The 144,179-nt window shown below is 35.5% G+C and overlaps 1 protein-coding gene and 1 pseudogene across 1 annotated transcript; both read right to left on the minus strand.

The window, feature by feature from the left end:
• Window positions 1-21,127: 21,127 nt before the first annotated feature.
• On the minus strand, window positions 21,128-115,075 carry FSD1L (fibronectin type III and SPRY domain containing 1 like). The gene is made up of 14 exons (XM_044685295.1): window positions 115,048-115,075; window positions 98,366-98,461; window positions 97,928-98,059; window positions 87,420-87,521; window positions 78,608-78,630; window positions 71,296-71,417; window positions 64,635-64,844; window positions 58,949-59,047; window positions 46,813-46,942; window positions 46,004-46,036; window positions 37,028-37,128; window positions 36,272-36,523; window positions 28,650-28,738; window positions 21,128-22,398 (listed from the first exon to the last, which is right to left on the minus strand). Exons 1-14 carry the CDS (start codon window positions 115,060-115,062, stop codon window positions 22,276-22,278), a joined length of 1,527 nt encoding a protein of 508 aa, XP_044541230.1. The 5' UTR covers window positions 115,063-115,075; the 3' UTR covers window positions 21,128-22,275.
• LOC123232528 lies at window positions 38,336-42,224 on the minus strand (annotated as a pseudogene).
• Window positions 115,076-144,179: the final 29,104 nt, after the last annotated feature.

Genomic DNA, 144,179 nt, shown 5'->3' on the forward strand with positions numbered 1-144,179 from the left:
GGAAGGTGTAGAATTTAGATAATAACAAGTTCTTCCTCTCCTCTCCCCTCATGTAGCTTATAGTTCAGTACAAAGAAATCAACAAACTTTGAGAGCAAAAAGAAAACTTTACAGACCATCTAAAACCAACTCCTTCATTACACAAGTAATAAAATAGAAGCAAATGGCAGAGCTAGGATTATAGTCTAGAATCTTATGAGTCCCAATTCAGTGTTCTTGCCACTATATCTCACTGCCTCCTGTTATATTCAATAATCTGGGAAGAGATGGATGTCACCTTGACAGGGATGGCAGTTGAAAGACTCAGAATGTTCCCAGTTGCTACGAGCCAGGGGCAAACGTCGATTGGCCTCACCCTATAAATACCCCTCATGGCCACTTTGGAGAGGTCTCTGGACTAAGAAATCTCTGGACTGAGAAGTCTCTGGTCTCTGAAGTCTCTGGACTCAGAGGCTGAGAACTAGAGATCACAGATCTCTGCCAACCTCTGTGGTTCAATCTGGGCAGTGGGTGGCTGGAAAGATGGTTTGAAGGGTGGTGAAGGGTTGCTGGGAGGTTTAAGAAGAAGAGGGTAGGAATAAACCTGAATCTATTTCCTGATAGACTGTGAGAGCTAGTGAATCACCAACATTGGTGATAAGAGAGCTGAGAGAATAAAGAACATCATTACATCTGCAGCAATAGCCTCCCTATTCTCTGGCTTGGCTGTGGCCAGGTCTGGCCAGAGATAGAGGAGAGGTGAAATCTCCAGCCTCCACCTGATCAATAGCCTCCAGTCCTGATTGTTAATTAGTCTATAGATAATAGATAAATAGGGTTTCCAATCCCCAATCCTTGACCTTGTTATCCTTTCCCTATTTATAGATAAAAGAGTGTTCAACAAGTACCTTCCTGAGTGGTCTTTCTATCACAAGGCCCTTGGGAAGGGAGTCAAAGGCAGTCAGATCCTGAACGTTATCCAAGGTTGCTCAATAGCCCAATACTAGTTTATCCAACCCCAGGTTGGACCTGGAAAGGTTACTCATCTATCTAACCTCTGGAGGGTCCTTACTTGGGCAGCTGTTAGAGAAAAGGGGATAACTTACAGCAGCAGTCAGGGTGACAGGAGTAGGTGTTCCTCCCACCAACTACAGCTTTTCAGAGGATAATAATGAGGAATAACTGTGAAAAAAGTAAGGGCTCAAAGATATTAAACAGATTTTCCAAGATCATGCTGTTAGTATTGTAAGAAGCAGAGCCAAAACTGGAATCCAAGTATTTGGACTCTAAATTTTGTATTTCATATTGGTAGCTATAGGTCTAGCCCCAGGCAATTTTTTTTTTAATGAAGAAAATGGCAGATTTCAAAAGAGACAGAAGAGAAAGGGAGTCTTGACCTAGGTGATAAAAGTTTTAATTAATCATTAAGGTTAAAACATCATTATTATAAAATTGATATTATTAATATCAATTAAGATTTTATATCACATGAATATTTTCTCATCACTTATGTTTTGAATTTTGGGACTAAAAATGGCTTTTCCTATATTAAAAATAAGAATATGGGACATTCTACATGTCTGGTCAGTTTTCAATGAAAATTCCATAATAAGCTTAATTGCCAGCACTTTTTCTCTCATTCTTGACTTTATGTTAAATAAATTAGCTCATTTGATCCTCACAACAATTTAGAGAACTGAAATTTCTGGCATTATTATCCCCCACTTACACTGAGGCTCAAGAGATTAAATAACTTTCCTGGATATAGAGTCAGGAAGACCTTGGTTCAAATTTGACTTCAGACTTACTTAATAATAGCTGTACGAATCTGGGCAAGTCACTTACAACTGCCTTCATTTTCTCAACTAAAAAATAGAGATATCTACTTCCCTGTTGTTATAAGGATGAAGTGAGATATTTATAAAGTGTTTTGCAAACTATATAAATGTTAGCTATTATTATTTGCCAAAGGTCACAACACTACTCAGAAGAAGCAAAATTGAAATCCAAGTAAACTGACTGCAGATACTATTTTTATTAATCTATTAACTGCCTCAATATAAAACATTATCCCTGGCTTTAAGTAGTTTATCATCTAGTTGGAAAAACAATATTAACAGATTATATATGGAACAATCCCTTACACAGTAATAGAGTATTATAGTTGTATGACAAACAAGAAATGTTATAATAGTTCAGAGAGATCAATTACAGAGAGATCTATTACAGCTGATATAGCTTAAGTCAGGCTTTGAAGGACCATGAGCATTTGGGACACTGAAGAAAAGTGGAGGAACCAAAAAAAGAAGGCACAAAGGCTGATTCAAGCATAGTTCGTGTTCATGAGACAGTGAGTAGTGATTTACCAGTTATTTTCTTTAAAACAACTCTGAGTAGTGGATAATACAAGAATCATTATACCTATCTGATGAGGAAACTGTGATATAAGACTTTGTGAAACTGACTTAACTATGACCAGAACCAAGGTGTCCTGATTCCAAAATCCAATGCTCTTTTCATTACATCCAAGGTTAAGAGAGTAGAGACAAATAATGCATAAATTCACTACTTTTTATTGTTGTTGTTCATTCATTTCAGTCATGTCTAATACTTTGTGACCCCATTTGGGATTTTTTTGGAAAAAATACTAGAGTGGTTTGGCATTTCCTTCTCCAGCTCATTTTACAGATGAGGAAACTGAGGCAAACAGTTAAGAACTTGCCCAGAGTCACACAGCTGGTAAGTATCTGAAGCCAGATTTGAACACAGGTCTTCCTGACTCTAGGCCCACTGCTCTGTCACCTAGCTGCCCCTAAATTTGCTATGTCTGAACAAATATGGAAGTAGAGGAAGATGAAAAGCAGGGCCAGATCTTGTTAATAAAATATTTGATACAAGTATTGAATATTTAATGTTTTAAAAGATCCATGAGCTCACTAATTACTATTAACAGCACACTTTATAAACCATCCATAGCTCTTTATACAACTCTTACCCATGTCCTGTAAATCTTTCACTGAACTCCCACCAATAGGCCAGAGACCTTCATCTTGGCTTTTGGCATTATTGCAGATAACAGGGAAATCCTGGGTGACATGGTAGGATGGGAAGAGTGTTGAATTTAAATAGGAAATCCAAGTTCCCATTCTGGCTCAGCTGTTTATTACCTCTATAACCTTGGGCAAATGTCTTAATTTCTCTATGGGCCTCAGTAGTTTAACTATAAAAAGAAAATTTTGGCCTAGAATGACCTCTAAAGGATTCTCCTTCTCAAAATGTACAAATCTTCTATGATCTGAATATAAGTATGGAATACTTCTTGTTGGAGAGTCCTCAAAGCTTAATTTTCCTCTATCAGGTCTTTCCCCCTCCTCCATCAGAAAAAAAAAATAGAAGATCTTGTTTTCTCAGCATTTATCTTCAGGTATATGTGTATAAGCAAAAATTACTTGTAAAAGTCTACATGTTCCCTCTCATTTTTCATCAGGCATTTTTAATGTGTGTGTAGATTATTCTGATAAAAGATTCAGGGATCAGTAAGTATTTATTATTTATATCCTCCCATTTCCTTTATTCATTGAGGGAAACAATCATGGATAGTATTACATTAGATTACTCTTTTCCAAAGATCAGTTCCCTCAAAATTGCATCACTTCTAGTATATTTTAGATATATGTATATGTATATGTGTATATACATATGTATATATCTACCCAGATGATACATCATCATCATCATCATCTTCTTCTTCTTCAATGATTTTATCTACCTCCTAATGGAAAAATTCAGGCAGAGAGTTTATTAATATCTTCCCCTCTTCCAAGTTCCATAATAGATTCTTGATGGAAAAGTACAGACAGAATATCCCACCAAAAGTCTATATACACTAGTGTCCATGATAGTTAACCAGTTTAAGGAAGTCTCTCTCAAAAAGCTTGTAACACACAATTGGTAGGGAAAATAGGCAGTCTCATTACCAGTACTAATGTAGATTTTGTTATTCTACTTCCTACTTTTCAGCATTAATAACTTGTATGGCTAGGTCAACGTGGTGCTACCATAATTGAATGTTGGTTCTTTTCTAACCTTCAGCATTTTTTCAAGGTTAGTCTTGTTTTAGAACTTTGCTAGCATGACAATCATGAAAAAAACAGTTGTTCCTGATTGTTAAAATATATTGTTTCATTTTTTTGTGTTCTTCAGGTTCACCATATCTATTGTCTTCCAACCCAACCATGTTCTTGAAAAATGTATTTAAGATATGAAACCATGAAGCCTTTTAGTATCTTTAATTTCTTAAACCCAAACCATTATGTTTTGCCTCCCTCTCCAAATCTAACTTTGGAATGAATTCATCAAGAAAGAAAGTAAAAATTAACCTAAGTTTGGAGAATCTAACTAAATTCTTTGTAGTAGTTTCTCTGCCTTTTCATCCTCTGAAACAGACACTGGCACATGGGTTTATAATCTGGCTTATCTCTACTTGGCTGAAACTACTCTTGTTACCCACAGCCTTTTCTCACATCCCATAGTTCTTGAACCCTTTGCAATATTTGACGCACAAGAATAAATAGTTCATCAAATTCAAAGAACTGTTTTCTTGATACTGTTTTACTAAGATTCTCCAAAAAATGGGCCTTATCTCATTTAACCTATCTTACTTCAAGAACTCTAAGACTTCCTGTGGATTTTAAACCATTAATGTAAGGCAACCTAATTACCCCATTATTTCCCAAGTTAGTGAACAGAATAATGCCTAAGACAGATGCAAAATTAATATTGCTAAATCTTAGAGTTGATCATATCAGCACTCGGCTTCACAAGTTTGGTGACACTCCCAACACACACACACAAATACACACATTTACCTTTAAGATAAAATACAAACTCTTCTGACCTTTAAATTTTTGACAATTTGTCTCTAGCCTATCTTTCTAGACTGATTACACATTACTTTCCTTCAGACTATCTCAGCAGGCAAGCTAAACTAGGTTGAGAATAACCAACAGGCATCAAACCAAATTGGTGAATTAGAGGGGTATCTACCCCAGACATGCAAAGACTTTCCCCTCAGCAGAAGAGGCAGATGAGAACAATTTATTCCAGCCACCATGAAAGCAGCAGAAACTGGTGCTATGGAGCACTTAGAGCTTGGTTATAAACTTGAAGAAGCCAAGATCATCCACTGCATCCTGAGCCATCACCAGTCATCTGGACTTTTGTTTGGCCATTAGACTTCAATGACCTGAGGAGAGAGGCTGATAGGACTGTGTAACTCTGCCTCACTTAAATCCAATTCATCCACAAGTCAAAAGTAATGTCATTTTGGTCTTCTTAAGAGTCCAAAAACAGCAATCAACCAATTCTCCTTCAGTACTTTATGTGGCAGTTAAACCAGCCTACTGCTGATCCTAATGCACAACAACCTATCCTCTCATTCCTAGAATAAGTCACTTCCTCATCTCCCATAGCTCCCTTCAAATCTCAGTTCAAGTACCACCTCCATCAAGGGAACTTTCCAGGTTACCTTAAATGTTAATAACCTCCCCCAACCTCATAATGGTGAATTCATTTTTCATATAATCTATATTTATTTTCCTACGAACATGTTGTACCCTTCTCCCCTAGTAAAACTCCTTGAAGGAAAGGACCTGTCTCATTTAATCCTTTAGTTATAACCTCACATTTTCTGCTTTATTTGTAGTAAAGATGTTAATACTGACACAGTTCAGTTCCTCCACCAGTATGTCCATTTTCCAGTTATTGGACAAGAATCTCACATACACAGCATAAAAATTAATCAATAGGTTTAAATGGCAGCCTTTGCTCTCCTTTCCACTGCTCTGCTACCTTATAAGTCAATGGGAAAAGACAACAAAAAAAAAATAGGAGGGTGGGCCATTTTTTTAATGACATAATTTGCCCTGGCCAAAGCATTCATCATGTGGTGAGGCACTCCTTCATAGATTTCTAGGCTTGTCCTCTGCTAGCAGTCAGTCCAAATACTGGAAATTCTCTTGAGTGACCTTTCCAGTTTGGGAGCATTTTCCGGAGTTTGCGTTTCACTATGGGACCAGGATCCCAGCTGGCCCGGCACACATCAGAAGAGGGCTTGGGTGGACAATTTAAAAATGTGTTTTTATTAAAAACAAACAAAAACAAAAAGTCGAGAAATAGAAATGGAGGAGAAATTAAATGTTTAAACCGTTTCCCTCGGGTGTGTAAACTAGGAATTACGGGAAGCTAAAGGATGGAGCAAAAGACCTGGAGTCAGGAAGACACGAGTTCAAATTTGGACTGAGACACTGTGGGACTCTAGGCAAATCATTTGCCTTTGCCTCAATTTCCTCATCTGTAAAATGAGCTGGAGAGGGAAATGGCAAACCACACCTGTGTCCTTGCCAAGAAAACCCCAAATGGGATCTCAGAGAGTCAGACAACTGACAACAAACAGAAACTACAGATGGCAGCCCGTCCCGCCCCGCCCCACCACCCTCCTAAAACGTTGTAAAGATTGTCGATCTCCCCGCGCTGGATAAATGTAAGTTATTAGAGACAAAGAGGAGGGACCAGGAGAGGTCAATGTGGAGGAGGGAGACAAAGCCGAGAGAAGGGCAATGGGGAAAGAAGGCCAGCCCATCAGCAGGCCAGAAAAGAGACACAGACAAGCAGTGGGTTGGCTCTGGGGCCATCCGGACCGGGGTTGGGGAGAAGACGAGGCCCCGGGGTTCCCGCTTCCCCCGTGCTCGGGGAGTTCGTCGAAGATTAGCGCCAGAAACCCACGAAACGCTTTAGAGGGGAAAACGGGCGCCCCAGGCGAGGAAGCTCAGCAATCCTGGACCAACCCCAAGCTTACCTGAAGAGCGCTCTGAGGAGAGAGCCCGGGCAGCGAGAACGACGGCAAGGATGGTGGCTTTGCTTTACGGCACACACCGCCAGCGTTCGAAAGGGCGCCGTAAAGCGAGGAGGCGGAGCCACTAGGCCCTGCCCTCCTGCCCCGGGTCTCCAGAACAGGATCTTTGCTCCTTTAGGGAGCTGTCCAAATGGGAGCGTGGTGGTTCAGAGAGGGGCCAGGCTTTCCTCCCTAGACAGTACGCGGCTTCCCTGCCATGGGTCCCCTCAGTTGGAATCGGAGGTGTTTATTCGGGCTCAGACCGTAATTAGAACAAGCGGACCTTTAAAGTCTCCTCCTCCAAGTTCAACTCAAACCCAGCAGGTACAACAGTGGCAAAAGAGATGGGCAGAGAAATGGAGCCTCCCTGAACGGCTCCTTAGAAGGCAGAGAAGACACAACACGATGCTTCCCATTGATTCATTAAGTGTTGTCTGTTGAACACCTAGTATGTGTTTTCAAAAGGAGAATTTTCAACCACAACGAAAAGAATTTAGAAGCCTCCTTGCCTTCCATCAGCTGCCGTACTAGTCAGGAATACAAGTGCTGCCAACTGGCTTCTCTATTCGACTGCCTGGGCTTTAGGATGTAGAGATAGAAATAGAAATAGAGATGTGCATACACATATATGTATATAATCATGTCCATCATGTATAAATATTTACATTTTTAATCGATAATTCGGTTCGAAAAAAATCGAATTTTTAAAAAATAGTTCTCAGTGACTCTCCTCTCTGTCCATAAAATCCTCCCTAGTAACGAATATTTACAGTTAAACAAAACATATATTGGCCATGTCTGAAAAATGTACACTACATTCCATTTCAATACCTCTCTGCTGAGTGTAAAATTCAGTCAGTCCTTTAGAGTCACTGCAATGATCAGAGTTTCAAAGTCTTTTCTTTAAATCGAAGTAGTTACAATGAATTGTTCTCCTTGTTCTTACTTTGTATGTTAGTCAACAATCAGCCTTAAATAATTTTAAATTAAAGACTTAATATGGGCAAGGCATTGTGCTAAGCTCTGCAAATACAAAGAAAGGTAATACACAGTACCTTTTCTCAAGGAGACAACATAAAAGCTATTCTAATGGAGGAAACAACTATGAAAACAACTGTGTACAAACCATATAGAGGATAAAATAGAGCTGATCAACAGAGGGAGAATACTAACATTAAAAAGGATTTGGGAAAAGCTTCTTATAGAAAGTGAGATTTTAGCTAGGAATTGAAAACCCAGAGAAACTAATGGGTAAAGACAAGGAGGGGATAATTCCACAGAGAGCAGCTAGTTAAAATGCATGGTGTCAGAAAATGGATTGTCTTGTTTCAGGAACATTAAGGTTGCCAGTGTCAGTGTATCATAGCAGTGATTGGAAAGGTAGGAAGGGGTTTGAATGCCAAATAGAGAATTTTTAGTTTATCCTGCATATAAAAGGGTGCTTCTAGAGCTTATTGAATAGGGGAGAAGGGGTAACTTAGCCAGACCAGGCCTGAATTTAAGGAATATTAAACTTGACACCTTAGTGGAGAAAATCTTCCAAATTTGTCATTCTTTCATATTGAAAATTATCATTGATAAATTATTCAACAATACACTAATATATTCATTCGGGTAAGACTTCCATAATGCAATGAATCCAAGGCTGAATCTGGAGTCAACACAACTGGATTCAAATCCTGGCTTACCATATACTACTATATGACTATAAGCAAATTATTTAACCTCTCTAGGCCTTAGATTTCTGATCTTTGAAATGAGAAGTTGCAACAGACAGGTTCTGAGGCTCTCTTAGCTCCACATCTGTAATCTTTATACCACAATGGTTACTATCTTCTTATAGAAATTGGTTGCTTCTTACTGAAATGTCCTGTTATAGCTGTTTTATTATTTTTATTTTTCATTTTGTTAACATTAGAGACAAGACATGAATAGGCAAAAGGAAGAATTTAATAAAAATGAGAGCTATGGATAACAAGTTCATAAGAAATGAAGTTTAATAATGGCAGTATAATATAGTTATGGATTCAGAACAGGAATGCAAATGTGTAAAATTTGGATTTGTAGAAAGAAATGAAAAAGCATCAAAGGATTAGGGAAGATATCAGGGATTGAACATGATATGTTAGAGATTGTGGAGACCACTCTATCTAAAGTTAAGGCAATAAAGAGAAAGATATTAGGACCATATTCTTAAGTTCACATGAAGATAGCTCTGAAATTATCTAGTTCAACTAGTTCATTTTTTAGATGAAGAAACTTTTAAGGAAAGGGAGGTGATTGTTTAGGATCACTCAGTGACAAGCCTAGGACACAATCCTATTTTTTATTCCAAGTTGATCATGGGAATCCCAAGAAATCATGATGACCTGTGTTTCACAATGTTAAGTACACTTCCCCATGGCATTTGAAGCTCTTTATTGTCTGATTCCAGCCAAATGACCCTAAACCTGGAACTCTTGTCATCCTTTTTCTTCCCCTTGCACTGGCTGTTCCTCATACTTGAAATGCCCTCCCTCCCTCTTCTATTTCTTAGAATTCCTAACTTCCTTCAAGGTTCTGATTATGTGCCATCCTCATAGGAACTTTTTCCTGATCCCCTTAATCATTAGTACTCATTTCCTCCTCAAATTATATTGTGTACTTATATGTTTGCATTTTGAATACTGTTCCACCCTTCTTAGAAAATAAGCTCCTTATAAGTATTAACCACTTTTCCTTTTGGCTTTTTATCTTCCAGACCTACCACAGTGCCTTGCATGTGGACACAATATAATTTTTATGAGGCTGGATTGCATTAGACTGGAGGATCATAAATGCCAGGCTGAGGTGTTTTTGTATTTTAACCTATAGACTAGTGGTGTCAACCTCATATAGAAACAAGGGCTACTAAACCATACATAAGAATCCCTGAGCATACATATTGACACAGAAAATCCTACTTGCATTATCTATACTTTATTACATTTCTAATTTTGTTAGATATTCTCAAATATACTTTAATGTGGATCATGGGCAATAAGTATTGCTGGGGTTCATATATTTTTTAACACCTCTGCTGTAGGCAATAGGGATTTAAGATTTTTGAGCAGCAGAGAGACCTGTGTTTTAGGAAGATAATTTTGACAGCAGAATGGAGGTTGGATTGGAAGAGACAAGAAACATTAAAAATAATTGGATGGCTCTAATAATAGGACAGGAAAGAGGTGATGAGAGCCTCAACTAAGGTGACATCTGCAAGATTAGAAAGAAGTATACCAACACAAGAGTTGTGAAGATAAAATCAATAAGACCAAACAACTAATTAGACAGAGTCAGTGAAGGAGAAGAGTTAACAATGATTCCAAGGTTATAAACCTGGGAACTTAGGAAGATAATAGTACTCTCAATAGGAATAAGGAAGTTTCTAGGATACATGTTTAAAAGGAAAAACAGAAAGAATGTAGAAGATAAAGTATGAAAAAAGTTTGTTAATCAAGTCAGGATTCCAGAGGGCAGAGTAGAAAAGGAGAATAGAGGAGAAGGGATTGAAGTGTGATAGGATTGAACTGAATGGGGATGAGTTTTCAGGTAGAGGTTAACAGGAAATTTTAGCCATGAGGAGTAGCAACACTGAGTCACTGGGATTTGGGGAGTGGGAGGAGCAGATTTACTTAAAGTGTCCTGTCATCATGGAGGGTTGTGTGGATGTGCTTGTCCTGCTCTAAACACCCAGGTGTTGGGGGTAAATGGTGTAGCAGTGGCAGGAAATTTAGGCCTTCGATATAGGTATAGAGGGACCAGTGGAATAAACTCACAGTTAAGTACCAGTCCAGCAGTTATATCCCAAGGTGGCACAAGATGCTCCAAACACAGACTGTGTCCTTGACTCTTTGTTAGGACTGACGGTCTAGTCCTTTTTACATTCAATCTAGTGTCTGAGGTCGCTGGTCATGGTAAGACTAGGCATCTGCTTTAGGTCTCAGGCTTTCTGGCTCCAGTGGTGTTGACAAAAGCCTAGATAGGGTCCCACTAGGCCTTCCCCAATGTCCCTTAAGCATCTTTTCATGATGTGCATTGATACCAAGTGGGCTGTTTGTATAATGAGAATAACTCAACAAAGATGTGGACTGATACCCTTGAGATACTAAAGAAATCAGAAACAAAGGGAGTCCCAAAAATCTTAATGATTTTATATGCTTAAAACATAATAAGAATTGCAAACATTAGAAGGTGTGGCAGATTTATTATCCACATTGCTGTAAAGAGTATAATTGCTTAGAAAAAAATATGTCCAGAAAATTTTCAATATCAAGTACAGTTTATTCCAGACACTGAGGCACAAGGGTTTAATCATGGTCATACAGGCATGGTAAAGCTAACAACGGTATTTCAGGACAATTATAAAATACTTTCTGAAATTTCCTTCAAACTATTTCACTGTGGAATAGAAATTATAAATATTATTAAAGATTAAGGCTTAAATTTAAGATTAAATATTCCTGAAAGTTTCAACTTTTTGAACGTTTCCAAGTTGACAGAAATAAATATTTCCTATCATGTTAAATATCTTAGAAAATTAGCACACTGTATCAAATATAGACATTTGATGAAGCTAGTGAGAGTAAAGGAAGCTTGTGAGACTGAATTACCAAAAAATTACAGATATAAAAAAGAGATAATTTAGTTCATCATTCATTTGGGGCAAAATTGCCTGTTTTTTAAAATATCCCTAACAATACCCAGCATATTCCTGACTCAGTGTAATTGCTAAACACTTGTAGAATATAACATGAAGCTTTTAATGTATTCTTCAGTCTTAAAAGGTGTTTTAATGTTGCCCTTCTTGAAAAATGCATCTTTTAGAACTCTTGACTTGTTTCTAATATTTCCTAAGTCTCTCCTTAAGTAAATGAAAAAATATTGTTACCTAATGCTCTTTGTGTAATCTGCCATTCTTTTCCAAGTTAAAATAGCCTCAGTTCCAGTTTTTCTAACTTTTATAGCCATTAGTTTTCTTTTCTAGGCATCAGTTTTATTTTCTAAACTTCAAAATGGAAACCTAAGAATTATTGCCAATTTAGAATTAACAGCCTTATATAAAAATGTAACACAGACATGGAATGATAGAAATTGAGTTACTGCCTTGTATTATAATAATTTATTAACATTATCTATTCTACACTCCATGTTAGTTGGAAACTAGACCTTATTCATCATTATATCCCTCACTGCACTCAATAGATAATAAGTATCTATTGACTAAATCAAAGAACAGAAGCAGAAAGGGGAAATGAAGAAATTTTAGGATTACAGAGGTGATTTTTTAAAGTTAAATGAAATGAATTTTTAAAGTTAAATGAATTTTTAAAGTTAAATGAATTTTGCCCCATTAGGAAAAAAGTATGTTTAATTTGAAGTCATTCATTTTTTTAAAACCAACATGATGTTGGTATCTAATTATGTGAGGAATCAAGAAGACCCAAGTTCCAATATGGTTTACCAGTTACTTGTACTCAAACCTTGAACAAGTCACAAACTTTATGGGTTCTGGATTCTTCTAAAAATAAGGATAACATCACTTCTTTTAACTAACTCTATAAGCTTATAGTCAAAATAATATCAAACAATGTTAAATGAAAACTCTCAAAATTGTCAAGTGCTAGATAAATAGGAAAATTGTATTATTTTAATAATCATGATTTTCCCTAAGAGAGTTCCTAAAAAATGAAACAAGATGCTGAAAATAATGTAAAGCAGTGAGTACATAAGATTTCTAGTTTGCTCAGTATAGCATTTGACTTGGAAATTCAGAAAAAATTGTGTTGAAATCCTATCTCAGAAACTTGTAGGCTGTGGGACTCAGGATAAATCACTTAATCTCTCTCTCTCTCAACTTCAATTTCCTCAGAGGGCAGCTGGGTAGCACAATGGATTGAGAGCCAAGCCTAGAGACAGGAGGTCCTAGATTCAAATCTGACCTCAGACACTTCCTAGCTGTGTGACCCTGGGCAAGTCACTTGACCACCATTGCCTACCTTTACCACTCTTCTTCTTTGAAGCCAATACACAGTATTGACTCCAAGATGGAAGGTAAGCGTTTAAAAACAAAAACAAAAACAAAAAAAACCCTTCAATGTCCTCACCTGTAAAAAGAGATAATAATGGCACCTACCTCACAAGGTTGTTGTGAGGACCAAATGAGAAATAAATTGCTTTACAAACCTTAAATTCTTATATAGGGTGTTGTGAAAGTTCTAAAAACTTTCTAATAAAATGGTTTTAAGCTTATTTTTTAAAAAGTTTAAGTAGCTTAAAACTGCACTAAGAGCTTTGGAACACCTTATATAAATATTATAATAAGTAGTTATTCTTCATTTATCCATTTAAAAATTAAACCTGAAGAAATAGGATTTTTCACTCTAAGAATTGCATAGAACTACACCCAAATAATAGAAATAGCAATTTGTCAAAATTTGTCAATTCTGTCAAAAGAATCTTCCTAAGACACAGATATGACCATGTAATTTTCCTGCTTGAGAATCTTTGGTGGCCTCCTATTCAAATCTCTAAGATAAAATATGAACTCTAACCTGGCAAGTAAGGCTTTCCAGTCTGGCTTCAAACTACCATTCTTGAATTATTTTCACATCAATCCCCTTCACCCATTGTTTCAGTGAAACTGGAGTATCATTACTCAAAATTCCATCTCCTGCTACATTTATCTACTACTACGTAGTATAGTACAGAGCTGCATTCAGATACTGGTTTTGATGTTTTTATGTAAAACCACAGACAAGTCACTTATCTTATTTTGGTATAATTTACTGATTTTCAACTTCCTATGATGACAGCTATGTGAGATAATGTTAGTAGCACATACCTATGTGTTTGTGAGACCTCAATGAGATAATGAATGTATGTAAACATCAGCTATGTAAACTGCTATGTAAATATCAGCTCTTACCTCATTTTATCCCCACTACCCACCCTAAAATGTAAGCATATTGAGGGCAGGGGATTATTTCATTTTTTTCCTTACAACTAACACAGTGTCTTACACATAGGATTCACTAACAGTAAGATTCATTACACATATAAACTGAGGTTATTGGCTTTGAAGTGACCTGTCACTAAGAAATCCGAAGATGCATATGAAATTTTCAAGTATAGACATACAGCATTCCACTGGCATATATTTTGAAAAGCATCATGTTGATAACAACAATAGTATACAAGGATCAACTGTCAATGACAACTATTCTCAGCAATTCAGGGATCCAGGTCAACTACAAGGGACTCATGATGAAAAGGCTATCCTCTGCAACAGAAAGGACTGACATTCTGAATGCAGATTGAACCATTCTTCACATTATTTCCTCCATGAGTTTTTCTCTACTGTGAGCAATATGTCTTTTCTTTCACAATATGATGAACATGGAAATATATATTGTATAATAACACATGTACAACCTATATCACTTGCCATCTTGGGGAAGAGGGAGGGATAGGAAGAAGAAGGAAGAGAACATAGATCACAAGATGTCAAAAAAAACAATTATTAAAAACATGCAATCTGGAAAAAAAATTTTAATATCATATTGGATGCTATTTGTCAAAGATGAATAGGAATACCTGTTTGCTATGATTTCAGTATATACTACTGGCTTTGGCTTTGGAAGATGGAAGTGTTCAATAATTGACAGCATTTATAAAAAAGGCTTTAAGATTTGCAAAGTGCTATATCTGTTAGTAGATTTCATTCTCAAAACATTCCTCTGAGGTAGGTGCTATTATCCCCATTTTAAAGATGAGAAAATTGAGCCTGGGCAGGTTAAGTGACTTGCTATATTTCACATAGCTAGAAAGTATTTTGAAGGAGGAATATAATTCAGTTTCCTGATTTCAAAGTTCAGCACTCTCTTCATTATGTCAATTAGCTGCCTCAGAATCTGAGCTGTCCAAAGCAATGATGAAGCAAGCCCCAATAATGGATAATATCTGTAATACCCAGAGCTTGATTATGGTCAGGTACATTTGGGATTTCTGCCAATGCAAACCTGTGTGGGAACTTTATTGTAATGAACCAATCAACTCTGAATTCTTTGTTCTTGGATTACTAGAGATGGAAGCAAATGTATAATGAATGTCTATGAAAAACAGTACAAACTATGAAGTGGAATGAACCTCAGCAACTTGAGCTTCTATTCCTTGGAGAGACACTAGACAATGGAAGAATTTAGAATTCTGCAGTGGAGTGCTAACATAAATGGTCCCACATAATGGTATCAGGAAATATTTGGTGCTACAGAAGGCATTTTGTACTTTGGCTATGAATTCAAATGATGTCTGAACATTTGAGTCAAGAAAAGTTTCTAGGATCCATTCTGACAAAGGTAGAAACTTTGAAAGCAAACTACCGAAGGAGTGTTGGCCATACAAATAAAATCAATGCAGCAAAAATTGGAAGAGAAAAAGAAATTTGGGGAAAAAAACATCCTTGCAGGATTTCTCTAATTAAGGTCTCAAAGATACATAGAGAAATGACACAAATTTGTAAGAGCTATTCTATTCCCCAGTAGAAAAATGGTCAAAGGATATGAATAGGCAATTTTCAGAGGAAGAAATCTAAGAATCAATAGACACATAAAAAAAGCCTTAATCACGAATAATTAGACAAATAAAAATTACAATTTTTAAATACAACCTAACATCCATCAGATTAGCAAAGCTGACAACAAAGAAATATGATAAACATTAACTGGAAGGGCTATGGGAAAACAGGTACATTGATGCACCATTAGTGTTACTTTGATACCATTTCCAACTGTTGGGATCATGAACTGGTCAAATTCTTCTGGAAAGCAATTTGGAACTATGCCCCAAAATCCCATAAAGTGTTTGTAGCCTTTGACCCAGAGATACCACCTCTAGGTCTATACCCTAAAGAGATGAAAGAAAAATCAAAAGGATCCATGTGTACAAAACTATTTAAAGCTGCTCTTTTCATGGTAACTATTTTTTTTGCAATGTACGGGCAGGGGGCAGAACACATGTCCCCTTTTTCAGTGAGAAGACAGGAGATTGGAATGAGAAAAATCAGAGCAGAAGATAAAATTAATTTGAACTTTTTTTTAATGAAAGGGTTGAGTTTGGCAGAAGTCATATGTCTAGAATCACACCCTGCCATCCTCAGGGAGATCCACCCTGGGTTTTAATCTTGTAATACTGAACATGTTGGAGGCTTGGAGGAATGAAAAAAAAAAAGATTCAGTGGAGTCAATACATGTTATTTTCAGTGATTGTGTCAGAAGGTGAAATAAACTCATATTTAATACTACTGGCAAAAAGATCAGCTGAAAGCTAACTGTAGCCTAACTATGACCTTAGCCCAGAAAATACTGAGAGAAACAAGTGATGGGCTTTGAGGGCAGAAAGAGACCTATTCCAGTTGTATGCTGTAGCTAATAGTAAGTACATTGGCAAAGCACAGAAAAGTAATAGGCCAATCATTTACTCAAGTTGTTATTCAGATTTAGACACCCAGGAATATGTGCTTTGCCATGTTGTTTAAATGTAACTTATAAGAATGTTAAAAGTATAGATGAAACATTTATTAAATTTGAAGATGAGCAACCTATAAAGAATGTTAGCCAGAAAGATCTTAGCAGGATCTTGGCAGGCTAGAATTTTGATCCAAATCCATTAAGATTAAACGGGATAGGGATGAATGTAAAATTCTGATTGGTATTGCTTCTTCTGACTTCTGTGTGAGTGCCCATCTTGTGAGAGTTCTCCATTAAATAGTTTTTTAAGCAAAATCATATTCATTTTGCTTCTATTACTCAGTATTGCCTAGATGTTGGTAAAGAAGCTTTTTAAAAGATCAGTTCTAAATAATGTTCTTTAGTATTTCAAAAGTTACATATAGCATATTAAGGTTACAAATAACATCTCAATTTCTCAGATTCTTTGAAAGGAGTACAATTTGCTAGGAATTTTAATGATAGTATTATTTGTCTATGAACCCAAGTTCTAAGTGGCACAGATGGATAATCAAGGTGTATGTATCAACTTGAAGCCTTTTAAAAAATTACTGTTTCAAAGTCTCAATTCCAAAATTAATTTGAGCTACAATGCTATAACAACTTGATAGGAGTAGAGTAGTTGATTCCAAAGTTCCCTGACAAGGGAGGGAAAGATCAAAAAGCAATATTTATGAAGCAGCAATAAAAATGCAGTAGATACTATTTTTAAAAAACAGTTTTATCTCCTTAACTCTATATTTACTGACTAATACATGTCAATAATCCCAAATGTAATTTCACTAATCTCCTGGTTTACATTGGAAGACAATTCTTTTTTATTTGAAAATAGTTATATACGGAGTAATATAAATGAACCTAGGTCAATGTACAAGCAGTTCTATAAGAAGATAACTATGTTCTGGGTAACATAATCCTTTGAATTATTCTAAAGAACTTTCCTCACAAACATTCCTATGAGGTAGGTAGTGCAAACATCAACCTCATTTTATGGATGAGGAAGCTGAGGTTAAGAGATTAGCTAATTTTCTAAGTCCATGCAGAATGTAAAAAGCAGTGTCAAGACTGAAACACAGGTGCTATGAATCTCAAAGTCCACCTCTCTTTCCACACTGCATAAACAAATTTTAGGAAGCAAAACCTAAGTTATGGTTATAATGAATCCTTTTTTCACTTTGCGCCACACCTGACTATTAATGCTACTAATAAGCAATGTTTGCTAAAGATCTCAGGTATCATCCCAAAGCCAAGATGCAATATCAAAATTCGTTCAGAACATTTTACCAAATGGATTCAAGAGATGTAGTAATAAGCATATTTTCAAATGTACATTTATATAGAATTGAATTTTTGTATACATGCTGAGTAACACATCTTAAATCTGAAAATATAATTATAACTTTATTATGCAGGAAAATGAAACAAGCTTTTGGGAAATTAAGCAATTTGATTGAAGCAGTATTTTAGGTAACATTAGACTATTGCTTTTGGATGTAAAAGAGATCTTAGAAATCACTTAATACACTATGATGCAATGAAAAGAATGATGAATTTGTTTTCAATGGACTAAAGTATAAAAAAATAGGCCCTGTCACTGTCTACCTGTGAGAGAATTTAACAGATCCCTTAATCTTCCTGGGACTGAGTGTCCCATTTATAAAATGAGGGGAGTCAAAAATAAATTAAAATGAAAGGAGTAGAGTAGATGACTTCTATAGTTCTCAAATCTGAATAGAAGTAAGTGCCTTCATTTCATATGAATTAACTATTGAAAAGACAGGATGTCCAACATTCCACAGATATTAGAGCTGGGATGAGATGAGATATACTGATAATAGATTTCAAAAGAATTTTAATATGCTTATACATATATGAACAGAATTTAATCTTTCACTGATGATTCAAAAACAATTTTCAGCTTTGTGCAGCATTTTAGGAGCATTATTACTAATTAAATGGTACTACAAAAAAATTCTGGCATTTGGGTTATGGATAAATTAAAGCTTACATTTTCAAATAGATGACCACAGAAGGTACAAAGATATATGTGAGAGGTTTGATATGAATTATTTTTAAAGTTTCTTAAGCTGTTCAAATGTGAAAGAGTATAATACTACTTTTGAAGGAAAGATTTTTTCAAATTGCTGAGTGGCAGATTTATAAAAATTTTGGAATTTTTCTACTGGAAAATAATTATCAAACAAAGATTCTTTATATAGAAAGTACTTTTCTATAAGTAATCTTGTAAAAAATGATACAATTTATATATGTTTTAGAAACTTGGAGTAAAAATTGAACTGAAAAGCAGACTTCTTTTTATGATAGTGTAACTAGCATGTAATTCTACTCTTTTCATTTCCAGAGGTACTAGAGATGTAGGTATTTCATATTATTTTAAAAGAGAAATTAATTGGCCAAGATAAGTAATAAAATTATTTTACAGGAAAAAAGTGAGGAGGTAGAGCAAAAAAAAAAGCAATGAGATAAGGGTGGCTAGGTAGCACAGTGGATAGAATGACAGGCCCAGAGTCGGGAGGATCTAGATTCAAATCTGCCCTCAGACATTTCTTAGATATATATAACCTTGGGCAAGTCACTTAGCCTCAATTGTCTAGCCCCTTCTAAGACAGAAGGTAAGAGTTGGAATAGAAACAAGCAATAACATAAAAAATCATCCATTAGCTAAATTTTGTTACATTAAAAATATTTCTCCTTGGTTTTTTTTTAATACTTTGGATTAGTCATAAAAAGACAGCCACAAGATACCATGCATGCTTTAATTTTGCAAATGAGTAAAATGCACACTCCTTTGTCTCTAGGAAAAACAATGCTGTTTACATTTTTTGTATTCAAGCTGACCCACTTTACCATGTAGTGCCACAGTCAGTTTATTTGTCCAAACAATATAATAATTTCCAATAAATCTTAACTCCAGAAGGATATGCTTCAATAATGCCTTTATTCATTCTCTAACATCTGGAATTTCTAAAGCATCCTTTAATAGTTTTTATTAACTCACAAAGTGCAAGCAAAACAAATAATCATGAAATAATCAATAGGAATATACTTGCACACAGAATTAGAAATTATGTAACACAGTCAAATTTCAATCTAAAAAAATTTCAATCTAAAAAATGTTCTTATCTAAAGTGCGTAAGGCAATTACTTCATTTCTTTCTATAAATTATTAAAAACAGAAATGGTATTTAAAAGTTCGAGGGCCAAGGGAATCCTAAAATAACATAATTTAATAACATCTCACACATTAGTTTCATTTCATCTACCAGTCTTGTTTTAGTTTTCAAAAGAAAGCCAAGAATGATCATACAGTTTAAAAAGGAACTCATAAAAGGCCCATACAGATTCATTCTGGTGTTTAATTTTTTTTAATCATAGCAAAAAGCCAAGGTGTATACTTATGATAATACTAGAGGTAATAATATTAAGCGTTACTCATGTGAAGGGGAAAAGAGGATCATGGATTTGTAAAATTCATTTTCTGACTAAAAATCCTGAGAAATTAGATACTATGTAAGTTTTTTTTTAATCAATAGTAAACTTTTTCCAGGGAAATCTATAAGATTCTTCTCTCAATGATACTGATATGAGGAGTGTGAAGTAGGTATAAGAACTTTATATATACTAACCCTTCTCTCCATTCCCATCCTTTAAAAAAAACCCTTATATCAATTACAACAAAACGTTTCCTAGTTTGAGTAACATCAGTTAAAACTGTGTGAAGCACTATGAAAATTTAGAAGGCACTGCATTAACCAGATGATATTCCCATAATGGGTAATTCTTGTAATTTTTTTTTAATTACAAAATAATTTTTGGCTTTTTCTGCCTAATAACTATCAAAACACTCTACTTAGCCATTTCCATAAACAATGGATTAACCAATGGATTTTTGTTTAAGGATCTGCTTTTTGGAAAATGAAACTGAATTCTTTGTTGTTTCAAAGATTCTCTGGGACTCCCTCAAAACTAAACATAATATATTCTTTTCAAATTATGCCATAAGAAATGGAAAGAAACCAGAAGAAAAGTGATTTGAGAACTAGGATTACCTACATTCAAATTTTAAAATATCCTTGTTTTTCTTCATGCTCAACTACTGTACATTCTTAAAATTTTCTGCAGTTTAGCAGTATATATGTTTTCTGCTGATAGAATAGCCTTTTTTTACATTCTTTATTTTAAGAGTACAACAGAACATCCTGCATGTAAGTACTATGCTTTTATTGAAAGAATACTATATGTAAAGCATTGTGATGCTTTCATTAGTGATCAACACAGAGAGGGGTTTAAAAACTAGAAGGTAACTTCCAGGAGGAAAAGCTCTTACTTCTGAAGGTATGTGAAATGAGAATTAAAAAGTTTAAAAAAAATAAAAGTTTTAAAAAACGGGAAAAACACATATTTAGGTTTTAAGTGGTTAAAAAATGTTCACATACTGTTTTATTTACTGCCTTTGTTTTTTCCTCAAGGTCTTATATTTCATTTACTTTACCTTTTACTTCTTATTGTCCTAATTAAACAGTTTTATTCAGTGTTTAATATATCATTAAATTTACATCAACTCTTGCAGTTGTACATGACTCCTTTAGACTGTAAGCAAATGGTAAAAAAGAAATCAAACCCAAATTGTCTCTAAATTGTCTTATATGAAATAATTATGGGTACAAATTGTTTCAGAGATGTGGATTCTTTTTCTAAATAATACTTCAGGTATTAGATTTTATTAGTAAATACAGGGAAATATAATTTTAGTAAATAACAGTGATAAGTACAGCATTCCTAAAGGCATGAATGACAAGCACTTTCTGATTTGATTTTTCTCTCCTTTTTTATACAAGGTTGAATCTCTAATTCAAATTCTAAGACAAATTTTCTCACATTAAGAAATAATTTTGTTCTATGGATTGCAAAGTTTAATACATTGTTTTAACCCAACTACAAAACTTTAAATCAATAAAATACTTCAAAATCCAATTGCAAATTTATTTCAGATTAAACTTAGATAGCCAATAACACATAAAACATTATATAAAAGCCCTTAAAAATCCATCTATTATCAAACTGACAGAACTAGTGCAAAAGAAATCTCTCAAGCTAGAATGTTCACAAACTCACCTGTACAATCTGTGTCAAGTCACAAGAATAATGTAAATTTTCTCTCAGCATTGTGCCAGCTTGTATAAATACACAAAGAAGAGAGAATGGGGAGGAGTGAAGGGGAAGCTGATATGGTCAACATATAAAGCACATGGGGATGTAGAGGGAGAGCAGTCAGAACCTTATTGGTTTCCAAATAAAGGGGGAAAAAGTTAAAGTTACTGTAGAAGAGTCTTTTTGGCATTCCCAACAGTCTCGAATGCTATAAAATTTATAAAGGCTGAAAGTTTTTAAAGCTTCGGTCTGAAAACTAAAAGTCTTTTTTCCTGAAGAATCACAAAATGAAGAAAAAAAGAACAAAAAATTTAAAAATTATTTTAGTCAATTAAGTGGTAAAATTTTCCAACCCAGGCTAATTTCTATCTTTGAAGTCCTACGTGTAAACAAAGAGAAGAACCAACAAAATATCTAGAAAACTCAAAAATCACTTTTCTTCCAAAAGAAAAGCACACTGTCCCTTTCACCTGTGTCTATTTTTCAGAAAGTCAATCTATGGTTTTCTAATTGCTTCTTCTATGGGATTTCACAGTAGGTTCCTGCTAATGCTTCATTTCAGAAGCATAATGTTTAACAGCATCCAAGCCTCAAGCAGCAGAGGGCAGCAAACCCAAATGGTTAATCCATTGCTCAAGCATCTGTGATTAGAAACTGCACAGAAAATAATGCCAAAATAAAAAAAGAAGTAAACATTTTTAAGTGATATTACTGCATAATATTGTTCAGACTGCTAGTTGAACCACTCATTCCATTTTCATGTTTCTGTAGTGTCTTCACAGCACTCGGAACTTGCAATCCGGTACTCAAAGAAAGTCCACCACACCAAACCTAGAAAAGATTATAAAATAAAGCTAAAATCAGATTTGAAATTAAATCAAAATTTTATTTTAAAAAATTCCATGTAAAAAATTAAAATAATATATTTAACATTATTTGCTGCTAGACATCATATATAACAATTCATTGTGTAATATAATTAATTTCTAAAAAATACATATACAAATACAAAAAAAAGAAACCAGGAAAAAAAATACAATTAGTTCTATTCTTTTCAAAGTGGTTGCTGGGCAGCCTGTAACATACCTGCTTTCATGATCCCAGGGATTCAAAGAGTAATAAAATAGCAAGAAAAGAAATGGAAGAGGGACAAGATTTTGTAGAACAGCATATAAAGCTGTTAGAGAGCTTTAGAATTTGTACCTTGGCATAAATCACAAACTATCACTATCATCTCTGACTCTTAAGCCCTACATAAGGTTGCATCTTGAGATCCCAGTACTCAAATTATGCATAAGGTATCAATGATGAGAAACGTTGAGATAGCCTGAGATCAATGTCTAAAACAGTGCCTTGATCCTGGTAAGCAATTCACATTCCTTGAACTGAACTAAATTGTGTATTTAAGATATTTTTATTATCAGAACAAGTAACCTTCATTCTAAAAAAAATGTGCCACAAATTTCTTCTATATTATTCAACAGTAAGAAACTTTTTGTGATATTTAAAAAATAGTTATACAAATAAATTACAAATTATGATGATTAGGGGAAGGAAACACACAATGAAAGCATTAATATTTTTCACTTCTAATTTTCTAGTAACCATTGTAAATTTGAATTTGGGAAGGTTAAATAAAAATGTAAATGGACTTATTAATAATTAAAATGGACAGACCTTCAGGCCAGTAAATGTAAATAGGATTAGAGCAAAGTCAAGAGAACTTAAAAATAAAAATATACATAGAAAGTTAAAACTAAGGAATCATTTAATAAGGGTTCTTCTACACAGGGGTTCTTAATCTGGAGTCTGCGGACCTGTTTTTAAAAAATTTTTTGATAACTATTTCAATATAATTCTTTTCCCTAGTAATTATATATATTTAATTTTGTACATTTAGAAATATTATTCTGAGAAGGGGTCCATGACACACAAAAAAGTTAAGAAGCCCTGCTCTAAAGAAATATTGAGTACTGGTAACATAAACTTTATCATTAGTTGTTTTAACATTTATTTAGAACATGATAACAGACATTTTACCAAGATATTAACCTGTAAAATCCACAATTCTAAAATTAACTTTCTTCACTTTAACAAACAGGCTTCCTTTATTTTAAAAATATGTTTCTTAAAATATGGTAACATGTTTTGCATGATGATACATGTATAACCTGCCAGCACCAGGAGGGAGGAGGGGAGGGATATATGTTCAATCATGTAATTTAGGAAAACTTGTGTAGAAATTAGATATTACATGTAATTCATAAAAATAAAAAATATTAATTAAAAATTTTAATTAAATTTTAAAATAAAATAAAAGTTTATTTTAAAATTACATATGCTAGGGGCAACTAGGTGGCACATTGGATAGTGCTCCATGGCTGGAGGTGGGGGAGATCTGGATTCAAATGTGGTCTCAGACACTTTATAGCTGTATGACCCTGAGCTAATGACTTAACTCCAATTGTCCAGTTCTTGCTTTTCTGTCTTAGAAAGTAAGGATTTTTAAAATTTGCATATGTTCTACATTCTCTTAACAAATAGTTGCTCACAAAAATGAGAAAAATGTATAAATATATAGCCTAGATGTAAAAAATCATCTTCAAAGGTCACCCAGAACAACCCATTTGTGAATAAAAATTCCTTTTGAAACATTTCAACAAACTGTCATCTAGTTTTTGCTTTAAGACATCCAGTAAGACTTCTTTATCCAATTGTTAGAATACCTGAAAATTCCTGTTGACAGGAACTAATGAAATTTATCATTTGTACTCAAGAATAACTTTTAATGGCAAGCAAAAGGATGAGATTGTTTCAAATTATTCCCTCAAAACTACAAAATTTAATTTCAACCAAATCTACTTTCATATTTTTTAAAATATTGATTCCAAGGGAAGGTAAGGGATTTTAAAAAATTATTATCATGCAAAACACACATATTGGTCATTGTTCTAAGAGTACACTTATACAAAACCAAAATTCCAAAATAAAGCCATAAATACATTGATATGAAAGATAGCATGCTTTGGTCTGTATCCATCCAACTCCAACGGTTCTTTCTCTGGAGGTGGGTAGCATTCCTTGTCATAAATCCCTCAAAATTGTCCCAGATCATTGCATTGCTGAGAATAGCCAAGGTATCTCAGATAATTATTGTACAGTATTGCTGATATTGTATACAATGTTCTTTTGTTTCTACTTATTTTGCTCTGCATCAATTCCTATAGATCTTTCCAGCTCTTTCTGAAATCATTCTGCTCATCATTTCTTATAGTACAATAGTATTCCATCACCAACATAAACCACAATTTTCTCAGACATTCCCCAACTGATGGACATCCCCTCAATTTCCAATTCTTTGCCACCACAAAAAGAGCTGCTATAAATCTTTTTTGTATAAGTAGGTCCTTTCCCCTTTTGTATCATCTCTTTGGAATACAAATCCAGTAGTGGTATTACAAGATCAAAGGATATGCATAGTTTTATAGTTCTTTAGATAAAGTTCAAAATTGCCATCCAGAATGGTTAGATCAGTTCACAACTCCACCAACAATGCATTAGTGTCCCAATTTTATCACATTCATCCCAACATTTATCATTTTCCTTTCCTGTTATATTGGCCAATCTGCTTGTTTTTATTTGCATTTTTCTAATTAAGGGGGATCTAGAACATTTTTTCATATGATTATTGATGGCTTTGATTTCTTCATCTGAAAATTGCTTGTTTATATCCTTTGACCATTTGTTAATTGGGGAATGGCTTGTATTCTTATAAATTTGACTTAGTTCTCTATAGATTTGAAAAATTGGACCTTTATCTGAAAAATTTGTTATAAAATTCTTTTTAGTTTGTTGTTTCCCTTCTAATCTTGGTTATATTAGTTTTGTTTGTACAAAAGCTTTTAAATTTAATATAATCAAAATTCTTCATTTTGTATCTTATAAGGCTCTATATCTCTTGCTTGATAATAAATTCTTCCCTTCTCCAAAGTTCTGCCAGGTAAACTATTCTATGCTCTTCTGATTTAGTTATGGGATCATTCTCTATATCTAAATCATATATCCCTTTTGACCATATCTTGGTATAAGGTGTGAGATATTGGTCTATGCCTAGTTTGGGCAATACTATTTTCAATATTCTCAGAAGTTTTTGTTAAACAGTGAGTTCTTATTCCAAAAGTTGGGATCTTTGGATTTATCAAACACTAGGTTGCGAAGGTCATTTACCCCTGCATATTGTATATCTAATCTATTCCACTGGTCCACCCTTCTTTTTCTTAGCCAGTACCAAACTGTTTTGATGATTACTGCTTCATAGTAAAGTTTGAGATCTGGTACTGCTAAGCTACCTTGAAAGTAAGGGTTTTTTATAGACATTTTTATTTGGCCAAAAAAGGAGGATTTAGAACTTTAAATTGCCAAAGGAGTTTGTGTTCCAATTAGGAATGGATCACATGTTCTGATTAGGGCTGTTTCTGCATTATGTCATCAGGACCAACAGCAGGAACATTAGGTTTACATTCCCTAAGATTAATGATCCTCTGGGGGCATCCAGGTAGCAGAGTTGATAAAGTACCAGCCCTGGAGTCAGGAGGTCCTGAGTTCAAACCTGACCTCAAGGTACTTTCTAGCTGTGTGACCCTGGGCAAATCACTTAACCCCAACCACCTACCCCTACTTCTTTACTGCCTTGGAACCAATACTTAGTATTGATTCTAAGGCAGAAGGTAAGGATTAAAAACATATTTTTAAAAATTCTTAAATCATCCCATAACCTCACATAGTTGAGGCTATTAATGATTCAAGTAGGCTTTTCTCCTATCTAATTTATGCAAGCCAAAAAACAAAAAAACAAATACATAAACATTGAAGTTTAGTGACAATCAGGCAAATACTCTCATACAACCAGCACTACATGGACTACTGTTTAAGAGACATAGACTAGATGATGGGAAAGGTGAAGTCAAAATAAACTGAATAACCAGACTAAGAGACTGGTTTTTAAAGAGCTGATATCAAGCTGAAGGGATATTTCTAGTAGAATGTCCTAGGGATTTTACATTAGTTCTGTGTTAATCAATGTTAAAAAAAAATACCTCTTATCTTCTTAGTATCAATTCTAAGACAGAAGAGCAACAGAAGAGTTAATTGAGGTTAAGTGACTTGCCCAGGGTCAAAGAGCTAAGAAATGTTTGAGGCTAGATTTGAAGCCAGGTCCTCCTGACTCCAGGCCTGATGTTATCTATCCACTGTGTAACCTAGATGCCCCTGTCAATCAACATTTTAATGAATGACATAACTGGAAATCATAAACTAAGACTTGACCAAATTTGCAAATGATACACTATATAAGCTAACATGTTAGCAGAAAGAATAAGAATTTTAAAAATCAACTAAATTTCCAAAAAAGTTTAGAAGATTCTAAATTTAATGATTATGATATGAGGAGGATCAAGATGACAATGTTAACATGTGAAAGAATCTTAAGCATGAAAACTCTTCTCCTACCAATAAAAGGCTTTATCAATACAACATATGGCATCATTTGGAATTTTATGGGACACTGGGCTACAGCATACTTAATAGCAGGGGTCAGCAACGTATGGCTCTTTCTGCAGGAGCCATAAAGTCAATTTTTTTTCAGGCGCTGTTACAGGAGCGCGCACTGTGAGCACTGTACGGCTCTCACGAAATTACATTTTAAAAAATGTGGTGTTTATGGCTCTCAAGGCCAAAAAGGTTGCCGACCCCTGCTTAAGAGGAAGAAGACCCTGAAATAAACTGATGGCATTCTCACAACACATGAAACAGTCTAGTTTAAAAACAACAGCAACAACCTTTATACGAAAATGTTTGGCTTCTGTGTCACAATGGTCAGATACTCTATTTAGCTATCGCCATTAAGAACAGCTTGAACACTGGATTACTGTTCTGGAGTTTGTTTCTGGGAATAGAACTGTACTTGTTTCATAGGTTCTCTGATAGCCTCCAAAAGTAACTAGAACATAGATTACAATATTAGATATATGATCCAAAGACGTCTCATATACAACAAATACTCAACAGCCGCCTTATGGGAGAAAAGAATTAGAAACAAAGTAAAAAAGTCATAGTGAGGAGAATGGCTAAATAAATTCTGGTACATACGTGTAATAGAATATTATTGTGATATAAAAAACAATGAATAAGAATTTAGAGAAGCATAGGAAGACTTATCTGAACTCATGCAGAATGTAGTGAACCAGAAAAACAATAAACACAGTTACCAACGTAAATGAAAAGAATTTGTAAAATGAAACATTATGTAATTATAATGTCCTAGATTGCCCCTAGGAAAATATACCTAAAAATATCCCTTCCTTATAGAAACTATAGAATTCACTTAATCTGGGAGTGGGGGAGTGGGTCCACATTTTTACAGAAGTGCTGTTTTTTTCCTTTTTTTTCTGGTACAAGGGATGGTTTACTGAGCAGGGGAAAGGAGAAAAATGTATTCAGAAATAAAAGTGTAATAAAAACAAAATATGCCAAATAAGATTTTTAAAGACATAGTATACATTTTTTTCAAACTACACTGTGAGGAATGACAATTAAAAGGTTAGTGCTTTAAGAGCTAGAACTAGCTATGTTTACACAAATGAAACATTCTAAGGATAGTTCCCTCGGAATATGGTTAAAACACAGATTATGATCTATTCTAATAAGAGCAGTTTTTGCCAGATCTGGAGCTACTGTGGTGAATTCTAGGCCCATGAGAGCCCAACGTCCCAAAATTACAGAGGCTGCAAGGGGAAGGAAATGAGAAGAATGGAAAATAAGGACAGGCAGACAGTTTAACAGTAATGGAATTTTGTGGAACATTGGGAGGCACTCCAAAACTGGAAGCCGTAATCAGTGTGAAATGATATATAAATGTCACTTCTGGGACACAGTATATATTTTTGATAGACTACAATAAAAGAATCATGCTCTCAGCATAGACATAAGCATATATCATATCACAGAGAAAGTGGATCTACTCCACTGAATAATAAAACATAAGTTATTTTTCTTAGTTGCCAAATGAAAATGTAAATACTAACCATGAAACCAGGAAGCACTGGCTGTGTAAATTTTGTTTTAAAAGAATACAGTAATTGCTTTGAAGCTGCATTGTAGAAGGACAGTTGACCTGAAATGGAAAAAAAAGAAAGTTCAATTACAGAAAAGAAAAACAACCCCAATCCCAAAAAGGCTACGGGGAAAATAATCTCAAAATATAATGGTGTAAGGGAAAATTTTAATGTTTTATTCTATTTTTCTCAATTACATGTTAAACAAATTTTTTTAAACCCTTGTACTTCGGTGTATTTTCTCATAGGTGGAAGATTGGTAAGGGTGGGCAATGGGGGTCAAGTGACTTGCCCAGGGTCACACAGCTGGGAAGTGGCTGAGGCCGGGTTTGAACCTAGGACCTCGTGTCTCTAGGCCTGACTCTCACTCCACTGAGCTACCCAGCTGCCCCTGTAAAACAATTTTTAATGTTTGTTTTTTATAATTTTTGAATTCCAAATTTCCTCCCTCATTCCCCTACCCCTCCCTGAGATATCAAGCACTTTGACATAGATCATACATGTGCAGTCATAAAAACATTTTCCATATTAGCTCTGTTGCAAAAAAGAATACCAATTAGAAAAAAGAAACAAAAATGAAGAAAAAATTTGAAGTATGCTTTGATCTCCATTCAGACTCCATAAGTTCTTTCTCTTGAAGGTGGATAGCATTTTTTAACATAAGTCTTTTGGAATTGTCTTGTATCATTGTATTGCTGAGAATAACCAAGTCATTCATAGTTGATTATCCTACAATATTGCTGTGACTGTGTACATTGTTCTCCTGGTTCTGCTCATTTAACTTTGCATCACTTCATATAAGTCTACTCAAGTTTTTAAAAATCATCCTGTGCATTATTTCTTATAGCAAAATAGTACTCCATCACAATCATATACCACAGTTTAGCCATTCCCCAATTGATGGGCATTCCTTCAATTTCCAATTCTTTGTCACCACAAAAAGAGCTACTATAAATATTTTTAACACTGGAAATTTGATACATATTAACAGTAAAATTGTTTCCCTAAAAATTATAAGGGACTGGATTTTGAATATTAATAACAGCCCTTCTGTTTGCAGACATCAATAGCAAAAGTATCTGAGTAAATTGTCACATTTGAAATCTCTAAGATCTGATATGATTTAGCTATTAGAATTCGCTGATTGAACACTTATGGTCTGCCTTTCAAGTACAAGTGTTTATAAAACAAGACAAGATAAATTAATAAAGCAAGAAAATATTGTGAAAAAATTTACATAATTTAATTTTTTTGATATTTAAATGGCTACATTTTAGCCTAGATCAAGTGTCCTTTATCATTGTCTCCTGGCCTTAACTACTCAACCATCATTTTCAATATTGACTGATACCATCTACTCAAACCCAATCCTAACAATCTATATTTCCCAGGTATACCTCTCCCTATCACATTCTAATTTCCAACACACTTCTTTTTTTCATCCTATTTTCAAATGAAATTCCCTTCCTCTTATTATCAACCAATCCAAATGTTTTATTTAACACCTTAGCTTCAAAACAAAAGCCAAACATTTCTTGAATGAAACTTTCTCTTTCATTATCTTCAGATCAGACAGGATTCATAGAAAGTTAGAGCTGAAAGGGATTTGACAAGATCATCCATTCCAATGCCTCATTTTACAAATGAAGAAACTGTGGCATTGAAAGATACGCAGCCTAGAGTCACACATCTTAGAAGTGGCAGAGCTGGGAAACCCAGGTCTACTGCTTTGAATTCAATGCCCTTTCCATTACCATATGCTTCATATATTGTATAAAATAACACTACTTATTTCAACATTTTTTTTCTTACCAGAGATTCCTTGTAGGAAGTCTTCTATGTTCCGTGATCTATTACTGTATCCCCCAAAGCACTTAGTTCAATAATTAACATAGGTATTCAAAAAAGTTTCTTCTGGCTCATTTGGAAAGGGACAAGATGGAAAACCTTTTAATTGACTACTATTCTAACTGGCATGAAATTATACCGAACCCTTCAAGAGCATATGATACTGATTGCCACTCCCTCCTCTCTTTGGCTTTATGATACTACACTTTTCCATTTCTCCTACTTAGAGGGCTCTTGCTTCTATTCCTGTGGCTGTTCTTGTTGCTCCTCTTGGCCCACAAGAATGCCCACCCTCCAAAGCACTGTCGTCTACTCTCCCATCTCCTTACTCTTACTTTATTAGAATGACTTCATGTATCTCAAAACTTCAAACTAACAAACCCCAAATCTACATCTTGCATCCCAATTTCTCATCTATGTACCATGTTTCAAATTGCCTAAAGGTCTGCCAGCCTACCTGAAGCAGCAAGACATCTTGAGGGAAAGAAAGGAGGAAGCATGTGCCAAGTAAATAAGGACCCTGAACCTGGAAGCCTTGGGAAGATCAGTGATTCCAGGGCACTGGTCACAGCCATCACCCAGGAAAGCAACTCCTTCAGAAATAAAAACTGATAGCTGCTCTTGCAAGTACCACAGCTACTAAAGACCCAGGAAAGAAAAGTCTTTAACAATGTTAAATGACTCAACATAAAAAAATAAATATGATTTAATAAGTGGAAATGACATAAAAGAAGAGGCATTATCATCTGCTTTGCCACTGCACCCAAAGAAGCATGGAACTTTTCCATATGATTGGTAGCTGAAACTTCCATATTTCATGTGTTCTCCAATAGAACTTGTCTTGAGAACAGGATTTTCCTATTTGTATCCTCTGCACTTAGCACAAGCTTTGCACATTGTAAAAGTTTAGTAATTTTTTTTCATTTATTTCTAAAGAGTATCACACACTATCTCCTCAAAATTAAAATATTCAGCTATAGAGGATAACGTGCTCAACATGCAATAAGAAGATATCCTGCATATGTTTGTAAGGAAGAACAGAAGACATATGGGGACCTTCAAACTCCTCCTTTTGCATTTTTAATAACTGTATAATCATGTACAAGTCATAACCTCTGAGACTCCATTTCCTTATCTGTAAAATTAAGCATGAGGATGATATTAGCCTCAAAGGAGATCCTGTATATAAAGTACTTCAAAAACTTTACAGCATTTATATAAATATCAGTTATTATTTCTAATTGCTCCCTTTCTGTTAGTGGCACAACCATCTGAGCAGTCTCCCAAGAAAGAAATTTTAAGAGATATTTGATTCTCCTTTTTCTTCATCCTGGCTTCTCTCCTCCACCATCATCATACTTTAACTATCTTCCTCTGAAACATGTATTAGATCTATCCCTTCTTTTCCAATTCCACTATATCAGTTTATGACTTCATCATCTCACACCTAGATTACTTCAAAAGCCATTATTCAAATAATCTTCCAGAAACCCTATTAAAAATATATTGGGGGGGGGGAGCATGCAGGGGCAGCTGGGTGGCTCAGTGGATTCAGAGTCAGGCCCAGAGATAATAGGTCCTGGGTTCAAATCTGGCCTCAGACACTTCTTAGCCGTGTGACCCTGGGCAAGTCACTTAACTCCCATTGCCTAGCCCTTACCACTCTTCTGCCTTAGAACCAATACCCAGTATTGATTCTAAAACGGAAGGTAAGGGTTTAAAAAAAAATCTATAATGGCATTTTATTGAATTAATTCCAAAATTTTCTGCCTAGTTTTAAAGAACCATCATAATCTACCCATCATCTCTTATTTTCTATTATTCCCTAATACATATCCTCCCCACGACTGTAAGGCTGATTCCCAAACTATCTGCATATATCTCTATTTCTGCTTTCATATCTTTGTGCTAACTGTTTAACCAATATGAAATACTTTTCTACCAAATCCTACCTTTCCTTCAAAGTTCAATGCAAAACCTAGTCCCTCCATGAAACCTTTCCTAAACAATTCCAATCCATACAGTCTTACTTTACTTATAGCTATTATCTCATCTTTTTTGACTTGAAGTACTCTAAATTTTTTATGTTGGTTCATTCTGTCTCCTCAACTAGATTTATATTTCTTCAAGAGCAAAGAAAATGATTTATTGCTTCATCTGTTTTCCTTAACCTCAATGTATTTAGCAAAATTCTGGGCATAAAATAACATGACTGCTTGATGCGACACAAAAATAAAACAACTTCAATTTTCAATATCTAATAAAATGTAAAATAGTGTGTCACACTAAAAAGAAACTTTTCTTGATTTTACTACCAGCTAGGTCACCATTAAACCAACAGATGGCAGAAAGTTAAATAAAAGAATCTACACGGCTACTAAATTCAACTAAACAAAAATGCATTAAACACACTATTAGAAGAATGTTATCTTAGGTTGCTTAGAAAACATCCAAAATCTAGACTGGACTCTATTTCACTCTTAGTTTTGTCTTCTTTAACAAGGAGAATGGTGTTAAAACTAGGATGGATAAACATCAAAAAAGAAGAATGAAACCCTAACATAGTATTAAATAGATACTAAACTTGATCTAGCCACTTTAAATGAATTCAAGATACATTTCCAAGCTCTAAATTCATAATCACTGTAATCAAATCCAAATAGATATCAAGGCACTGAAAGATCTTATGAATTTGCCCCTCACTACTGCATTCTGATCCTTTTCCTTTGATTTTCAAATTCTCTAAAAAGCCACTTTGAACTTTTTTCATCTATATTCAAACCATCTATATTCCATTCCTAATACAACTTCATGTGAAAAATTGTGATTATTTGAGAGTTAATTCTCCTCCCCAATTCCATGCTTCAAATTATGTCTACCTCATCTTTCATTCTCTCCTTCTGTGTTCCAGCATGGAAGGAAGATGTGATCCCTTTCCTTGGCAATGCCAATTCCTATATTTATACCCTTCATCTCTTCCCTTCTTATCTCCTATTGGTGCCTGCCCATTTGATTATCCTCTCTCCCCCACAATTTTCAACTTCCCTTTGACCACTTATTCTTTTCCTAATAATGAGCAAATGTGCCTGAATCTGTCTCCTAATGTAAAAACATCTTCCTTAAGTGTATAATCCTTCCTATATCTCTCTTTTCACAGTTGAACTCCTTGAAAAACCTTATATACTTGTAATCTTCACTCTTTCTCATCTCCCACTCAATCAAAGAGCATTTAAAAAGCACTTATTGTGTTCTAAGCATAGTGCTAGGTGCTGAAGATACAAATGAAACAATCCCTACTAGCAAAGAGCTTCACTGTGATGGAGGAGACAACTAGTAGATGAATTAGCATATGCAGAATAAAAAGAGAATAACACAAAACAGATGGGGAAGGGGTAGAAAATAAGAATTTATATTGTACCTACTTTGTGCTAAGCAATTTTATGAATATGGTCTCATTTGATCCTCTTGACTCTGCAAGGTAGGTGCTATTGTTATTCTCATTTACACTTGAGGAAAATGAGGAAAAGAAGTTAAATGATTTGTTCTGGGTCACATTGTTGGTGTCTTGAGGCCAGATTTGAACTCAGGTCTTCCTGTATTCCAGGCCCAGCACTCTATCCATTAATTACAATGCAGTTTGAGAGGGAGAGAACTACAGTTAGGAGGGAGGGGAGGGAAATCAAAGGGATCATGTAGAAGCTGGTGCTTGAGCTGAATCTTGAAGAAAGAAGAGTATTCCACAGGGTGGAAGAGAGAAGGGAATAGGTTACAGTACATCCCCAATAAGGGAGACAGACAGCCAGAGGAAAAAGGACAGAGATAAGAGGACAAGTTCTAAGGAACAGACAAAAGGCCAATTTGGCTGGATCAAAGAGGCTCAGTAGGGTGAGGCTGGGAAGAGTTATCCAAGTAATCTGGAACAACAGGTTAGGATCAGGTTATGAAGGATTTTAAAAGTTAAACAAAGGAGATTATACTTTATCCTAGAGCCAATACGGATCCACTGAGTTTGCTGAATAGGCAAATCATATGATCAGATCTGTATTTAAGGGAAATCTCTTTGGCAGCAATATTGAGGCAAGGGAAATAATCAGGAAGTTGTTGCAATAATTTGGAGAAGAGATGATGGGGGCTTAAATTAAATAGTAGATATAGAAGCAGAAAGGAGGAACTAGATTCTAGAGATATTATGGAAGTAAAACAGTAAGATGTTACAATTGATTAAATGTGTAATATAAGGAAGAATAAGGAATTAAAGATAATGCTAGGGTTACATATCTTTGACACTGGAAAATAGTGGTACCTTCAATAAAAATAGGGAAGTTTTGATGGGAGAGAAGAAGGAAAAATAATGAGTTGTTTCAGATATGTTGAATTTGAGATATCTCTGGGATACCTAGTTTGATTGTCCCATAGGTAGTTGGTAATGTGGGACTGAAGTTTGGGAGAGTAGAGATAGCTGTGTAGAACTGTTAATCATTTGTATGGAGATAATTTCTTCCCCCACCCCCACCCCCACCCCATTGCTCTGTCATGAGCATGTCATCTTTGCCCAAAAAATCCCAAAGGGAGTCTCAAAGAAAGACTGAAAAAACTCAACAACAACATAAGCATCATCATATTTGGCCTGAATTATTAACAGGACTACAAGCATTGAGACCCCCCAAAAAATTTTTTTTAAATAAAAGAAGCAGAAAAAAACTAATCAGTCTAAACAATTCTGTTGGTTTTTTTTTTATCTTCTTAGTCATGGTTCTAAGCTGTCACCATGTTGTATGTTTTATATAGCAATAAGCTCTCTTATCAGTGAAGGTTTAGAAGTATTTCCTGTTGGAGAGACTACAGAACTAATTCTATTGAGTATGACTAGAAAAGAAGAATTCTTACATCCATTTTAACTCAGTTTCATAGCTTACATTTTAGTATATTTTGTGCTTTTTGTTGTGGTGGTCCAGTTGTTTCAGTCTTCTAAGACTCTTTGGAGGTTTTCTTTGCAATGATACTATAGTGAGTTGCCATATCCTTCTCTAGTTCATTGTACAGGTGAGAAAACTAAGGCTGGATTGGGTTCAGTGATGGGCCAGATGAGGCCCCCTGAAATGTTCTATGTGGCCTGCAACATTATTCCTAATCTGATGACTACAATGAGTAGGATACAATGAAACTTTGAAAGAGTTGCCTTAGAAACAGGCTGACAGATGAGTATTTCCTTTCCTTTGGCTCCCTCTTTAAAAAGTTTGCCCATCACTGGGTTAAGTGACCTGACCAGGGTCAAATAACTAGAAAGTATCTGAGGCCAGATTTGAATTCTGGAAGATGAATCTTCCTAACTCCAGGTCTAGCTCTCTATTTACCTCAATACCTAGCTGCCATCATTTTATGCTTTACAAAGCCCTTTTTTCCATTTGTAGGTGAAGAAACTGAGATCCAGGGAAGTTAAGTGATATGCCCAGTCACATTGCTAACAAATACTAACACAGGAATTCAAACTCAGATCTTTTCTGATTTCAAGGTCAATGCTTTTTCACTGAAGCCATACTGCATCTCTGAATTAAGGAGATTTTCTTAGACATCTTTTGAATAAGTGTAGAACACTGCAATCATTCTTCCTGTCATCTCTAGAACTGAGTTTTCCAACAAAACCCCTTCTTGTCACAGTAGTAACGCAAATATAGCTACAGTTAATTTAAGAGGCACTATTAAAAGTTTCTCTGAACAAAGCTACTATGAAGCTGTAAAATTACCTCCATCGAAATCACAAAACACGCCTATCCTTTCAGGAACAATTACATCTAAAGCTTTGGCTTTATTGTTATGCTTTGCAGCGAAGGAACTTTGTAGCCAGTTGTTGACATGGATACACCAACTAGTGTTTGTCTTTCCCAACTGATCAAACTTCCCCAGGGTCTTATATGCTAGTCCAATGCTGTAGGATTTACAATCTTTCTGGGCTCTGACTTCCCAATAGTGTTGTCCACTTTCAATGGCAGTGTCTCCTGCAAGAGATCAGGAAGTTGAATTTGTTTTTTGTATAATTAAAAACATGTTCCAGAAAAAGACCCTTTTCTAAGACTTGTATCCCTTAAATAATACTTACACATTTTGGTTGCATAATCTTAAGTCAAAAGGCCAGAACCATGGCAATGCAGAGATACTAAATATAGCTAACATCCTCCCCACAATCCCCCCAAACAATAACTTGACATTTGTTACTAAACTTTCCTTAAAAATACTACCAAAGGACTCTTCTACATCACTAAATGAGAGACCATACTCAATAAGCACCTCCTGAACATTTGGAAACATGAAGAACACTATATAATTTCCAAAAAATTTTTCTAAAGAAGAGAATATGTCAGTTTGGAGAAATAAAATGTAAAAGTGACATATTCTGAAGATTTGTAATCCTAAATTTCTAAAAAGTTATACATTTGACATACAAATGTTTGGGGCAATTTTACCTATCTAAAACAATGATGAAATCTAAAGTTTTGCCCTACCCAATACTGTATATGATTCACCAGTAAAACGATCTCTGCTGCCCCTTATAGATGATGGTCTGGAGCCCACTGAAGTCCGTTTAGGTGATGGTGTACCACTTCTACAAGACAGGAATAGAAAAAAATTGCAGGATAAGGATGCTTAATAAAGCATAAAATGTCAAAGCATGGAATAAAACTTTTCATGTGAAAGGTTTTCACTCATGCCAAAATATAAGCATCATTGTAGGTGGTCAGAATTACTAAAATGACAATTATAACCATTCAATTAAAAATCATTCAATACAGAGCAAGTAGAAAGCAATTATTATCATGCAGACTAATTAGATGCATATCAGAAAGAAGAATTAGGAAAACAAGATGGGAAACAGAAAGATGAAACTAAAAGATGACAAATTAACTTTCAAACTGACTGATAATAATTAATGATACTTCCTTGATTATTAAATTTTAAACAAACTATGCAATGAGACTGGGTAAATTCAAGGCATCATGAGGGCTGCCTGCAGGATCAGAGGGAGTCCAGAAATATCATAGATCCGTCAAAGATGGCACCGCATTCTTTTTGAGTATAAATAAATAAAATCTGTAGTCAAATTTACTTCAAGATTTTTAACTGAATATAACCTTTGAAAAATAAACAGCTGGGGGGGGGCAGCTGGGTAGCTCAGTGGATTGAGAGTCAGGCCTAGAAACGGGAGGTCCTTGGTTCAAATCAGGCCTCATATACTTCCCAGCTGTGTAACCTTGGGCAAGTCACTTGACCCACATTGCCCACCCTTACCACTCTTTCACCTAGGAGCCAATACACAGAAGTTAAAGGTTTTTAAAAAAATAAAAAAATAAAGAGCTGCAGAATCATCTGTATGTGAAATGATACTGTGAAAAATACTCAAGACATAGAACCAAAGTGGATCTTAGAAAATATTTGGTATATAACCTCATTTTACAAATGAAAAAACTGAGACCCAGAAAGATGAAACGACTTAACCTAAAAATCATATAGCTAATAAACTGCAAAGGATCCAAATTTCATTCTGTTTGGGGGGGGGGGTGAGGGGAAGAACTGCAGCTTTAATTATAGGCTTCAGTACAATTAAAAAATAATAAATACAGTAATCAATTTTAGGACCATACACTTTTGAATGGGGGCCAATAATTTTGGTTGTAGAGGCCATGTTTAGCGCAACAATAAGAAAAACAATTATTCTTTGGAAAATCCTTTGATGGCTGGGAATAAAAGCCACCACCGGACATATACTTTGTGATTCTTCCTATGGGACCTTAATGGTTCAGCTGGGATCCAATTCAACCATTCAGAGATGACATTCGAGCATGCATGATCTCATCAACCAGGAGAATATTGGTGGGAATTACAAGTACAAGAGTGAAGGAGCTGATTCTTGGCACAATAGTTATCCCAAATGCTAGCTTCGGCCACAATAATGGGCTCACCTGTCTTCAAATTGACATCAACAAGTTGTCCTGATTCTGCATGTTCAGCATGTACCTTAACTAATGTTTCCTGAAGGTCAAAACCAGAGTTCTGAGCAAGAACCTTGGGAATAATGAGCAAAGAATCAGCAAAAGCTTGGATTCTAAGATGGGCCATTCCCTTGACATTGGACTTACATTTAATGAGAGTTTCAGCTATGGACACTTCCACTGCATCCGCACCAGGAACTAAACAGCCATCTTCAATAGCATTCTTTTTTTTTTTAAACCCTTAACTTCTGTGTATTGGCTCCCAGGCAGAAGAGTGGTAAGGGTAGGCAATGGGGGCCAAGTGACTTGCCGAGGGTCACACGACTGGGAAGTGTCTGAGGCCAGATTTGAACCTAGGACCTCCTGTCTCTAGGCTTGGCTCTCAATCCACTGAGCTACCCAGTGGCCCCTTCAATAGCATTCTTGATAGCACACAGACCATCTCTTACTACATCCTTAATCTGTGTGTGTGTGTGCTTATTTGGTCCTTTGATCAACAATGTGACAGATCGAGGGTTGCTGCATTTCTCAATAAAGGTGAATTTTTCTTCTCCCAGGGTATATTCATAGACCAGGCCTGTATGTCCCAAACAGTCAGGATTTAGCTCATCAAGAGAATTCATAGCCATCCCACTACATGCAAGAGCCAGTCTTTCCATGTTTCTTCTTTTTGCTCTGCGGGGGGGCTACTATACCTTCTTTTGCAAGAACATCTAGAGAAAATGAGTCAATTCCCTTTTGATTAATAACAACGAATCCTTTGTCTGAATCTCCACACACTTTTCTTCTCAGTTCTATTTTCTTTACTCCATCTTCAATGAATTTCCTTTCTGCTTTTACTAGCTTCTCTCCTCTGTACTCCTGTAAAAAAAATCCAGAATTCACTTCTTTTTTTTTCATATTCCAATGACATACTGCATGTCAGAATATAAGTGTCTTCTACTCTTTTCTTTGTATCGGGGTGTAGAGCTCCATGGTCTAAAACCAAGACTCTAATCAACGATGTGTCAGTTTCTGATTTATGCTTCATCTCCATGGTCTCTACTATGAAAAGATCAATAGTTTTACCAGATTTTCTAATAGTCAAAATTGAGTCTACTACTACTGCCTTGGTCAACATGTCAGCTAGGTCAACATTGACTTTGGTGTGCAGGGATGTTTAGGCCACATCGATGAGAATTTCTATATTTCCTTGCTGATTTTTGGCTTGTTCCAAGACTTCAGTGCCTTCATCTTTGCAACTTCAAACCTTTCTGTTGTTATCCAGGGGTGTAGCCCTTCAGAGATGTAGAGATCAGCCTGTTTCAGCATCTCTCCAATGATGAGAACATTTGAAGTAGTGCCATCACCAGTAATGTCATCCTGGGCTGTAGCTACTTTGGCTATCAAGGAGGCTGTTGGGTGTTGAATTTGCATCTTGCATAAGAATACATTGCCATTCTTGGTGAGCTTGATGTTTCCGGATACAAGCATCTTCATGGTGCCCTTGGGCCCCAGATTGGTTCTCAGCACATCCTGTAGCCCCTAGGCTGCACTGATGTTCAAGGCCAGTGTCACCTGGGCTTCAAGGCACCTCAGCTTTAGGGCTGAGTGCTGTGGTGCAGCTTTAGCTGTGGAGAAGGAGGAGAAGGAGGAGGAGAACGCGACTAAAGCAGCTTGAGATAAGCTCAGTTCCATGTGGACCAGCGAGGCCACCCAAATTTCATTCTACTCACAATTTCTTGTAGCACCTAATACATATCACAATTATGCCTCACAATTTGTTCAGCCATCCTCTAGTTACTAAGCATCCTCTCAATTTCCAATTCTCTGCCACCACAAAAAATGCTATATTTTTGTATGTGTCCTTTTCCCTTTGATCTTTTTTCAGTATAGACTTAATAATGAAATTTCTGGGTCAAAAAGATATGCGCTGTTTTTTTAGGCATAGTCACAAATTGTTTTCCAAATGGATGAAACAGTTCATAACTACGCCAACAGTTTTATTAGTGTACCTATTTTCCTACCTCCCTTCCAGCATTTGTCATTTCTGATATAATATGGTATGTACCTCAGAGTTGTTTTAATTTGCATTTTTCTAATCAATAGTGAGTTAGAGGCGGCAGCTGGGTGGCTCAATGGATTGAAAGCCAGGCCTAGAGACGGGAGGTCCTGGGTTCAAATCTGGCCTCAGACACTTCCTAGCTCTGTGGCCCTGGGCAAGTCACTTAACTCCCATTGCCTACTCTTACCACTCTTCTGCCTTGGAGCTAATATACAGTATTGACTCCAAGACGGAAGTTAAAGGTTTAAAAAAAATAGTGATTTAGAGCTTTTTTCATATGCCTATAAAAAGCTATGATTTCTTCTGAAAGCTACCTGTTCATATTCTTGACAATTTATCATTTGGGGAGTGCTTATTTTTATAAATCTAACTCAGTTTCCTATATATTTGAGAAAAGAAGTCATTATCAGAGAAACTTGCTGTAAAAGTTTTTGATATTACTTCATTATTTATGGTACCTTTCAGCAAAAAGTCATTTCCTTAATTGGGCATCTAAAAGGTGCAGTGGGAATAGAGCACTGATCCAAAAGTCAGAAAGACCCAGGTTCAAAAATGGCTTCTGACACTAGTTGTGTAACCCTGGGCAAATGACTTAATCTTGTGAAAGAATTCACATATTTCTTACATTAGAGAAAAATTCATGGAGGGAAGAAATAAAGTGAAGTATGCTTCAATCTGCATTCAGACTTTATCATATCCTTATATGGTGGAGAATAATAACCTTTTTTGCCCTAAATCTCTTGGAGTTGTCCTGGATCTTTGCATTGAGAATAGTCATTCACAGTTGATTATTTATAATTGTAATTAATACATTGTTGCTGTTACTGTGTATAATGTTCTCCTGCTTTTGCTCACTTCATTTTGCATCACTTCACATAAGTCTTTCCAGATTCTTCCATGATCATCTTGCTCAGCATTTCTTAAGGCACAATAGTATTACATTACAATCATAAACCACAACTTATTCAGCCATTCCCTAATTCATGGGATATTCCTTCAGTTTCCAATTCTTTGCCAATACAAAAAGAGCTGCTATAAATGTTTTTGTACAAGTAAGTCCTTTTCACCTTTTTTGATCTCTTTGGGATAGAGATCTAGTAGTGGTATTGCTAGGTCAATGCACAGTTTATGACCTTTTAGAAATAGTTCCAAATTGCTCTCCAGAATGGTTGGATCAGTCCATAGTTCCAACAACAGTGTATTAAATTAGATTTTCCCATATCCTCTCCCAACATTTATCATTTTCCTTCTTTGTTATATTAGCCAGGTAGGTGTGAGGTGGTACTTCAGAGTTCGTTTAATTTGCATTTTTCTGACAATAACTTGAAGCCTTTTTTCATCTGGCTAAGGTTTTAATTTCTTCATGAAAATTGCCTACTTATATCCTTTGATCATTTGTCAATTGAGGAATGCTTTATATTCTTATTTGACTCAGTTCTCTATACATCTGAGAAATGAGATCTTTGTCATATACTTGCTATAAAACATCCCCTTCCCCCTAATTGTCGTTCTTCTTCTAATCTTGGTTGCATCTTTTTGTTTGTACAAAAATGCATACCTCCTGGCCCAGGGAATTGGTAACCAGTTCCCCTGCTCTCTAGCAACCCTAAGTTCTAATGTTTTCTGCCTTGGAACTGCATTCAGGATCATATAACCAACCGTAAGCATTCCTCTGCACCCTGGAACAGGGACCTACACCTTTGTATGGGCAAAAGAGTTATTAATCAGCACCAGCTGAACCTAGTGCCAGCAAATGGTCCCCTGTAATCTCTTTCAGATCCCCTTCCCACCTCTGAATGGATAGCTCTCAAAGCTGCTGTTGTCACTCTCAACCACTTCCCAAGGTACCACTGCTTTTGTTGCTACATGGTCTCTGGGCTGGCCCTCATTCAGATGTTATAGACCTCTCCTGTCAACCTCCTATATAGTGACACTAGAAAAATACCTTGCTCTAACCTTTGTTGCCTTTACTTTTCAGAATTTCATTTGAGGCTTTCTTTTAAAGTTTTTGGAGGGGAACATTAAGACAGTTTGACTGGTTTGTTTTATAGTCTTTACTCTATCTTTTTGGCTCCCCCTCAGGCTAGCTAATTCTAAATAGAGATTTGGCTACTGAGTAAAATCGGTTTTGGTCATGGCAACTCAAAAAAGTCTTAATTGAGCCATAATGTAGTTGAATATGTGTACCCATATGATTTTCCCTGACAGAATCTAAGCTCTTTGAGGGATTTTCTTTTTTTTTATTTTTGTCTCAATATCCTCAGTGCCTAGCAGAGTCTAATAGATATCAGGTAGTTAATAAACACTTGTAGATTGACATACACAACTGTGTTCTCCAGCTGAGGCTAGCTATTAAGGTTTTTCAACAACCCCAGGGCCCCTCCTTTCAGGTCCCAATAATTAAGGGGAGACAGTCTAACCCACTTTATTAACAACTATACAATTCACTGTTAATAAATAGGTTATGGGAAAAGTTGGGAACTCAAAACTTTAGTCATGTTTTGTGGCCAAACACAAAAGGAAAAGGAACACCAAAAATGATAACTAATGGTAGTAGAAAGGAAAAGTAGGTGGGTGAACTCTACTCTTAGGAAGAAAGAAAAGTAGGTGATTGATGGAGAAAAATCCTCAGTTTTAGGCCCAGAAAAACTTCTAAGCCTTTAAAGAAGAAAAGGTGAAATGACTCTTTGATACACACAAGAGCTATGTACACTTTTAAATGCTACTATGTAAATTATACAATTACAGATTCATGGTATTAGAAAGAAACTCAGAGGCTATCTAGTCAAACTGAAAAGGAAATTGTTTTTTATTGCTTTTATATTATTGATCATAAACTAAGTGAAAACATATAATCCTTTGCAACTATGGTTCTTAGAAAATGTTAGACCTAGTTAGTGAACTAACTGCATATGATATCAGTTATAATAACAGAATATTAACCATTGTATTAGAAAATTTATCATGTGGTGTATTAGACTATCATGGCCAACTAACTAGATTAAAAGCTTCTTTTAGAGGAATAAAAACTTCATATCTGTGTAGTTATCTAGGGAAATTCAGGAGAAAATAAACTATATTCATTTGGACCTGATAAGATAATAGAGAATACTGGTATGTCCAGTTGTTGTTTGAACTCACTACAGGCTCCCCAGAGTATTATTTCCAAGATAATGTTACTTTGACTTTATACTAGTATTTATTACTAAATTATTACTAAAATGTTACACAAAACATTTAGTGCCTTAGACACTTCCTAGCTGTGTGACCCTGGGCAAGGCACTTAACTAACCCTCATTGCCTGGCTTTACCACTCTTCTGCCTTGGAACCAATACACAATATTGATCTTAAGACAGAAAGTAAGAGTTTTTAAAAAGTTTTAAAAAAATCTTTCTAAAAGGCTGTTTCCTCAGATAGAAAATGGAGTTGAAAATCTGTACTAGTTTACACATTTGTTTTGAGAAATGCTTTTTGCTTCATTAATTTCAATGGATTATACCATATATCTACTCTCCGATCTAGTAACATTACTCTCCATGCTGTTCTTTTGAATAAGACTCTCCTCCCAATTTCATTAGTTATATCCCATTGTGGTAAATCTCTTCTTTGTCTCTGCTTTAGGGCTTCCTTGGATTTCTTCAAGTCCCAGCTAAAATTCCACTTTCTAAAGGATTGGTTTTTTGATCCTCCTTAATACTAATGCCTTACTTATGATTTTTTTCCAATTTATGATATGTAGGTGATTTGCGAATAGTTGTTTGCACATTGTCTCCCCTGTTAGACTGTGAGCTCCTTGAGAGCAGGGACTTTTACCTTTCTTTGTATACGTGGCACTTAATAGGGCTTAACAAATGTGTACTGACTGGCTGACTAAGGTAAGTGATAAGAGTTGGAAGAGAATTAGATAGAATGTGTATATATCAGCTGGCAAAGGTAGAATTAACTAAGTTATGAATAGTAAAATACAAAGAAAAGAGATATGTATAAAATATCTGAGGGGAAAAGGACAAGAGAAGAGGGAAGAACCCCTACAATTCACTATGTGACCCTAACATAAATAGTTGGCTACTGTTGATCCAGAAAGGACAGAGAAGTAGTCAGGGTGGAATTGCCTAGGGAAAATAGCTGAGCAAAGGATAGAGAAAAGTAAGGCAACATAGAATTAGCAGTTTATATATACAAGATGTCTACAGTTGGATACTAATAAATTAATATCATAATTTCCATTAAAAGTCACAAGACTAAAATGACAATTCTGAGAAAGCTTCAGGGACTAAGAGTACATAACAGTGAGAGAACATCATATAAAATGAACTGAATTTTTCATTTAGCATTAGGTAGAAAAATAATTTAATGATTTTTTGATAATTAAAAGAAAATGGTATACTTACCAGAGCAGAAAAAAATTAGGGAAAGCATGAAAAATAAAGGTAACTCAGAATTAGAGTTTACTCTCAGTAAGACTAAAGAATTACATCCTTCTGCCCAAAGTATAACTCTGCTGGAAGCGCTACAGTTTCTGCTTTCTAACACAAAAAGTAGATTTATTTTCTTCTGTAAGGAAATTTCATCTAACTTCACAAAGAGGCAGTCATGTTTAGCAATATTTGGCAAACAAAAGAGAAGATTTTAGTTAAGTATTTGCTTTTCAAAAATACTTGTTAAAAAGGAAGGAGCAAATAATATAGCCTGAAATACTAAAAAACTACCTAAAAATTCAGACTAAATATCTTCTGGGAAATCCAACAGCCTTTAACAGTTCAAAACAATTTGTAACAATGAAACAATAAACTGAAAAAGGTCTTCTACCAAAAATAAACAAACTGTCAAGATAATTTAAAAATATAACAATTAGTTTTATAATAAAGATTTGTTACATAATTCTACTTTGCTCACAAATAATTCAATTGATCTGTAATTATTTTTTATTATTTTTTGATATCTTTGGATATCTTTTAAATATTTAAAAACTTTTATTTTCTGAAAATTTGCTTTTGAACCAGTATTATCCACATAAAACTATTAAATAATATTTTAAACTTGCAATATGTAATTGCAAATAATATTTTGAACTTGCTTAACATACAAATAAAAGCCATAAAGTTATATACATTGACTGTGATAAGACAAAAGACATTCCAAAAGTAACAATGAACACAAACCAGTCATGAATAAGTGCAAGAAATCAGATCTGGGGGAAAAAAGAAACTATTAAGAAGTTTTAAGAAATTAGTTATGTAGTTTATACTACAAAACTGAAAGCTGCAGTTAAAAAACAATCTACCAACACATATGTTAGATCAGTATTTTGGCTGATAAAGGCTGCTAGGATTGGATTCTGTTTATTAATTTAGACACTGCTAAGTGTTAAGAAGAAAATTACTGCAAATTTTTCAGCCAAGCTAGACATACTAAATCCTAGAACTAGAAAGATATAGGTCATCACCTTTTATTGTTCTTCAGTGCAGTAACATGGACACTGTCAGATAGAAATAAGCAATTATTAAGAGACTGATATTACTATTTTTTAAAAAGTTAATAATTTGCAAAGAAATAAATTTGATGGTCACCTTCCAAAGAAATACTTTCATTGTTCTACCGACAAACCTCAAATATGCAATTATTGAAGATTGTCTCAGTTCAGACATTTTTTTCATAACAAAAAGAGAGAGAGACTTCTTTTTTTTAATCATTCAGGTTAAGTTGTAACTATACAATACATACATAGCCTAAATAGTAAACACATAGTCTGTGTCTAGAGTTGGCCCAAAAATAAAAATTGGCCTACTATGTGTTACAGTCTCTTATTCACTGCAGAGCTTTCAGGTAAATATCTCAACTGTAAAGTCCAAAAATGGGGGAATGAAACAAGAAACTTTCCTCTAAATAGTTAAAAGCATCATAAAACAATTTAAAAAGAAGAATACTTAAAAAAAAATTTAAGGAAATAAACTGCAAAGATAAGCAGAAGAAAGAGAAATTATAAAGGATGATGAAGAGACAAGAAACAAAAAACTCAAAATACTTGGCAAAGTAACATCATACTTACTGAGTAAATGCTTACACAGCAGACATACAGTGTTGCTGATTAACTCCATTAGCACAAGGAGTTAATAGCACTACAAATTAATGTAAAAAATAATTAAATGTATATTCAATTTATATATGTGAAAGCCAGGCCTAGTTCATGAAATATTAAAGTATAGCAATGCAGTCTCAATTTTAAAAATAAAACTAAAAATAGATATTCCTTACCTGCCTTTATTCTCTTTTCCTTTCATTTTATTTTCTTGACTTTTTCCTCCCGTTGGATCCCATTCTACACAGTTATCTTCAACTTTCAAGTTCAGATGAGATGATGAGCCATCCAAACTGAAGTTAAGTGCTATTTAAGACATGTTAAAATGTTAAAAGATAATGGGTCATATATCTACACTTTTATGAGTTTGCAATTTCAAATATAAAAGTCTAGAGTGCTAAAATTCACTATTGTTCCTCTTATGACAAAAAGGATCCAGAAACTGAGACTAATACCTCACACAGTATAATGCCTCATAATGCCTCCCTAATTGGGTCACTGTATGAAAAGTCCTTTGTAAACAGTTTAGTACAATAAAAATATGGACCAATATGGATAATCTCAGGAAGATAATTGGGCATTTTGAGGTTCCCAGGATAACACTTTGCAAGATACATCCCTTGCCATTCTTATGGGCAGAATATATGTAGATTTGATTGAGGAGAGTGGTAAGAGTACCCTGGGACAAGGGTATGAAACCTAGTAAACTGCACCTTACCCAACAGACCTATGAACATAGAATCAAAAGAGAGACATCAGAAATAATCTAGTCTCCAATCACTCATTTTATAGAAAGATCTCAGGTAAAGGAAGGTGACTGACTCCCAATAAAGTCATGTACTGCATACTAGGATACTTAAAGCATTTTCTATTTCCACGTTAAATAAAAATTTTCATTGAGAGCTATAAACATTATTATCATGTAATTAAAAAATCTTGTTTTGAAATGTCTTTGCCCACTTGGTTTTAACAGTGATTTCTGACTTTCAACTGCTATTGTTAGGAAAAGTAGCCTACTTCTGGATAAGAAACATTAAAGGATTATAGGAAAACTATTTAATTAGCATAGGAGGTTTTTGAAACTTGGAATGTTAGCAAAGAAAGGTAAGATAAGCTGTTGATTGACTTGAAAACAAGGAAACCCAGAGACTAACTATTCTGTTGAATTATAATAATTCTGATAAACTCCTTCATGACTATATATTTCCATTTTCTAATTTACCTTCATCACTAATTCCTCCTAGTTGCAAGATTTAAAAAGAAATACTGAAAGATTAAATTAATAAGAATAGAAGGTATAAACAAATGTAGTTCAAGAAGAGGCACGAAAAAATTTAGAACATACGTTTTTCTCTTAGAATATACATATTCTATTGACACAAAGAGTAGTAGTACCATAGTAGCATTAACCTTAGTGAATTTGAAGTAGAAAAATGAACCTGATTTTGTTTTTATTCATGGCTTGGAAAATAAAGGAAACACCCAATTTATTTCTTCTGTGAATACTGTCATAAATCATACCACAAAACTAAGAGAAGACATCATTTGTACAAGGCTTATTTAGCATCATAAATAACTGAGAATAAAAAAATTCGAATCATGTAAAGTTTAAAATTTTTTTTCAGAAAGGACACTAAAGAAAAAGGTGATATAGCATAAAGGAAAGAATAATAAATTTAGAAATCAAGAGCCTAAGTTCTAATCTTGGTTCTTCCATTTACCACTTCTATGATCTAGTATAAGTTCCTAGATGTCAGTTTCCTTATCTGTAAAGTGAGAGGATGGGGCCAGTTGATGTCTATAAATGCCCTTTCTACTTCTAAATTCTATAATCTACAGAATAGAGAGTAACAGGTGTGGCTATTGAATAAATAGGAGACAATGGCAAAAAAGAGAAGAAGAAACAATAACAATGACTATAAAATAAAAAACATATATACACATACACACAGATTAGATAGATAATAGATAGGCAAATAGAGGTATACAGAGAATATGTAATAAACAAAAGCAGGTAGGCAGCTTAACTTAAAGGAATAAAAACGATTTCAAAAGTTTCATTAAGATTTGAGAGATGGCACAGCAGTTAAATACAGCAGTGGAAATGTGAACCTAGTTCAAAAGAAAGAAACTGGATAAAAAGGGAGATCAAGGAAGTATATTCTACTTCAAGAAAACATTCACTTTATTTCTCTTGGGTTTTTTTCCCCCAACATAACTCATAAAGAAAAACATTTTGCATGATTCACGTGTATGCTGTTATTATCATACTGCTTGCCTTCTCAATGGGTGGGGAAGAGGACAGAGGGAAGGATCGAATTTGAAACTGAAAATAATTTTAAATTTAATCTTTTTAAAGATAATTTTTTTTATTGGCCAACATTCTAGCTTGCCAAAACCTCTAAAGATGTTTGCTCTTCTTCCATCCTGCAGTATCTTTCCAATTCTCAATGATGTTTCCAAAGATTACTTAAAGTGGCTCAGTAATTGATCACACATAATTGTCGGTTCTTTCAACATCCCAAGAGTTAATTCACATGGGCTTGGTGGTAACTTGAATTTATCAAGGACAGTGAGATGACTAATAAATTGGGCATGCAAATGAAAACAGTAGAAAAACAACAAATTTTAAACCTAACTAAACTCCAACAGAAATCTTGAAAAATCAAAAAAAGGGTTAGTTATATGGATAGTAAATAAATAGAACTCTAAAACCACTGTCAAAAAAAGGGGTAACATTGAAAGTAAAAAAAAATAGAATTCTGAAACCACTGAATTAAAAAATAAAACAAGGTGCTAGAGGGTTTTTAAAAAAACAATAAAATAGCATACCATTAGCTTATTTGATTTTTAAAGAGGAAAATCAAACTACCAGTAGCTATTATAAAAAGACATTATAATAAAAGAATCAGCAATATTAATATGTAATAATTAAAATTAAAGTATGAGGCTGCTAGTAGCTTTAGTAACTTTATTACATCAAAGTAGTGGTAGTAAGGAGAGGGAAATGTAGGAAAGAGGTAGAGAGTTGCCTAGCCTACCACCCTATGTGCCATTCTGATGGAATGAAATTCACCACCAACAGGGGTTCTCCCTCGGGTTCCAATCTTCAGCCAAAAGAGCAGTGTCTGAGGAATTGCTGGGTCTCAGCTTATAAGCAGTTTTCTCTACCCACTACCTCTCCCATGTCACATCTCAGGAACCAATCATAGTTCCTTGATTTGTGTGGCACCGCCTGGAGGGCAGTGCTTGTGAATCAGTTTCTCCTCTCCTTAGTTTCAACTTTCTTTCTCTGAGGGCCTGTCTATCCCTGCACATCTCAACGGTAAATGCTAATTGATTACATCAAAGCAAAGGGAGAGGAATTCCCTGCTCACAAATATAAACAATTTTGCTCAACTATATGGCAATAAAACTGACAAATTAAATGTATAATTATCACATTAATAAAATATTAATAGCAATGATGATAAGGTTACCTATGGCATGGCTGGGACAAGAAACCTGGTCTCTATTCCCAGTCTAGTACTTTCTACTATATACCACTATGATAACAACTGTTTTTTAGATAAGATCTATTATTTCATTTAAGGAATCACCAATGAGGAATTCTGCTTTACAAATGCAAATCAGGACCTGCTCCACAATTCACAGTCATAGAGAACTACCCAGGGCTCTTATATAATTAAGTGATTTACCCAGTGATATAGCCACTATGTGTCATAAGCAGGAGTTAAATGCAGGTCTTTATTATTTTAAGGTCAAGCTTCTATCCACTACATACCACAATGCCTTTTGCTGTAACTATTACTCTATTATTAAAAAGCATTTAATTAATAACTTCTTTCTGTTCACACTCTTTGGTGTCCCAAAGTCTTAGTGCTTACCCTGCCTATTGCTCTAGAAAATTAGTTCCAAAGAATCATGTATGGCCATTCAAGAACGATCCTCAGAAAGAGATATGCTGCCTACCCTCCTGGCCAAACACAGGGCAAGGCAAGAAATAAAAAGAATACTTTGTTTTACAATCATTTTCTGAGGAATTCTGGGAAGATGGCGGCTTAGACGGAGCAAATCTTAAAACCTCCACACCCTTACAAACCCAGACAGAAAACAATGCACTTCAAGAAGAAAGAGTAACGAATCTAACAGGACAGAGCAGGGGGAACCCTACTGTTGCACAACTAAAGAGATACACCAAGAGAAAGGCTTGAATTCTTGAACTGTCAGGTTATAAGGGTATAGAAGGGAAATTCCAGAATGCGTCCCCCACATACTGTGCAGAGTCTCCAGCAGCCCCTAAAATCTCAGGGCAGGCGGGTACGCTGGCCCGGAGAGAGGGCCTTGCTGGCGCCAGACTCAGGGAGTTGAACACAGGCACTGGAGAGGTGACTAGAGGATAAAACCACTGAGACACAGCAAAAACGCCCAGAAGATGGTGGCTTAGAGAGAGCCAAACCTAAGACCACAGACCACTTGGCTTCCTCACACGGAGATAGAGAACAAAGAGCTTCAAGAGGAAAGAAAACCAGAGCAAACACAAGGACAGCTCAGGGGGACCCTATTGGTGGACAGCTCAGCTCAGCAAAAACTCCTTCTTGTCCCCCCCCACTTTTTTTTTGTTTGTTTTTGCTTTTTACTCTCCAGGTTTTAGTCTCACAGCAGATTAAACAGTACAGATTAATCCAATCAATACAGGCTAAATACCAACAACTGGACAGACAAGAAGTCTTCAGAGGGCAGAGAGAAAGTAACTACAAACCTCCATTGCCAGCTGGGGAAGATCTTTCATCAAAGATCATTAAATACATCTGCTCAAACTAGCAGAACAGAAAAGGAAAAAATAAGAGTAAACAACAGAAAAAGAGAAAAGAAATGACAATTGACAGCTTTTTTCAAGGAAGTGAAAAGAGAGCAAATAAAACAGAAATAGAAGAAGAGGAAGAAGTTCCAGGGAACTGAAGACAGGCTTTCCAGAAAAAAATGTTATTTATTGCCTCCTGGAAATTATGAAACTATTTATTGAACTCAGAACAGAATGTAATACAAAAAAAGTATGGCCATCACCATCCCCTGGATCACTACACCACCCACCAGCAGGCAGTAGCACCCACTTTGGGAATCACTGATCTACACTGAAGGACCGGAAGGCATGGAACATAATATTCCAGGAAGCAAGAGAACTGGGTCTACAACCAAGAATCAACTATCCAGCAAAACTGACTATATTATTGCAGGGGAAAGTATAGTCATTCAATAAAATTGAGGACTTCCAAACATCCATAAAGAAAAAACCAGAGTTAAACAGAGAGTTTGCTGGTATAGAAGGAAATAGGAAAAGAAGAAAGGACAGGACAAGGAGAGAGAATCAAAATGTCAGGAAATACACAGTCGATAATTTTAACTCTGAATGTGAATGGGATGAACTCCCCCCATAAAACAGAAGCAAATAGCAGAGTGGATTAAAAACCACAATCCTACCATATGTTGTCTACAAGAAACACACATGAGACAGGCAGATATACATAGAGTAAAAATGAAAGGATGGAGCAAAATATATTGGGATTCAAATGAGAAAAAGAAGGCAGGATTTCCATCATGATCTCTGACAGAGCCAAAGTAAAAATAGATATGGTTAAAAGAAATAGGGAAGGTAATTACATCCTAATAAAAGGCAGTATAAACAATGAAGAAATATCACTACTCAACATGTATGCACTGGTATAGCTTCCAAATTTCTAAAGGAGAAGCTAGTGGAACTCAAGAATGAAATAGATAGCAAAACTATACTAGTGGAGAACCTCAACCTTCCCCTATCAGATCTAGATAAATCAAACCAAAAAATAAATGAGAAAGAGATAAGAGAGGTGAATGAAACCCTAGAAAAATTAGAGTTAATAGATATATGGAGAAAAATAAATAGGGACAAAAAGAAATACACCACCTTTTCAGCAGCACACGGAACATTCACAAAGATAAACCATGTAACAGGGCATAGACACATGACAAACATGCAAAAAAGCAGAAATAATAAATATAACCTTATCAGATCATAATGCAATAAAAATAGTTATTAGTAAGAATACGTGGAGAGGAGGGGGCAGCTGGGTAGCTCAGTGGATTGAGAGCCAGGCCTAGAGATGGGAGGTCCTAGGTTCAAATCCGGCCTCAGACACTTCCCAGCTGTGTGACCCTGGGCAAAGTCACTTGACCCCCATTGCCTACCCTTACCACTCTTCCACCTATAAGTCAATACACAGAAGTTAAGGGTTTAAAATAAAATAAAAAAAAAACATTGCTATAAAAAAAGAATACGTGGAGAGGCAAACCAAAAAGTAACTGGAAATTAAATAATGATTCTCCAAAATAATTTAGTGAAAGAACAAATCACAGAAACAATTAATAATTTCATTGAAGAGAATGACAATGATGAGACTTCTTACCCAAACCAATGGGATGCAGCCAAAGCAGTTTTAAGGGGAAAATTTATATCACTGAGTGAACATATTAACAAATTAAGGAGGGCAGAGATTAATGAATTGGGCAGGCAACTTAAAAAATTAGAAAAATGAACAAATTAAAAATCCTCATTTGAAAACTAAATTAGAAATACTAAAAACCAAAGGAGAAATTAATAAAATTGAAAGTAAAAGAACTATTGAATTAATAAATTAGTCTAGAAGCTGGTATTTTGAAAAAAAACAGTTAAAATAGACAAAGTACTGGTAAATCTAATAAAAAAAAAGAAAGAAGAAAACCAAATTAAGTATCAAAGATGAAAAGGGAGGAAATTAAGGCAATCATTAAAAACTATTTTGCCCAATCATATGGCAATAAATATAGCAATCTAGGTGATATGGAAGAATATTTACAAAAATATAAATTGCCTAGATTAACAGCAGAAGAAATAGAATACTTAAATAATCCCATATCAGAAAAAGAAATTGAACAAACTATTAAAGAACTCCCTAAGAAAAAAATCAGCAGGGCCTGATGGATTCACAAGTGAATTCTATCAAACATTCAAAGAACAACTAATCCCAATACTATACAAATTATTTGATATAATAAAAAAAGGAGTCCTACCAAATTCCTTTTATGACACAAATATGGTACTGATTCCAAAGCCAGAGAAAGAAACTATAGAACAATTTCCCTAATGAGCATAGAAGCAAAAATCTTAAATAGAACATTAGCAAAAAGATTCCAGCAAGTAATCAAGAGGGTTATCCATCATGATCAAGTGGGATTTATACCAGGAATGCAAGGATGGTTCAACATTAGGAAAACCATCCACATAGACCATATCAACAAGCTAACAAACAAAAATCACATGATTATTTCAATAGATGCTGAAAAAGCCGTTGACAAAATACAACACCCATTCCTACTGAAAACACTAAAAAGTATAGGAATAGAAGGACTTTTCCTAAAAATGATAAACAGTATATATCTAAAAGCATCAATAAGCATCATATGCAAAGGGGATAAATTAGAAGCCTTCCCAATAAGATCAAGCATGAAACAAGGATGCCCATTATCACCTCTATTATTTAACATTTTACTAGAAACTCTAGCAGTAGCAATTAGAGAAGAAAAAGGAATTGAAGGTATTAAAAAAGGCAAAGAGGAGACTAAGCTATCACTCTTTGCAGATGATATGATGTTCTACTTAAAAAATCCTAGAGAATCAACTAAAAAGCTAGTAGAAATAATCAACACCTTTAGGAAAGTGGCAGGATACAAAATAAATGCACATAAATCATCAGCATTTCTTTATATTTCCAACACATCCCAGCAGCAAGAGGTAGAAAAAGAAACACCATTTAAAATCACTCTAGACAATATAAAATACTTAGGAATCTACCAAAACAAACACAGGAATTATAGGAATACAACTATAAAACACTTTCCAAACAATTAAAACTAGATCTAAACAATTGGAAAAACATTGATTGCTCATGGGTAGGACGAGCTAACATAGTAAAAATGACCATTCTACCCAAATTAATTTATTTATTTAATTCCATACCTATCAAACTACCAAAAAACTTTTTTACTAAATTAGAAAAAAACTGTAACAAAGTTGTTATGTATATAATAACAGAGACGTTGGGAAGCTGATGAGCTGGCCTGAGCTAGAAACCTGCTGGACTCTCTCCTCCCCCACACACAGGCTTGAGTGAGTAGGATGGGGTAGGTATTTGTTGCTCTCAAACCCCTCCCACCAAGCAGTTAGTTTCAGTTGAAAATGGAGGCAGGGCAATGTCTTCAGGCAAGGCTCAGCAAAGGCAAATCTCTAATGAAGTTCACCTTCTCAACTTATATTCCCCACAGGTTTGATTGAGGGACAAAGGGAGAAGCTTAAAACGTTGTTATCAAGAACTGAGGAGGATCTGACTTCTTTAGCTGGCAACTGAAAAGACCCAAGCTTTATGGTAGCTGTGAGTATGCCCTAAATAATAGTCAGGCACAACAACTAAAAAATGAAGTTTTATATTGACAAAAGAAAGAAGGGATAGGCAAGGAAGGGGTAACAAGGATTTGGATAAGATCTGGGAAGCCCTGAACTGTTAGGTAGAAACTTCCCCTCCCCCCAGGAGGGAGTGGCAAACTTTATATCTAGCTAGCCCTCAAAGCTTATAATCATCACTTCAAATATCTAAATAACTAAATGAATAACAAAATGCTATTGCAATGAAGGTCTAATTCCACTAGACAGGCAAACTCCTGAGGAGAAACCAAAATGGCTTTTGCCACTATGGCCACCAAGGCAATCCCCAAACTGGGACCAGTGAGCAAAGTGACTTGCTCACTTCAATCCCCAGGAATCAACTGTTTAACTGCCTTCCAACTGTTCCCTCACCCAGAGTTCTCCAGGGGGGCCCCCTGGAATTCTGGGTGAGGCTTGACCCTGTATCTTGCAGGAATTCCACCCTGCCATTTTCCATGTTACAAAAGTTCATTTGGAAGAACAAAAGATCAAGAGTATCAAGGGAAATAATGAAAAAAAATGTGAAGGAAGGTGGCCTAGCAGTACCAGATTATTAAACTATACTATAAAATAGCAGTCATCAAAATAATATGGTACTGGCTAAGAGTCAGAAGAGAGAATCAGTGGAATAGACTTGGGGTAAGTGACAGCAGCAAGACAGTGTATGATAAACCCAAAATCCACTATTTGACAAAAACTGCTAAGAAAACTGGAAAACAATATGGGAGAGATTAGGTTTAGATCAACATCTCACACCCTACACCAAGATAAATTCAGAATGGGTGAATGACTTGAATATAAAGAAGGAAACTGTAAGTAAATTAAGTGAACACAGATTAGTATATTTGTCAGATCTCTGGGAAAGGAAAGATTTTAAAACCAAGCAAGACTTAGAAAAAATTACAAAATGTAAAATAAATAATTTTGATTACATCAAATTGAAAAGTTTTTGTGCAAACAAAAACAGTGCAACCAAAATCAGAAGGGAAACAACAAACTGGGAAAAAATCTTTATAACAAAAAACTTTTGACAGAGGTCTAATTACTCAAATATACAAGGAACTAAATCAATTGCATAAAAAAATCAAGCCATTCTCCAATTGATAAATTGGCAAGGGACATGAATAGGCAATTTTCAGATAAAGAAATCAAAATTATCAATAAGCACAGGAGAAAGTGTTCTAAATCTCTAATAATTAGAGAAATGAAAATCAAAACAACTCTGAGGTATCACCTCACACCTAGCAGTTTGGCTAAAATGAAAGAAGGAGAGAGTAATGAATGTTGGAGGGGATGTGGCAAAATTAGGACATTAATACATTGCCTGTGGAATTGTGAACTGATCCAACCATTCTGGATGGCAATTTGGAACTATGCCCAAAGAGCGCTAAAAGAATGCCTGCCCTTTGATACCATTGCTGGGTTTGTACCCAAAGAGATCATAGATAAAAAGACTTGTACAAAAATATTTATAGCCATGCTCTTTGTGGTAGCAAAAAATGGAAAATGAGGGTATTCCCTTCAACTGGGGAATGGCTGAACAAATTGTGGTATATGCTGGTGATGAAATACTATTGTGCTCAAAGGAATAATAAACTGGAGGAATTCCATGTGAACTGGAATGACCTCCAGGAATTGATGCAGAGTGAAAGGAGCAGAGCCAGAAGAACATTGTACACAGAGACTGATACACTGTGGTAAAATCAAATGTAATGGACTTCTCTACTACCAGCAATGCAATGACCCAGGACAATTCTGAGGGACTTATGGAAAAGAACACTACCCACATTCAGAGGAAGAACTACAGGAATGGAAACACTAAGAAAAACAACTGCTTGAACACATGGGTTGATGAGGACATGATTCGGGATGTAGACTCAAAATGACCACACCAATGCAACTATCAATAATATGGAAATAGGTCTTGATTGATGACACATGCTAAAACCAGTGGAAATGCGCGTCAGCTATGGGGGAGGTGGGGGTTGAAGGAGAAAGTAAATACATAAATCATGTAACCATGGAAAATTTTCCTAAAAATTTAATTAATTAATTAGGTTTTTTTGAAAAGAATACTTTGTTATAAAGGAAACATTTGTGGAATCAGTCTTACACCTTCATTGTGACAAGTTCCTGAAGGTAGTAAGTCCTACCAAAAACAACTCAAAGAAATATGCCAGCCCTGAAAAGAAGGGTAATTCTAACATACTCTACCATACCACAAGGACCTGGAGTAAAAAGGAATGAATAGTTGCACACACAAAATAAGGTTAAAGAGGCTATCTGTATTCATAATGACTGTGCTTATGAATTAATCTAAGCAGTGTTTTAAAAGCAGGCACTACTTTTATTTCTCTTTAGTCCTTAGCATCAAGTGCAAAGTTTCTGCTAATACCCTGTTAAGTTTACCAAAAAAAAAAAAATGTAAATCACTGGCCTTAAAAAAACTAAAAGTACAGATGAGAAGTAGAAATAGAAACACTGACAATTCCCTTGCTATATGTTTACAAGATCAAAGAATTAAAGCTAGAAGGGTCATTAGACTTCATCATGTCTAACCTCCTAATTTTACAGATAGAATATGAATGAGAGAAATGGACTTGTTCTATGCCATACTGGTAGTAAGTAAATGGAAAAACAGAAAATGAATCCAAAGTTTTCTGACTCCACATCTATCACTATGCATAGAATTAGATTGTCCTCCTTCTCCCTTACTTCTTTTCCTGGGCCAGGTCTAATACACTATATCTAGTATTTGCCTAAACAAGAATGGCAATAAAATTATATGAGATTCCTTGTGGCCCCATCTATGTCCATTTTCTTTTCATCATAACTCTGTATCCACTGAATATTTGTGTTCAAGATCAGATAAGAAGTCTGCGGCAAGCCACATATACAGAGGATATTCATGAATGAGTATTTAGTCTAGTTCAAGATGGGCTTTCCTACTTGGCTGCTCAAATTACTTATAATTCTAATGGTGTGGACTGACTCCAGTAGATATGTTGTACTAAGAAGGAGATGAGGTTGGTTCTACTTAATGTGAGTTAAGGGTATAATTTCAGCAATGGTCACAAAGGTGATGCAATTGTAAATGAAACTTCCAGGGAGACTAGAACAAAATCTCCCTCAAATCCCTAGGACCCAAGATGAATTTTTTATGAATGACCCGGGTTCAACACAAATAAAAAAGCTCCCTAAACCAGAGAAGCTCCATAAGCAATATAATACTGACTTAATCCTAAAAGATTTAGGGAAGAAAGTATTAGTAGTCTCAAGTACAAGAAACAAAATATAGCTAAAGTTGTCAAATTTGGTTGATCACTAAATTATATATAGGGTGAAAAGAAACAGAAAGAAAAAATACAGGATAAAAGATCCCAAAGTAAAAAAGAAGAAAAAAGAAAAAAACCATAAAACTTAAATATTACAATTATAAAACTAAAAGACACAACATAATCACTATATAAAATGTTGGAAATTTTAAAAATCATTTAAAAAAGAAACTAGAGTGAAAGGCACTCAAACCAACTTACATAACAGCCCTTTCATAATTCAACGAGATTCATTCTCCAATGAAATGAGACTAAGGTACCCACTGAAGATTACTCAATGACATTTCAGTCTCTACCATATCTCAATGAAATCATCAAGAAAAAGGAAGTCACCCATCCTCTACACAGCTTATAGGAAAGATAAAATGGAAACAAGACTGATATATTCCCCAATTAAATCTTATCTTTCTGGCACAAAACCTTAAGTAACTATAGATAGCCAAAGAAATTTCCGTTGTTTTTTTATATAACTATTTATTTTACCTTTAGTTTCCAATGTTATTGGATCAGAATACTCTCCTGCCACAGCCTTGTTGCAAGCTCGAACTCGAAAGTTCATATATTTTGAATCAAACTTTAAGCCTGAAAGGACAAGAATGATCTTCATTCATTAAAGGAAAATGAAATCATAAAATTATTACCATTAAAAAAAAACCTTTTGGTTTTTGGGGGCAGCTGGGTGGCTCAGTGGATTGAGAGCCAAGTCCAGAGATGGGAGGTCGTGGGTTCAAATCTGGCCTCAGGCACTTCCTAGCTCCGTGACCCTGGGTAAGTCACTTGACCCCATTGCCTAGCCCTTACCACTCTTCTGCCTTGGAACCAATACACAGTATTTATTTGAAGACAAAAGGTAAGGGTTTAAAAAAAAAGTATCTTGCTAAGATTTTTTTTAAAAAAGAGGGGCAATTACTTGTGTATTATTTCAGTTGAAAAAAAAACACAGCAACTTTTATCAACAAATACAGTACTTTACCCTTTAGATAGTACAAATGTTTCATATCTCTTTAAAAAAAAAAGGTCAAAGGCATCCTACCTCATTCTCAGTCTTCAATCCAATCACAGTGGCAAAGATTTCTTTATAACTTATTCTTTCATAAAGAATGAAGTGGTTAGCCTATTTGGGTAGTATAGTATATAAAAAAACAAATGACACCTTGGTAAATCTGGCAATTTTATAAAGCTTTCTATGCTCCATTCAAGTCAGAATTAGTTTGTCCTACTCTTATATTTGTCTTCCTGTGCTTATACATTATACCTTGCATTATAACTGTATAGATCTCCATTTCCCGCATGTCTCTAAGCTCTCTGACCACAGGAATTATATATCATTCAACTTTTCAGACTAGCTTTGCTTCCCACTCAGTGATCATTAACACTGAGTGAAAGGATAACCAGGGATTTCTCAAGAATGTTATCTTTAAAATTTTCAGGGGGGCAGCTAAGTAGCTCAATGGATAGAGCCAGGCCCAGAGATGGGAGGTCCTAGGTTCAAATCTGGCCTCAGACACTTCCTAGCTGTGTGACCCTGGGCAAGTCACTTGACCCCCATTGTCTAGCCCTTACCATTCTTCTGCCTTGGAGCCAGTACACAGTATTGAATCCAAGACAGAAGGTAAGGGTTTAAAAAAAATTTTTTTTTTAATTTAAAAAAATTTTCACATGAAAATCCCCCAAAATAAGTATCTTTTAAATACCAAGGAAAGAATAAATACTACACTAAATAGCATTGTTAATCTTTAAACTGTTAACACATTAGGTATTTTTAACAATCAATGAAATAAATGAAGAAATTAAGCATTTATTAAGTGCCTTCTACATGCCAGGTACTATACTGAGTGCTTCAATAAATATTATTTCATTTGATCTTCACAATAACTCTCAGAGGTTAAGTACTATTATTACTCTCATTTTAAAATTGAGGAAACTAAGGCAAAAACAAGTTAAGTGACTTGCTCTGGATTACGTAGCTAGTAAGTATCTGAAATGGAATAAGAACTTTCTGACTCCAGGCCCAGTGATCTATCTACTGTGACACTTAGCTGCACTTAGCCGCCTTGTTAAGTTTTATGTTTATTTGGAGGGCAAAGACAAACTTATCTGTCCATTAAAAAAAAAAAAAGATAACATTCAAATAAAGGGTAGAGCCTGCCAGGGAAATTCAGGAGAGAGCATCTTGGATTCTTTTCCTGCCTAAAGCAACCACTGTATCACACTCCCTCCTGCAACTCCACCTCCAACAACCATCTCATCTTAGCATGTTCCCATGTGGATATCTCCCTTCCCACTTTACTTTTGAACTTTTTAGCCACACACTGATGCCTGCAGAGGCCAAACCCCAGAAATGATTATCTACCTGAACTCATTCCACAATGATTAACTAACTCCTACACAATAATAACCTCTCCATACCAGTGATTCTGAATCTCTAGCTATCACAATTCAAGCCTCAGTTCTCCATTTTCCATTGCCGTTTCCAATTCTAGTCCCTCAAAACAACCCTCTTCCACAACATACCACCAAGCTCTTTGAAATGCTTGCTCCACAGATACCAAAATCTTAAAACTTTTCCATTCTAGTTCTTCCATCATCTTGAAATGACTGAAACCTGGCTCCTCCTGATGACATAGCATCCCTGATCACCTTTCCCAGCACAGATGGCATTTTTTACTGATAACTCCAATTTACTAGTCAAGAGAGGGGAAACTAGAATACATCTAGCTCCCCAATTCCAGGCTCTCTTACTAAGATTACAAAACCTCTTCCTCCTTTGTGATTTATTCAAACCATATTTACCAAACAATCACAACTCTGGTGACTGTTATCAACCTAATTCAAAACCACTCCTTTCTTTTCCTATGGGAGTGCAGTGCCTAGCTCAGTCTTTCATTCCTCCCCAAATCCCTCCTTCTTATTAAAGGGCATCACTATACATACTGATACTCCCATAAAGATCCTAACCTTCTAGTTCCTCAATTTACTCATTTAACCTACTCTGACCTACTCCTCCACTCCACCTTCTATGCTATCATCTGCTCCAAACACTCCTACTCATTAGCTCCTGAACAAAGGTGGAGAAAATAATGAAACTGTGCTAAATGATTTCACTATGTTATTTTTTTTTCACTATGTTATTAATCTTAACTGGGCCCTCACTTTGCCAGGGCCTGTTACCCCTCCCTAACTGATTCTCATTATCCCATTTATCACCACAGCACCTTTTCCAAATCTTTCCATCCTTCTTCAAACATTCCATGGCTTGCTACCCTCACCGTCTCAACTAAGAACTTTACATCATATTTCACTAAAAAGCATAAGGTCATGTTCCTACTTTGGGCTTCACTCAGTCATTTATTCACTATCCAAAAAAACTGTGATAGCTTTTCATACAGCAGGTTTGGTAGATAACTCCTTTTAAGCACTCTATCACTGTCCTCCTTCATTCTTCCCTCGATAAAAAGGTAGTTCAAGGTAAATACTTCTAGATTAGAATACTCTCCTGATACAACTCTGTTGCAAGATCAAACTCAAAAGTTCATATATTTCAGGGGCAGCTGGGTAGCTCAGTGGAGTGAGAGTCAGGCCTAGAGACAGGAGGTCCTAGGTTCAAACCCAGCTTCAGCCACTTCCCAGCTGTGTGACCCTGGGCAAGTCACTTGACCCCCATTGCCCACCCTTACCAATCTTCCACCTATGAGACAATACACCGAAGTACAAGGGTTTAAAAAAAAAAAAGTTCATATATTTCGAATAAAAATTTAAGCCTAAAAGAACATGAATGTTATTCATTCATAAAAGAAAATAAAAGTATAAAATATGTTAACATTAAATAAATTCTTCCATCCAATCACATCCCCAGCAGGTTATCTGTAGTAGATAGTAGAGACAATTCCTATTCTTTTATCTTCACTCTCTCACTGTGTACTGGCTGTTTCTCTATCACCTACAAATATTCCCATGTCTCTTCCATCCTTAAAAAATACCCCTCATTTAGAGTTATAAACTACAAAGAATATAAACTAGCATTAAGAGGGATCACTCCATACATTCCCACTGGCTATAGTCCATGTTTCCTTCTTTTTGTGACTATATTCCTTGAGAAAGCTGTTTATACCAGCTACCTCTACTTATTTTCTTTCCATTCTTCTTAACTCTGCAATTTTGTTTCCAATCTCATTATTCAACTAAAACTGCTCTCTCCAAAATCACCAATGATCTCTTAATTGACAAATCTAATAGACTTTTCATCCTTAACCTCTCTACTAGATTTGAAACCTCCTCAATACTTTCTTCTCTAGGTTTTTGTAACACTGTTCTCTCCTAATTTTCCCCTTACACATTTAACCATTCCTCAAGCTCCTTTGTTAGATTCATTCAGATCATTCCCACAAACTGTGGGTGTCCCCCACAGTTCAATTCTTAGTCCTCTTCTCCTATAGTATTTTGTGTGATGATCCCATCAACTCCCATCATAGATTCAAATGTCAACTGTATGCTGATAACTCTCAGATCAAATTACTCACTCTAACCTTTCTTAACCTCTAGTCTCTCATCTCCAACTGCTCACCAGAGATTTCATCTCATAGTCATCTTAAACTCAACATAACCAAAACTGAACTCATTATCTTTCTCCCCAAATTCTCTTCCTTCTTAACTTCCCTATTATTGTTGAGGACACTACCATCCTTCTAGTCTCCCAGGCTCTCACTGGAGATGTCCCCCTCCCTCACAGTAACTGGTTGCCAAGTCCTATTGATTCTTCAAACTTCAATTCTTCAAAACTTTCACAATATCTCTGGGATACATCCTCCACTGTGGTTGTGAAACTACCATAACCCTGGTACAAGCCTTCATCTCTTCTTGTCTAGAACAACAAAATATTCTACTGGTTTGACTCTCTGCCTCAAGTGTCTCTCCATTCAAGTCTATCTTCCCCTCAGTCATCAAATTAATCTTAATGTTCTGGTCTGATCATGTATCTTTCTGTTCAATAAATTTCATAAGCTCCCTATGACTTCCAAGGTCAAATATAAAATCTTGCTGGCATTTAAAGCCCTTCATAATTTGGCCCCTTCCTACCTTCCCAGTCTTCTTACACCTTACTCCTCTACATTATGATCCAGGGACATTGACTTCCTCATTGTTCCTTGAATGAGATACTGATCTCCCCAAAATATGTAATTTCCCTGGCTACCTCTCCCTTCTTACTGAGGCTTCCCTGGAGTCTCAGATAAAATCCTACAATAATCAAGAAACTTTTTCTGATTCCCATAAATACTGATTGGTTCTCTCTGTTAAGTATCTCTATTACACACACACACATATATATATATACATATATATATATATACACATACATATATATATATCTTATTTGTATATAGTTGTTTGCATCTCCCATACCCCTCCTTCATTAGACTATGAGCTCCATGAAAACAAGAACTATTTTTTTTGCCTTTCTTTGTGTTCTCAGTGTTTAGCATAGTCCCTGGCAAATAGCAGGGGCTTAATAAATGTTTGTTGATATGAATAAATATCTAGAATTCACAAAAAAATTGATAAAAATCTCTAAGGCAGTATCTATCATCTATGTGGTCAAAATAAATATACATGTAATTTACATTTTCAGGAAACACAAATAGCATATAGATGTCTGAAAACTTTTAGGGCCTCAAAACACAACTTAAGAAATGCAAATTAAAACAGCAGGTGAGAAAAAATCAACTAAACTGACAAAATCACATTGTCAGGGATGTTAGAAAAAAGGGAACATTCATATGTACAATGCTCATATCTAAGGAAGTTGGTAAAACCCTTTTGGAAAGCCATCTGTCAAGAAGTCAAAAGAATCATGAAGTTAATAATATTCTTTGATCTGCTAACCCTACTATTGGGAATATACCTAAAAAAATAATAACTTACTCAGAAATCTATATATCAGTTTTAAAAAGAAAACGTACCTTTTGTTTTAAAAGACAATGCAAAAAAGGATAAAAGGTAACTAAATTAAAAGCTTCAGAAACTCTGAGATAAAATTCAGTGATGATGAATATTTGAAAACAAAACTTTGTATAGGATACTTAATCTTAATTCTGTCCTTTATGGCCACTCTTTATTTTAGTCAGTGATTTATATGAATTCATTTCTAAAAACGAGAATGTACAGTCTTTACCAGAGAGTGTATATTCAGTGCCTTTAATGTAATCTATTAATTCCCAGCATCTTTCATCCTTAACACGTGGAAGTCCATCAAAATTAGTTTTCCTGTATTCCAGTATAAAATGATCAATCTTATTATCTTCCTCTGGCATTCTCCAAGCAACTGTTACACAATTGTCAGCTACCAGGCACTCTACTGGATCTATTTCTGGAGCTTTAGGAACTGCAAGAAAAGAAAAAAATAGCTATTATAATCTTAACCAAATGTTTATGTTTATAAATTCAAACATTCATATTTTCATTCTGTTTTTGAAATGTACAAGCAAATCCTATTAAGACAAATGCCTATTCTGATTCCTTACATTGTTAGAAAAAAGATATTTTTGAAAACTGAGTTGCTAAATACAAACAAAATGTTTTATACAAAACTTAATTTTGAAAGACAATTCAGTTCCTTGGCATTAAAGAAATAAATTATTTCAAAGAAATTTAAAATTATGAGTACTAATATTCAAATAAAAAGGAAATGAGAGAAATAATTCCATATCAATATTTAAGAGTAGTAATAAACCTTTTATTTTCAAGACTCACATGCTGAATTTTTTTTAAACCCTTACCTTCCACCTTAGAATCAATATTATGCATTGGTTCCAAGGCAAAACAGTGGTAAGGGCTAGGCAATGGGGGTTAAGTAACTTGTCCAGGGTCATAGAGCTAGGAAATATCTGAGGCCAGATTTGAACCTAGGACCTCCCGTCTCTAGGCCTGGTTCTCTATCCACTGAGCTACCACAGCTGCCTCCACACTGAATTTTAAGCAATATAAGTTTCAATATAAACAGGCATCACATTTACATTAAAGGTTAAAATTAAAATTAAATTTTTTCAATGGGTTATCTGGTTAGATGTCTCTGACAGTTGGATTCAAGCAGTTCCTTCTAGCTTATGGTTGGTATAATACTATAATCAAATGCTTATGGTTGGTATAATACTATAATCAAATCAAAAGATTAGGATGCAAATATTCAAATTTAAAATAAAAGAAAAATGTAAAAATAATATGAAATAGATATCAAAACAAATAACGAAAATAACTTCACTGGTGCTTATTTTCCAAAGATGATGATAAAAAAAAACATCAAGCTCAAATTTTAATCTTATCTTTATATTTTTAAAAAAATGCATTAACATAGTTTCCAAAGTTAATTTATTTTGTGCGTCTAATCATTCTATAAACATTTACAAAAAGAAGTCACAAAAAAATTTATCACTATGATTAATAAGATGAAACCATAACAGGATATAATTATAACACCATAGGAAAAGAGTGAATGAGCTAGAAGATCCCCCAACAAGCATACAAATATGCATCATTATTTGGAAGCAAAATTTCAGCAAGATAAAGCCTGAAAAGAAGTTATGTGTACACTGGGACAGGGAATAATGGTCAGTAAGGCTAGACAGATAGGTTGGGGCTGTGTGTTTTAAAATTTTGTACCCTGAGGACTTCATTTCCCAGCATTCTTTATTCTCCCCAGGGTTCTCTTGTCTTGCATCCCAGTGTTGCACCCTGGTATGGGTTTGTTTATAAATTTGCTGAGGGGGCACCTCGGTAGCTCAGTGGATTGAGAGCCAGGACTAGAGACCGGAGGTCCTAGGTTCAAATCTGGCCTCAGAAACTTCCCAGCTGTGTGACCCTGGGCAAGTCAATTAACTCCCATTGCCTACCCTTATCACTCTTCTGCCTTGGAACCAATATACAGTATTGATTCCAAGAGGAAGATAAGGTTTAAAAAAAAATTGCTGAAACCCACACTGAGGGGAATTTGGCGGGGTGGGGGGCTTGGGCTTTGGCTCGAGCGTGGTAGGCCTCTGGGCCTCTCTGGCTCTTTGCTCTGCTCACTTGGCTGAAGGAACTCCTTTCTCTCTCACTTTATTGTTATTAAATCTTATAAAAATATAATACTCGGAGTATTGTATGTTCATTTTTAGTCTTACAGGGCCAAGTACTACTATATGGCTTTAAAAGCTAAACATAGGAGTTTCCATGAGTCTCTAGAATCCTAAAGATAATAAGAAGACATTGGAGTTGGTTAAGTGGAGGTGATACATATTTAAACATGTGCTTAAGGAAAATCACTCTGACAGGACTGTTGAAGTTTGCCTGAAATAAGAGATTTAAGGTAAACCCCATTATGAATCCATTTCAATAATATAAAGGCAAAAGGTAATAAGGACCTGAATTAAGGTGGTAGCTGTGTGAGAAGAGGAAAGGAGTCAGAATCAAAAGATGTTATGAAGATGGAAAGAGCAAGATTTGACAACAATAATTGGATATGTAGGGTAAGGAAGAATAAAAAGTAAAGGATAAAGTCAAGATTATGAACTCCAGACATTGGGAGAATAGAGGTTCATTCAAAAGCAATAGGGAATGAGTCAGGCCTGGAGACAGGAGGTCCTAGGTTCAAATCCGGCCTCAGACACTTCCCAGCTGTGTGACCCATGGCAAGTCACTTGACCCCCATTGCCCACCCTTACCACTCTTCCACCTAGGAGCCAATATACAGAAGTTAAGGATTTAAAAAACAAACAAACAAAAAGCAATAGGGAAGGGGGCAGCTAGGTGGCTCAATGGATTGAGAGCCAGGCCTAGAGAAAGGAAGTCCTGAGTTCAAATTTGACTTCAGACACTTCCTAGTTGTGTGACCCTGTGCAAGTCACTTGACCCCCATTGTCTAGCCCTTACCCTTAGAACCAATACACAAAGTATTGATTCTAAGAGGGAAAGTAAAGGCTTAAAAAATAATTAATAAGTAAAAGAACAAGTAAATAAATGAATAAATAATTAATAAATAAAAGAACAAATAAATAGATAAGTGAACGAATGAGCAAGTATATAAATAAGTAAAGAAATATTTAAATGAGTAAGTAAAAACCTCTTCAAAAACTAAATAAATAAATGGATGAGTGAAAGCGTTTACCTTACCTCTTAGAATCAATACTGTGTATTGGTTCCAAAGCAGAAGAGTGGTAAGGGCTAGACAATGGGGGTCAAATGACTTGCCATGGGTCACACAGCTAGGAAATGTCTCAGGCCAAATTTGAACCCAGGACCTCCTATTTCTAGGCCTGGCTCTCAATCCACTGTGTTGCCCAGCTGCTCCTTCAGTTTTAAATTTAGGTCATCAGTAGTAACTTTAGAGGAAGTGGTTTCCAAGGTCAAAGACCAAATTGCAAAAGATTAAATAATGAGAAAGGAGATGAAAAGGATTTAGTGTGGACTACTTTTTCAAGGGTTTTGGGTCAGAAAGATTAGAGAGATGAGGACACCAGAATGAGACAGATGAGCACACACTGAGAGGAGTAGGGTAGAAAACAGCTGATACAGTTAGGTTGAGGATTTATGTGGGGGAATAGAATGACTGAAGACATGCAATCTGCTGGAGAAGACAGGTAGGAATGGGATGAAGTATGTGGGTAGGGAGCACACTTTGGCAAAGAAAAGAGCCACCTTTTTTGTCAGAAAATTGGGAAAAGGAAACAAGAATAAGATAATGCTGGTTTCTAAGATGAAGAGAATGGAAGAAGAGGGAGCTAAGGTTGAATGGCCTCAGTTTTTTTCAGTAAAGTATTAAGCAAAATCCTCAACTGAGATAGAGAAGTATAGAAAACTTGAGGAGAGATAAGGTTTGAAATAGCTTCTGTGGAGAGATTAAGGATCAATTAGGGAGAAATAAAATATCTTCCTTACTGCAGTGAGTGCCAATTTGGGGCCTGGTAATACAAATTTGTAATGTTCCAAATGAGTATAGTTATGAGATTTTCTTTAGCTTTTCTTCAGCAACTCATGAATAGGAATGGAGGAGTCAAATGGAAGGTATAATTCAGGGTTGATGTTTAAAAAAGAAAAGTGGCAACTCACAAGGAGACATTAAATTCTACAAGAGAGGAGAGTGTAGAATTGAAATTCATCTGAGTTTGAAGAGGGAGGAAAGTGAAGTCAGAGAAGGGATAAATGGCCTGAGAAAGTACTGAGGATAAGAGGGAATGGAAATCTTGATGAGGAGAAAGAAGAGGTGTAGAAGGGATAAAACATATAAAGAGATGGCATGACAGGAGGGGTCAGATAAGGGAATACTAGTTTTTAAGTAGGGAAGTCAAACATTTATGATGTCAAGAATTAACTGTGACCATCCCTCCGGCTGAAGTAAAGAAGTAGATTATTTTTCTATTTTTTCCCTATGTTTCAAATAGGAAATAGTATGTATTAGGTATCTGATACATACTAATAGTGCTAGAGAAAGGTATTTGTTGGTGTTGGCTAAAGTACAAAATATGTGTTCTTCAGTAATATATATGTAATATATATATATGTATATATATATATACACACACACACATTGGATTATGTGGTATATAAAAATTACATGGTAAATAAATATACCATGATATACAGAAATTATTTCATTTATATTGCCTTTGTCTTCCCAAAGAGACTATAAGCTCCTTAAACCATTTGAGCTGAAACTATGTTTTATATTCTTCCATATTATCCATTATGACAAGCACATAGTTGGCACTCATAAATTTGTGAACTGACTGAATTAAAAGGTTTACATTAGCAAACTAGAGTTTAGATCCAAGTTCCTAAAGTTTACAATTGTTAAATCTGCTCATTTGATTACTCTGCATCTGGCAAACACTTTAAAAGTAGCAGTTTCTCATTAAATTGATTAAATTCAAATTTATATATATGTGAATAACATACAAGTTAGTATAGAACTAATTCAAATTTTTCAGAACTTATATTATTTTGTTGATTTAATTATTTTTAAACACTTATAAGTGGATAAATTTCAACTAATATACTACTTTTTATACATTTTGCCTTAACTTCCTCTCTCCCTTCTGTCTCAGAGAATCCCACTTCCATCAAGGTCCAGTTCAAGCACTAACTTCTACATGAAGCCTTTCCTGGTCACCCCAAAATTCTAAAGCTCACCCTCTTTAACTACTTTGTGCTCTTTTTGTATATATACGTATACAGAGTGCCCCAAAAATCTTGATGCAGTTTTAAACAATTAAAGCTTACAAATCCAGGTAACTTGGAAGCCAAAACCCAATCAAACCAGCTTATTTATTACCAGTGATTACTAGCTATTAAAGTTTAAAACTGTATTAGGACATCTGAGATACCCTATTTTGTCTTTCTAGATCAGTGATTCCCAAAGTGGGCGCCACCCCCCCTGGTGGGTGCTGTAGCAATCCAGGGGAGCAGTGATGGCCACAGATGCATTTATCTTTCCTATTAATTGCTATTAAAATTTTTTAAAAATTAATTTCCAGGGGGCTGAGTAATATTTTTTCTGGAAAGGGGGTGGTAGGCCAAAAAAGTTTGGGAACCACTGTTCTAGATAGAATATGAGCTCCTTAAGAATAAGAACTGCTTCTTTTTTGTCTTTTATCCCCAGCACCTGGACTAGTATTTGGCACATAGCAGGTGCTTAATGAATGCTTACTTATTGATTAATTCAATCATAAATAATCATTTTCTACTATTACTACTACTACTAGTGTTACTATTAATAGTTAATGTCTAGATAGTCCTTAAACACTTATAAAACAGTCAATGTATTTAATACTTTTAATTCCAAAGAAGGAAAATAATACATGTATAATTGTTTCTATTTTGCAGCTCATAGAACTTGAAGCTGAAAGGAATGTTAGAAATAATCTTTCTTCTTCATTTTACAAATGAGAAATCCAAGGCTCAGGAGGTTCAGTAATTTACCAGGCCTCACCTAGAGGAAGAGCCAAAATTCAAAATGAGATGATTCCAAATCTATGTCATTTTTTACTGTACCATGTAGTCTCTAATACTCCCCAAAATAACAAACTGCCTTTAAACAAAAACAGCTACTCATCATCAGGTTTAGCTACTGAGACAGATCTACACAAACACAACTTTATCTAATCAATCCCTCTAGCTAGATTAAAACATTTTTCAAGTTAATACACATTACTTTAGAAATAAAAACTCACTTCAAATTTCACTCCAATTTAAAAAAATAACCGGGGGCAGCTGGGTAGCTCAGTGGATTGAGAGTCAGGCCTAGAGACAGGAGGTCCTAGGTTCAAATCCGGCCTCAGACACTTCCCAGCTGTGTGACCCTGGGCAAGTCACTTGACCCCCATTGCCTACCCTTACCAATCTTCCACCTATAAGTCAATACACAGAAATTAAGGGTTTAAAATTAAAAAAAAAAATAAATAACCAAGGCTAGATTAAATTATTTAATCCCAAACTTAGTGGTTTCAACTATTATATTTCCTAAACCATCATCCATTAAACATTTATTTACCATACCATTCCTATACATTTAGTCCCAACTTTTTAATGGCTCTGGCTAGGTCTGAGTAAAAATAAGTATTTTAATAGATCAATTAGAAAAATATTGCATGCAATAGCAGAATGTATGATTTAAAGAAAATTTTTTTCTTTACCTTTGTCATTTTAAAGTTAACACTCCATTAAATTATCATATTGTTAATTTTGCTAATACTTTTCCAGCTAATGAAAGTAATCATAATATTCAAACAGCACTGTCTGCAACAAAATTTTTAAAGGGAGAAAATCTATTTAATATAAGAACACCATAGTAATTTTGCATTTACCTGGCAGAAACTTCAAAGTCTGGAGCATCTGTCTTTCCTGAGAAAAATCCACCATTAGGTGAGTCATGTTATCACTGACCTTTGGTTTCAAAGAAAGGCGAAAAGCTGAAGCCATTGTGACTCTATTAAACACAAATGTAATGTGGTTAAAAAAGGAGGAGAAAGCATGGAAAATTACCAAATTAATTCATAAAATGAATAACTGGAAAGGTTTAATAATTTCTGAAGATGGTACCAATGATATGTCCAATTACAATGTAGTTTGGGATTCTTTATAAGATTATACAGAAAAACTGTAAAAGTTCCTTAATGTAAGGAAAAATTAAAATTTATCAATGGGTTAGGCAACCCTCATTCAATATATATTTCTAAAATTACATATATTTAACAAAAAAATCAACATAATTACATAAATTTATAATTTTACATTCTTATAGAACTAATCACTATCCATTTACACGTATATTCATACTAAAACCCCACGATGTCAATCCAAGTTTTTCCCAAATGCCAGAAATTATAATCAAAATAATTTTAATTCATATTCTGCCTTTTAATATCAGTTCACATGCAAATATGTCCTCAAAAGAGAAGATATACAGCTTGGTAAATAGGAATTAGAGAGTCTAGATGAAAGAGTGAAGTGATCAATAACCTTCATAGTATTGGTACTGCAGGGTACAACTACTTCATTTTTAGTTGCTTTAAAAATTAGTTATATTAAGATACTGATATTTCATTTTAGTAAACTTTGTACTTTCACAAAAATCACAAAATTTAAGTTAGAAGGGATCTTTACTGGTCATTTAGTCCAACCCATGTTCAAAGGAAATTTACACTATAACATACCTAGCATTTGGTCATGCTGCCTCTGGCTTTAAGACCTCCAAGGAGAAACACACCAGTCTATTCCACTTTTGAGATTGGTCTAATAGTTAGGAAGTTTTTCCCAACAAACCAAATTTTCCCTCTTTGCAACTTCCATCCATTTGTTCCTTGTTCTGCCTTACAGGCCAAACAGAACAACTCTAATTCCTCTTCCACATGACAGTCCTTCAAATACTAGAACATATCACTTGTCATTGTCCTCCTGCCATTCTTCTCTTTTCCAAACTGCATTTTCTCAGTTCCTTCAGCAAATAGTCATATGACATGAACTCAAGCCACTCACCATGCTGGTTGCCCTCTTCTGGACACTGTCTAGCTTATCCGGGTTGTTCTTAAATTGTGGACCCCAAAGCTGAACATTATATTCTAGATGTGGTCTGACTATGATAGCATATCTACATTTACAAAATGCTTATAGTGGTGTATTTTAAAAGCTTCCCTATAATCCATTTTCAAAATGAGTTTTAGATGGTAACCTAATTTCTATGTATTTGTTTTAATTAATAGGGCATGATAAAATAGTCCTACCTCTGACACATATTGACTATATGAACGTGAACAAGTCCCTTAATTTTTTGGTGGATCCAAAAACACTATAAGGCTGTAAAGTACAGAATAGTGGACAATCTGCATTGGTAAAGGGAATTCCCTTACTCATATCCCCTTTCAGGAATGAAACCCAAAAGTGTAGATAAAAAAAGAAAAATAAATAATACACTGCTTAAATGTTTTCATTTTGACTAAAAAAAAAACAGAAAAATTCTAAATGTCACATTTCTCCCTAAAATTTTAATGTTTCTGCCCATATTAAATTGCTACGTGCATCAAGCATTGTAAACTGTAGCCAGGCTGAAATCAGGGAAGACTAACCCTTTCAATCAAGCATGAATAAGAGATGCACACAGATCACTGAAGGAAGAAGGTACTCACTTGACTAATTAGATCAACAGAATCAACCTTTGCAATTAAGAGATATCTCCACCTTGTTGCTCTTACATTATTTAATTTCAAGTCTAGGGAAATGGTTTTTTAACAGAGCAATCTGCACACCAAAAAGAAGTCCCAAGGATTCAAATGCAATCTCAGGTTCCTGATAAGGACCAATTCAATAGATTGGAATTCTAGTATACACCTCTCATATTGGGTTGTCATATGTACACAATTTTGTATTTCTGAAGTACTTTTGACATCTGAAAGAATCATATACAAAGCAAAGCAAATGCTTGTTACATAAATTAAATAATTTATTATCTTCATTGGTTCCTATAAAACCTAACACAAACAAGATTGGAATTTCAGTTTAAAAAGCTGAAGAACAATGAGGTATTTTAAAACTTTTCAGGCATTTTAAAAGGCAATAAACCTTATATGAATCCACATCTATCAATCTGTGACATCTAGGAAAATAGCCAATATTAATGTTTTTAAAATAGTTTCTTAAAAAGGCACACTGAATTTGTTGTTCAGTCATTTCAATTCTTTAGGACTCCATTTGGAATTTTCTTGGCAAAGATACTAGAGTACTTTGCCATTTCTTTCTTTCAACTCATTCATTTTACAAATGAAGAAATTGAGGCAAACAGAGTTAACTGACTTGTCCAGAGTCACACAGCTAGTAAGTGTCTGAGGCTAGATCTTCTTGACTCAGGCTGTGTTCTATCTATCCACTGTGCCACTTGAAGGATAGACGCTAAACTCTTTTCTGGGTTGTTTTTTTTTTTAACCCTTAACTTCTGTGTATTGGTTCCTTCGTGGAAGAATGGTAAGGGTGGGCAATGGGGGTCAAGTGACTTGCCCAGGGTCACACAGCTGGGAAGTGTCTGAGGCCGGATTTGAACCTAGGACCTCCCATCTCTAGGCTTAGCTCTCAATCCACTGAGCTACCCAGCTGCCCCCTCTGGGTTTTCTTTTAAAGAAGACTGGAATCTGAACTTTCCATCAATCTCTTCACTGTCCATCAGCAGTTCTGTTGATTTAACTCTACAGAATATCATGCCCCTATGGCAGGTACTCCCTGACTTTTCCCCTTCCTTTTGTGTGTTATCTTCCTTCAATTAAACTGTAAGCTCCGTGAGGGCAGAGAGCTTTCTTTTTTTAATTTATATCCCTAGCTATTAGCATAATGCCTGGCACACAAGAGGTACATAATGTTTATAGAATTGAATTTGTTTTTATTAATGGTAAGAAATATATCTTCTTGTACTCCCTTGCTTGTTGTACACTAAGTATCTGTCTACCTTGCCTACCTAGAGTCTCAGCTGAAGAAGCAAAGCATAATATTGAACCTTAAATAAAACTGTCTCCTTTGGAAAAACATACATTTATTATTAGTCAGAGAGATAATTTTTAGGTTAGATAGAGTAAAAGCACCTATATTATTCTGCCATCTTCCCCTTATCCTATATACCCCTCTGTTATTATAAACACTGGAAAAGTTCATTCATCATCTGTTGTCTTTCATCTTCTTTATATCTATTCAGTCCACACACTGACACATTCTTCCATAAAACCTATCTCTGCCTGACTTACACCTCTTTCCCTGGAGGAAAATCACATGCTATTTTCACTGTCTGTTTAAGATGTTTTGGTATAGTAAAAATATAGCAAAAAATCTGGACAAAACACACTAATGTTTTCTAAGGGAAAGCATCTTGGAAATAAAACAAAGAAAATGAGGGATAGTAGGAACTAGTGACCTGAAGAAGTTTGATCATCTCAAAATCTATCAGTCACCCCAAATAAGTTAAGAACTGAAAGCTCATCATACAAAAACAAACTGAAACAGGAAAACTGATGACTGTTCAACTTTCAAACAGAAAAAGAAAAGGAATCAGTTTTTTTTGCTAGAGCTGATATACTATAGAAGTCTACTGGGAAAACAGTACTCTCCATCATACTACCCAGTCAATAAGGGCTGAACTCTAAGCCAGGCTTAGATTTTTCAAAAGGTTTTACTAATGAAAAATCACTCATAAATATGCCACAAGCAAACTAAATAGGACAGTGAAAAATGGATTAGTGGCAAAGACTTCCAAAGGGCTAAAGCCATAGATTTCTAGAGTATGTGTGAAGGATGTATTTTTTTTCAATAATTAATGACAGAGATAAGTAGGGGGTTAACAAGCTAAACACCCTATTTGTGAGGTATAGAAAATAGGCAACAACTATGAGAAGAAAGGGGAGAGGAAAAGAAGAGAGGAAGAAATAAGAGGTAAGGGAGAGATAATGGAAAGAGAAAGATGCTCCTGAATGAGATAAGACTGGAGGTAGCTCCTTTTATTACTATTTTTCTCAACTTGATTTTCTTGTGGATGGCTTAGGCAGAGTATTAGAGATCAGAAAATAAGTGTTGCCAGCCACTGTATATATACCTTTGAGATGTTAGGAGATACTGGTGAGAAAGTAAAAGATCTGGAACAAAGGTGCATCTTTTAAAAATTTATTTTTAAATTTATGACATAATTTAGTTATGTCATAAATTAATTTATAAAATATAATGCAGTATATACATTACAATTTAGTTTATTACAAAGTCAAAGAATGCCAGTTTCTAAAGAATTAAAACTGCAGGTGAACCAAAGAGGAATTAAAACTTTCAAAAGTATCCTTTAATTTTGCTAAGCTTCAGTTTCTTGCTTAACAAAATGGGAGAATTTTGAGGGTAGAACACTGTAACACTGTGTGTGTGTGTGTGTGTGTGTGTGTGTGTGTGTGTGTGTGTGTGATCACAATAGGTTGTATGTTGGCTAGTTTTAATCAACTGCTTTATACCCCTCTTTTTTATTCTTGTTCAAAGAAACTGGTTCTCTAAGAAGGGAAGCAAGGAGAGATACAATCATAAATTAAAATGGTATTATTACTAAAAATTTGAAATAAAATAAAATGAGATGGTTGGACTAGATGACCTCTAAATCTATGTCTAATGTTTTTCTATCAGTTTGACCATGATAGAAAACAACTCTTAACAAAACAACAACTCAACAAAGATAAGATGCCAGAAAGATCTTGTACCCAATCAGCCTGTTGGTAACTTTTTCATTTTATGTCACCAGGAACTGATGTATTCTAGGTATCTTGCCATCTACCTTATCATATACTATAAGTACAACCTTCATGAAATATTGTAGCATCACAAAAACTAACAGGTCAATGATGTTTGTCCTTTTCAAATAAAAAGTGCTAGTAAAGCAATGACTCATATTCAAGAACATGGTCTCTATGTCATTAATGTGAACACATGATTGCTAGAAACTCTTCTCAAATGTAAAATGGCCATTCTTGGTCAATGTTGACACCTGAGAAACAGAATAGCCAGTGTCCTTCATCCTTCAATTCTTGAATCTTTTGGCTGAAGTTGTCTCAAGTATAGATTCAAGAATTTCTAAGCTCTTACTGGCCCAAACCGTTCCTTGATATGCTTCTCACATATCATGCAAGTTAAAGCTCTTGACATCCTCAGAATGGGCTTCAAAACAGCTTCCACATAGATAAGGTTTCAAGGATCTGAGGTCAAACATCTCTTCCTCCTCTTTCCCCAATTCAGCATCTATTATCATGGGGTAGCCATAATTGTCCAAATGCTGTTTGTGCAGTTGGGTTCTACATTCAGTGGCCATTCCTCAACTAAATTGAAGGCATTAGCATATCAGATAGGAACAAGGCATGTATGTAAAAGAAATATCAATGTTGATCCTTAGCTTGTAGTCATAAAACTTGTCACCATGGAGTTCAGGATAACCTTCAGCTGTGAGGTAATGATATATTAAGGACAATAAGTTCTGCAGCATAAAAGTCTGCTGATCAGATGGCCATTGCAAACTGACCACAGATCTTGGGTCATGTAGAATATGTCCTAAAGCTTGTGGTAATAATCATTAGAAGTCAGAAAACAAAATATCTTATCATGAGGAGTTAGGTGCTAGAGTTTAGAACAAAATTCTCACAGAAAATCACATGAGTATTCTACAAACAGAGATGATGTTAGAAAAAAAGATACCAGAAAGGACCAAATCTCTCATCAGGTCAAGAATGAATGATAACTTCATCTATTTAAGCCTGGATTAATAGATTCTAAACCATTTTTGCATCATAAACCCTTTTGGCAGTCTAGTGAAACCTTCTGATCCCTTCACAGAATGTTTTTAAATGCATAAAAATAAAATACAGAGGATTATAAAGAAACCAATTTTATTTAAAACTTAATAAAAATATATATTTTAAAAATTCTTAGACCCCAAGAATTCCTAATTTAAAAGTCTGTGTAGCTTTTATTTCCTTCCAACAAACAAGTTCATTTTTAAAATAAGACAAAAAAAGTAACTCTTGGCAGAAATCTCCTCCTCCTGGCTCTCACCATTTGATTTACAAGCACAATAAAAAATATTAATACAAAAGTTAGAATTAAAATATTTTACAATACAATTATTTAAATAATTGTAAAGATCTATATAGACTAACTTGTTCTCAATAGTATAGCATAAAAGAATATGGATTAAGAACTGAATTTCTCAATCAAAATTAATAAACATAATTTTGAAAATTCTTTCACATAGTCCTTCATTAGCAAATTAGTCCCACTACAATGGTGAAAAATATTTCATATCTTACAGATTGGTGGACATGTTTGGAAACAGCAATACTTTTCAAAGAATCCCATAATCCAAAGTAAAGGGATAAAGTGAAGAGGGATAGAGAAAAGGGTAGGGAGGAAGGCACACATCTTAGGCTAATAATCATAATACAATCAATTCTTGATCATTATCTATAAGTAATTGCACTGACTTCCCTACTTCCTACTAATATTCTTAAAATGATGCCATCTGAAGTTCCTACAAAACTTTAGTCTTATTAACATCCAGAATCCTGAGACTTCTAGCAAATCCTTGGTTCTACCACCAAGAGATGAATTTTAAACCCATTATCTTCCTGGAGTACAAAAAAGTTGGCAAGAGAGAATCAAGAGAAGCAATGGGCATTTTGAAAAATCAGTACAACATTAAAACTTCCAAGATTGTTCAAAATACTATATATTATCAAGATATCAAATTTAAACACAAAAATAAATTCCAAAAACAAATATGAATTAAAAAAATAATTCATAGTACCTCTCCTCTTTATCAAAAAAAAATCAAGAATTGATTGTATCAAATCTATTGTATGATATGTTTGGCAACATAAATGAGAATCATGTCAGAAATGAAATTCCTTGGGTGACACATTTTTTCCCTCAAACTATATTTTAAAGATGAAGAGAAACAATGGCTATTTCAAGAGGATATGTAGATAGTGCCCTTCCTCACCCACTATACCACTAAATATTTTTATTTCAACCATTGAGGTTGTGATCAAAACAAAAAAGTGAATTTCATTTCTGACTTTTAAATCAATACTTTTTAAAAAATGGAATGTAGAGTATGTACCATACCTATCTTTGATCTGTCTGGCAGCCTTGGAGCAAGTCAGGGAGAAGAGAAAGAAGGCAGTTAGTGCTTTCATGCAATTTTCAAATGCAGTAACATGCAAGAAAAGTTAGAATATAAACTCTGCAGCAGCTTAGTTAACATTCACCAAAACCCAAGTTATCAGAAAATTTTGAGAAAATATTCTTATAATCTCACAAACTTTTGTTAATTAAATGTTAGAACTGTAGTAATACTTTAACACCCAAATAAATCAGTTCAAAAGAAGGCCATCAAACCACTTCAGACCAACTTCAGGCAACACTGAACACTTTTCCTTCTTTACTCATTCATTTTTAGTTGAAATAATTAGATGTACTTTATATAAAAGCCAAGGGAAGTTCATAAAACCACTTATAATTTTAGTGCTTCAAAATTTCTATCTATTCAACCTCTTCCAAATTTATTCCTTCATAGCTTAGTATGGCTTCTATAAAGTATTCTAAATGAGAGCTAGAATTTCTTTCTCCCTGAAACTGGCAGTCATCCAAAATATCTATCAGTAAATCATTAGCAATATCTTAAAAGGGAAAAGAAAGAACAAAATGTTTTGTAACCTTTCAGCAGACCAAAGCAAAAGGAAATGAGCAACAAACCAGAAAAGATAAAGAAAGTTTTAAAAAATACAATGCTGGAAGAAAAGGAACAATGCTATCTGGGTCTAATTATACCTGCATTAGTAAAGGTATGTCTAACCTCAGGAGAAGTAATTAGAATTCTATGGAAAATGGACTCATGACTCAAAATCAGACCTAAATCTAATGTTTTTTCCTGTTGTCAATATAAAACTACTGCCTTTAGAAAGTATTTACTCTCTATTTTATATCACTCTTTTTTTATCTTTTTTCTTACACCCATCACCCTTCAACCTTATTATTCCTAACTCCCTTTCTCTTACTCTACAGTCTGGTCAATTGGCCTTCCTGCTATCCCTCCCAGAGAGCAATCTGAATCCTTTTTCTGCCCCCTTTATTGTCCTCAATGCCCAGAATTTTATTCCCACCTCACCTCTGCATCTCAGGAACACTTGTTTCCTTCAAATCTCTGTTTACACAATGCCTACATGAAAGCACTTCCTGAACTCATCCTCACCAAAAATTATTTGGTATTTATTTTATTTACAATTATACACGTGTGTGCATATGTGTATTTTATTATCCCAATAAAATGTAAGCTCTTTGAAAGTAAGGCCTATCTTATTTTTGTCTTTATATTCACAGGACCTAGAACAGAGCCTGGCACTAGTGCATAATAAATGCTTACACATACTAATTTTTTCCTCTTGATTTTCTTTAAATAAATTGTTATTAGTGCTTACTATGTGTCAGGCACTGTTCAACGTGCTAGAGGCACTATGTTAAGGGAGGGAATCTATATGCTATAAAGGCAAAATATATTAGTAAAACTTTATTTTAAAAATAAATTTTTGTTCACTGACTGATTCTGCACCACCACCATTTTATATTACAACATAAGGAACTTAAGCCATTTGGAGATAAAGTACAAGGATGGTGATAAAGACTTCCTGGAGATTTAGCAAGGTTAATCTAAATATTCTTTATTTGCTAATGCTTCAGGATAAAACATTTCAATTAAAATGAGCACATTCATCAAATCAAATGGCAGTTTCATATATCATGTGGATCAAGATCAAAGCTATATGTGTACATTTTCAAGTGATGTTATTTGAATCAGAGATAGCGGCTTATTCTCAGAGATGATTCATTTATAGCAGACAAAACACTGTATGTGTTATTAAATTATTGAATATTGTGCATTAACATTTTACTTAACTAAAATAATGACAAAGTATGATATAGAACACTAAACACAAGACCAGAAATTAAATAAACAATCTCTCTCCAACCCTCACATTACAGAATGAGGCCCAAAATGGTCAAATAACTTGCAAGATAATAGAATAAGATGATTCCTAGAGTAGTCCCTTGAACCAACAAGTAATAAGCCCCATAAACCTTTTATTTATTAAAAAATGCAAGAAAAAAAGGCAACCAGGACATGAACAACAGTGGGGAGAGAAGAGCCAGCAACGAAAAGCAGCTCTTCCATGCAGACAGATGGAGAGGCAGGGAAGAGTGGAAACAGCCAAATCAGCTCCAGTCATTCCCCTGTGTAGTTTCCATTAGAAAAAGGTGTTAGTGGGACATCTCCAATACTCAGTTCTGAATGATCTATGAAATTATTTAGCCCCTCTGGCCTAGACAGGAAAAAATGCCAAGGAGAGGTCTTTTCCTATTGAATCTCATTCTCTAAAACTTTTTATTCATGAAGGAAGTGGAGTGGTATAGTGGGAGATGCCATTTTCTGACTGGGGCAGGGAGGCAGAGGTGGAGAAAAACATAGTATAGAGGCCTAATATAAAGTTCTCTGATGATAGGAAAGAGGCAAATGACAAGAAGGTCGATAGAATTGAGGATAAGCCACATCTGGAAAGAATAGGCAACTCAAGAAAGTATCTTTTCCCAATAAAGAATTCATCTTACCATATAAGAGAAAAAGTATATTGGTCCTCAGGAGCAGTCAATGAATGTACAAGGCAGACATGGTGACATAAGTCACTTAGGAGCCTTAGGCTTGGAGTCAGGAGGACCTGGGTTCAAATCTGATCTTCTTTGTGTAGCCTTGCTCTTATGTTTTAAGAGTTGTCACTATGACAAAAAGTAAGAGTTTGAAGGTTTCCTAAGTAGTATATACTGGCCTTAAAATGGACAGAAGTGAATAGAAGGATACAGTGTTAAGTCTGGGCCCTAGGGTCTGTGTATCTCCCTCACACCACAATTCCTCCTTCATAAATAAAGATCAAAAATGAGAGTCATCAGGAAAAAGTTCTTCAAAATAAACACAAAACTAAATAAAAAATGAAGAGAGTATCAAGCATGATTTGCCATTATACTAAAAGATCAATGGGTCAGAAGAAAGAACAAAACTTCTGTACTCCAGAAGCCCTATCTTGTATGAGGTACAGAGAAAGAATAAAGAAAACTGGTTAGTAAAAGTCCCTTCTATCTCTAAAAGTTATAATCCATGAACAGGGGACACAATTTCAGAAAAAAACTGGAAGGAGTTTGAAATAAGAAAAGAAAATTAGTAAATTAATACTGCTTAGAAAGGGACATCATAAATGAATATTACTCAACTTAAAAAAATAGATTAGAGGGCGGAGATGGCACATATAACAAGAATTCTGAAACATACTCTTATCTGGCATGAAAAAAAAGTAAAAACAGAAAAAAAAGATGTTTAATTAGGAAAAGTGAAAATTTAATTTAAATAAATTTAAGAAATCTGGGTAAGGAAAGGAAAAAGGAAAAAAAAAAGGAAGTATAAAAGAACTCCTTGAAAATGATGATTAAATAAGTATAAGCAAACACAACAGAAAAAGCCAAGCACAGAGGGGAAAATCAATATAAAATGGAGTTGGATTGGTTGATTGGGGTATTTTTGGAGAGGACAGTGTTTAGACCTTAAATTTCATTGATGTAGGAAGTCTTGGTGTGAAAATTCCTTCCATTAAGACATACTGGCAAACTTCTGTGACTTGCTCGTGGTCATATAGCTACACATGTAAGAGGCAGGGACTTGAAATAAGATCTTCCTAAGTAAATAGTAGTCTACATGTCTTAAATTAAATGAAGAAAAACAGAAATCTAACAATTTAACTTTAAATATGAATAGATTAAACTCCTGAAAACAAAACTTTACAACTTTCTGTAAGCATGAAACATTTTTTAAAAAAACCTACACAAAAATAAAATGAGGAACTAGAATTCCTATATACTTCAAGTACTTCTTTTTAAAAGTAGTGCTACAATCATGATTTCAGACAAGGCAACAAAAAATGTATAATGTCAAGAAGCTTAATAATAAAGAAACTACAATATGCTTAAAGGCATGATAGCTAAGGAAATAAAATGATTAGTCACACAGCCATGTATATACACATACACAAAAATAGCAGTGTCTAAATTCATAAAAGCTAAATTAGATTATCAAGATCCTAGAATCTAGTTTTTTTTTAAACCCTTAACTTCTGTGTATTGGCTCCTAGGTGGAAGAGTGGTAAGGGTGGGTAATGGGGGTCAAGTGACTTGCCCAGGGTCACACAACTGGGAAGTGTCTGAAGCCGGATTTGAACCTAGGACCTACCGTCTCTAGGCCTGACTCTCAATCCACTAAGCTACCCAAATGCCCCTCTAGTTTTTTTTTTAAAGAAAACAATTTACTGAATGAAGAAATGTTAAAAAAAAAAAAAACACTCATCTATGTAACTCACCAAGCACAAGTCATATAACTGAATATAAAGATCTCAAAGACAGAGCAGTAAAATAAGCCTTGAGATTAGAAGGAGTTAATAAATTGAAGGCATTTGTTTCTTAAAAGGCACCAAGATGAATTTTCATAGCATAAAACTTTTCTCATCATGACTGCTATATCTATAACCAAACACTTCCAATCTGTTAAGAAATCACATACCACCTTCAGTGACATAGCACTGCATATGATGTCAGTCTTCTTTAATATGCTGATTAGTTATTCCCAACTTTCTTCTTCTCTTTTTAAGTATTTTAAAGTATGGCTCTTTAAGGAGCAGTAGGGAGGGATACAGTCAAAAATGTAGATGATGTAAAAACAAAAGATTAGGGGCAGCCGGGTAGCTCAGTGGATTGAGAGTCAGGCCTAGAGACAGGAGGTCCTAGGTTCAAATCCGGCCTCAGACACTTCCCAGCTGTGTGACCCTGGGCAAGTCACTTGACCCCCATTGCCCACCCTTACCACTCTTCCACCTAGGAGTCAATACACAGAAGTTAAGGGTTTAAAAATGTAAAAAAAAGATTATAATTAAACATTTGTACAGTTTGGGGGCTCTTTGATTCTGTCCATATTTTCCAAAAGTTTGTCATCTTCCCCTATTTGTTGTTATTCTGGCATTTAGTTGTGTCTGATTCTGTACGACCTCATTTGGAATTTTCTTAGCAAAGATACCAGAGTGGTAGTTTGCATTTCCTTGTCCAAATCATTTTACAGATGAGGAAACTGAGGCAAACAGGGTTAAGTGACTTGCCCAGGGTCATATACCCAGGAGTATCTAAAGCCAAATTTGAACTCAGGTCTTCTATTCTCCAGGTCCAGTGCTCTACTGGCTGTGACACCTTGCTGCCCTTTCTTCCCCTTTTTCTACTTTCATAAAATCACAGAATTTAGAGCTAGAATGGTCCTTAAAGATTTAGTCCAACATCCTTAATTTTAAACTGAGAAATCTGAGCCCCAATAACTAAGTAAAGGTTACCAAAACTTGTTAGTGGATGAAACGGAATTAAACTCATGTATGTTCTCATTCCTACTTCAAAGTACTTTCCATTACACTTTGAACTCCAATCTGGAAAGTCGGCATATTTCCTAAGAGTATCATTAAATATTAATGTCAGGGTTAATAACAAGAATATGAAGATGACATTTAACCAACAAATACATTACTCAGGCAATATTTACTCCTGCTTTTGTTGGCTTCATTATTTAAACTCAAATCTGCTTCATTTGTGCAGTAAGCAAATGCTATTTTAAAATAGATAAAAACAAAAGAATAATTTGAATGACAGCATCATCTTGAACTTTAAATACCAGTTCATAGATGACAATACTGTTCTTTTAAGAATGATAGCAGGAAGAAAAAATTCCAAATGACTATGCTAATTCTTTTCCTACAATGCAAAAAAATCAGTGCTCTGAAAGATGGCAAATAGAACACATGCTCCATGTCAATCACCTAGCCCAATGCCTTTATTTTACAAATGATGAGACCTGGTCCCATTTTAAGTGGCTTATTTGCACAAGTACTACTTCTTGTTTTGAAGTACCATAACTGGATTCTACTTCCTGATTCCTTATCCATTATTCTTGTGTAAAAACATTTCCCAGGGTGAAAATTTGGAAGATGTGGATTGTGCATAAAAAGTAAGACTGTAAGCAACTAAGAATTTTAATTAAATTGAAGACTGATGTCACATTACTAGCCTAACTAGAGTATTATCATTATGACACTGGTCAGCCTGGAAAAGCTAATGAAAAATTTTGTTGATTAATACAAGTGAACTAGGTCCAACTCCTATGTATAATGGTCTATGATGATGTGATCCAAAGGACATTAGGAAAATCTCATTTGTTTCAATATAAAATGGAGATTTGTTTTACTCCATGTGTTATGTAAGATATGCAGGATGTGGATAGGTTGAAAAATCAAGAGACTAAATTTTTGCACTTGTCCATAAGGTTAAGTACAACTGAAATAAATTCATAACAAAATAATGATTAACAAATCATAATTCCAAACATTAAACTATACTAAAACCTGGCTAAAATCAATTTGGAGAAAGGGAAATCTGAAAGAAAGTTCTTTTATTTTCAAATATTTCTAGTAAGTCCAATCTAGTTTAAAAAAACAACACCATCTTGCTTTCCATTTCAGATTCAATACTATGTATTTGTTCTAAGACAGAAGAGCCATAAGGGCTAGGCAATGGAAATGAAGTCCCAAGGTCACAAAGCTAAGAAGAATCTGAGGCCAAATTTGATCTCCCATCTCCAGGCCTGGTTCTTTATTCGCTGAACCACACCTAGCTGCCCCCAATCTAGTTTTAACATATATGTAATCATTTAAAATTAATGACTCAAAACACCAATCAACTGTCTACTTCTTTACATATGGTTCTCTTATTTGTCTATACCAAAAACAGATACAAAGTTTTATTTATCCTGAAATGCAGGAGAATAAGCTTGTTTTGTGAATATTCCAGGTAACAAGCCTACCTATCCCTTTAAATAAAGCATAGAATACTAAACAATATTAACTTCTTTTGACTCAGGAATATCATTATAAACACTATTGCACTTCTATGCAACAAAGTTATGAGCTTCTGAGGCATGGGAGATCACTTACTATAATACAAAAAGTCCTAAACCCCAGTGCTTTTTTAAAGCTCTCTTTTCTTTGTACATAATTTCCTTTGTTTCCTTCTTCCTGTCAAGCTATCTGCTATAATTTTTTTAATACTATAAATGGGCTCACCTTTCTTCTCTCTTGCCCCATTAATTTCCTTCTAATTGGCTCAGGAATAGGAAATCAGATAACCAAGATCATTAGTCTTAAGTGTCAAAGAACAGGTTCTAGGAAGCTCTATTAGAAGTATATGAGCTTTAGCGTAGTTCTGTTTTGACTATTATGAGACCCTTTCCCCTTCTGTCTAGACTCTTGGCTATAATTAAGGTAACCAATGAAGTGATCCCAAAACAAGAAGGCTGTTTTACAAAGTTGCATGCTTAAAATTTTTTTAATTAAAAATTTTTAAATTTATTTTTAATTCTTTTTTTTAACAAGTTCTTTCTTCACTAATAAGAAGAGGCTAAACTTGAGAAAAACTCCTCTCCTGTTTAAAAAGTTAATAACACATCATAAATAAAAATAATTCTCTTAAAGAAAATGTATTGCTTCTACCTTGAAAAACAGGACCTGCTTTTTATATCTTCATATTAAAGGACAGCAAAAGAATGAAAAAAGTGGTTAAAATTATAGAGGTAAATCGCTATATAATTTTTAAAAAAGATTTGTTTTATTAAAGGAGTAGAGTGGGATTATAAAATGTAACATTACACATCCCTCTATACAAGATCCTCATTATCTTATAATTCTTTCCAGCATTGTAATGCATGTTACTGCAGTTAATCATTTCTCTTAAGTAGTACTTGTCTTCTCTGTGTTATTCTTATTTGTTAGAGTGGTCACATTTAAACAGTGATAAACACTGAATATTTAAAAAGTTTCTCTTTACAAAAAAGCTTTTTTAGCCCCAACATTCACTGAAAAATTCACTTTAAAGAATAAGTTGTCATGCTGGACAGTGTAATTTCAAAAGTAATTTTTCCTTAATCTGATGCTACTCATTAAATGTTAGTATAGAAAGAAAAATTACTGAACCAGTATCAAACTCAAATGTGGGACTTCTTGATAAGAGAGAATAATATATTTATCAGATTTGGACTTTACTAATGGAATAATTTAATAGATTGTCTATCCTTTTAATTACTTGCTTCTGAATGTGAAAGAAGAACCAATAGAGTTAAAACTATCCAAATTGGAATTCTGGAATTTGTAACTTATATAGGTAAAATATACCTGAATGCTTATGGTTTTTGGAAAGAATTATTAAAAACATATGCCTCAAATAGGATCTGTATATTTTAATAAAGCCTATTAATTTAATCAAATTGTTATTCCAATAGTTTACAGGGGTAAAGTATTAATATGCATCAAGTACATTATAGCAAACATTTTCTTATCAACTTACAAAGAATTCCAAACTAAATTTTCAAAGCTATTAGTTATTTCCTTTCACTCCCATTTTTTTAGTTATGCTGTTTGTGTGGCACAAAGTTGTGTTGCTATACTGACAAATGCACCTAAAATAAACCACCAGTAGAGGCAGAGACAGAGGTATTCAGTAAAAAGTAACTTTACCAGTCATCTGAAATTTTGCGTATCAAAGTAAAATGAAATTACATAATTGTCCATGACTCCAGAGAATTATTCTGCTTTGGGAAAAGCACATAACATTCTACTTATCAAGAAATCCCAAGTTTCACAGTGGTTTTTATTTTTAAGTATTAGTGATAAAAGACCCAGTCCAAAACTGGTGGGGAAAGAATCAAATTTCTACATTAATTTTCTATAATATGTGAGTTTTTAAATTCTGTTTTCTTTCTTACCTTTGAAAATTCTTCTGGTTCCTTTATGTCTAGTGACCTTGAAGCAAATTCTAGTAGCTCTTCAGAATTCTCCAGAGCATTATTGCATTGGCTAAGCTGACTCTGTATATAGAGCAGAAAAAGTTAGGCCAATGAGATATTTCTATCATCACATGAGAGTTTTAATTATTTATCATGCTGCAATAAAACTCTAGGCATTTTTATCAGCACAGCACATCTTCTGTCATTTTAGGGGTTCATTCAAAAAAATTATCCAGGAACATTTTAAACATTCTATAAATGATGAAAACTTTAATGAAATTATATTAGTCCTTAGAACTAAACACTAATATTTACAACCTAGCTACAGTAATGTTTTATCTCCATATAAATAAATATAAAACTTTTTTCATCTTTTATTATACTTTTTAAAAACCATACAGTGCTTATTAACAGTTTAAACTCAGTTACTTAATGAGGCAGTAGAATGTAGTAAAAAGGACTCTGGAGTTAGAATCAAGTGGCCTAAATTTGAGAGTCAGTTCTGAAATATACTAGCTATGAGACCATATGTTCAGAGTAGTAGTTTGCCCATTTTAATCTATTAAATTTGAACAATAATGGCCCTGTAATGCTCCATAAATTTGCTGTGAGGGTTGTTAGATAATATCCATGAGAACAATTTAGAAGCCACTAAGGACTATATAAACTTTTAGATGTCAATGAAACTATTGCCTACAAGGTCTCTCTAATCCTTGAAATTTTATTTCCATTCCAATCACTCTGTTGAAACTGCTTTTCCAAGGTCATAAACCAATGACCTACTAAATGACAAATTCAATGTCATTTTCAAAGTCCTAATCTTGTTTGACCCTTTTCCAATACCTGACACTATTTTACACTCTTTCCTTCTTGACATTCTCTCCTTTCTTGATTTCCAAAGCACTGCTTTGTTCTGGTTATTCTTTTGCCTTTCACATGAGGTTCTTTATCAGTTCCTGTTGCTGAGTTTCTCTTTCACCTACAATCCCCTAATCTAGGCATCATTAAAGGTTCTGTTCTTATGTTTTTTCTTTCCTCTCTTCACAACATCTATCCAGGCAAGCTCATCCACTCAAAATCAATTGCCATCTCTATGTGGATGACTCCACCTCCACTATCCCCGAGCCCCAATTTCATATTTCCAAATACCTGAGTTATTTCTACTTGTATGCCTTGTGAACAATTCAAATTCAACATGTTCAAATCTGAATTTATCAGCTTTCATCCAAAACCTGCTCCTTTTCTCCTCACCTATTTTTGTTGATAGTCTAGAATCCTTAAAATCATGACTCTTTTTCCTGCTCCCCTAATATCCAATCAGCTGCCAAATTTTGCAAATTCTGCCACCAAAATATTTGCCATATACATCTTCTCTTTTTTGATGTCATTATCGTCACTTTAGTTCAGACTCTGGTAACATCTTGAGACTATTGTAATACCTTAATTGATTGCTCTATCTTCACTTTTTCAACTCTAATTCAAGCTTCACACTATTAGCAAAGTAATCTGCCTAATAGAAAGGGGTGTGATTAGGTTACAATCTAAGAAATGAGGTTTTTTTTGCATGTGTGATATGTGTCTTCTTTCAGAGCATGTGGAATATGATAATTTGTATTTCATGACACAATCTGGTATCATCTATATCAGACTATTTACTGCCTCAGGGAGGAGGGGGGAGGGAGAGAATTTGGACTGGAAGATGTCAGAAAACAATTGTTAAAAACTGTTTCTAATGTAACGGGAAAAAATAATAAAAATTTTAAAATAACATTTATTTCCCTCCAATTACATATAAAAATAATTTTTAACATTCTTTAAAAAATATTTTGAGTTTCACATTCTCTCTTAACTCCTACTCTCACTGAAATGGTAAGCAGTCTAAGAGATTTTACATGTGCAATTATGTAAAACATTTTTTCCATATTAATCATCTTGTGAAAGACATTTTGAAACAAAAAAAAAAGAAATTAAGTGAAATATGGTATGTTTTGGTCTTTATTCAGTTTCCATCAGTTCTTTCTCTGGAGTAGATGGCATTTTTCATCATATCTTTGAGAATATGTTTGGATCACTGTATTGATGAGAATAGCTAAGTCTTTCATAGTTGTTCATCATATAATGCTGTTACTGTGTACAATATTCTTCTAGTTCTGTTCACTTTACTTTGCACCAGTTCATATAAATACTTCCAGGTTTTTATGAAATCATCCTGTTCATTATTTCTTATAGCCTATAATAATATTCCATTATAATTATATACCACAATTTGTTCAGCCATTCCACAATTATGGACATCCCCTCAATTTCAATGGCATCAGTAGCAAAGGGTTGTTTTCTTTTAATTTGTAAACTATTTTATTAGATAAAGCCTCATGGTTTGAATCATTCTGACTCTATAACTCCCACTGAATCATCTATGACCCAAGAATATTCTTTGATATCAACAGCAATATTAACACTTTAATACCTACTGAAACACTGAACTATTAACAGTAATAATCACTAAATTTACATTTCCATGGCATATAACATTTCATTCCATATTTTCTCCATGCCTACCACGATTAGACAGTTACTTTCTGGGACTGCCTCAATTTTGAGAAATTGCCTTTTTCAAAACAAGTACCCTGATTGGGGGGGGGGGGGGGTAAGAAATCATGATCACCATATCCATAATGGAACCTGAATCATTCTATTATCATCTAAAAATAAATTTCCGTCATTGAGAAGACAAAATATTAATGCTTTTCCCATGCAATGGAATGTGATAAGGTGAATGTGAAAAGAGATAAGGTAAGAATTTAAAAGGTAAGGACATCTCTCTTTTGCCTTGGAACAGATACTTAGTATTGAGTCTAAGACAGAAGGTAAAAAAGGGGGAGAGAAGGTAACAGCTAGAAGGTTCAGTGGATAGAGCACCAGGCCTAGAGATAGAAGGTCCTCAGTTCAAATCTAGCCTCAGACACTGCCTAGCTGTGTACCTTGGGCAAGTCATTTACCCTCAATCGTCTAGCTCTAAGTGGTACTCTTCTGCCCCATAACTGATACTTAGTATCAAGTGTAAGAAAGAAGGTAAAGGTTTTTTTTAAGGCCAGGAAATGTCCAAAAAAATAGGTTATAGCAATTAGAGGAAGAGAAGGAAAGAAGGCAGTTATGTTAATGATCACTTCTAAATAAGAAGCTATTCAAAATCACCATCTCATTGCTATAACCTCTCAGAGTCTTCAAAAACCAAAAGATAATAAAACACCATATGAGAAATTGCTCTACAAAGAAACTGAAGTCCAGCTCTATGAAAGGGAAAACATCTATAAATCAGACCTAATGCAACTCTATACAGTCCTCTTGAATTCTTAGCTTTCTTATCATATCACTGATTACAACCAGGCAAGTCTCAATCTTGGTTCACTCCCACCATTCATTACTTTCATGCCTGCTGAACAAGGGTAGAGGAAATCAGGCAACTTGTTCTGACTGGTTCCACTACAAATTTATGATAACCTCAACTGGGCCCTCACTGCTTCTAGGCAATGCTACTATTCCTCCCTTATCAACTCATTATCCTACTCTGCACTGCAACACTTACAAACTATCTCATCTCTTCTCAAACTTCCCATGATTCTCTCTCCCTTAGCTCTTTTGGCTAAGAATCTTGACTAATATTTTCCCAAAAAAAATCAATAAATTTGAGAATATCTGCTGTGAATTCCCTCTTCTCCCCCATTTTTCATCTCAGGTGGCTTCTGACACTTTCTCCTCCTTCATTCCTCTCTCATGGTGAAGTGGCCTTACTCCTGAAACCTAACCCCTCTACCTATTCAAGTGATCCCATTCCTTCCTGTTTGTTCCAACAGATGACCATTTCTGTCATCCCCCATCACTTATTTTCAATTTCTCCCTCTCTACTGGCTCATTTCCTACTGCCAATAAACATGTGCATGTCTCCCCTATCCTGAAAATAACCTCATTTAATCTTACCTTCCCCAATAACTACCATCCTATGTCCTTTGTAGCTAAATTCCTCAAAATGGTTGTCTATAGGGAGCAGCTGGGTAGCTCAGTGGATTGAGAGCCAGGCCCAGAGATGGGAGGTCCTGGGTTCAAATATGGACTCAGACATTTCCTAGCTATATGACCCTACACAAGTCACTTGACCCCCATTGCCTAGCCCTTTTCAATCTTCTGCCTTGGAACCAATACACAGTATTGATTCCAAGAGAGAAGATAAGGGTTTAAAAAAATGGGTGTCTACAATATGGGACTCCACTTTCTCTCCTCAATCTCTTCTTAATGCGTTGAACACCAACTTCCATTTTCATCATTCCACCAAAATTGTTCTCTCCAAATTATGATTTCTTGGTTATCAAATCTAATGTCTATTTCTCAATTCTTACTCTCCTCTATTTCTCTGCAGCCACTGACACTGTTGATCTCTCTTTCCTCCTCGATATTCTCTTCTCTCTGGATTTTTAGGACATTCCTGTTTTTTCTCCTACCTATCTTTCAGCTTCTTCTCTGTCTCCTTTGCTAGAGTCTCATCCAGATCATTCCCTCTAATTGTCTGTAGGTATCTTCTCAAAGTTTTGGCATGGTCCCTCTTCTCTCTATATAACTTCATCTACTAAGGTCATCAGATCCCAAAGATTTAATTACCATCTCTATGTAATGATTCTCAAATTTACCTTTCCTGACTAAAATACTTTGCTAATTTCCAATCTCACATCTCCAATTTCCTTTTAGACATCTCAAATTGGATGTCCAATAGACATATTCAACTCAACTCCGAAGCAGAAATCATCATCTTTTCTTCCTACAGCCTCTCCCCCTCCTACTTTCCCTTTTATTGTAGGGAGTAATACTATCCTCCTAGGCTCACAGGCTTGCAATCTAGGCATTGTACTGGATTCCTCATTATCTCTCACCCTCCATATCAAATCTGTTGCCAAGGCCTATTGATTTCACATTTGCCTCTCTCAATACATACCCTTCTCTCTTCTGACACTACTACTACTCTAGTTCAAGTCCTTATCACCTTACAAGATTACTGCAATAGCCTGTCTACTTGCCTCAAGTCTCATCCCACTTCAATCTAACCTCCATTCCATAACCTCCTATTCAAAAAACATTAATGGCTTCCTATTGGTCACCAAGATTAACTACAAATGTTCTATGTGACATTCAAAGTCCTTATCATATAGACCTCTCCTACTTTTCCAGTACTTTTACACCTTACTCCCCAACATAGACTCTGATCCAGTGGTGTTAACCTCATGGCTGTTTCACAAGAAGATATTACATTTCTCAGTTCTGAGCATTTTCTCTGGCTATCCACCATATCTTTCTCTCTTCTTCAGTGACTGACTTTTTTGGCTTCCTTTAAATCTCAACTGAAGACCTATATTTTATAGGAAGCCTTCCCCAGTCACTTTTTTTTTAAACCCTTACCTTTCATCTCAGAATCAATACTGGATATTGGTTCTAAGGCAGAAGAGTGGTGAGGGCTAGGCAATGGGGGTTAAGGGACTTTCCCAGGGTCACACAGCTAGGAAGTGTCTGAGGTCATATTTGAACCCAGGACTTCCCATTTCTAGGCCTTGCTCTCAATCCACTGAGCCACCCAGCTGCCACCCCAAATCACTCTTAATTTCAGTGTCTACTCTCTATTAATCATCCCCTATTTAACTTGCATATGGTTTACTTTGCATATATTTACACATATTTATTTTCTGCCACCACAAAGATCACGGCTATAAATATTTTTGTATATGTCTTTTTCCCTATGATCTCTTTGGGGTACAAGCCCAGCAATGGTATGGCTAGATCAAAGGGCAGGCAATCTTTTAGTGCTCTTTGGGCATAGTTCCAAATTGCCATCCAGAATGGTTGGATCAGTTCACAACTCCACCAACAATGCATTAATGTCCCAATTTTGCCACATCCCCTCCAACATTCATTACTCTCCCCTGCTGTCATTTTAGCCAATCTGCTAGGTGTGAGGTGATACCTCAGAGTTGTTTTGATTTTCATTTCTCTAATTATTAGAGATTTAGAACACTTTCTCCTGTGCTTATTGATAGTTTTGATTTCTTTATCTGAAAATTACCTATTCATGTCCCTTGCCCATTTATCAATTGGGGAACGGCTTGATTTTTTATACAATTGATTTATCTCCTTGTATATTTGAGTAATTCGACCCCTGTCAGAGTTTTTTGTTATATTTTTTCCCAGTTTGTTGTTTCCCTTCTGATTTTGGTTACACTGTTTTTGTTTGCACAAAAACTATTCCAATTTTCTTAACAGTTTTTGTCACATAGTGGATTTTTGTCCCAAAAGTAGGGTTCTTTGGGTTTATCACAGACTGTCTTGCTGCTGTCACTTACCCCAAGTCTATTCCACTGATTCTCCCTTCTGTCTCTTAACCAGTACCATATTGTTTTGATGACCACTGCTTTATAGTATAGTTTAGTATCTGGTACTGTTATGCCATCTTCCTTCATTTTTTTTTTCATTATTTCCCTTGATATTCTTGATCTTTTATTCTTCCAAATGAACTTTGTTACATGCACATATTACATGCACAAACATATTACATGCACAAAAATATTTATAGCCACGCTCTTTGTGGTGTCAAAAAACTAGAAAATGAGGGTATGCCCTTCAATTGGTCCTTGGGAGAATCCCAAATCTAGTGCTTTGTCTGCTGTGAAAGGGAATTTTTATTCTCTTTGTCTATTTTTAACCAATCTACTTAACCCATACTTATAACTCATACTTAGCCCCTATTTAGCACTTTGTTAGCCATCAATTAAGAGAATTCACAAGTCACTTACTTGGAGAGCTCCTCCCTTTTAACCCAGTCAATCAGAAACCTTTACATATCTCCTTTGGTGGAAAATACTATGCTTTTTTCTTTTTTCTAATTCAAAGACTGCAACTGCTATAGGATTAATAATTTTTTATTTTTTATTCTTAGATTCAAACTTAAATCTTTATCACCGTTAATTGTCAATTACATAATATCTAATACAATACTTTATGCATGAGTGTCATTCAAAAATCATTGCTGTTTGATTGCTCCTCCACCATATTTAAATCATAGGTCTCATCCCACCAAGTCTCAATGATTGCTTAGGTAAAATTCTCATTAAAATTTTCATTGAGAAAAAAAAATCATTGCTGTATCTCAATAAATTAACTAACAAATAAATATTTTCTCATTTATAATGGGGGGCAAGGAAGAGAAGTTCAGGCTTGCGATTTATCTGGTGTAGTCAAATCAAGAAACATTAAGTACTAACTGTATGTGAGGACTTTGCTAAGGACTGGAAATATAAAGAAAGGCAAAAAAACCCACTTTTTGTCCCCAAGGAGCTCACAATCTTACAGGGGGTAACAATATTATAAACAACTATATATAAAAAGATAAATTGATGCAGGTGATGGAATACTATTGTGCTAAAAGGAATAATAAATTGGAGGAGTTCCAGGCGAACTGGAGAGACCTCCAGGAACTGATGCAGAGCGAAAGGAGAAGAGCCAGAAGAACATTGTACACAGAGACTGATATACTGTGGTAAAATTGAATGTAATGGACCTCTGTGCCAGCAGCAATACAATGACCCAGGACAATTCTGAGGGATCTATGGTAAAGAACACTGCCCACATTCAGAGGAAGGACTGCAGGAGAGGAAACATATAAGAAAAACAATTGCTTGAACGCATGGGTCAGGGTGGACATGATTGAGGGTGTGGACTCGAAACTACCACACCAATGCAACTACCAACAATTTGGAAATAGGTCTTGATCAAGGACACATGACAAAAGTAGTGGAAATGTGCATCGGCCATGGGTGGGGGGAGTGCGGGGGGTGAAGGGGAAAGTAGGAGCATGAATCATGTAACCATGTTAAAAATGAATATTAATAAATGTTTAAAAAAAAGATAAATTGAAAATAATCTCAGAGAGAAATCACTAGAATTAGAGTGATATCAAGGGTTCAGGTGAAACTTGAAGGAAGCCAGAAGGCACATATGAGGGAGAGAATTCAAGGCATGGGGGAGACAGTCAATGAAAATACACAGATGTGGAAGATAGAGTATCCTATGTGAATTACAGCATAAAGGCTAGTGTCACTGGAGAGCAGAGTATGACTAAGGGAAGGGAAGAGCAGAATAAGGTGAGAAGACTAGAAAAGTAGAAGAGGCCAAATTATATAAGGCTTTAAAAAGTCAAACAGAATTTTATATTTGATTATGGAGGTACAGGGAGTATGGACAGTTTAATGAGTGGAAGGACAGGAGTAACATGGTCAAACCTATACTTTGGGAAGACTATCTTGATAGCTTAGTTGAAGAAAGATGGGACTGGGGAGAGACCTGAGGCAGGGAGACCAAGGAGAGGGCTACTAGGTATAAGACAGTGGTTCCCAAACTTTTTTGGCCTACTGCCCCCTTTCCAGAAAAAATATTACTTAGCGCCTCCTGGAAATTATGAAATTATTTATTGAACTCAGAATAGAATGTAATACAAAAAAAAGTGTGGCCATCACTGCCCCCCTGGATCACTGCAGCACCCCCCAGGGGGTGGTGGCTCCCACTTTGGGAATCACTGGTATAAGATAATGAGATTGCTCCAAAGCAATGGCAGTCAGAGGAAAGAAGAAAGCCTAATTAAGAGGTGTTGTGAAAATAGAAGCAATATGACTTGGTCATAAATTGGATATGGAGAAGTGGGAGAGAGTTCAGTTTTAGATATGTTGAGTTTAAGATATATGTGGGACTTCTTCAAGTTAAAAACATCTAATAGATATCTGGAGATGAGAAGAGAAGTCAGAAGATAAGTTAAAGCAAGCAAAATAGATCTGAGATTCACCTGCATAAAGATGATAATTGAATATTCCCTTTATTAATGCAGCTTGACACAGACTTGGAACTTAAAGAGTTTTAAAAGAGGTCTTAGGATCTTCTTGTTGCTTGGGGGCAATGAGAAGTTAAGTGACTTACCCTGAGTCTCAGTCAATGTCAAAGGCAGAACTTGAACCCTGGTCCTTCCTGACTCTATGGCCAGCTCTCTATCCACTATGCCATGCTGAATTTGGAGCAAATTCCTTTCCCCTTCTGATTCAACTATCTTCAGGACATATTATAGAAGACAATAAGTAGGTCATTCTAAACAAGTTCTATGAACTCAGCTGATGACAATAAAAAACCAACACGTCAGACAATTAAAGAGTACTAGATGGTTAAAAATTAATCAATTAAAAGTTACCTGTAACAACAGTATATAACAATGTACACCAATTTATTCTAAAATAACTGGAAAGTAATATCTAAGCAGGGATGTTTAGCCCTTAGGCAAAAAGCCAGTAGCTTTATATTAACTAGCCCATGACAAGTTTCCTAAAAATTAAATGCCTTTTGGCTACCCTTAGCTACTACTACAAAGAGCACCAAATTTAATTTTCTGCCTAATTTTTCCACAATTTGCACCTTCTTTCAAAGGAGTCTTCACCTCAACAACTCACCTTCTTAGACAAAGAAACAAACAACAGGTAATTTGGTTTAGAAACAGAAAAGAGAGAGGAAGAACTGATAATAGCAGCAGTGAAAGCTAGACTGCATGGTAGGCAAGGTAAAGCTGGAAGGGATTGTCAGGGAGGCTAAATCCAATGGCTATCGAGGACAGTCTAGTTAGGAATTTTTGTCAAGTAGGGATCCAGGGAGAAGAGCATATCTTGGCAATAGGCCAGACATGGGAATTTGGGGAGTTAAATAGTCACTATGAGAATATAGAAATCTGTTTTGGCTGGGCAAAAACTGAGGTGATGAGGGTGTCTAAATAAGTAAGGGCCTAAAGGGTAGTAATTTTTGCAGATCACAAAATATTTGAGCCAAAAGGGACATCAGAGATTATCTCATCTCTCACTCTAACAGGACCAAGACAGAGGAACAGGATGGTTGTGTAGGCAGGCAATGTTGCCTTTTTTCTCTTTGTTATCTCTCTCCCTTCACTTGCCCTTGGGCTTCTCTTACTTTTAAATGGCCTAAAAAGGAACTGAAGCAAATTTCTTGTATGTGATGAATAAAATGTTATGTTCTCTGTTCTTAATAAAGAGTAGGCTGAATTTTTTACATTTCACTTTGAAGGAAAAAAATAGTTTTGTTTTTATTTTAATATAGCTAATCAATTTCCCCCCTTATTTTCTAAATAGCTAAGACTTCTCTCTTTAATAAAATGATAAATGTCCAAAGGAAATACATAGTACTGATTATATAATATGAGCTGAATAAATGGTTGATAAGTCTCATTTCCAACCATTACTTTTTAAATATTGTCAATTCTCATGTACTACTTCCTAGCTATATAAATATTTTATTTTCTTCAATAGATTTATCTAAGTTTATTCATTTACTTTCAAAACATTTAGTGGATTATAAAACTGTATGGATGAAATAGCCTAATATTTTGAAATATTATATGAACTTACCTGTAGTTCTTGTGTTTTACGAGCTTGTTCTTGCTTGATAGTATTAGTCATGCTCTCTTTCATCTCATCCAATATAGAATAAAGACCATCAAATTCCTCATCTAATTCTAAAAGTATGCTAGAAGAGTTGGCCTGTTTAAAAAGTAATAAACTTTACTAAATAGATACAAACAGGTAAAAAGAGTGATACAGTCACAATACAATAATTAAAGAACAAAGACATCACACAAGTAAAATGTATACTGTATCATAACTATGCATGATATACCATGAAATCAGTAAGATTCTTAATATACTGGAGTAGTTTCAGAAACACATATAGGAAGCTGAACTATATAGTATTATTAAAATCTAGAGTTGACTATATGTTTATAATCATTTGACCTGATCTGAATGCTATTCATTCTGTCATATTTGTAGCTTTTAACTGACTCATACCTGAACTCCTTTTAGCGTATGATTTAGAGTATCAATAAAATTCTGAATTTCATCATTTTTGCTTGCCAGAGTTGTGATAATCCTTTGTAGAGCTTCCTAGAATAAAAACAAAATGATATCCTGAATAAAAATGACACGTCATCATAACCTTTTAGTTTAATTGAAGAAATTATCTAGCTTCCCAAAACATTTTCTAAAGACAAAACACTTCACGTAAACTATGACTAACAAAACTGAAATATATTTAGTATTCAGTTCCTATGGTAAGATTATTTGAGATATTTAGTTTCTCAAAATCTGCCCAATTCCTTCAACTTCAAAATAAGAGATGAAGCATTTTATTCTGTTTATTTTTAAACTCAAACACACATCTTATTACTTATAGCTAATAGCCAACTAAAACTAAATTTAAAAGTCACATTTAGCAACTCAAAGTTAACTTTATGCTATAAGATTATGACAAGTCCAAGTAATCTAACTGGGAACTCCAGTGCTCATAGATTTGTCCTAACTAGATTAACTAACAAATAGGAGATAAAAAAGAAGTTAGTAGGATTATGAAACATACCTTTTTTTAAAAAAAACTACTACATTTTTTTTATTTTTTTTTTAAACCCTTGTACTTCGGTGTATTGTCTCATAGGTGGAAGATTGGTAAGGGTAGGCAATGGGGGTCAAGTGACTTGCCCAGGGTCACACAGCTGGGAAGTGGCTGAGGCCAGGTTTGAACCTAGGACCTCCTGTCTCTAGGCCTGACTCTCACTCCACTGAGCTACCCAGCTGCCCCCTACTACATTTTATTAAAAAGAAAAATATGAGGATAAGATTGCAGGTTTTTTCCCCCATGGGGGAAAAAAGAACATGCAAATATAAAGACGATCAAGATCTTGTGAAGCCCAATTATTTTTCTCTTTTCTGAACAAGTCTCCTGGCTTTCAGAATAGCCAGCAAATTTATCCTTCCTTCCAGATATAAAACTATGATCCAATAAAAATCACCATACCAAAGAACAAAAGTTTCATAAATTTCTATACAATATCAAAACCTGAAATGAAAATAACTGATCAGGAACACTACATAACATTCATTGTAAAAAGTCAATTCCAAACAACTTTACTTTCTGGTTTTCATTTTACCTTAAATTTTCTTGTATTTTCTCATTCTGAAAGGAAATAGATTTTCCCAGGTCCTCCTCTTTTCTATGTCTAAAAATTTTTTAATTCCAACTAATCTCAGATAATGTTGTGAGAAGATTTAAGGGATGGAGGGGTGGCTTTGTGCCACCTGTTCTTACTATTATCTTGGCAAATGTTTCTTTCTGAAACCTAATAAAGTCCGGCTGACTTACTGGCATGAACTGGTAACAAATGGTAGGGAAGCATAAGAGTAGAGAATAGAGAACAATAACATTCAAAAACCATCCTCATTCCTCTAGAACTCTGAGGTCGTGGACAAGTAGCAGCTGCTCACTGGGGACCAGACTTTCCAGTATGAGAGGGAGTTGGAAGAGGATCCCAGAAATGTACTATTACAATATCCTCCCCACGTGTCTCACAGGGCTGCTGACTATCAAATGGAACAATATACAGTGGATAGAAGTCTTTTGAAGAGTACAAACTGTTTTTACTCTCCTCAGTCTGGAACTACAATTTCACTGGCATAAGGGAAATTTCCTTTATCCTTTATTCAATGTATGTCTGCAAATGTTATGCAACTTATATGACACATTTAAAATATTAAAAGGCACAAGGAAAAATAATTTGCAAATATTTAACTAGTTTCAGAATTTAAAAAATCTAATGGAAATCAGCTTAAATCTATCCACATTAAGTAATTAAGATTCAGATACTTGAAGAGCACAGCTCTCTGAAAATTTAAGCCAGTTCAGATTATTTTATTTCTCCTTGACAGTCTTCCAATTCCAGAATGGTCTTGTCAAGCTAGAAAAAAAAGTAAGCTGGATAGCTTGTTAAATGAATTTTAATATAGTTACCATTAATATGAGAACCAGAAAACTTAAGGACTTAATTTCATTTTTTAGTACAAATATCACCCAAAATAGTATATAGGCAGCAACACCTAGATCATTGCTGTAACTAGTTAGTAAATCATACATTTTCCCCTATCCTATCTTACAGACTTTTGCTTTTACTTTCTCCCTTTTAGTACATAGCTAGGTTACCTTAAGGCTTCTGAAACAATTCCCAAATTGTTTTAGCTTTATGGCAATACAGTTGTAGATGAAAGTAAATAATACAACGTCCATTTCAATTATGAGAACTTTTTTTAAATTTTACTTTGGTAAGACATCTATAACAATTTGTAAAGAAGATTCTATTGCCAGAGTAGCTATACAAATGGAATTTTACATACTATGCACTTTAAAACTAAGATAAGCAATATAAAACAAAGCATACAAAATATAAATTATTGGGAGAATTCAAGTTCTTACTAGTTTTATTTTAGGATAAGGAGAGGGCTCAGACCTTTGATTTCACTGGACTAGGACAGGGATTTGCACTATTCTAAAGCGGGCTGGCGCCTCCAGTGCAACTTAAAAGACTAAAAGAATTGATTAAAGACCTATTAGGTGACTTGCCCAGTCACAGGTACAGTATGTATCAGAGGCTGAACTGGAGTCCAGGTCTTCCTGGCTTCAAGGTTAGCTTTCTACTACATCAGAAAGGCCAAAGACAGAAATCTTCGAAACTTCCAAGTGCAGCCTAAACCAGATTAAAATGTAGTTCCTCTCTGATTTATTGTGTTATATATGTTATATATATATATGTATATATATATAAATATATATATGTATCAACATGTGTAGTTTTCTAAGTCATATATGGTCCACAGGGATACTTATGTACAGTTTGGTGATTCCCTTTTCTATTAGTTTCACATCGATGTTATTGTTCACCTTGCCTCCATTTATTTAGGTACTCAACAATGAACATCAATTGATCAGAAAATTTGAAAAATTATCTGTTAAATCTAATCATCAATGAAATGTTAATTTTGCTGCAAAGATATATGTGAACTAATTATTCTTTCTTGGTATTACCATATTTAAATTCTCTATTTCTCTCTCAACTTTTGTTGAACTATAGGGGGAAAATGAATAAAGAAAAATTTTTAGTCACACATACCTAGCCATATCTCTTAAGTGATTTACCCAGGACCTTCCAAAAGCAATTAAATAACACTCACTTAGAATTGGACTTTTCAAATTACTGGATCTTTTTAGTATCAGAACTTTAAGAAACAATTCAGCTAATATTTATTTATTGAGATCCTACATTAAGGTACAAAGCATAAAGAGATGAGGGAGCTAAAAAAGTAAAAACCATCACCCTCAAGAAACTTAAAAGTGTCAGAAATAAAACAAATACAAGGAGCTTCCAATGTAATATCAAGAAAAATATAAGTACTACAAATAATCCAAACAGATACAAGCATCCATATAAAAATCCTCTATTAGCTAATTCTTGAATAATTGACTACAAAAACATACATAAAAAATAGGAATCATTCCTTAAACATTCACTTTAATTTCCATATATTCCACAGCAGAGAAAAGCATTGCATGCATTTAAGATCGTCTTAAAATTAGACATTATATGCCTATTCAGGGGAGCCTTCTTATTCATACATTCTTCTTTTCAAAGATATGCAGAAATAGGTCTATCAGCAAGGGATTCTAAGGAAAAATGCAAAAAAACAAACAAAAAAACTTCATTACCACAAGAAGAAATGCCATGGGAGGCAGAGCAACTACTCCAGACAAAAGGAACTAGAGTACAAAAGAAATTATTAATTCTATAAATGTGTTAAATGCAAAATATGTACTTGGAAGCATTAGGGCATAAGAAGAGGGAAGGGTGTTCGGTACCAGATTATAGTGAAGAAAAGATTCAGACTCAAGACAGGAAAAATGAGGTGGAAGTTTGGAACTTATCGGAAGATCTATGACAGGGCAGGGAAGGATGGTAGGCAGGTGAAAGTAATACATGGATTTCCTTTCACCACCCTAGGTCCTTAAACCAGAACTCTAACCATTTCTGCTCAGCTAATCCCCAGCTCTCCTCCAGATAGAGACAAGGAGCAATACCTCTAATGTACCATTAGAGTACTGAACTTGCAAGGAAGAGACATGGATTCAAACTCTGGATCAAATTCTACTAACTGTGTGTCCAATAGCACATCACTTCACTTGTCATAGATTTTTAAAAAAGTAATGTAAAAACTACATGAATTAGAATATTGTGAGGAAAGTGTTTTGTAAACATTAAGATAGTATATAAATTCAATATTCTGAATAATCTACTCAAATCACCTTGTTAATAGTCAATAAGGTTTCAGGGGCCTCTGCACCACAAATATTAACATTTTTTTTCAGCTGAAAAGAATGCTGATTATATAGTGCTTCTCCCTTTGTTTTACAAATTGGGAAAATGGAAAGCTGGGAAATTAAACAATTTAGAGGCATATAATCTTAGAACCAGGCAAAATCCCACAGGAGGTGATTCTGGGGTACTTGAAGACTGCTAAGGAAGTTCAAGTTCTGGCAGATTCTATCCTGCTGGAAAAGTTTCAAGTACAGTCTGAGCAACAGATTGTGCCTGTGCTTTCCAAAAAAAAAAAAAACAAAAAAACAGCTGAGTAAAATAAGGAGAAGTTTATCATCAGTAGTCTAGCCCCTTGGTGATGAATTCTTCAGCCATGGCAACCAATGAACAAAGAAAACTGTAAAATAGCTTTTAGTCTTGTGTGTATCCCTTCCCATTCTGCAAGGACAGTGGCAGAATAGCAGAAAAAGGGGAAAGAAAGCGCTAAGAACCAGGTTCTGGACCATTTATTAACTTTAACTTAGCTGTTGGTACTCTAAATATCAGATCCAAGCCCAGTGACCCAGTTGAAATACTACTGAAAAAAAGTGAATTCCTATTAATTGGACAATACCACCAGAAGTCCAACAATACTAATTACATATTTCACACAAAAGTTTAACTAATGTAGAACAATTACTGTAACAATGAGAACAAAAGAGCGTAAATTATCATAGAAAGCATATAACACTTCACTTCCTTGCAAAAAGAGATATGACAATCAATAGTGGCATTAGTTCAGAATATGAATTTATAAAATCTTACAGAAAAGGGCACTGGAAAATTATGAGCAGAATTTTTTCATAAAACATCAAGAAGCAGAGTAAGGGAAATTAGGCATTAAGAAAAATTTCTGAGGCGGCTGACTGAAGGACCCCAAAATTTAGAGTCAGAGGTCAGGAATTTGTGTCCCAGAGTAGCCACTCACTACCCACACTACCCACATGACTTTGGGCAAGGCACTTAAGCCTTTTGGATCCTTAGTTTCTTCATCTCTAAAATGAAGATGTTGTACTAGAGGAGTTATGAGATCCTTTCAAGCTCTAAATCTATGTCCTTAGGATCCTATGAATTAAGCAAAAAAATTGAAAGGATGCTAATAAACATTCAAAAGAAGGAAGAGATCTACAAAGATTTCCTTGAAGGGAAGTATGTTGCCACAGAAAGAGTCCTGATTCTGGTGTCACAGGATCTAAATTCAAATTGTTTCTGACACTACTTGTGCAACCTTGGGTAAGTCACTTAACTTCAAGGCCCTTGGATTCTTCATCTGTACAAGGAGAGAGTTGGACTAAATAGATTGTGAGTTCCCTTCTAGTTCTAGCTCTGTGATCCTGTGTTTTTTATAACAAACACCTTTTTAATGATCCCAAGCTTCTCCTTCAAAGCCCTTTTTTATTACCAATATTCATCTAGTGATATACTGCCATTAGCCATGAATACTATAGTGGAGAGCATAATAAACATGTTGTAATATATCATAAATTAGAAGTATAAAGGATATCATCATCAAATGCAACATGTTAGTCAAATGTTAGTCAAGTGGCAATAACCAGTAGTAAGAGAAAGATATTCCTCTGCCCTTGAGAATTTAAGAGAACTTAAGGAACACCCCTACATGCCAATGGAATTCCTGTGGCAAATTAAGAAGAAAGTATGGAGAGGATCTGTCAAGGATAGACAGGTGTATATAAGTGATGTTTTACTCCTTTGAAAGATATTCCTACATTAATATCATAAATTCTCTAAATATAACCTCGAGAGTTGGAAGTTACCTCAAAGGTCATCTAATACAATTCATTCCTTAAAAAGAACTCCTTTATAATAACCTAGATGATAGCTTGAAGGTCACACAGTTAATTAGTGACAAATTTGGGATTAGAACAAAGATCTCTTTATATTGATCAAATGCTCTTTCATCACTACTTTGTGGCTTTCCCAACCTACATACTGTTCTCTTTATCTGCTTCAACATTGAAAAAGGGTCTTGCATTCCCGTCAACAAAGATTTAAACATCTAGTATAGGTATAATATATATAATAAAAATTTTAAATATGTATATTTTGACAGGGCTAACCATTTCTCTTTATTAGTTGCACACACACAAAATCCTTTATGATGCATAAATATAGCCTTGTTACACATGGTACAAAAATGCATGCACTTTTTTTTGTTGGGAAGTTTATAAAGGATGAGAGCAACTGGCAAGGCAGGGAAGGGCCTGTGCTCCATCAGAAAGTGGAGAGGGGACACAAAATTAAAACAGTCCCTACCTTCAATGAGCTTACATTTTTATCAAGGGAAACAACATGTACAGATAAGTAATTACAGAATATAGGGATAAGAACCAAATCTGTGATTTCATTGATATATGGAGTTCCCAGAGAAGGAAAATCCTCTACAAATACGTCACCATTTTCTCTGTAATTTAGAATCTCAAAAAGGAGCCCAGAGCAGGGGTCCAACAGAGACACAAGTGGCCCCCCACACTTCTTGAGTACAACCTGAATCAGAATAAAATGTAGTTCCTATCTGATTTTATATTGATGTATTACTATATATATTTGTATGTATACACACATACATACATATGAAAACATAATAGTTTTCTAAGTCAATATGTAACCCACAGAGAACTGCTTAATGGCTTGATGGTTCCCATTTCAATTTAAATTTGACACCACTGCCCTAGAGCACTAAGAGGTTATGTGACATGCCCAGAATAGCAAAGCTAGTTATGTGTCAGAGATTATCCTTAAACCCAGGTCTTCCTGCCTCCAAGGCCAGGTCTAGCACATGGAGAGAACATGGAAAGACCTCACAAAGGAGATGGCACTTAGAGTTGAGCTTTGAAGAAGGCTAAGGAGTCTAAGTGCCAAAGAGGAGGGCATATATTCCATGGAATGAGAACAATCTGTGCAAAGGCAGAGAGGAAAAAAAGGAATGTCATATAAGGACTAGCAAGTAAGCTGGTTGGCTAAAGCATGTGAAGAGGAATAATGTATAGGTGTCCCAAAAGTCACAGTGCATTTTAAATCTGGGAAGGAGTCAGAACAAATTGTGGAGGACTTCAAATGGCAAGACAATCTTAGACTTTATCTTTAAGGCAACAGGGAGCCAATGGAGTTTACTGAGCAGAAGAGTTAACAAGGTGAGCTTATGCTTTAAGAATACCATTGTTTTATAACAAATTTCTTAATAAAGCTCTAATTTCTCAAATTTACAGAGAAAAATGTAAAATTTATAAGACTACGAAGTACTTCCCAATTGATAAATGGACAAAGGACAGGAACAAGCAATTCTCAGATGAAGAAACAAAACTATCAATAATCATATGAAAAAATGTTCTAAATCACTTGGTTAAAGAAATGCAAATTAAAACAACTCTAAGGTACCACCTCACACCTATCAGATTGACCAATATGACAGTGAAGGAAAGTGATAAATCTTCGAAGGGAGGTGGTAAAATTGGAGCACTAATGCATTGTTGGTGGAGTTGAGAATTGATCCAACCATTCTGGAGGGCAATTTGGAACTATGCCCAAAGGGCTATAAAAAGAATGCAAACATACCTTTTGATTCTGTAATACCACTACTAGGTCTGTCCCAAAGAGATAATAAAAAAAGGAAAGGGCCTACTTATACAAAAATATTCATAACAGCTCTTTTTTTTGTGGTGGCAAAGAATGAGAAATTGAGGGGATGTTCATCAGTTGGGGAAAAGCTGAACAAATCGTGGTATATGTTGGTGATGGAACACTATTGTGTTATAAGAAATGATAAGATGATTTCACAGAAAGCTGGAAAGACCTGAATGAACTGATACAAAAAAAAAACCAAGCAGAATCATGAGAACATTATACACAGTAACAGTAATATCATATGATGATCAACTGAAAACATGGCTACTCTCAGCAATGCAATGATCTAGGATGATCCTGAAAGACTTATGATGTGGAATCTTATCCTCTCTCCAAAGAAAGAACTGTTAAAGAGTCAGATGGATGTGGATCAAAGCAAACTATCTTTCACATTGATGTAATCACAGTTTTATTTTAGGGTTTTGTTTAATTGTGCTCTTAAAATAATGACCATTATGGAAGTCTGTTTTGCATGATAATAAAAAATATTTTAAGTTTATTATTCTGGCATCTGAGTGCATTATGTGTTGGAAAGAGAAAAGACTAATGAGAATACTACAATAGTTCAGGTAAGAGGCGACTATCATCCACGAATGAACTAGGGTGGTAGTTATATGAGCGAAGGGGAGACAGATATAATAGATATTAAGGAGGCAGAATAGACCAGATTTTGTGTCTAACAAGATATGTAAGATGAAGAGAATGACCTGGGAAGCACCCCAAGTTTGAAAACCTAGCTGATTTAACCTCGGAATTAGGAAGGATAATGGCATCTCCCCTAAAAATACCTATAATTGCCTTGTCATCACACAAATACTATCTTCAAGAGGTAAGTCTCGAACCCAGGTCTTCCTAAATCCAGAGTTTATCTCTACCATCCAATTCACTTCGGAATCTCTCACAAATAGAGATAACAGGCTTCAAATATCAACCACTGGTTGGAGTAACTTTAATTTTAATATGAATTTTGCTCAAAGTATAATCCAAATCTTTCAATAAGTATAAATTACTGATCTCAGATCTTTACCAGTTTTGAGAATAAGGTATTGAAAGAATAAGATTTCTGAGACAGCTGAGAAAGATCACCATGAAGAAGGGGAAAGGAAGATGAACAATGTAAAAGAAATTTTGTAGATCTCCAGGCTCATAGTCAACTCAGCCCAAGCATACCTCTAAGGGGCAGCATGGTATAGAAAAGTGTTAGACTTAAGATTCAAATCCCACTTGTGACAGATACTTTGAGATCATGGGCAAGTTGGCTAAGTTTCTTCTTTTGTATATGAGGTTACTAGCACCTATCGTATATGTCTTGCAGGGTTGTTGTGAGGCTCAAATGAGAATTTATGCAAAGTACTTTGTTACCTTAAACAGTTATAAAACTGAGTTATATCATAACTCATCTACCAATGGAGGTAGCTTTGCTTGGTATTAACAAGAAAAATTTTGTGGGTTTTTTTTTAACTCACTACATTTTGCTTCACTTCTATGTGTTGACCTTATCACAATTCCCCCAAACATAAGTTTTTTGCTAAGCATCTCCTAATTTTCATACAATGGCAAAGGCTGAGACATAATAAAAGCAAGATGTAAAGGGCTAATACTAAAACAATACCAGAAGGCCATAAACAAAACTATTCTTATATTTTTATGGAAAATCAGATAACTTTTGAGCAGGTTATGCCTAGGCCTATCAAATATTCACACCTTACTAAGAATGAACTTTAATCAGTTTTACACGCAGCAGAGACCAGAAGCATTCAAGTAAGAGGAATTCTGCTTATGATAGAGAGGGATAAATATGTCATAGGTGGCCTTATGTGAAGTGTTTGAACATCAAAAAGATACTGAACACTGAGGCAGAAAGGAGAGGATTTAGGGGGAAGGCAGTGTTGGGGTGAATGAAAAAGTAGGGGAGTCAAAGAGAACAAGGTAGAATGGATCAAAGTTAAACCTTGCTTCTTGTTATTCAGTCATGACTAACACTTCGAGATCCTCACTGTGGTTTTCTTTCAAAGACACTGCAGTGGCTTGCCATTTCCTTCTTCAGCTCATATTACAAATGAGAAAACCAGAGCAAATAGGGTTAAGTGACTTGAGCAGGGTGACATAGCTAGTTAAGTGTCAGAGGCCATAGATAAACTTTCTGACTCCAGATCCAGTGCTCTATCCACCGCACCATCTAGCTGCCTAATACCACTCCCAATTTTGCTTAGAATACTAAAAACATTATGAGTCCCAGGCAAATCAACCTAATTGCTGCTTCTCAAATATTTGCAGGTGATAAATAACTCAAAATTAAGATATCAAAGCAAAGGGGGCAGTTAGGTGGCTCATGGATTGAGAGCCAGACCTAGAGACAGGAAGTTCTAGGTTCAAATTTGGCCTCCAATACTTCTTAGCTGTGTGACCTTGGGCAAGTCACATAAACCCCACTGCCTCACCCTTACCACTCTTCTGCCTTGGAACCAATACTTAGTATTACTGATTCTAAGACAGAATGTAAAGATTTTTTAAAAAAGATATCAAGAGAAAGTTGAAAACTGTAAACCTCAAGCTCCCTCAAACAATCTCAATCTCCTCAGTTAAAAAAACCAAGATGGTGTCTCACTTTGGAGTCAGGAGAGATTTAGGTTCAAATTCTGTCAGTCAATAAACATTTATTAAGAGCCTTCTATGTACAAAGCACTATGCTGAGTGTTGGGGATACAAAAAGTGGCAAAATACAGCCCTTCCCCTCAAGGAACCTATTATCTAATGAAGGAGTCAACAAGCAAATAAATATTGTACAAAAATAATGTACAAACAAGCTCTAAATAGAAAATAACTAACAGAAAGAAGACACTAGAATTAAAAGGGTTGGGAAAGATTTCCTGTAGATGTTGAGATTTTAGTGGAGGCTTAAAGAAAGCCAAGGAAATCAGTAGACCAAGATGAGGGAGAGCATTCAAGGCACAGAGAACAGTCACAGAATATGCCCAGAACACAGAGATGGAGTGTCTTAACCATGGAACAGCAAGGAAGCCAATATCACTAGAGTACATGGTAGGAGTAGCTGTAAAAAGACTGGAAAGGTAGAAGGGGGTTAGATTATAAAGGGCTTTGAACACTGAACAGAGGGTTTTGTATTTGGTCCAAAAAGGAAGAGAGAGCCAATGGAGTTCATTAGGGATAATGGGGAGTGACATGATCAGACATGGACTTTTAAGAATTCAGCCTTCAATACATATAGATATAAAAAAAAAAAAGAAAGAAAGAAAGAAAGAATTCGGCCTTCAATACTTATAGCTATTACTCTCAGCAATGCAATGATCTGGGACAATCCTAAAGGACTTATGACAGGGAATTCTATCCTCCAGAGAAAGAACTGTTGGAGTTGTCTTTCACATCAGTGGATTTATGGTTTTATTTTGAAGTTGTGATTATGTATGAGTTTTCTCTTACAACAATGACCAACAAATATGGAAATGTATTTTGCATGGCAATAAAAATAAAATTTTAGCACAATAGTATTCCATCATCAGCAGATACCACAATTTGTTCAGCCATTCCCCAATTGATGGGCATACCCTCATTTTGCAGTTTTTTGCCACCACAAAGAGCGTAGCTATAAAATTTTTGTACGTGTCTTTTTCCCTATGATCTCTTTGGGGTACAAACCCAGCAATGGTATGGCTGGATCAAAGGGTAGACATTCTTTTAGCGCTCTTTGGGCATAGTACCAAATTTCCATCCAGAATGGCTGAATAATAAATTGGAGGAATTCCATGTGAACTGGAATGACCTCCAGGAATTGATGCAGAGTGAAAGGAGCAGAACCAGGAGAACATTATACACAGAGACTGATACACTGTGGTAAAATCAAATGTAATGGACTTCTGTACTAGCAGCAACCCAATGACCCAGGACAATTCTGAGGGATTTATGGAAAAGAACGCAACCCACATTCAGAGGAAGAACTACAGGAGTGGAAACATAGAAGAAAAACAACTGCTTGAACACATGGGTTGATGCGGACACGATTTGGATGTAGACTCTTAATGACCACCTTAGAACAATTATCAATAATATGGAAATAGGTCTTGATTGATGACAAAGGAAGAAACCAGTGGAAATGCGTGTCAGCTACTGGAGGGGTAGAGGGTGGGGGGGAGAGAGAGTAAGAACATGAATCATGGAACCATTGAAAATTTTTTTTCTAAAAAATAAAATTTTATTAAAAAATACTTATAGCTATGTGATCTCAACTTCCTCAAGTTGTAAAATATAGCTAATATCACCTGTAGTCTTACCTCACAAAATTATTGTGCCCTTCAAATGAGAAAATATACTTAGTAAAAATTTTAAGAACTGTATCATATTATTCTCTCTTTAAGGCTACAATTTATGCTAACACATCATTTGGATTGAGAAGAGAAGGAAAAAGAGAACAAAGGGTGTACTAATACTCTCAGTGATCCTCTTCCCCACTCATACCTAACTTGATGCTTCTTCAGGTTTGCTAAGATGAGAGCATTGGCTTTCACCACGTGGAAGGTCTCCTGCACAAAAATTTAACTAATCTTTCCCAAATCCCAAGTTTTAAATCCTGTAATTCCTCAAACTCCTCCAAGTATCTCAATGTTCTCTATTTACATCTTCATTTTATGAGAAATCTTTGTGGTTTTCTTAAAATTTACTTAATATAATCAAAAGACTTTTTATATCAAATAAAACCACCTACATTTAACAAGTCTTCTGAAAGAATGCAGTTCAGAAACTCAACAAAATCCCACTATCTATAGAAGTTAATGTTGAAGTCTGCATTCAGAATGTCTTACATACATATCCAAAGCAACTAAGTTGGGGTTTTTAGTTCCTCTGCTCAAAGAATTTCTGTTGCTAACATTATGTTGTTCAAATTATTTCCTCAAACAGAAAAGCAGCTGGTCAGGCTAATCTATCCGCTGACTAGCAGCCATCACGTTACTGTAAGCCTGTCTTCAGTTAAGCCTCAGATCCTATAACTAGAGCAGTGGAGTTACATGAGTCAGAGCTTCCAATCCTCTTTCAATTTGGATTTAATAGTCCTCATTTGGCTCTATTACTTGGAAACCATTTGTTAAAGATATAAAGGAGACTCTGTAACCTGAGGGCAAAGGTGAACATGGCTAGGTTTCATTCGGAGAGTAGTTGTACAAAAGACCAACAAAATATCGTGTTTCAAAGTTTCTTTCTGACAGCCTTTCTACATTGAACCATAGCAAATGAAAGTAGAATTCAAAGGAATATAAGCATTAAATCCTTGTTAGTATGTTTACCATCATTTTCCATTTTTTTTTGTTGTTGTTCCTGCATATACAGTTGTACTAGAAAGAACAGTTTGATTACTGACAAACCCTCACTTCCAAAGAGTGGCAGAGAGATTTCTTCATAGCCAGTCACTCTATCAAGCATTTGTCAGTAAAATATTAGTATTCCTCTTTGATAATATAGAGAAAAATATTGAACAACTTAGATCTCCTTAAAAATGTAATATGATTCTATGATACTTTCTCTGAGAAAAAATTCAAATCAAGAGCACTGAATTTTTTTAAATTACACACTATAAAATGAATGTTATTTTAAACAGTATGGCTTATTTGCTATGACATAAAGTTTAACTCAGTCCTTCTAAACTAAAATATGATAAACTTGTGTTCATGGCTCACTGCAATTAGAGTGTTTAAGTGAAAATTACCAATACTTTACTGTTTGTTCAACCATAGATTTAGAGTTAGAAGAACCCTTAGTGGTTGAATCCAAACTCCTCCTCTAAAAAGATTCGAAAAATAAGGTCTACAGAGGTTAAATGACTTGCTTAAGATTACTCAGCTATTAATTACGAGGCAGGATTCAAACACAGATCTTGCTGGCTTTAAGTCTAGTACTCTATTCTCTATACCACAAAGCCTCTCTTTGTTTAAGTCCAAAATGGAAGGACCTTACACAAAATGGGCATTAAATAATCATTAAATCAAAACATTTCTCATCTAAAAAGTTGCAATTATTGACAATAAAAGTTATGTTTAAAAATAAAACTATTGCTTAAAAATTAAACACATATGAGACACAAAAAAATCCAAAGCAAAAAAAGCGGAATATTTAGAAGCCTATTTTAGTGCTAGTCATAAAAAGTAGAAGCATATACTCTAATTTCTTACTGAAGATCCAAGCTTACATTAACTGTATATTGTAAATGTTCAAGTTAAAAATATTTACATTCTCACATGCCTAACTTACTCATCAATAATCTTGAAATAAAAACTCTTTAAACAAGTCTTACCATTGCTTTAGAGCTTCCAAAAGAATGACCTCAAATTTACTTTTATTAATATCCTAATAAAATATATTTTAGAATACAATACCCTAAACACTGTTCTCCTTTAGAATATGCTAGATTCCGGTGCAAAAAAACCCTCAGAATTACCAAATGTTAAAATTGAAAGTGTCCATAGAAATCAATCAACACCATCATTTTACAGAGGAAGGAACCAAGGCCCATAGAGGTGAACTAATCTGCCCAAAATTGCACTGATAGTGACAGAACTAGAAACAGAAAAAATAGAACAAAATGCTTATGATTCCTTGTTTAATACTTATTAGTACACTTTTAATTCCACTTCAAAGAGAGAGAATATGGTGTAGAGGGAAGAACAGAGAATGCAATCAAGGGACTTGAGTTCTAATCCTAGCTCTGGCACTTAGTATGTATATAACCCTTGTGTCTAAGAAGCTATTTCAGTTCTCTGATCTTAGTTTCCTCTTCTATAAAAATGAGGATAACAGTTTACTCTGGCCAAACTTAAAGCACTAAACAACTATGAATTGTTACTCTACTCTTAGTCTGTAAGCTCTTTGCAGAACTGTTTGATTTTTACTTCACTTTGTAGCACAGTACCTGACACTTATTAATACTAGCTTGATAAAATGCCAGCTGTTTATTTAAGACTGGAAACTCCCTAAAAGAGACAGTGTCATATATAGGAAAAAGTGCATAATTTGAGGTCATAAGATCTATTTCAAATCCCAACTCTGCTATGTAACTCTCCTTGGCCAAGTCACTTAACTTCTGCTGGATCTCAGAGGGGATCAAATTTAAATGACCTAGGAGGCCCTTGCAAACCTGGATATATGATTCAAAATTTCTTTCCAATAGCCAAAATTGTTGGCCACAACATAAAAATATCAAAGTACTTCCTAGAGGCAACTAGATGGTACATGGCACAGACTGCCAGCCATGGACATCAGAAAGGGGGGGGGGGGGGTGGGGGGGGGTTGCTAGTTGGCTCAAAGAGCCAGGCCTAGACACAGGAGGTCCTGGGTTCAAATTTGACCTCAAATAAGTTCTAGCTGTGTGACCCTGGTAAGTCACTTAGCCCTCATCACCTAGCCCTTACTGCTCTATTGCCTTGGAACCAATCCACTGTGTTGATTTCAAAATTGATGGTAAGGCTTGAAAAAAAAAAGGAAGACAACCTCAGTGCCCATCCTGCCACCTATCTGGGCGACTCTGGACAAATTACTTAATTTCTCTGTTTCATTCTCTGTCAAAGCTCTATACTTATCTATCATTACTATTTACTACAGCACATCTCCCACAGGGTTGTTATATGAGGATCAAATGGAATAAGTTGTAAAGAGCTTACCCCAAAGCCTGGCCAAAATGCTGTATAAATGTTAGTTATTATTATTATACCTACCTCACAGGATTGATGTGAAGATCAATTGAGATAATTGTAAAGCACTTAGCATAGTGCCAGGCCCAGAGTAAGTGCTATATCAATATTAGCTGCCATTGTTTGTAGTAATATTATTATTGTTCTAGCATCTCCCTCCCATCATGGTTGTGAGGCTCAAAAGAGGTAAGCTCTGTAACACAGGGCTTTAAAATTCTAACTACTAAAATTATCACTTTTCCAGACAATCGCAGCAAACACTGACAAGCCCAGGAGTGGGGAAGTTATCTATAGAAATGTCATTGATTATTGAAAATTTGGAGTTCTTTCACCAGGTCGGGAGAAGGGTTTGGGGAAAAGCCCTATCTTGGGCCTCAAGACTCTGACCCTGGCGGACTGGAGAGAAGTTTCATCTCAGAATGGGGTCTTTCTCATCACTTCAAAGGCCTGGACCATTCCATGCCCAGGAAAACTGAGCTCGAGACTAAACAGCCCTCCCACTCAGGATGAAAACATCCTCGGTGCACTCTAGGGGGTCAGCTCTGGGACCCAGGCTCTGCCCGCCCCCTTCCCGTGGGTGACTCGAGGGCGTAGGTTGGACGGGACAATGATCCCCGGACTCGCTCTCGCCTCTCCAGGGATGGCCTGATTTTAAAAGAGCACCCGCCGCCCAGCGGGGCCGTGAAGGGAACCGCGCCGTAGCCTCCTCCAGCTGCCTAGCTAGCGCATCCTTCCCTAGCCTAGAGGCGGGGGCGAAGGGGGAGGGGTATCTGGCTGCACGCCTCGGAACCGACCGCCCTTCCCCACCCCCCCAGCGCCGCGAGGAGAGGCGGGGGAGGTCCAGGTGATGGGGTTCCCTCCCCACCTCCCACCCCCAACACACATAGCAGGCCGCGGCCACGAGCCCCGCCCCGCCCTTCGCGCGAGGAAGGGGCGCCACTCCCCCACCCCCATCTCTCACTTTCTGGGAATCCATGGGGAGGCCTCGCGCTCGCCGGGATCTGCGACTAGGGGGGAGAGAGAGAAGGAGTCTGCAGCACCCTCACCGCCGCCGTCTCCCGGGAGACTGATGCGCTGCCGGCCTCGAGGGCCGAAGTCCTGCCAGTCCCCGCCCGCTGAAACCCAAAACTCCGGCCCCTAACCCGCTTGCGCACACACCCCTCACTGCTGGGCGTGGAGACCCCCTCCCCCAAGATGGAGGGGCGGGGGAGGGCGCGGCCCTCAGCGCCTGCGCACTGCCTCCTGGCAGCCTTGGAGGGGGCAGTGTGGTGCTGAGTGTGTGGAGAATGGTTCGCTACTGTGCAAGATTTGTACTGAAAGAAGGGGGGACGGGCAGAGAGAGGAAGGAGAGACTGAGGATGTAGGTCCAGAGAGACTGAGTCTGGGATAGCGCAGAGAGTAACGAGTCGTGGAATCTCTGATGAGGAATACTGTGTTCAGCTGGAACTTATCTATCAAAGATGTTCTACAAACTGAAATCAAGTGAAGTTCAATAAGCACTCTAAAAAACTAAAACAAACAAAAAACCCCCAGCAACCAAGTGTGGCACGTAAGAGAAAGGGATAAGTGCAAAGAAGTCCAAGCAAAGTGTCTGAGGCTCAGCAAAATTTTTGTGTTGGCATCCAGTGACAATCTTGAAACTGACTTTTCTATGCCAGTTTCATTAGTTTATGTCACAAGCTCAATTTTCAATTAGAGTGAGTGAAACTTCAATGTTATAAGTAAAAGGAAACATCCTTATTAAGGTGGAGTAATAATAACGCGGGGAAAGAAAGGAAGGAAGGAAGGAGAAAGTAACATGAGTAATGGAAAGAATAGTGCTGACACAATCACAAAATTTTAAAACTACACAGTAGCAATTAAACATAAATTATTAGAGGGTAGGGTCTTTTTAGTTCGTCTTTCCATCTCTAGTGTCTAGAATGTGTGGTTTGTACATTTAATAATTGTTGAATTGAACTGAAATAAAGTGCCACCCAGCAAAGATGGAACAAACAAAATGAAATCTATACCCAAAAGACTTCAAGCATATAAATAACATATTTAGAGAAATTAGAAAAGAAGGATGTGTCACCTGCATCCCAAAAGAGTGTCTCAGAAAGGGGCTCAGACTGTCAAATAGACAGGGATTCGATCAAGAGATCATTGATGTCTTTGAAGACAGAAGTTAATTAGAATTTAATTAATATTTAATATAATTAAAGGGTGCCAGGAATTAACACGGTCCCTTTTAAAGAAAGTATTCAATATATAAAGTAGATGTCAAGTATAAGACATTCATTTATTTCTTACTCACAAAGGCTGGAAATGTCCATCTCTGGATTACTGTTTGGTCACTTGTGCTCAGGCAAAGATACACAAAGCAAAAGAGGCAAGCAAAGAATTGAAATCCAATGTCAGACCTGCCCAAGCTTGTTCCATTGTTTTTATAGTTAACGTGACTGCTGGCCAGCAAGAGAAATCCCCCACACCAAGAAGAGTCCTAAGTAGATACTGGCAGAGCCCCAAACTGTATGCTCAAAAGCGTGAGTTTTGCTCCTTTTAATTTATATAGAACCTGAGGGATCAGTTCTTCTTGGCTCACTTGTCAGTCAATTTCAACAAAGACCCCTGTCACGCAGAAATCAACCAAGTTGAGCCCTAGCATGTGGCCCACCCAAAGGAACCAAGATGTATACTCTACCCTTTTCACCCTACTAAGATGTAAGCTCTTTGATGTCAGGGGCTGTCGTTGTTTTGTTTTGTTTTTTAATTTCTAGTGCCTTTCTGGTACTTACAAATTTTTATTAGAATTTAATTAAAGAAAATGGAGTTGGCAAACTCATCTGAGCCAATGACATTACCTTCAATTCCTGGCATGTTGTAGAAGATATTAAAGGAATGATTATTAAAAATTTCCAAAACAAAACTAGGAAAACAAAGAGGCAGCACAATTTAAGCAAGAGCAAAGAATGGCAGGCTGACCTTTTTTCCCCCTTTTTGACAAGTTTACTAAATTGTTAAACCAGTAGGATGCTGTGACTATAGTTTACTTAGGTTTCAACAAAATGTTTCACAAAATTTCTTCCATTATCCCTATGGATAAGAAGGAGAGATCTGTAGTTCCTTCTAACTATAAGTCTATAATCCTGTAAAATGTGGGATAGATGAGATTACAGTTATATGAAATGAGAACTGGTTGAATGACCAGGCTCTAAGAGAAATCAGGAACAACCAGGTTAGAAGGAATTGAACCAAGGATTTGTACTTGGCCCTATATTGTTTACCATTTTCATCAGTGAATGGGATAAAGACATAGATGGTATGCTTATCAAATTTGCACAAAACTCAAAGGGATAGTTAACATGTTGGATGAATGAGGCAGTATTCAAAAAGATCTTAACAATTTGGGACCCAATCTAATAAGATGAAATGCAAAAGGGATAAATGTAGTCTTACACTTTTGGTTAAAAAAAAAAAAACTTAAAAAAACTTCTTAAATATATGACATCAGTTCAGATGTCAAACCAATAGCTAGGTACCAGTTCATCTGAAAAAGATTTGTTGGTTTTAATAAAATGCAAACTTAACATGAATCGGCAAAAAAGCTAATAAAAATTTAGGCTGTGTATCTAATAATATCTAGTAAAGAGTCTGAATTATACTTTCCTCCATTTATGTTCATTCACATGCCATTGACTTCCATCAGAGAAGGTGGTGACCCTTCATTTTGCTATATGTTTCTTATATTCAAATATTTTGAATTCTTACCTGTTATACAATTACTTAATGGTTGTTATAGACTCTTTACTTAAATACCTGATTTCAAGAAACAGGTGGAATTCAATATTATCTTGAATCATATCGAAAAGTATAGCTTCAAAGATTTAAATAACTTGTTTAAATTCCTATAATTTGGGTTGACACATGAATGAGGAGAAACATGGTATACTGAGCAGAAGATTAGAATTAAAGTCAGAAAGACATGTTCATGAGCAGCTGGGTAGCTCAGTGGATTGAGAGTCAGGCCTAGAGATGGGAGGTCCTAGGTTCAAATCTGGCCTCAGACACTTCCCAGCTGTGTGACCCTGGGCAAGTCACTTGACCCCCATTGCCCACCCTTACCACTCTTCCATCTAGGAGCCAATACACAGAAGTTAAGGGTTTAAAAAAAAAAGAGAAAGAAAGAATTAGACATGTTCATTTCCTGGCTCAGATGTATATTATACTCTTGAAATTCTCAATATCCATTCAGGCAGATAGCAATTTAAGACTCTAAATTTCAAAAAAATAAAATACTGTAAGTCATAGCTGAGTTTCTGGATCTGTATTGGTTGAAGAAGCTTTCACATGGGTACCTGTTCTCACTAAAGAACCCATTGGTCCATATGTCAAACCAATCACACACACCTCACCCAACTAAGCACTTCCATTGAGAAATCAAAGCCTTGGATGGTTTTTTACACTTAAAAATTTTAAAAAGACAAAAATTATCAATCTATAGAGTTGTAATTTTCCCTTACTTTTAGCCCTATATTCTAAAGTAACTCAGAAGAGTGTGGACAGGAATAACAAATAAAATTTTAAATCTCTAATACTTGCCTACCTAGGCTTTTACATTTGTATTTGAAATTTTTGTTAAGATATGTTAGAAGGAAGGAAGGATTGTTTAAGGAGAATTCTCGATTCAGAGATTTCCTCTTGACAAAAAGGACCTTGAGAGATTTTAGGGGATACAGTGTTTGGTAATCAGTTAATGAATGCTTGTTGATTGAATGATTTTATTTCCTAAAGGCTGCCTTTGTATTTCTAGAGCTTCTTGTTGATATAAATGTGGAGGAAAAACAAAATTACCATTGAAAATTATATTAATGTTGTGGTTATAAGTAATATTATTATTATTAGAAGACATTATATCCATTGGAATGATAATAACAGAAACATAGAGTGATACTGTAAATAAACATACACTATATACAATAGAATAAATGTATGATGTATTTAAAGTATAAAAAGAAAGTTGCAGTTCTTTGTCATAGATACTGATCAATTCAAGCTCCAACACTAAATCAGTCCCAACTCACTTAATTTCTACAATCCACTAATTTAAAGATCTCATTGGTGTGAGTACTTCCTCTGAGATTACCTCCAGATTATTCTATATATAACTTCTATGTACATAGAAGGTTTTTTTTGTTTGTTTTTACTTTTTTCCTCCCAATATAATGTGACCGATTTTGAAAGCAGGGACTATTTTTTGCCTTTCTTTGTCTTACCAGCACTTTGCACAGTGTCTGGCACATAGTAGGCACTTAATAAAAAATTTAATAACTTGACTCCCTCACCAAGTTTTACTTCTCAATCCATTCATACAATACGGGATATTATTTTAGCTCCCTATTTGTCAGGAGTCTGAAGGACAGCTTTTTGCTGATTATATATTCATATATACAGTCCTTAGTAGTCTATCAACAATCAGACCAGAGGTATGTCTATCCCCCAATTATATGTTTCAGTTAAACCCCTATCAATCTCCCTTATTTCCCATCCATTGCAAGGGTTTCATCAAATCACTTTTTACCAATGGTATTACTTTAGAAAACACTAAATTGTAGAAGTAAAAAAAAAAATGTAGGTAAATTAGTATCAAGAGCACCCATTTTAGGCATCACACACTATGACATTTATTCCAATCCCTCTCCAACCTCCTGCCTTTCCCCATCCCCCAAACAATAAGAAAGCCTGTAATCAGGAAGTTAAATTCTTGTTTGCTCTCATCCTTGAGCTGAGCAAAGGGCAATTTACTCACAAACAGGTACAGTCTTAGAAACTGCACTAATGAATGCAGGAGCTACTGGATACCTCATTGTTTCCTTAAAATACAGCATACACAGTGGGGAAGCAGGTAGCTTGGTGGCAATTTCAGTTTCCTGGCTGCCCTTCTCGGTTTGCCTGGACAATGTAGGAATTTGTTTTTCTTACTCTACACATTTATTAAAAGGGTTTTATTTTTTTTTCAGTGAGAAAGGGAAAAATAGGGAGAAGCAAAAATTGTTCATTAAAAATTATTAAAAAAAAAAAAACATGGCCTTCTTCAGATCCCAAATTTGCCACCACTGTGCTATATAGCAACATATCTGTCACACATGCTTGCTCCTCCTGAATGATTCCTGTCTGACACTGAGGAACCACTGCTAGGCCCATAAGAGTATTGGGATCAAATGGGTGAGTTTTTATGTAAGGGAAGAGTTTAGAATGATTAAAAATATGGTGCAATTTTCTCAAAAATAATCCAGTCCACTCACCTGCTATTTAAATGGAGACCCAATTCACTATACATCTACAATATGCACTACTTAAACAGCAATTTGAGCAATATACATTCTTTTCATACTTCGTATTACTCTTGTGGATTGCTGGACTGATCTCTTCTAAGAGACTGTAAATCTTATTGAAGAGGTCCTATGGTATTGCTGGGGCTATGATCTCAATATGTCTTTCTCAAACAAGGATCTTCAGAGGATTGTTGACAAACTTATCTCTGGCTACATCTATCAAAAAACACGCATAAGAGACATACTTGTTTAAGGAGAAAACTCCCAAGGCTCTTTACATGTTGTCTAATGCCACACATTATATGTTTGCTTCATCAGCACCTTCCAATTCAGCACCAATCCAATAATATGATATGCAGGTCACTTGACCCCCATTGCCTAGCCCTTGCCACTCTTCTGCTTTAGAACTAATACATAGTATTAATTCTAAGATGGAAGGTAAGGGTTTTAAAAAAAAGGAAAAAGAAAGAAATCGGGACCAATGACTAGATCTTCTCAAGGGTAGGTTTACTATTATTCCATTTGGTAAATAAAAATTTAAAATATACATTTAATATTTAAAATATACAAGAGGCTGTCCAAAAGAGGACCCAGTCTTAGACGATGTACACTATGTTCTGCAAGCTGGCAATTTGAGTTGAGGCTTAGAAAGCCTGTTTCCAGAAACATGTCACATACAGATAGACTTTACCTCTAATTCAGAACATGTAGAGATATTGTCACTTTCCTATCTGTTTACTCTGTGGTGATAAAAAGTTTTTAATGGGCTACTGAGCAGGAACTGAGTACACAAAAGGACTGAAGGGACAAAAATTGTTCTTTTTCCTGGTAGCTTTCAAGTGAGGAAGAAGAACTAGTATAAACCGCTAGGTAGGGAGAGAGGTAGCAACCTTAGGCCCCCATCTTTGATCTTTGCTTCCATGTAACTTTGAACAAAGAACAAAAATTTGTCTGCCTCTGTTGTGTTTATTCTTTCCTCATATTAGATGAATGAGTATTGGAGGAGCACCAGATCAACTTGTAAGCATCAGTCAGAAGTTCTACCTAATAAACTGCAGGAATTCCATGTGAACTGGAAAGATCTCCAGGAATTGATGCAGAGCAAAAGGAGCAGAGCCAGAAGAACACTGTACACAGAGACCAATACACTGTGGTAAAATAGAATGTAATGGACTTCTGTACTAGCAGCAATGCAATGACCCAGGACAATTCTGAGGGATTTATGGAAAAGAACGCTACCCACATTCAGAGGAAGAACTACAGGAGAGGAAACACAGAAGAAAAGCAACTGCTTGAACACATGGGTTGAGGCGGACATGATTGGGGATGTAGACCCGAAACTACCACACCGATGAAACCATCAACAATTTGGAAATAGGTCTTGATCAATGACACATGTTAAAACCAGTGGAAATGCTCATCGGCCATGGGGAGGGAGGGAGAGGTCAGGGGTGAAGGGGAAAGTAAGAGCATGGATCATGTAACCATGTTAACGTTTCTAAAACAAATAAATGGTAATAAATGTTTAAAAAAATGAATGAACAACTACAAAAAAAAAGTTCTACCTGAGACCTAGCAACTAGAATTCAGTGGCAAAGCTTGCCACAACCAAATCGACTAAGCCTGGAGAGGAGCTAGTAATTAGAAGCAACCTGCTTGACCCAGCCCAGAAGTGAATTGACCCTAGAGTCAAGATACTTCATCCTGCAACTAAAGGAGCAACTTATCTATAGGCTACACCACAGAGGTAAAATGTGGGGTAGAGTGGAATAAGCTCCAAGCATTGTGCTATGTACTTTACAATGATCTCATTTGAGCAAAAATGAACTAGTTGGATCAAATATTTAGTAGGAATCGCTTTAAGTTTAAATAGTCTACCCAGGTACTAAGGTGGTAGAGGAGAGTATGCTCCTGGTTTCAGATATGTCTTCTGTTTTGAGATTCTTTGTCTAATCATAGGTGTCTTAAATTTGAATTTGAGATAGATGTGTCTATACTTGGAGATGATCTTGTAAGTATAAGAAATCTAGAGTTCTGGTGGTCTTAAGTCGTTGACATCTACACTTTCAGAGAAATCCCAGCAACTACTCTAGTGTTTGTCAGAGATGTTTCACTGGCTCTAATAGCCTTACGTTCTGACCCAGCTTTCCCAAAGTCATGCACTTGGAAGGATTTATTTGGGCAGAGCTAAGTCAAGGTGAAATGTAACAATGCCTATTTAGCAGTCTGTAAAATTGCTTCATGTTCTGGATTTTAAATCTCAGTCTCCCAAGAGAGGATAAGAGTACTTATAAGTTACTGAATCTTTTTTTAATTCCTTTTTGTCAATATATTTGCAGGCTTTTGATGTGTTAAACATTTCTTTTGTGTATAGGAAATAAATACTGGTCTCATGCCTGATTCATATTGTACACTGAGCTCTCTACCACCACCACTGCTACCACAACTTTGGAGATACGCTAGACGTGAAACAAATCTAAGCTTTAATCAGTTTTTCCCTGGGAAAGAGAAGGACTGTAATGAGCCAAAGAAGAAAGACTAATCTCTATCCTTAGAGGCTAGGCTTCCTCAGAAATGAACTCACCTCAGACCAAATGTATGGATATAGAAAACAGGAACTACTTAGTAGAAATGGAGAGGGCACAGTGCCCCACCCACTTGGATTCAGATTTTGATTCTAATTGTCAGGGCCATATAAATATGAATTGGAAATTGCCTAAGTCAGTAATTTTTATTATTAGCAAAAGAAGTTCTATTGGTTAAATTTTCTAAATTTTCGTAAAATAATGTCTCCAACAAGACTTTTTAGCTAAAACATAGGATAGATTATTTTCTTCCTTAGTATCATAGATCTAAAGCTGGAAGGGACTGTCTCATCTCCTCTTTTTCATAAATGATGGAAGTGAAGATCAGTAACACTGACTTGACCAAGATTATATAAGAGCTAAGATTTGAATTTGGGGGGGGGGGTTCTGGTCTAGCTTTATTGGACATAAGGCGCTTGAGAACTGGGTAAAAGCTGCAATGGCAGAGGATGGGACTGGAGAAGGAATTAAATGGGACCAATTCTTAAGAGGGTAAAAGGGGCAGGGGAGGAGGAAAAGGAAAAAGATGGGAAGGAATGGGGTGGGGGGCGCCTGGACTCAAAAGGAAGGCGGGGGAATAAGGCACAAAGCTGGCAAGAGAGGGCTCAGAAAGGCGCTTCCCGGGAATTTGAATTCATATTTGAAGGAGCCAGGGCTCATTCCTATGTACTATTATGCTATACTAATGTCTTATGACATTAAAACCCAAATATGCCTCAGAGTTTTTTGGTCATTCTCTTGTTTCTTTGCACATTCTAAGAAAGTTAATATGCCTAGCATCCTCCCCCCAGGATAATGAGAACATTTGTCAACAAATATTTCACATATTACAAAAGAAAATTTTATTTAAAAGGAGGGAAAAAATAAAAATCCTTGAATAAGCAATCACTCATCTCAGTTAATCTGCAATTCACCAACCCCAGACAGAAGCCAATACCCAGAGTCATTTATAGTCTCAAATATGAGAAGGGTTGGCCTGCTATACTTGGCATTCAAAGTATATAAAGAGGCTGGGTGCTCTCTGTCTCTATCTTTCTCTCTCTTTCCTTTCCTCTCTTTCTCTCCTAACATTTTCACTCTTATTCTCTCTCCTTTGCCTCACCTCTCTCCCTTTTTCTAGCTTTCTTTTTTGTTAACTATTATTTCTCTTTTGTCATTTAAATTTTTCTTTATTATGAAGTTAATGGTAATGAACAAACATGAATATTTCAGTATACAAAGAAGGACTAAAAGGCATATTGAACATGAAATCATAAATTTCAGTTGTATACAATTTGGTTTTTAAATAAAGTAAATATTAAACTTATCCTAGTAGTGGCAAATTGCTGGGTTTTGTTTCCAATTTGAATGTATTTTGTTTATTTTTTTAATGTTTTATTAACAGCCTTTTACATTTTGAATGAATGAAAGAAGGAATAAAAAGGCATTCATTAAGCACTTAGAAAGTATAAAACACTGTGCTAAGTGTTAGGGAAGTAAGCAAATTCATAGGTACAGTTTCTGCTCTTCAGGAGCTTAATTCTAATAGAAGACAACATATACATGTAATAAGGAAAAATTAGATATTATATAGATATATATTTAAGGTGTGGTTGTCAGGAATCAATCAAATCTATATTGATTCCATAATTAAAACAGACCCAAGGCAGGATGGGTTTTATGGTAGTTTATTTACAATTAGGAAGGTTGAAGGTAAGGAGAGAGAGAGAGAAACTCTGGTCAGGACCTCCGCTGGTCTGGACCAGAGTTAGAATCAAAAGATTAATTAAATTAGGCTACTAGCCACAAGGCCTTAGCAATTAGAGAGGCAAAGAAGCCTTCTTGAGGTAGAGACTCTGGAAACTGCCAAGGTGGGCCAAAGGAAGTCAGCCTAACTTACCCACGTGACAATTCAGAGGGGAAGCTGCCTGAGGTCTCAGCCAAGATCCTTCAGCATCAAGTTCAAAGCTCAAACTCCCCAACAGGAAGTTACCATCATATTTGAAAGATAACAGCTTTCATCACTTCCTGGAGGTCCACCTCTAATTCAAGAGGACAAATGGCAGCCTCAACACTGTTTTGGACTGCCCAAAGGGAAGTCTCTTGTTCTTGATTTGTTACTTATTGTCACATGTGGGTAATTCATCTCCCCTCCCCACTAAGGGAGGTGGGGATGATATTATCTCTGGTGGCTAGTTTTAACTATGAATGGGGGAGGGGGGGTGAGCTAATTCCATTTACACATATGGAAATTTTCACTTGCAAGTAAAAGGAAAGGTTCCATGATCTTTAAGATGCAGCATCAAAGCAGATGATAGTAAAGGCTTCTTTAAAGTTGTTTCTATTAATAAAAATCATATGTGTTTCTGACCTTGAACCATTTGACAGAGCCAAGGACTCAGGCAGTAAAAGCTTCCTCTTCTAGGTTTTCTTTAACTGTAATTGCTGAAGTCAGTGGATGCAGCATCCATAGTTGCCAAGTTATATATCTACAAAGGTTACTTGCTAAGATAATTGCTATGAGGTCTGGACTGGAAACAGGAGCTGTGGTCTGGGGAACAACACTATTCCTAAGACTCTTGGACTTATCTGTCAATGGCAGTTGGTGAATAGTTGGTGCTGGAGACGAAGATGGAACCCTTATCCCCTCAAAGATATCAATGACTAGAAGCAAGACTGATGATCTGCAGAGCTTTCCTAAGGTGCTTGGGTTCATTCTCCTGGGTTATCTCCATCACAGTCTGAGGGGAAGTGGTACTCAAGGTGGTGACAATGGTTTGACATTCCTAGCACATGTCACATCCTGTCACTCTATCGGTATGCCTTACTGTATCTCTTGTCATCATGTCATGAAGGCCTATTCTTCCAATTATTAGATCCAGTTTTAATTGTGTGAAAAGTGTTTTGTAGTTGTGTTCATATAATTCTTGTGTTTGTCCTGGCAGATAAATTCCTAAATATTTTATATTGTCTAGAGTGATTTTATTTTTTTTATTTTTTTTTTAATTTTTAAACATTTATTAATAATCATTTTTAACATGGTTACAAGATTCATGCTCCTACTTTCCCCTTCACCCCCTGCTATCCCTCCACCCATGGCCGACACACATTTCCACTGGTTTTATCATGTGTCATTGATCAAAACCTATTTCCAAATTGTTGATAGAAGCATTGGAATGGTTGTTTTGAGTCTACATCCCCAATCATGTCCGCCTCAACCCATGCGTTCAAGAAGTTGTTTTTCTTACATGTTTCCTCTCCTTCAGTCCTTCCTCTGAATGTGGGTAGCGTTCTTTACCATCTAGAGTGATTTTAAATGGAGTTTCTCTTTCTAATTTCTGCTGCTAAGTTTTGTTGGAAATATATAGAAATGCTGATGATTTATGTGAGTTTATTTTATACTCTGTAACTTTGTTAAAGTTGTTAATTATTTCCACTAGCCTTTAAGTTGATTTTCTAGGATTCTTTAAGTATACCATCATATCATCTACAAAGAGAGATAGTTTAGTTTCCTCCTTTCCTACTTTAATCCTATGAAGGCCTACACTTCAAGAGAATCTTAAAATTATTAGTCTGTCCAACAGATTGAATTAAAAAGAAAGAAAGTATTTGTAAAATGCCTCCTATGTGCCAGACTCAGCATTTTATCAATATCACCTCATTTGATCCTCACAACTCTGAGAGATAGGTGCTATTATTATCCCCAGTTTATAGCTGAGGATACTGAAAGAAGCAGAAGTTAAATGACTTGTCCTGGGTGACACAACTAGTGAGTGTCTGAGGCCAGATTTGAATACAAGGTCCTTCTGACTCTAGTCTACCTAGTTGCCTCAAAGATTGACAAAGAAGCTTAGAATGCCTTATCTTTGTATACTACTTACATACACCAAATTAGGAGGCAAACTTTTTTTTATAAACCCTCATCTTCCATCTTAGAATTAATACTTCATGTGGTTCTAATGCAAAAGAGCAGTAAGGGCTGGGCATTGGGGATTAAGTAACTAATCCAGGTCACATAACTAGGAAGTGTCTGAGACCAGAGAGGCAAACTCTTCAGAAGCCCTCTTCCCCAGTTGCCATTACTCTAAAGCAGTTGTGTCCAATGTAAATAGAAACAGAAACCACTAATCTTCAAATAAGGATATACATAAGGATTCTTGCCAGACACAGATTGACTTAGTCTTAAAATATAAAATTGTCTATTTTTAATGTATATTTATTTTGTTAAACATTTCCCAATTAAATTTTAAGCTGGTTTGCAGCACGTCTAAGTGTTGTAGCTACATGAAGCCCTTGGGCACAGAAAGGAAATATAGCATGTGTAAGGAAAAGCAAGTAGGTCAATTGGGCTAATCTATAGAGTGCATGAAGCAAAGAAATATACAGTTAGATTGAAGAACTGAATTGTGAAAGATTTGAAATGGCAAATAGAGAAAATTACATTTAACTCTGGAGGCAACTGAGAGCCTTTAGAGCTTCCTGAGCAGGGGAAAGACTTGTTCTTTAATGATTTGACAGCTACATGGAGAAGGAATGGAGAGGATTGAGATTTAAGGTACTGAAACCAATGAGGAGGCTATTGCAATAGGCCAAGTAAGAAGGGATAAAGACATAAAATGTGGTAGTTGTATTTTTAGTAAATTGGAGAGAAGAGGATGTAACTGGAGAGGTTGTGGAAGTATAAAAATGACAATATGTTGTAATTGATTTGATTTGAGAGTTGAGAGAAAAGAAAGAGTCAAAAATGCCCCTGAGTTCATGAAGCTGGGTAAATGGAAGGATTGTAGTACCCTAAACTTAAAAAGGAGGTATTTGGAGGGGAAACAGTTTTATTTTGGACATGTTGAGCTTATTAATATGCCTATTGGACACCCATTTGGAATTGTCTAATAAGCATTTAGTAATAAAGGACTAGAACTTAGTAGGGAGAATACTGCTGGATATATAGATACAGGAGTCACTTGAATAGAGATGATAGTTGAACTAATAGGAATTTAGGAGATTAACTGTAATTCAAAGGCAATGTTGCCCACTCTTCCCCTCCTGTTCAATTCCAGGCTCAGTACATTTTCCATTTGTAGCATCTGCTCCCGTTTCTGAAAATTAAAAGGAGAAAGTACTGTTGGAGTCCCAATGAAAAGGTCCCCAAAAAACAGGTGGAAGCATTATTTCCATAGCTTTGTAATATAAACAAAGTCTGTCTTCTTGACATTGTTCAGCCATCTTTAGACACAATCCTCTACTTAAAAAGACTCACAGGGGCCACTCAGACATCATCATCACTTCAAAAAGCATATGCTTTAGGAAGGAGCTAGAATGAATACCTAATAGTTCCACAGTAGCAATTCCTTTATGGCAAAAGTCTACAATCTGCACTTACATCAAGTGAATTGAACACTCAATTGATCAGGGATCCATCATCAACAGTCTTCTACCATTACATATGATTTTGACATAGGCATGAGTGATAACTGTGGGAGGAGAGCATTTTTACTCTATTCAGATAGATACTTTTTCCTAAAAAATAAGCACAATGCTCTCTTACTCTCTTGTACTCTCTACAGTGCTTTTCAGTCAATCATGCCATTGTAAAGAGTCAGTCTTCTTTAAACTATTGCTTGGAAAAAACTTGTTGTTCCCTTCAAATGTCTTCATCAAGGATATCTTTGATGTGCATAGAAAGTTCATGTAGATGGGAAGGTAGGCATATCAGTTGGTAGTTATTGCTATTTTGTATGTTGCCTTTTGGGAACCACTACTAAGGTTTTTTTCTGTCTCAATATTCTCCCCTCTTTCATATACCTTGATAACAGACCCTTTTACTCCCCACAAACTGTCTCAGTTCATGTCTTTCCATATTTCTTTGAAATAATCTATTTCCTCTAGTACAATAGTATCCTATAGTACTCATATATCACCACTTATTCATCCACTTCTCAATTAATGGGCATCCCTCTTATTTCTTGCTTTTTGTCTCCACAAAAAGAGCTGCTATAAATATTTTTGTACATATAAAATCCCTTTCCTATTTCACTATTCTCTTTTTTGAACATATTACCCAGTCTTCTACTCTTGTTCAGAGACTCCAGAGTAGTCTCAAGAATTTTTTTGTTGGTACCTCTAACCTCAAAACCCTGAGAAAATGTATGCATAGCGCACCCCCCAAGACAATGAAACTAGCTACTCATTGACAAATATTCAATTTACAATATTACTGAAGAAAGTTTTACTAAAAGGGGAGGAAAGCAAAGGAGAAATCCTTAAATGAGCAATCATTTAGCCCTAAAGATGTAAGTAAAATGCTCATTTCCCCTAATAGTCCCAAATATGAGTGGCCCACTACAAGGGCCCTCTAACTCCTCATAACTTACCAGTTATGATGAGGACAGGGTGGGAGGGCAAGATGCCTTTTAAAATTCTCTCTCTCTTTCTAATTTCTGTCACTCTAATGGTAACCCATCTCTGTAGTCCCACAATCCAGAAGTTCCACAGGTAAAGGAAGGATGTCTCATCTTTTGGTTCCATCTACCTATAGAAGAAGACAAAATCCTCAAGTCTTTTTGTTCTCTTGAGTTTTCACTGTTTTCCTTGTAGCCCTTTCCTCTTCTTTTTCTTCTCTAGTCTCTCTTACCTTATCTTAGAGACATTTTATTTTCTCTAGTTACTGAAATTTGAGGTGGGCAAGCCCTGGAAGAGATAAAAATATAAAGTGGTCATCAGTCAACTTCTGTTTCTGTAGTGATGGTGGTAACATGTGGAAAAGATGGCAAAGGTTGCATAAAACATTTTTAGCTCATTTTACATCTCCAAAGAACAATGAGTTGATAAATTGCTGGAAGAACTAAACCATATCCACACTAAAGTTCTTTCAATAAATGTATAGCATCCAATGAGTACCAGAGATCCAGAAGATGTACAGAGTATAGAGTGTCATCTGGTACATCTTCTGGGTTTCACTGGCTTGCAGGGAGCAATAAAACAAAATGTGTAGGACTTTTCCAAGCTTTGTCCCAAGAATTGGATGGGGACAGGGTAACTGGCCCATTCCCTCTCTGTTATATATTTAAAACCATATTAAAACTAGCTAGCTATCAAATATTGTGAGACTACTGCCTTGATTTCACAAAGGGAGACTGAAAGGAAGAAGCACAAATCAGGAATAGAAGATCTACATCATTAAGATTTTATAAACTCAATTTCTATTTTGGCAGTGTAAAGTGTTTATGGATTCAGAGATACACATTTAAGAAAGATGAGAATGAAAGACAGGACAATCTGAAGTCAGTAGTCACAGAAGCACATGAGAAAGCTGAGGTAGACATTTTCTCTTTCCCATAGAAGGCAATATACTGGGTTTGAAAGGAAATCCAAACCCAGAAAGGGAATAGGTTACAAAGGAAGGTCAGCCCTTAGGAAGAGAGTGGGGAAGGAGCTATTTGGGCATGTGCAAGCAGGTACCTAGGTACAGGGATGATTGACAACACAACTTGTCTTCCTTGCTAGTGACATCTGGTGGATATAAGCAAAATCAATAGATGTAAATATTGGCTGATTAGATAAACCCTCAGCTCATTCTCTTCCTTGCTAAAATCTCCTGATCAAAGGCAGAGAAGGCTAGGTAGGCAAAAATTGGGGAAATTCTTTTAGCCCACAAAGATTAAAAGTTAAGCTCCAGCTGAAATGGTATCTCAGGAAAAATGTTCTGGCACACATATTGGTACTTGCTGACTTTGGGCAATAAATGATCCCCTGGTACTCTGAAAGAGAATGAATGGCATCTCCCCAGCTGTTTCACATCATTAGGAATCAATTTAGGCACTGAGAAAATGAGAGCTTGGAGTCAGAGGACCTAGATTCAATGATCAATTTTGCCACATACTCTTATAACAATGGATATAATAAGGAGGCTTCAGTTTGGGAGTGATCTCTACGGTGCCTTTTAACATTTTCCGTATGACAGTTCTATCTGTGGTCTAAATATGAAAAAGTTAATATTCATGTATATATGAATAAATAAATTATTAAACAAGATAGACAATATCTATTGGCAGTTACTTGCTAAGATTTTTTTCATGCCTGCAATCTATCCTTTAATTTCATATAATATGAAGAGGTGAGGAAATATGCAGAATGCATCTATTCTTTGTAAGCAAACAATGACTTTGTGGTAAAGTCATAGAGTTATTAAAAGACACTATGGGATGAAAATAGAAAAAGCAGCTTGGCAGCTTTTATTCTCCTCAATTTTATCCTTTGTCTCCAGGGAGAATATAATTCTAAGATCATTCTCTTGAGTACAAAAGAGCTGATACATATTTTATAATGTATGCTTATAGCAAGTCATTTTTTTCTCTCTGGGGCTCTGTTTTCCTCTTCTATCAAATGACAGGGTTAACTAGATGGTCTCTAAGGTCCCTTTAAATACTAACTGTGTTTGATTCTAAGTATCTATATTTGCAGTGACAAGAGTATTTAGTTTGGAGTCAGAAGATTCTAATGAATTCTGTATTTATCAAACCTTTGACAATCCAAGTCACTTCATTTCTCTGTGCCTCATTCCTCATTCTTCAAACTAGATGGCCTTTCCAAGTCTTCATTTAAGAGACCCCCATCAATCACTAAGAGTTGGTTAGAAAACCCAAGAGTTGTTGGACCACAATCATTTTTCTGTTTGGCCATTAGATGGAGCTCAAAATCCTACAAGTGGAAAACTCTGGTCCTTGCCAAGATTTACCCCATGTTACCAACCATGACTGAGCCATTTTCTACTGTCTCATCTATTTTCAGAATATTGAAGCCCACAGAAAAACAATTCCCCTCCCCCCAATCTTCTAGAAAGTTCAACTAAAATACACCTTAATTTCCTTTGTTTACTATTTGTTTTCAAACCCTAAAATCATATAAGATCTATTATTTCAACCAATTCTGCCAGAACCTTCTAATTGACCTTTTTACTACTCGTTCATTTCTTTCCTAGCTACCTCTACCAGTACTGACTTTTTCCAAACCAGAATTAACCGTAATTACCAAAAATCATTAATAGAAACAAATAGTGGGGGCAGCTGGATGGCTCAGTGGATTGAAAGCTAGGCTCAGAGACAGGAGGTCCTGGGTATCAAATCTGGCCTCAGATACTTCCTAGCTGTGTGACCCTAGGCAAGTCACTTGACTCCCATTGCCTAATTAAAAAAAAAAAAAAGAAAACAAATAGTAACCAAATCTCTCATTATAATCCTAATATCATGGTTTGCTCTGGAGGAATCAAACTACCAAGAATTCATACTTCAAACACTTATAATTTCCTAGCAGAGGGTTTCCCACTTTTGTCAAGTGAACTTTTTACATTAAAAAGAGCTTTTCATAATTTTATAATAAAAAAGCTTAAGGAGTTCAATTTTTTCTGTTGTTTGAAAATCAGGACAATATCTTTGTTTATTTACTAATTATGTTGTTTCATTTGCAATTTCCTTCTCTATCTCATTTTGCAGATGAGGAATGGAGGCAAACAGGGTTAAGTGATTGTGCAAGGTCACACAGCTAATAAGTGTTTGTGGCTGGATTTGAATTCAGTTCTTTCTTACTTCAGGCCTGGCATACTATCCACTTTACCGCCACAATGCCATACCCTTTGATCCAGAAATTCCTTTGCTACTTGGTACATTATTGTCATTTTTCAATAATTCCATTAATCCTACCCTATAGATCCCTTCTTGTCAGGTAACTGATGAACAATTTTTAAGCACTTATATTGACAAAGCAACATCAAATAAATGACTGAGCAACTATCAATAATATGCAAATAGGTCTTGATCAATGATACATGTAAAACCCAATGGAATTGTGTATCAGCTATGGGGAGGAGGGGCTTGGGGGAGACAGAAAGAACATGAATCATGTAACCATGGAAAAGTATTCTAAAAATAAATAAATGAATGAATGAATAAATGACTGAGTCCTGCAGATTAGCTGATGGAAACAAAAGAGTTTTAGATGGCAGTTCAGATGCAAATCATTGCCACTGGAAATTGCAGAAAAGATATTCTCAAGGAGGCCAGATTTAGTGTTTAATCCAAATTATGGCATAACATTGTAGAAATTGTGTGACATGCCACTAAACGCTGCAAAAATTTAGCAGTTACTAAATGCTTAACAAGAAACTACCTGGTAATTAGAATTATATATCAGAAACTCAGTATCATTTGTGGACTAACAGAAAAGGAATCCATCTATTGCAAATGCAGACCTCAAAATACCCTTGAAAACTTAACCAATAACCTATACTGGAACTGGAACATTATCATAGACTGAAATGTTGTCCACAATAGCCCAGGTATAACATTGATCCATAAAGACTTAAAAGCAGATTTTAATAGATGCTGCTACACCAAATACTCATAGAGTCCAAACTATTTGGAATCAAAAGCTTTCAAAAATAGAAAAACACAGCATGAGAAATAGAAATCATATGGAAGCAGGATGAGCTATCCAATATCTTTGGTCATCCCTTCGGCTACTATATTTATACTGTAAAGGGGAGAGAGGGGTTTGGGGGTTGAATATATTAAAAGGTGGTCCCCAGGGAAAATCTCCCCAATTTAGGAATAACCTCAAGTCAAAATTGACTTTATGGAAGTTTATTTACAATTGAAAAGAGAGAGAGGAAATAAGGAAATAAGAGTTTAACACAGTAGGTAAACTACTAAGATCCTCTAATTAATCCAGGTAGATCTAATTAACCCTCAGCAGAGAGTCAGAGGGCCAGAGGCCCAGAGGTGAATGAAGCTTCATTCACAGAGTCTATTAAAAGAAGTTCCTTAAGAGAAGTTCAGGAAGATTCAGTCAGTCTTTAAACTCACCAAGGTTTTAGCATTCCAGCCAGAACTCCTCCATCAACCAGAAGAGCTCCTTCATCAGCCGCTCTCCTCACCAGCAGCCCCTTTCCAGCAGAAGCCCTTCTCCTTTTAAAGGGGTCACTTATGCATCATTTCCTGTACCTCTTCTCCTACTTTGCGTGACCAATCACAATAAATGCTTCTTATAGGACTGCCTAGGGGGCAGTCAGTTGACTCTGATTCGTCACCCACTCTAGCACACTCTGGGTTACAAATTGGAGGTGCTCTTACCTTTGGTGATTAAATCTAAAGATGGGCAGTGTAGATTTAATCTAATTATCGCAATACTGAAAATGCTTTTAGGAAATACACAGAAGATGAGTTTACATCTTGATATTTTTATTTAACCACAAAAGCCATTATTTTATCCATCTATAAAGTAGTCTGTAGAACATTACATATTAAAAGAAATAGCAAAAGTTCTGACTCCACTTACTAGGAAGACAGAATAAGAAATGCTCAGATCTTAACAACCATGCTCCAGATAAACACATACACACACAGAGCTTCAGAAAGAATCCTGGGATAGCAGAAGATACAAATAAAGGGTAAAGCAGTGCTTAGCCTAAAACAGTATGAAGAGGGTAGAAAGGAAGTCCTATCTTGCTGGGGTAGAAGGGGAGAACAGTGAGTGAGCAGTGGAAAGAGCCCAGCCTGGCTCAGTCCAGCTTTTGCAAGAGAGATGATGAAAATTAACTCGATACAGGACAGGGAACAATGGAATGAAGTGGCCCAGCACAATTCAGCTATAACAGAGTCCAGGTGCAATGCAGTATAGGTAGCAGCCTTGGTAGAAGAAGGAGGAATGTAACCTGACTCAGGGCAAATGGCATCTGAACAAAACAGCTGCAAACTTCCCCACAGCAAGCCAACCAGGCTGCATCTGAGGAGTACTCAGTCTGGGAATGAGACAGCTGAGCTGACTTCTGGCGCTGGAACAGACCACAATATAAGCTCAGGACAGTATACCCTCCACCCCAGGACCAGAGCCAAGATTCAGCACCTAACTCACAGGGTGGTTGTGAGGATTTGTTTCTTTTTAAATCATACTGTGATTCCCTTGACACCTTTTGTGGATTCAAATCAACACCTAGCTCTGGTGCTGCAACTTAGTCTTAGAGAGTTACCTGGGAATTCTGGAAGGTTAAATGACTTGACATGGGTCACCTACATAGAAAATGTTTTGGGCAAAATTTGAACCCAGATCTTCCTGAGTTTGAGGTCACTTCTTGAACCACTGTACCACAGCTACCTCTGATTTAATGAGATAATTTTGTAAAGAGTTTTGCAAATTATAAAGCACTACATAAATGTCAGTAATTATTATTATTCATCCTTTATGTTGGGTATTTTGTAAGCTGTGATCATCTTTGTGTTCTCCAACAGAATGAGTGTGTCAAGTAGAATATAAGTGCTCAAGGCCTGGAGATGGGAGGTCCTAGTTTCAAATCTGGCCTCAGACACTTCCTAGCTGTGTGACCCTGGGCAAGTCACTTGACCCCCATTGTCTAGCCCTTACCATTCTTCTGCCTTAGAACCAATACACAGTATTGGCTCCAAGACAGAAGGTAAAGGTTTAAAAAAAAAAAAAAAGAATATAAGTGCTCAGAGTGTAGGGACTGGGTGATTTTTGTTTGTTCATTTTATTGCCAGTGTCTAGCATACTGTAGGAGCTTTAAAAAAACACATTTGCTAAAGTAAGTTGTGATAGCTAAAAGGTAAGATGGCCAAGGAACATCTTATGAACCCATTTAGCTAAAAGGAACATAATGAACTAGGGCATGAGCATCAACAAATGAGGATGTCCCCAAATGCCACCATGCGGTTACAGCATCAATTGCACAATTTGAGAAATTAATTCCAAACTTGCAGTCAAGCTAATAATCAAGAACAGAACATTTCTAATGTTTCATTACAAGACCATGTAAAAGCAACCCTGTTTATAGAGAATTTTTCAATGTGGCTAAATTGTCTGAAATATAAGTCCTTTGTTTAAAAAAAGGATACCAGCAGTCTAGATTGGCTTAAGTTGAATTCTGTGGTCTCTATTTACTTTCTTTATAAAGTATTTGCCATTTTAAAAAAAAGGAGTATTAGACTTTTTTGAAAAGGAATTATTGGAGGAGATTTTTTTTTATTTGTAGATTTTCTTATTCTACCTAAATTATCTGTCTATAAAAGTTGCTATTTTCTCAATTTGATTATTTTTGGATAAATAAAATGTTAGAATTTTGTTCTTAAATGTCTCAAGACTTTACTTCTATGAGCAAGTTCCCTGTGACCAAAAGTGGTAATTGTGCTTATTTTCTCTATGATAATGTAAGACACTTTGTTCTAACCTTTATTTGACAGAGAATTTAAAGCTTTCTTTTTCTTCTTACTAAAAATGTAGCTTTTTTTGATATATAATCATAAATGTACACTGACTTCAAGAAATTGTCTTTTATGCTTTCAAGCACCTTGCCCAACAATGTCTTTGTAATTTCAAACTAAAAACAAAGCAAAACAAAACAAAAAACTTTATCACTTATGCTTTATACCCCTACATGAGAAATTAGCAGTTTATAAGCAGAGCAGAACATTTAGGAAAATGAAAGAGAATTCAAGTAACTGTTAAATTAGTCATCCACATTAAATAATGTACTTTATTGGCAATTAACAGCTGAAGAGAAGTTTTCCATGAACTGAGCAGTATTCTTAGCCTTATTTCCTTCAGTAAAATATAATTTAATTGAGGGCAGGGTCTGTAACACTTAAAAATCTTTGTGCCCTCAGCAATTAAGACTAGTAAATTGTATCTAACTTGTTAAATCGATAAGCATTTCTTATTTTCCTGCTATGTGCTAGGCACTGTGCTGCTTATGTGATTAATACATAATTATTGGAGGCAGCTGGGTAGTTCAGTGGATTGAGAGTCAGGCCTAGAGATGAGAGGTCCTAGGTTCAAATCTGGCCTCAGACACTTCCAAGCTGAATGACCCTGGGCAAGTCACTTGACCCCCATTGCCCACCCTTACCACTCTTCCACCAAGGAGCCAATACACAGAAGTTAAGGGTTTAAAAATAAATAAATAAATAAATAAATTGAAGATTTTAGAAAAAAAATAAATTATTATTGAAAAGTATCAAATAAAATTGGGCTCAAATGAGAGGTCCTTCTGGGAGTTTGAGAAAGGCCATCCAATAAAGATTAGGAAAAGTATCAAAACTGTGCTGCTAATAAGTCTCAGTCTAATAACATTTCTCAAATTTGGGAAGAGAAGGCCTAAAAATAATCTGTATGTCAGTTTTCACATCCTTGTACACAAGTGATTTGGGGGAACCGTCTATCTGTGAGTCAGCTGAGAAAGATGGCAGGCAAAGGTCAAAGATCTCTGATAATGAGCCTGACAGCATGTCTGTCATACTCACCTCCTCACTACCAGGGAGTACCCTGGATTTTTACCTCCTTGTTTTACTCCCCATTTCACTCACCTCACTATGATATTCCTGACAAACTGAGAGTAGATATTATAACCACTTAATAGATTTGCCTCATCATTTTAATGAGAAAACTAAGGCAGATATCTATAAAATAGCTTTCTCCAGAAGTATAACATTAAACTAAATTTTTAAAGTTCTGGTGTTTTCCTTCCTGAATTCATCTTTCATTTCATTAGACACTTAGATCTACATGAATAAAGACAGATAATAGCTTCCTTTTAATTACTTGCAATCACATGGTGTTTGCTTCTACTTTTATAGAAAGAAAAATTCAGCACAAACTTCTCTTTGCAAAGACTGTGTTTGAATTGACCAGAAGAGTTCTTAATTCATCTTGTTTAAGATATAGAGAAGTGAACCTTTTGCTGAGGATTGATAGAACTGGGAAAGCAGCTACTGGAATATGAACAAGCAGCTAGGTGGTACAGTGGATAGAGCACTGAGTTTGGAATCAGGAAGACTTATCTTCATGAGTTCAAATTTGACCTCAACTATTTATTAACTGTGTGACCCTGAGCAAGTCACTTCACCCTGCTTACCTCAGTTTCCTCATCCAAAAAATGAGCTCAAGAAGGAAATGGCAAACCAGTCCAGTATCTTTGCTAAGAAAACCCCCATTTTGTTCAAGAAGAATCAGACATGACTGAAACAACCAAACAACAATAAAGTTAGACTCAAAGCAGTCATTCAAATAAGAATTCCTGATGAGAGGGCAGCTGGTTGGCTCAATGGATTGAGAGTCAGACCCAGAGATGGGAGATCCTGGGTTCAAATCTGACCTCAGACACTTCTCAGCTGTGTGATCCTGGGCAAGTCACTTAACCCCCATTGCCTAGCCCTTACCACTCTTCTGCCTTAGAATCAATATTGATTCTATATATGGAAGGAAAGAGTTAAAAAAAATTCCTGATGAAACAGAGAAAGCATCTATAGCTTCTTGAGCTGGGACTTTCAAATACTGACATCACTATTTAATTTCTGGTGCTGGCATAGCTACACATTTCTAGTCTGATATAAATACAAAGATGCATTCCAAGGCCAAGCTTTACTGACACCAAACATGTTTCTGTTTTGTAGGACTATTCATTTTAAGGTGATTAAAACAAAAGTAACAGAAATAAGTTTAAAAAGAGACAAGTCAATGTCTTGATGACATCTCTCCATATTGGCTAGAACTCTTATCAGTTATAAATGTCACGGTCAAATAATAACTTTAAACCCAGGCACTATAATTGTTACAAATATTCTTTGTGGCCTAAAAGGAAGAAGAATGTAGATGTGTGATGGCAAGGGAAGCAAGTTCTCCCTCTTCCCAGCGCCTGAGGACATTTTTTGCATACCCCACCCCTCTGTTCAGCTTCCCAAAAGCAGCTTGTAGTTGCCCTTTGGGCATTCAAACTAGAAAACCTTTACCAAGGCCGCTCTAGTCAGAAGACCTGGGTTCAGATCATCCCCCAGGTGACCCCAGGCAAATTTCCTAACTTCCCCCGAGCCTCAACTTCCTCATCTGTAAAATGAAGGGGGTAGATTAAATGGCTCTGAGATACCTTCCAGATCTATACATTAGATGGAGTGCCTTACTTGAAGTCAGAAAACACTGGGTTTATATTTTACCTCTGGTTTTTATTAGTTGCGTGATCATGTTTAAGTCTCTAACCCTCAGACAACTCTCTAAGTATTACCTGAGGGAGTTCTAACTCACCTCTCAGTTTTCTATTTGGCCTTGTTAATAGTCTTTCTCTGCTCTATTTTATCTGGCCTGCTTCTTCACATCTTAATTGTAACAGTTTTTTAAAACAAAAATTATTTTTTCTGTCCTTTTTTACAATGAAATTGTTCCTGTATAAGAAGGGAAGTTATCTTATATCCCTTACAAGTTGATTTAATTATTTTTCTTTACGCAAAAGTGCATTTTATACCCCTTAAAGTCATTTGGACACTTTCAGCTATCAAATTGTTCAAATATAAAATGGAGAGTATCTTATATTTTCGGTTAATAGAGGACATTGGTAGAACTTAAAAGATCCTGACAGTGCCTTCTGGAGGGATTGGCAGCAACAGCATCAAGAAGCCCCTACCATAGCAAGAGAGGCAGTGAGAGACTAGTATCTGTCAGGGTGCCAAAGAAAGAGTCAGTATTGGATAAGATAGGGTGCCAGAAAAATCAAGCTTGGATATTTGATTGAACAATACCAACAGAGATGAAAAGAAACATGATTATCTAGCAGTCTTGTAAAATCTACTTTATGTCCCCAAAAAGACTGGAATATTATCCATCCAGTTGACTATATTAGTTTTAATATATTTTAATATATTTTAAAGTTTTAAGATGAATAAGTCATATTGATGAGGGGAAGTTAGAATATTCTTTGTTTCATATGGCTTCTAGATTTTCTCATTATTTCTTTCAAGTAAATAACCTTTCTTTTTCTCAGTTCAACACAATTAAAATTTCTTATCCACTTAAAACTATGGTAGCTGAAATATAACTGGACTCCAGATCATTCTCTTTATTTTTTTTTTTTTGAAGAGAACAATACTTGGCTAACTATCTTCCTTTCCTCCTCAACTCCGACCCTTGTGCCAGGGGGACTATAGTATTCAGAGTTCCTTCATACTCTGTAACCTTCCATTTCTTTTTCCCCCCTGTATGAAGCATTCTTTTTCTCTCTTACTTCTCCCAGCACAGCCCCTCCCCACTTACAAGCACTGAAATTTTAAAATTGAACTCTTATAGCAAATATATATAGCATAGTCAAGCAAAACAAATTCCCAGTTGGCCATATCTTTAAAAAAATATGTCTCTCATATAAACCCACTGTCTCTTAGTCAGTAAAATGTAGGTATCATTCTTCATTACTGGGCCTCTGAAACCATGGATGATCATTATGTTCCTTGGGGTTTATACCTGTGATAGGATCTCTAGTTCAAATTGTTTGAACATTTTAGTCACTTTTGAAATATATTTCTAGAAGTCTGGAGGTATGATGTAGGCAGAACTAAGTAGGAAATGACAGAGGGGAACTTCAGTCAACCTTGGGCAATATAAGGGCTTTGGGCAGTGGGAATGGGAGTGGATCAGAGCTCCAATTTGACTGAAATTTGGGGCAAAGATAAGCTTCATCTGTTTAGAAATTTTGTCTATTGACAGTACTAAAGTTTCTGATTTTTCTAGGTTTTGCCAGGTTGATACAATTCAAGAGCTAAATAAGGAAAGTTTGAGTCATTATGAAGAGCATGCATTAGTCTGTTACATGCATAGACATACTAAGGGATTAGGATGATAGAATGAATAAATGATGAGGTAAGGGGACACTGATTCCCATCCCTAAAAGCTTCTAGGTAGACTTCTTCTTAATGAGAGAATGCTAAGGGCATATGACAACAGAACTCAACCATGTAGTGGAGATTATTCCAGTTCCAGGTGGTTTCTCAGGTCCCTAGAACCTTTCCAACTCTAATGTTCTGTGATATATGGTTAATGAAGGGATTTTGCAGCCTCTGACTTCAGATTACCAACAGGGGGCAGTGAAGCAATATAGTTATGCTAATAGTATTTAAAGATACCAACATTAGACTAATATTGAAAGTGTCACTTCTCTCTTCATCTCTATCCTATATGGCCCAAGGAAAGAGTGATCACTTGCTTTTGTATTAAAGGAAGAACTGATCAATAAACTTTTTCAGAAAAGACATTGAAATTAGCTTCATTCCTCTTCCACATAATTAATGTTAATGAATAAAATAATGATAAATCTTAACTGTGAGAAGACATTAAACTAGTCATTTTATTTTGCTTTTAACTCTTTTCCAAGGAAAATGGTGTTTAGGATAACAAAGGATGAAACAAAAATAGGTAATGGGGGAATTGAAACCAAAGATAAGTGAAAGGGAACCTACCTACTCTAAATGAGTTTAGATCACCCCGTCCAGATACATTGATGGCATTTATCATTGCTGAAGCATTTGATGGTCTTTGGAAAATAGAGATGTCATGGGATTTGAGAAAGGCAAATGTTGCCTTGATTTCCAAAAGTTAAAAAAAAAAAAAGTAAGAGGATATAATCGATAAACTGTTACAAGCCAGTGAAAATGAGAGGCAAAATTCTGGTGCTTGTTATCAAAGAATGTTTTGTGAGCATTCAGAAAGTGAAGCAACAGTCACAAAAAGTCAATATGCTTTCATCAAGAGCAGATCATGCCAGACCTCATTTCCTTTTTGGACAAGGCAACTAATATATCAGAAGATGGTATAGATATAAGACATGTTTTCCTTTGGGAATGGAAGTTACACAGAGGCAAATGATTTAGTCTCCAGAGAAGGGGAAAAATTTTCTAGCAATAAGAGCTATCCAAAACTAGAAAGGCCTTGCCTCAAGAAAGTATGAATTTTTCTTCAGAGGTTTTCATGTAGAGGTTGGATGTCCACTTGTTGGAATTCTTATTCAAAGGAAGCTGGAAGGGACCTTTGAGGCCCCCTAGTCTAGCCCCTTAATTTTACAGATAAAAGAAATAAAGCCTATGGGGGTAAAGTGATTTGACATAGTAAGAAGGATAGGAATCAGGTTTTCTTACTTCAGAACTGGTACTTTCCCCACTTCAGCACATTGAAATTTCAGTTGTACCAGATATCTTCTGAATTGCACCCCCCACTCCCACCTTTCAGATTCTATATTTGAAGCAACTAGAGACATGACAGGTATACTAATGCATAGTTGTTAGAGTTGTGAATTGGTACAACAATTCTGGAAAGTAATTTGGAATTATATGAATAAAATAACTAAATTTCCCATTCTATTTGATCCAGAGATGGTTGGGCATGTCCCAAAGAGATCACCAACCATAAAAGAAAAGCTCTTTATACACAAAGTATTTCTAGCAAAACTTTTTGAGTTAGCAAAGAACTGAAAATCAAGTAAATGCCTCTCTATTAGGACAAGAGCTAAACAAATTATGGTACATGAATGTTATGGAATATTACTGTTCTGTAGCAAATAAAAACATGATGAATATAGATAGTATGCAAAGACAAACTAAATCAATGAAAATGAAGCAGATTCAGAATATGTCTGTCTATATGCATATATATAAACATATATGAATATAATTTAACAGGGCAGCAACAAAACTACTCTATTTATTTGTTTCTCTTTCTGTACTCTTTTTGCTCTATGAATTTTTTAAAAAATGTTTTATTGATTCTATTTTTAGTATACCTATCATTCCCCTCTAACTAACCACTCCTATTTCTCCTTTAGTAAAAGCTATCCTAGATTTCATTGAGATATATCTAATAGTAAATGCAAATTCAGAGTGTATGTACAGTCCAATGTATAGTCCCAAATTGTTTTCCAGATTAGTTAACATAGAGTTCTACCCACAATGCATTAGTGCACTTGTTCTCCCACACTGCTTCTAATAATTTCTGTTTTCCTCTTTTGTTACAATCTTTGTTATTCTGATGGGTTAGAGATAGAATTTCAGATCTTTTTTAAAAAATTTCTATTTCTTGCAAATCAAAACAACTCTGAGGTACCACCTCATACCTAGCAAATTGGTCAATATGACAGTAAAGGAAAATAATAAATGTTGGAGGGAATGTGGTAAAATTGAGACACTAATGCCTTGCTGGTGAGTTTTGAATTAATCCAACCATTCCGGAAGACAATTTGGAATTATGCCAAAAGGGCATAATTTAAATGCATTAAAAGAATGCATTCTCTTTGATCCAGCAATATCATTACTGGGTTTGTACCTGTGTGAGTGGAATTTTGTGTCCCAGGACTACATTTCCCAGCACCCCACTCTCCTGCTGATGTAGGCAGGATGTGGATTTCTGGGTAGCTCCACCTCTATGGGGCAGGGCTTCCCATCAGGGGGTTTTTTTGGGGGAGCTTTTTTTTTTGGCTTGAGGGGTCAGGCTGCTCTGGCTCTTGTTTCCCCCACACCCCTTTTTTCTTGCCTTACCCCTTTCTTTCTCTTTTTTTTACATATCCCAAAGAGACAATGAAAAATGTCTGCACAAAAATATTTGTAGTGGCACTCTTTGTGGTGGCAAAAAATTGGAAAATGAGGAAGTGTCCCTCAATTGGGGAATGGTTGAACAAATTGTGGTATATGATGGTAATGGAATACTATTGTGCTGAAAGGAATAATGAACTGGAGGAATTCCATGTGAACTGGAAGAAACTCAATGAACTGATGCAGAGTGAAATGAGCAAAACCAAGAGAACATTGTACATAAAAAGTGAAACACTGAGGAACAATCCAATGTAATGGACTTTACTACTTGTAGCAATACAATAATCCAGGACAATTCCAAGGGACTTACAAGAATGCCATCCTCACTGAGAGAAAGAACTGTGGGAATAGAAACACAGAAGAAAAACAAAAGAAATCACTTTTTTCATATGGGCATATAATTTGGATTTTGGCTTTAAAAGATTGCTCTAAAATGAATAATGAATAAAATAAATGGAAAAATATTTTTAAAAAAATATTTTAAAATGTCTATTTCTCTAGTTATTGATGTTTTGGATAATTTTTTTTCATTTTCTGGTTAACATTTTTTTCACTTGAAAATCTATCATTTATATACTTTGGCTATCTATTTAGGGGAATGGATCTAATTCTTCCATATTTGTATTAATTCTTCATATAACATAGATATTTGACCTTTTTCAGAGGAATTTTCTATGAGGATTTCTTCCCAATTGTTACCTCCTTAATTCTAATTGCATTTATTTTGTTTGTACAAAAGTTTTTCAATTTTAGGAACTAAAATTGCCTACCTTAACTTTTTCTCATTACACCTAAAATTTTTCCACTTTCCATAGTTGT

Source organism: Gracilinanus agilis, chromosome 1 (assembly GCF_016433145.1).
Source record: "Gracilinanus agilis isolate LMUSP501 chromosome 1, AgileGrace, whole genome shotgun sequence".
NCBI classification, from domain to species: Eukaryota; Metazoa; Chordata; class Mammalia; order Didelphimorphia; family Didelphidae; genus Gracilinanus; species Gracilinanus agilis.

Excerpts from the sequence above, each read along its gene's own strand:
- FSD1L (XM_044685295.1), bottom strand. Across the intron at positions 78,631-87,419 it reads AACCAGAAGAATTTTCAAAG|GCTGCCAGACAGATCAAAGA; the intron begins GTAAGAAAGAAA and ends ACTTGCTCCAAG. Across the intron at positions 28,739-36,271 it reads GTTTTGTGATTTCGATGGAG|GTCAACTGTCCTTCTACAAT; the intron begins GTAATTTTACAG and ends TTTCCATTTCAG.